General features: G+C 39.1%; 2 protein-coding genes across 3 annotated transcripts; one reads left to right on the forward strand and one right to left on the reverse strand.

The window, feature by feature from the left end:
* Positions 1 to 4,980: 4,980 nt before the first annotated feature.
* LOC149280861 (single-stranded DNA-binding protein 2-like) lies at positions 4,981 to 114,810 on the forward strand. Of its 2 annotated transcripts, none has more exons than XM_089500048.1 (14): positions 4,981 to 5,046; positions 86,251 to 86,340; positions 104,100 to 104,159; positions 105,285 to 105,351; positions 109,509 to 109,579; positions 109,715 to 109,782; positions 110,798 to 110,843; positions 111,713 to 111,748; positions 112,089 to 112,143; positions 112,399 to 112,469; positions 113,306 to 113,384; positions 113,932 to 113,960; positions 114,162 to 114,263; positions 114,781 to 114,810. In XM_089500048.1, the coding sequence occupies exons 2-14, from the start codon at positions 86,278 to 86,280 to the stop codon at positions 114,808 to 114,810; spliced, it is 777 nt and encodes a 258-aa protein (XP_089356174.1). In that variant the 5' UTR covers positions 4,981 to 5,046; positions 86,251 to 86,277. The 2 variants fall into 2 exon arrangements, with proteins under 2 accessions (XP_089356174.1, XP_089356175.1); XM_089500049.1 differs by lacking the exon at positions 4,981 to 5,046 and adding an exon at positions 78,781 to 78,792 and having other exon boundaries at positions 109,688 to 109,782.
* Positions 114,811 to 120,561: 5,751 nt separating this feature from the next.
* Positions 120,562 to 127,850, reverse strand: LOC149280862 (inositol-3-phosphate synthase 1-A). The gene is made up of 10 exons (XM_089500017.1): positions 127,737 to 127,850; positions 127,143 to 127,304; positions 126,449 to 126,578; positions 125,979 to 126,172; positions 125,563 to 125,712; positions 124,450 to 124,665; positions 123,586 to 123,750; positions 122,197 to 122,310; positions 121,398 to 121,615; positions 120,562 to 120,787 (listed from the first exon to the last, which is right to left on the reverse strand). Exons 1-10 carry the CDS (start codon positions 127,848 to 127,850, stop codon positions 120,562 to 120,564), a joined length of 1,689 nt encoding a protein of 562 aa, XP_089356143.1.
* Between the last annotated feature and the right edge of the window lie 16,329 nt (positions 127,851 to 144,179).

Genomic DNA, 144,179 nt, shown 5'->3' on the forward strand with positions numbered 1-144,179 from the left:
TCTCTGTCCTGAGTCTATTTTGATCTCCCAGCATCCAGCACAGCCTTCTTATCCTTATCCACCAGTTATCCGTAATGAGCGAGTGACCCAGATGCCAGGAACAGGAGCAGGGATTCCACTGTTGTAGAAGTGCTGGCCAGTTCTAGAACTCACTTCCTGGAGTGTCCCTTAAACAAACTGTTCCACACCAGTGGATTTCCTGCCTTGCCATGCATGTTGTATTTGCAATAATTTGAAATCTCTTGGCAGTTTTCCTCCTCTTTTTTTTTTCACTGTAATCATTCATGATAAGTCAATTTATCTATCGCACGTTCAGATTTGTGAGTGAATTGGACTTGAAAGGTCCGATCATTGATATACAGATCAATCACCATAATCACTGAGTTTATATTAATGGAAAATGCTCATATGAAGGTTTTTTTTCCATTGACTGACATCAGACGCTTCTGGATACACCAATTTTTTGCTTAGTTGCTTTTGCCAGAGATGGTGTTGAGGCCAAAAAGGGTGAATAGGTAGGTATCTTGTTAACTTTGCTAAGCAGACCTTTAAAATAGCAGGTGAAAAGGCCCTACTTTACCCTTCATACTTTACACTGATACACTTTAATAGTGAGTGACAGTTTCAATTTTGGGATTACAAGCAAACAATATTTAATTTTTAAATATCTGAAAACACATTGTATGTCCCAATATTTCAAATTGCTAAAGAAGAAAAAAACCTTAGCGGATGTAGGTAGAGGAGTGACCAGGTGGCAGGGCTTTAACCAAACTTTATGTGACTTTGTGACCTATTGATGTTTATTTATGTAAGCTATTTAGAAGAAGGATCGTCCATTTTATTTGCACAATTTTAAACCTTTTTTCCACTGTTTCTATACATATTATTGTAATTAGAACGCTGTGATACAGTAATAACCATCAAACATTCTTAGCTCCTAAAAAAGAGGGACATGAATGGAGGAAAAGAGGTATTGTACCTCAGAAAGAGGGACACTTCAGGCTTACCCTGTAAGGCCCATCAGCAATGTATACATATGACCAGGGTGTGGGTTGCAGCTGAAGGACAGCAGTATCTTTCTATTTAAAATGCACTCTCTGTATATCAGTATTTCTAAAGGCTTGAAATCACTGCATTCATGCACAAGTGTCTTGGATGCCAGTGGGAAAAAAAAACATTTTGTGTGTGTATTTTATTCTCTTGAAAGCACCAGTTCTCATCCAAAGGCCAGGAGGGGTCCCCCCCCAAAGCAGAATGATGTTCTCTTATACACCTGATGATTGCCAGACGGTTACTGGCACTTGTACAACACGGTAATTTCATGGTCATAAAGATCAGTCTATGAGAAGATTGAAAGCAAGAAGAGATTTGGACTGGATGGTTTTTTTTATCAGTAGTTATTTAATAGTGTGTGGAACCAGCCAAAGTCAACAGGAGAAGTAAACAGTATAAATCACTTGAAATAATGGCTTGCTGGTTTAGAAGAAGGAGTTATATTAGCATGCGTGACCACCAGTTAGTCTTGTAAACAAATATCTTGAGGCACAGGGTTAAATTTGTAGAGGATTGCTACCAAGGAGAAATCATATTACGTGACACGTAAGGACGGTGATCGGTGATGGAAAACTGTGCCAATTTATTGAGTAGAAACACACAATTCCTGCAACCAGAAGACGATGAAGTTCCTTTACTAATGGTTAATTAACTATGAGCATGGATAAATGTGGAAACAAGCAGATATACAGGAACCGCACTGAGGTTTTCCTCTAGGTATTGTAAACATGTTTTGTGGTTAAAGCCAGAGACTGATCCAACCAACCAAATATTAGTTGGTGTGCACAGATAAATCAGCCAATTCCAGGTATAATTTACAAATTCACTAACAAAGTTCTTTTTCAGACAGATTATGCATACCTTCCAAAAGTCTTTCTCTTGTCATCAAATACTCTGTCCCTCTTACCTCCTATGATGTTCCTCTTTTCTGGGAGCTTAGAAGGTTACCTGCTTACAAATGTTTCACAATATGAAACAGACCTAAAGGTCACAGTATGGATAGAAAGAGCAGGAAATGTAAATAAAATACACTATTGTTCAGATTGTCTTCTCAATTACAACAAACAAACCCTAAATCATATAACCACTCTGGGTAAAGACCCCTCCACTATCCATGCAGCTAAGCACACCCCCTTCAACAAGTGTTGTTCTTTGGCTATTGGAAAAGTGGAGGACAAAATGCTGCTACTAGCCCTCTTTTGTCTGGAGTGCTTTTAATTAATTAGCTGGAAGCTGGGCAAATCCATATGGGGGGGTTTGCATATGCCAGGAGGACACCTGTTAATGTAAAGGGATCCCTCAGCTATCATATGTATTAACGTGCGTATGATGGCTGGGGTGTACTTGATGGAACTCATATCTAAAAACTCAAGCCTCCATCAAGGTCATCTCAATTATCACCCACACCCAAATGAAGACTAAACTTCCAGCTATGACCAGGGCCACATTTACATCCAGATTACCAGCTTTTCTGCACAAATAACTATGTGAAAATCTGCTGCTACTGGAAAATCAAACTTTATTCCTTGTGACTTCAGTTTTAAAGCATGTGCTCTCCGACATGTGTTGTCACGGTGGCAGAAAAGTTGCAAAATATGCATTAAAAACGTAATTAGCAAAATACGAGCTTTTTTACACACTTCATTAACCTCTGTTTAATGCTGGAGCCGGAGTTAATTGGCCAGGTGTCAAAATCTGCATAAACTCTTAAAAAAGATAAATGATTTCCCACATGGATATACCTGTGTGTAGTGGCTTTAGTCCTATCTCAGTCAGTTACATTTGTACATAAAATTGAGAATTACCGTGGCATATTTTATGTATTTACAAATTCCACCAGCCACATATATTGCTGTGAATGTGGCTACTGTTGTTCGATAGAGTTTAGAAATCAAACAAGGGGTGGATAAGAGTGTTGTCGATAGGTTTAGATAATATATGCAGTAAATGTATTAAACGGCCACTTACATTTTTTAACCACTTTCATGTACACATGCATTTAGTGATATCATTAGATGATGCACTCATACCTCCCAAGCTTTCGGACACTGTCCTCCATAGCTGCCAACTATCTTGCTATAGCTGGCAGTGGGGGTCAAATGGGTGCTCTGTAGCTGGGTGCTGCAAGGCAGTTCTGGTAAGGTAGGCACTCACCTAAACTTAGCTATAGCCTCCTGCTCTGCCACTTCCCCACCTCTAGCAACACCCCCAACACAGGTCTACTTCTGGTGAATCAGGACGCCGGGGTACAGAGCTTGAGAGGTAGAGTGTCACCCAAATTGGCAGCGCTACATGCATAGTATAAATGAAACCCCCCTGAAAGGCAAGACAGGGGTAGAGCTTGGTTAGACAGCAGGATAGAGTACAAGACTGATTAGGACGTCTGAAATGTTGGGGGTATGTTACTCAACAGAAGTGCATTGCACACTTTAATAAACAGTGCTTATAGTGTTTTGGCTTGTGAATGAATTACTGTGCATGAATAAACATATTGTGTCCTGAATTTCACTACGCTGTTCACTGTCTTTATTGAGAAATGTTTTAAAGGTTACTCTAAGTCAGCCCCATTTTGAGTGTCCCACTTTCACTTATTTTTTGAACCTCTTATTTACTTTCCCTTATTGATGAATTTGAGAGTGAATATCTTTGTGTAATTCACTGGAATCTTTTTTCCTGCTTGATAATGGGAAGTTGACTAACAAATGTATTATTAATCTTTTTTTGATTTTTTATGTAGTATTATCCTCCAGTATAAAATTAAACTCGTGAGAGGTGATAAGGCATTTTGTTGGCTTGTGACCAGTCCTAATATATTTTACAATGAAGTATTAGCGCACCCTTGTTATTATGCTTGAAAACACTGTTGTTGTTGGCTGATGCCTTAATCTCACGTGGAGAAGAAAGTCTAAAGGATATTGTGCGTTATATTTCAACTACAGTAAGCAGCATCTAATGGACAGTCTCCCAGTGAGACCATTACAGAAATGAACTGCTCTTCCTTCTTGTATTAGCCCTTAATGCTTGCAAAACTGGGTTAATTGAGATGAAAACACTTTGCTGATGTACTGCATTTTTTTTCTGTCAACCCCTTATGCTCCAGAGCAATGCTGACCTCCTCTGTTTATAGTATAATAACTTGGCTAATTGCTCAACAGATTGGTGTCTACCAAATGATCATTTGCTCATCAAAAACATATCTGGTACAACATATCTGGAACCTATCTTGGTTCAAGAATACAAATTCCCTCTCAAGGGAAAACATTGTATTTGGGACAGGCTCCTACTCGGTTTGACCAAATCTTTTGAACCCCTTCTTTTCAAAAACCATCATATTAATAATAAATTGCACCACGCTTAATGGAGGCACCAACTCCTCTGTAATTAAACACAGAACACCATATTACGGTAACCTACAAAAGAGGTTTCAGAAAGATAGTTGGATGTGATTATTAACACACAGTTATTATATGCATCAAGGTTATATGCATTGGTTTAAATATAGAACAAATAGGTTACTAGGATTAAAACCAAGAGTAGTCACTGTCTCTGAAAATATGAGGACATACATAGCTTGATTAAACCCAGGAACCAAGTCTGACTTTAATCTCCAAGAACAAAGTACTGGATGGAAAAATCAACATCAATGCCTAGAGCTCATGGTGATGAGTTGTGTTGTTTATAAGGCAGTACATATTCCACCCGCTTCCTATCTTGAATTTAGTATATATATATATCTTTGACACAGTGTGCCGTTTTAAGGCATTTTGTGCTGTTTGCGGACATTTTTCATATAAATTACTTAAAGGTGTGCATAACGCTCAGTAATTTACAGTATTTAAAAGTACATTAACACAAAAGTTTGTTTTTTCTGAATGTTTTTCTTTATATTAATACAAATACTTTTTTGTTGTGTTTTTCAGGTTAGCTTTATATGTGTATGAATATTTACTGCATGTAGGAGCTCAGAAATCTGCACAGACTTTCCTATCAGAGGTAAGAAAAAACTTGTTTAAGCATGGCTGACTTTATGATTGTACTTATGACAGCATGAATCAATAATCTTTTTCACTCTTCACAACTTAAGGAAATAAGAAGCTCTTAGCATTTTTCATGGGGTCAGTTACCATAGAGCATATCTCCCAAGTGTCCCTATTTAGGGGGGTAGTTCCAGTTTGGGACCCAAATCCCTCTGTTCTTCTTTCTTCGACAAAATTTTTCCTCGATATTAATGCTTTGCAGTGTTCTACAGCCCTAAACGCTTTATAGAAACAGCTGAAAATTGGTTAATAAATCAGAGTGTTTATATAAAATGCGCTATTCTTCTGGTGTACTCGAGATAACTCTATGGTAACATTAAGATGGGAGTGTGTTTGTCCTGCTGATTATTTCAGTTCCTGTTTAACTGAACTCCGAGCTTGTTCTTCTCTAATGCCTAGCCACCCTGCATAGCCTCCATCCAGGCCTGTCCCACATTGGATCAAAACTACATAAACTTTGGAACAATTTTGTGCCACAAGTTCACCTAGAGCCAAGTACCCATGACCCATACATTCTACCTTCAGCTGAATGTGGTGGGATTTGTAGAACATTTTTACGATAGGCGTACATAAACCTTTTTATGTATTTCTGAATGTTCCAAGAAGAACAAGGTTGGCTAATTAACTTTCATTTAAATTAACATTAACACACAACAAGTGCATTAAATGTAAAAAGGTTTGCATAATACTGCTTGATATTGCAGCATGTGTCTTAAATAGTTTACACTGGAAGGAAGTGTTGGATAAAGGATATCTTGTTAATTCTACAATATTGTTATTTGCTCCTGGAGAGTAATGATTTCTTGGGTGGATTCATTATAGCAGGGGAGTAATTGTTACTAATGAAGGATTGGTTCAAACTCTTACTAATGATTACTTATCCTATGTCTCACAGATCATTACTGTCCATTACCTCACTACAGTCTGTTTGCCAAAGTGATCATTTGCTAAAGGAGTTAGACAACTTTTAGGCAGCAGGTCAATGAAACTGTTAATCCAGATGCATGTTTTTCCATTTGGTCTTAATCCCTTCCTGCTGCTTCTAGGCAGACGTTATTGATACTAAGTGGCCGTTCACTCATTATAATTGAGGAATGAATCGCTTAAATTGCACTTCAACTAATTTGGGATTTGCAAGATCTAGTCTGAGTGTGTGGATTCATTTTAATGGAATGCAAGCCAAGCAACATAGCTGGAGAACAGCATTGGGACCTGATGTTGGAAGAAGGCTTAGCTCTCCGTCCTGCAAAATTGTGTTTGTTTAATAAATGTTACATAGGGCTGCAGGGATAAACGCTTTCTGGCTCTATGAGTGAATTAAATGTGGAATCCATAGTAAATAGCGTTAAATAATTTCTGTGATAATGTATGCATTGGAAAAATGCATGTGTGGAAATGCAGTCGTATACTGCTTTACTTCTTAAATATAAGTTGAGATGTAAATGTATTACTCATGTAAAGTGACTCATGTAAAGTGACTTTTGATTTTGGACATCCATATTTTAGCATACCCTTAGAAAAGGGTATTTGTATACTGACTGGTAAAATTTAGTTTCCAGGTACTATTTGCAGACATTTCTGTAAAATTCTTAATATTACCGTTAGACTGATCCTTACCTAAAAATTGAGAATCCCAGTGAGTCAAGCTTACGTAATAGTTAATGATATTTATTCCAAATTTTGTTTTTCAGCAGAATCCAGATTTAGGGGTCGTTTATGATTTCCGGGCACTGTCCTACAGTCCTGTATGGGTGACCCCACTGTCTCGCTTTTATGGGCAGTGGTGATTATGGGCCCGTTGGGGGGAGTTCTTCTTATGTCCCCTGACCGTCCCAGGAAGCTGTAAAGTAAATGGACCTTTATTGTAGCTCCCACGTGAGCATCTTGCAACACTAGCAGCGTTAGGTGAGATGGCCAGGTTATCATGTTCTGGTCTTGTCTACTTCCAGTGCTTCCTCCTCAGGACTCCTGAAATGGTGGGGATACACAATGTGTAATATCAACAGGGGAAAACAGAGAAACTGACATCTATGTGAATAAGTGGATTGGTAAACCTCTTAAATTAGACTACTGAAAGTTTCATCTCTGTTTCCAGGGGTAGTGCTAGGCATCTGCAACATTTGGGGCTTTAGCCCATTCCAGCTTCAACAAAACATTGACAAATATTATTACACAAATACAAGCACAGCATACATATTGCAAACAAGCAACATCCAACCCAATGTTATAAATGAAAATTTTTTCTCTGCAAATTCCCCTCCCAATATGCTGCTCATGTTTTATAGCTGTGGCTGAGCCCACCATCGCAACTTTCACAAAGCCTTCTAGTGCTACAAGGTGGCTAGTCCCCCAACCTCACCCATTTGTTTGGCCCTCTTGTTACCCCCTAAACACAGATGTGCCTATTTGGAAAGTATAGTAATTTCATTCAGATAACAGGAAACTTTTTCACTTTACTAAGTAATAGTAAGTTTATTTGTGGAAATAACTGTCAATGAACAAATCTGTCCATTACTGGAAATGTGCACAAGGCCTTCCCTCATCTCCATTGTCTTTCTTTCTAAGTACCATAACCACAGACATACTCATCTATATTTCCTTCCTGGATCGGGACAAAGAGGGAGCGGGGCGTAAAGGGGTCAGTGAGCAGCATTGCGCTCTAGGATAACCAGTACAGGTACTGGGTAGTTTGGAGCTCATTTACAAGCGTTTATGCTGTGTGTGTCTTAGACACTGCTTAGACCATGCTTCCTGTGCTCAGTGCAATGCACTGGGCATAGGCAGTATTGTTATGCCGGGACCGGCCCAAATTTGACGGGACAGGACCCCAAAAAACAGGACTGTACTGTGAAATTCGGGACTGTTGGCTGGTATGTACAGAGCAAGCAATGACAATTTTGACAACACCGACTTCAAATAAAGCATGTGAAATTTAATTTCATATTCTCTCATTTGTCAACAAGAAGATACATCATACACAGAGCTATACCTAATTGAATGCAGTTACTTTAATTTTGATTTATAACCTCTGCAACCTGTTTTTTTTTTATAGAAGCTTGCCAATTTATAGGTATATTTTACTTATCCATAATCTAGTTAGACAACATCAGATCTCCAGACAACAACCATGATGCTCAGCATGCTCTGGACTAGGATATCAGAATTTCGAGGTGCCGAACGTATCCTGAAACAGGGCTTGCTGAGGTTTAAAATAGTTTGTTAAAGTGTAATATTCAGAAAAATAATACAACCAATCATACAAACCAACCAACACAGTCATAAATGATTAAGGGAGAGAAAGTGTTAAAAGTAGTGCAGTCACCATAGCACCCATAGGAATGTTCTTTTGATTGTTCAACCTTTGCTTTGAACCGGAATTGCTCAATACATAACCCTTCTATTGCAGACGTTCACAGTCTTCATGCCCTCAACATAGACCCTTGTCTTTTGAACTTTAGCTTTTTTTCTTTTCAAAGAAATATAAACCATTCCTAATTTGAGGGTATATTTAGTCTTTAAATGTACTACCAAACGCTGTTTTAGAAAGGATGTGAATCGTTGTGTTGGTAATACTCAATGAAGCCTTGGCTTTCATTTTAAGGTAGTTTGGGAGAACAGTAAAATTTGGGTTACTCATAGTATTAATGCGTAAATCCAATATAGTTCCTATATAGTGTATGTTTAGTTAAATAGCTTTAATCCTCCTGCACCCTGTACATTGAAGTCCTTGGATCAGCAGACCCAGTAGGCATTTCTAGATTGTGAAACATAAATATTTGTAGATGCCACCACAATCCTTTAACAAGAGGACCAATGAATTCCTTGGCCTTCTTTTGGGCAGAGAAACTGAATATATTACCCTATGAAAATGTCATGTAGTTTGTTCCTAGGCATTTAAATGTCAGTTACAGCTTTATTGTCATGTAATGGGTTGGTATATATATTTTGGCATATGTTATATTTTGGTACATCTGTCAAAGTAACTGACTAACGTAGCTGAAACATCTTTAGATTGGGGTCACTAGGATGTCTCCTAAATTCTTATTTCTAGCACCAGACTAAATCATGTAACTGTAACTTGTTCATACCCTAACAAAAAAGCATAAAATCTGACAATAGATAAGATAAATTCAGTCCATCTTGTCTGCCTGTTTTGCCTGATTTAAAAACTCAGAGCTTAATCAGACATTGGTGTTAAGGAACTCGAGTGCTTCTGTCTCTTCATTTAATCCCAGACAGACTTGATGATGTTGAGATCAGGGCTCTGTGAGATCCATACTATCACTTCCAAGGCTCCTTGTTCTTGTTGACACTAAAGATAGTTCTTAAGAACTTAGATGAAGAAAAGCCTGCAATTCTCAGCATTGAGGAGACCATTAATCTTGACCAACCCCCCAACTCCATTTGCAGAAATGCAGCCCCAAAATTGCAAGGAATTTCCACAATGCTTCACTGTTTGCAAACACCCATTGTTGTACTGCTCTCCAGCCCTTCAGCGAAACAAACTGCCTTCTGCTACAGCCAAATATTAAAAATTTTGACTAATCAGACCAGAGCACCTGCTGCCATTTTTCTGTACTTTTCATGAATAGTTGAGTCCCATGGCCTTGTTTCCACTTTGCAAGTCTTCCATGAAGACCACTTCTGACCAGACCTCACCAGACACCAGATGGCTGTACGAGAATCCCGTTCTTTTCTGCCAATGCCGAGCAAGCGGCACTGCTGGACATCTTCCGATTCTGAAGGGAAGTAAGCACAATGTTTTTTTCATCTGCTGCACTATGGGCCGACCACTGCATCTACGGTTCTCAACATTGCCTGTTTCGTTGTGCTTCTTCAAAAAGAGCTTAGACAGAACATCTGAAAACCCCTGTTTGCTTGGAATTTCTGCCTGGGAGAAACCTTGCTGATGCAGTATAACTATCTTGTGTTGTGTTGCTGTGCCCAGTCATCATCGGTTATGACTTTTGACATTAAGCTGTCTTCCACAACCTCATTTTATTAGTTTGTTTGGCTGTTCTTCATTGTCTTTTATTCCTCCTACACAGTTGTTTCTGTTTCAGTTAAGGATCGTGTTTCAATTTAGATATTAAAATAATGATCATTAGTACCTGCTTGGTATAATTGTTTAATCATACACCTAACTATATGCCTACAAAAGCCCTGACTTTGTGGAAGTGTATCTAGAAGACCTGACACTTTTTTGAAAGCAAAAGGTAGTAACAGCAAATTTGATTTGATTTGATTTTTTTTTTTTGAATGTTCACTCACTTTGCATTTTGTTAAATGCTAAAAATAACCTATTCAAATGTCTATTTTTAAAAGCATTCCTACTTTACCGAATGCTTTCACACTTGGCTAAAACTTTTGCACACTCCTGTATATAGTGCCATCATATTCTGCAGCACATAATCCAGGTGACATCTTAGAATTGATCCATCGGTTGGTTAAGATATTTTGTCACATACAACGCCATATCCTGCTTGCACTGATTTTTCTGTAGAACCCTGCTCTTACCTACAGCTAACCTCCAGCCTGCAGTGTCTTGTTGAATGATGAAGGTCAGCTCACTGTGAATTGCAGAATTTTATGAGACAAACAAGTGGTGCTAAAACCTCCTGAACCTTTGGAAAGTATATTTTTATGACCATTCTGAGCCATAAAACTATTCCTCTGGGCTTGGCAGGAATCAGGGAGGTCAGCTGCCAAACCGGAGGAGTACATGTTATCTTACATAAAGAAGTCCATGGTCAAAAGAGTGTAAAAGATATTGGGATACATTCACGTAAACCGCTCAATTAAAGGAGGTATCTCAAGGGAGCAGATACAAACCAGATTTTTTTTACTAAATAATTTCGACGTCTCAAACAGACTTAAACAGTGCTGAGGGCAAACTTTGAGCAGTGTTTTGTTTTATTAGCTCAAAAGCCAGTAATTAAACTTAATCACTCTTTAACACTTCCCAGACAAGAGCACGATTTGATGAGTGTAGTGAAGATCCAACAAACTGACCTACACTAGAGAACTGTGTGTATTTCACAAGAACATATTATTCTGAATAATATTAATGTTCATAGCACCAGCGTATTCCGCAGGGCTGTGCAGTGTCATCATACAAGTCTTATACCAGTTAACTTTCTAATCGTGCCAATATTTGTTTGACTGTAGTGTCCTAGTGGTCCCATCACTTACCACTCTCACCCCCATTGTAGGTTGTGCTAGAGCAGGGGTCCTCAAACTTTTTAAACAGGGGGCCAGTTCACGGTCCCTCAGACCGTTGGAGGGGCGGACTATAGGGGCTGGCAGTATGTTCCCCCACAGGCATACAGCCTCCAGCCATACAGTATGGCTGGAGGCTGTATGCCTGTGTACTGCCCCATTTCAGTGTTCCGACCACACTGGCCATAGCAGGACCGGAGGATCGGTGGTCAGTTCACCGAAGGGACGCGCCGCTGGTAAACACTTACCTCCAGCGCGCGTCCTTGCTTCTTTGCTTCTTCTCTTCTTCTCCGCTTCTCCGCTCCTCCGCGCTCGGTTGCCATGGGTGCACGCATGGGACGTCAGTGACGTCGCTGTGTGCGCCTGCTCCCGGCGGTCCCCGCGTTTTTAAAGTAAACGCGTGCCGCAGGGACTTCATAGAGGCATCCTTGTGTTCCGAAAGCATCTTTCGGAACACATGGATGTCCTGAGGCAAAAACACCCGACGGGCCGGGTAAATGCTCTCCGCGGGCCGCATGTGGCCCGCGGGCCGTAGTTTGAGGACCCCAGTGCTAGAGGGTCAGGTAGATGTCCCTGCTTCAAAAGTTGTCAGGGTTTCCTTTTATATCTGGCCTTTTGAATTTTTACAAAGCAAAATAGCTTACAAACATTAAGAAATAGGTATACCTGGGAACTTTCTATATGAGCTGACCCTGAGATTCTTGAAATATTAACCCTTTAATAGCCCATCCTGAACATTCTATGTAGTTACTAGGCAACCATATTATCCAAATTGCTCTAATATTGGCTTATGGTTTGTCATGGTTTGTCATTATTTAAAGATGCACTTAATTGAATCACCTGCATTCTAACAGGGATAGTAGTAGCCAATCCCAGGCTGTCCACCTTGCACACCAGGCAAATGCCCAGCGGGCCGCTTACCAACAGCACCACACACTAACCTAATCTTCCAGAGTCACCTCGTCATCAGCTGTCTTCCCCCGCTGGTCGCAAAAGCACCAATTGGTGTTTCAGATTTGATCACAGTGGTACAGAATAGGAAGGAGTGAGGTCAAGATTGTGTGACTTTAGGAATCTACCCTGTCACCCTGAGGTTGGGGCAAAAACTCTGAGACTATGGGTCAAACCCTGAGAGTCGATGGTTGTATCACTCTTTATATAATTGCATGCAGATAGTATGACAGGAAACTGCTAACAGAGTGGTATGTAAAAATGGGTGAATGGAGCCTTGACATTATTTTGAAAGATCATGGCTAAGAGCAGAACTGGTGTTATGTATTGTTTTGTTTTTTCAGATGTAACTATATCTAGGGGCTATATCTGGGGGTTTAAGGGAAGTATGAGGCGATGGGGCCCCTAACTATACAGAAAATGAAATTAGGAGTAGAGAGAGTGCCAAATACCACCTCCCCTTCCCATTGTGGAGATTGAAGGCTGGGGTTGCAGTATTCAGCTGGGATTCCTGGAGCCTCCAGGCCAAATGCAGATATATACCTACGGATATAAAATCATTGGTCAATGATCTGCATCTTCCATTTACCTTGTCATCTCCTGTAAATGGAATGGCCGTGCACTATTGCATTGGTGGCAAATGAAAAGATCACACTATACATTCATGTAAAGCTGGCATCACGCAAGCAGAGCCTCCATTGCCCTTTATTTCAGATAATGCTTCACTGAGGTTATTTGTAAACCCAGCTAAATTACACAACACTGCTGTATATGTTGGTGCTTTATAAATATTATTTGAAAACATGCTTTTGCATACTTTGATGGGATGGGTGTTGGCGAAGTTGGTTCATATGTCCAATGGTGTAGTATATTGTTGACTCTCTTAAATGACTGAATCGTCTGCACCTTTCGGTACGACATGTCGTTCGTTTAATTTTCAGACTGAACCTTTTAATGAATTCACATGATGCCAAAAGAAAATGAGCTGCAGAACCCATTGTTCAACCTGTGAGGTGGCTGCTTCACTGTGCAGCTGAATAGTGCACTTCAATTAAGGCTGCCATATAAATAGAAGATATTATTGTAACACAGTAATACCTTCTCTCTGTTGTGATGCCAAGTGCTCGGCTCTACCTGTAATATTTAAGTGCAGTATGTGGCAGAAGGGTCTAATTCCCACTTTGTATGAAGGAAGTAATAGGTGTGAAACCCAGCAGAGTGCTGCCATTCCAAGCTAAGATTACCTGCTCATAACACTTGTACTCGCAGCAGGATCCAGAACAGAGCAGCAGCTGTAGGACAACTGCATTACTTTCCTTATTACCTGCTTTTAGCTAGCATAAGGGCTCCATTATCCTTGTAACAGAAGACGCGGCAAGTGGATGAAGGAAGCAGGCTCCGGGAATCCTTTTTCTTCTGGCTTCAGGCGTTATTGCCAGAGTTTAACAGCCTTATATAAAGGACACTCCATTTTTTTTCTTTTTCAGTGAAGTTTAAAAAAGCAAGACTACCCAATCTACATTTGTCAAACTGATCCCAGTACAGGTTTAGCAGGGATTCTTAAATATGTTTATTAGTGTCAAACATTCCATATTCTACTCAAATGTAATGATATCCCAGCTGGTGCTTTTATCACTAGTATATCACAGCTGAAATCCCTTCTTGATTACACTTAACAATTCAGAATATCCGTACCTCCTAAGGAGTAATGGTTTTCATAGGGACTGCTATTAGAACCATTTAGAGGCCACCATTAGCGACGGACTACAATAGAAACTTTATGGTGGGTTACAAAAGGGTTAATGTTTTAAGAGTCTTAGAATGAGCTTATATTCTTATAAAGCCTCTTTGCTGGATCTCAGTTTCAATTTCACACACATTGGTTTGAGACCATGTTTTAGATGTAATTTGACCATTGAAATATTTCATATCATCTTTTGGGTTTTTTTTAAACTAGTCGCTGTTTTGTTTGTCCAAAGTGTCACTATTTCTGCAAGACAGTCACAATTTTCAGGCATTGTCCTGCTGTCCTGTATTGCTGGCTTAATTTTTAGCTTTTGCGGACAGTTGGGATTATGGGCCAATTGATGAGATCCTCTGATCTCCTAAAATCAATAGACATGCAGTTGCCTGACCATACCCACGCCCTCCTCTGGCCTTGTCTGCTCCTTGCCTCTAGCCATGCTCCCGACACAGGTGTCATGGTTTGTACACCTGAAATGTTGGGGGTATGCTGAAAAGACACATAGTATATCCCACTGTTCACCTGAGATATGGGCAGACAAGCATATACATGGATAATTAACATCCTAAATACTGGAAACACGCTGGTGCTATTTGTAATTGGTTATGTTATATTATTTTGGTTATACTATATAAAAATATACTCTACGTTTTAGTTAGGTATTATACTTCTATATCCTCAGGTCTTGCACTACGCCGCTTTTCCTAAAAGCTTAACATCCAAACGGAATCTTAAAATTATGGGAAATGGTGGGAATATTAATATTTAATATGTGCCCTATCCATAAATAAGCCTACCCCTATAAAAAAAAATGTAATGTTTTTTTTTGTCTATCTAGAAAAGATTCCTACCAATATATTTACTCTTTTTTCTTCTCAATTAGCTCGGTCTACTTTTTCCTGCATTAAATCGCCTCACAGGGTTGGGGCAAACAGTGGCAGCGTTATATATGTGGGTCTTCCAGCGGCTAGCTTTGCGTCTGATACAAATGACAGGTTATCTTTGATTTATACTGTATATTATTTCTCAAAGTTCCCTTTCTTGCGACACAGCTTGTCACCCCTAAAACAGCTTCTCTTATTCCAAGTCTGACACATATATATGTTCACTAGAAAAAGTACATTAATGTTATATAGGTGAGAAATCAAATTTAGGCTACCTGGGAAATTCAGTTATGTGCCCCATGCTTTTGTCAGTGACAAATGCTCTCCATAGACAACAATAACAGTGGGACTGTTGTGAGGCATATCACGTATAACCTCCCTCTGAAATGTGTCACAGTACACCGTGTTAAACAGTGTGTGTATGCTGTGTGTCAATCGTCTCACTTTTTTTTTTTTTACCGCTTTTACACCACACAGTGTACGCCATTTACATGTTAAAGTGTTACATGTGCTCTTGTGTTATTATTGACATCATTTCTATACAGCTGCGATGATGCAAATGCCTGCTTTGAACATTTTCAGAGCTACCGAATCCGTGGTTTTGAGAGTCCAACTGTGCAAATTATGAGCTGTGTTATACAGGAAAAATGTGTTGGCTTTCAATACCAACTGCATATCACGACTGGATGTGATATAAACCCAAAGCTTTTCTCAAAAAGACTGGAAGCCACACAAATACTGTTGTGGTTGTGCGGTTGGACTGTCCTATGTAGAGTATAAAAATGATTTTTTTTATCACACAAGAGATTGTAAAATAGAAAATCAGAGAGAAAGGAAAGAGAGGTTGAGATAGATCGGTGTATGATCTTGAAGGTAAAGTCCCGTCATAGTATTTTTTTTATTTCTAACAATTATTTTTATCGTGTTATATTCTATTTCAAAGCAATCACAGTTTTCACATAATACAATGTTTTTGCCATGCTAAACGTATGTGTTCTAGCTCTGTCATCTAAGCCCAATCTACTAGACTATGAATATGTATTTATTTATTTTTTAAACTTTGCCTTACCTGTATTTCATATATTTTACAGATACGATGGGAGAAAAATATCACATTAGGCGAACCTCCTGGGTTTTTACACTCGTGGTGGTGGTAAGCTTCATTTTCCTTTAACTGTTTTGGCAACATGTCTTCATAACCTAAATCTAACAAAGCAGCGTGTTACATAATACATGTTATATTACAACAATAATATGAGATTATATAATTTTGTAATCTTCATTAAAAGTACCGTTCTAGACAAAACATTCATTTATCGCTTTAAGATATTTAGAAAAAAGAATCTACAAAAAAAAAACCAGATCTGTCATTTCATTCTTTCCTTTAAAGGTTTAACCACACAAAAGATTTAAGAATCATTACAGCTTCTATGGCAACACCTATAAACTCCTGCCTTTGTGTCAAGTGAGAATTGAGCATTCACCTAAAACTATAGATGATATATGTAATGCTGCATTTAGTTTAGTTTAGCAAGAATGCTACCTTCGGCAGACTAGGTCAAGCAGCACATTTAATTCGACAATTGAAACTGTATGGATGTATTTACGCCACTACAAGAAAATCTTTCCTATAAAAATCTTCATACATTTTTCTGTGCTGGGTGGTTTTACTGACCAGGCAGACTGTAATGTGATCATAATATGGAGGGTTTCCTATGGGCTGGGATTGTCACCACTACATTAATAGCTGCTCTCAATAGCACTAATTAAACAAATTGCAATTCACAGAAGAATCTGTGCAGATTTGATTCAAAGTGTAGGATCTAGATTCTCCTTCTGTGTTTGATTTGACTCTTGGGAACCCAGAGCCATTCATACCGCCTTGGAGAGGAGCTGTGACTTGTGTATGTTCTGACTACAATAGAAAATGCTCGTAAATAATGGTATCTTTTCTACACTAGGGACCCATCGATTATGAGCGAGACACAAATTTCAAGATTATTTATTGGTGCTCCATTGGGATTTAGTTTTGTTTTTTTTTATCAATCTCTAGCAGCATCTATGGAACTAAAATAATTTCTTATTGCATTTTGTACACAACAAGCCTTCCTCTCAATCCAAAAAGTTAGAACACTGTGATTCAGAGTGTGTAGAACAGAGCAACAAAATGCTTATTTATCACCACTGTCTGTGGTTCCTACATAAAAGTGAACCCTCTATAACCTATAATGAGAGCTGATTGGATTTATCCTTGTTTAATAGCTGAGGTCCTGAAAATATTACACTAATCCCCACAAATGACGTCAAATGTTTATCTGCCTGCTCGTCCATTGATTAAACCAGAGTTTTGAAGCTACATCAAAAAAATGTTTTTTTTATTTTGTTATATGAGATGACTAAGTTATGCTTCATATGAGTGTTCTGCTTGTAGCTCTATAAGCCTAGTTACAGACCATGCTCTTAAAATCTAAATTTAAGTTTTGTGGTTTGCCGTCACCATGGATTAGTTGGTCGTCATCTGTGTGTTGAACGGCCTAGATTATATTTTGGGCTACATGAAGAACCCTTATTTACTGAACTGGCTTGTAGCTTTGCTGTTTTGATTTACATGTCAAACCATAGAACAATATACATTTGCGCGGGATGAGTGTAAGCAGAGTAATTTAAATTGCTTATTCCCTTCTTTACTTGGGTCATTATACTTGGTCTTTCTGTATTCAACGGACAAGGCCAGCTTGGCTTATGCTTGGGTTATCACAACTGATTTCATAAGGGCAGCCTCTGATTTCAGGATTGGGTGGAACTTGTGTTCCACCACCTACCTGGGCTTGCCCCATTCTCCTGCTGGTAGCCATGTCACCTGGCCACATGGCTAGTCCTGTATTCTATCAACTATCTCAGGCCCCTACCTACTGGTATATAAAGAAAAATGGAGCCACTCTACATGCAAAAGTATTGCAGTGAATGATTATAACAGAGCAAACATATGTTAGGCTTATAATAGAACATTAACTATAGTTGTGCTTTAAATTTAATCTACTTATAATGCATCATATTCTGCAGTGTATTCTGGGATCTGTACTGTGCAGCACCGGACAGACGGGAGACATGTGAACATTCAAGTGAAGCCAAGGCGTTCCACGACTATGTAAGTCCGCATTTATTACTCCTGTACGGCTTTTTTAGTTCTCTGGCAGGCTACTTGTGAATTTCGCCTTCTGGATACTGTTTCTTAAAAGAAAACCATCAGTATGTGTATATGATGCCAGTCATATAGTGTTGGGAATGCAACTGGTGAAACTTGCAAGCATCCCCTTTCCAACGATGAGGGATGGTGGACAATGTCTTTGAAAATTAACACAGAGGGAATGTATAAAGTTTGCTGTCAAAAGTGTACACAAAATAATTGAAACACAATTATTTTAACTTGTTCTTGTGGCTGTGATTTTGTAGCAACTATAAAAAAAATAGGCAATTGGGGAGAGAAAAGATTAACATGTAAAGAAATCATTCTGATCTTTGTTCTACGGTTTTATAGAAACAAACGCAGCATTGGTTGACTTCGCATTGTGTATACAGCCAAGCAAGAAATGATGCTCTGTTTTTGGGCATCATTTTTAAAAGAAATATATATATATATTAGCGTTCATGTATGGGTATGCGGTTATTTTTTGATTGTTTGCTTTGAATGATTTAAAGGTTTCCTGTCCAAGGTTAAAATATTTTGGGGCTGAATCTGCAAGCAAACAAACAATGTTTGTTGAGTCCAGTCATCGGATCTAGCGCTTGGTAATAAGAGATATGCACGCTAGATTAACGAATGCTGCAGGTTGTGTTCACCATCTTCACATAATGGCTGACAGTTAAATGATTTGGCTATATATTTGTTGAGAAGTTGCCTGTTTTGTTCAGTGAATCGGGGAATGTTGTTTTTTTTCCCGGTTATTTTTCCCAACTGAACCATGTTTCACCGATCTTTTACAAGACTCTGGTGAAACATAGAAAGGCGGTTGGAACGGCTTTGAGAAGACGTAAGTGGTGTGTGCCAAGCGAAGCCTGTTGCGTACAGCTTTTTGTTTGGCGGTGGCACATTTGTGCATGATTCAGGCTGAACATATATTCCAGTGGGCCTGCTGTGGGCTTTGTATTTAATTGGGGCCTCTGTGGTCGAGGAAATACTTTCCTACTGGAAGCTTGCGCCAAAGTTCAGTAGGGAATTTTTCCGTTAACAAGTTCTGCGTACATGGTCAGAAGTGTGTTCGTGTGCCAAAAAAAAGGCAGACTCCTATCACACTGTGTGTCTTTCCGCTTGATTTTGCTAAGGACTTTTCTGTTTTCTTGGTAACCTGCCTCTCCATATTTAAGTGTCATCTAGAGCTTTTAGTTTTGTGTGGAAAATAATTAAACATGTACATAAATGTGTGTTTATACCTTTGGTGTAATAGCTATGTAATATTGATTGTAAGCTATATACCTGTATTGTTTCTGGTATGGATCACCCCAGGCTTGGACTAGCCATCCGGCACAGCGAGCAAATGCAACATCCATGTACTTTTACACCCTTCAGTGTGCCGCTGTCTTAGAGATACTTGCTACTCATGTGTAAGGGCATTACGTGCTGCATGTATCTAGCATGTGGCCTGGCGTATGTTATTTATCGCCATTATCATCCTCTGTGCAATATAAGTATTTTTCTGAATGTTCTGTACTGCAACTGCATTGCAGATTCCAGGAGTTTGTTGCATGAGGACAGTTTCTCAATATATAATTTATATTTAATATATATATTTTTTTTATGGAAGTATTATGGGCTGGGAGTAATATCCATCATGTATCTGAATAGCAGTAAGGCCAACTAACTTTCACAAAATATTAATTTTCTTCCCTAGGTTTGACTTCTTTAATACATTTGTACGTTTCCATTACCATATCAACACTAGCACTGCAGGGTGGACCCATGTAGAATTTCGCTTTGCAATATTTGAAATGCATTTAAAGCTAAATTAATAGTGTGTGGGTAGTGAGATTAGGTGGGAAATATATGCGGGATCCAATTGTGCGAGGGAACCCTCAAGAATAATATATATTTTCCTGTTTTTGGTTAGTGGGTTTCAAAAGATTCATTTAAACATTAGTCCTGTAAGCATGGCTTGGAAGGGAAATGTTCACCCTGGCTGTTGGGTTTATTAAGCTATATTACATGGTCTGAATCATATGTCCCTGGTTAGAATTTGACGGCAGATAAGAACCATTCGGCCCATCTAGTCTCCCTGTTTTTCCTGCTGTAAAATCTTTAAAACCTCAGTCAGCTCTTGATCCGATCATAGATGTAGGATATCCATATGCCTACCCCATCCATGTTTAAAGTTCCTTTCTGAATTCGCCTTAACCACTTCTGCTGGAAGCTTGTTCCACTTTTCTACCACCCTGCCAGTTAGTCAATGAGTAAATGAGTAATCAATGATTACTTGCTTTCCCAGCTCTTGAAAGGTGGCGATTTCATTATCCTACACTCTTTCCAAAGTTTATTGTAGGATGTCATTTTTTGTTTGCTTATTGCTATGTCCTTGGGGTTAATTCATACCACTTAGATAACCGATATTTAATTATTCTGCAAGGATATTCCTGAGTGGAATCAAGAATTAAAGAATCAGCATTTGTACCGGAGCAGTCCCAGAATCAACTGTTTTTCACCATGAACCACCTCTGTAATTTCCTCATCACCGCGTCTGCAATTAGCAGCGGATATGTTTGCAAACCATGTCAATGAGTTGGAAAACACTTTCCAAGGGCCAAGTACTGCCCAGTAACCCAGGAACTCATCATGCGTGTTCATCTTTTCCACAGTCTGGTTTTTGGCAAGGGTGGAATAGGTGAATGGGGGACTCTCCAACAAAGGACCTGCTGCTTGACAAAAGAAAACTGATACTCCCTTTGTAGCTAGCCTACAACGTAAAAAACGGGGGAAGGCAGCTGTGCTTTTGGGTGTTAGATCGATCCCTGGTTATAATTCTTGTGTTGGTAGCTCATAACTGAAGCATAGCATGCTGGGATGTCAACATTTAACTCCTTCTTGTATTAAAGGGTGTTCAAGGGCATCTTTGGGTATTTATTTCAGGACAGCTGTCCTGCAGGCAAGTCAACGCCACAAATCTTGTACACTTTAAAATCAACTGAGCCCTTTTCTTTTCGTCCCAAGCTTATCTCACACGGTAGCAATCAGGCTAAAAATTTAAGTGTTATGCAATATGGCAAAGAGTTATATGGACGCTTAGTTATCTTAATCTATTGTGGAGCGGCCATGTTGAATTGTTTTCTAGACACTTAAGCTACTGTACAGCACCTATAGCCTATAAAATGTGCATTATTAACTCCTTCCTTGATATAAACCGAACATTAGTGAGGGGTGGGAAAGTTCAGGACTAGAAAGCATGCGGGATACCTGGTGACTTCCCGGGCTGGTTGACGTAGAGGTCTCCCCTTCAGGCTTCCTATGAGAGACCGGAGGGAGCCGTAATGGTTCACACCGGACCAGACGATGGTTGACATTGAACGTGCTAAAGTAAAATTGATTTGCTTTTTCAATCAAGGAACTCTGAAACAATTTTACTCTAACTGAAGTGAACAGGGAAAGCGCAAGCTTTAGATAGTTTTGAGTATTACAACATTAATGCCAAGAACAGTGTAGGTGGCAGGTTCGCATTAAGTTCGGTTTATGAAGCAGCAAGACTTTAGTAATAAGCACACAATCCCAACTTCAGGAGCCTTGCACGCTGTATTTGGGCATATGAAGTGTTGTATTCATCTGAATGAATATCCTGACACTGTATTAGTGTAATATATTAAGGATGAATAATAAAGGAAGCTGAAACCTTCCTGCCAACCAGCATAGTTAAACTTGTGTGGGATACATAGTTAAATCTAAGTATATAATAGATAGCTCACTGGCTCCGACTATAATTAAATTCTGGCAATTAACCTCTTTCGTTATTTTATGTGGGCCTGTATAAATATGGATTTACAGAGGCAGAATTTTTTTAGTACAAGTTGTGGTACATCCGAGACATAGCTGGAAAATTCCAAGGAATGCTAATCCAGAAATCATCCTTTCCATCTTCATATAGGAGATAGTGGGGTTGGAGATAGACCACAAGAGGGGAGCTAGCCACAGGTGGGTTAGGAAAGGGGCCAGAAATGGGTAGAAAACAGCTTGAATCCACATAGAAGCAGGAGGGCAACAAAGAGATCAGGAGGATTGCCCTAGCTGCCCTAGCAAATCTGACAATGTCCCAAGTGTGTCCTGATGTGCTGTTAGCCTCAGTGGGGTTTGAGCTATACCACTGCTTGTTTTTAATTTTGCATTTAGGGACACTGTTTATATCAGATGTATGTCACTAAAAGATATGTTACACTTGGTAAACAGTGAAAATTGAATTGACTCTAAACATTTCTTCCGGCTTCTAATTTCTTGTTTTCTGTAGACTCGTACATATGATAGATACATTTTGTTTGGAGGAATTCACCCGTTATACTAAACTGTGTGTACATGTTTATGTAGCTTTACCACAATTTTGGATTATGTTACAGTGTGTTGAAGCACCTGTATAACCAAACTAATCAGTCAGCCGTCAATATGTTAGCCCTAATGAAATTCTAATGGAGGTCCATTTTATTTCAGTAATCCACATGTTAATTTTAAATTGAACTCACCTTTGTTGGAATGTACTGCTGGCCCCTCTGGTGGTGACGGGGTTAATACCTCAGCAGTGAACAGGATTTTCTAAGATTTTCCTTGCTGGAGAACTGGCGGCTGTCCCAGATAGAATGATTTCAGATGATGGAAAGATACAGAGAGCTGTTTTGTTCAAGACAAGATTGCAAAACTGCTAGTACACTGGGTACAGGTAACAAAGTGCATCTGGCCAGCTCTGACGTTCTTGACCTTGAAATGCCCTTCAGGTTTCGGACAGTATGATTCCAAGTGAACATGGCAAATAATCCCTGAAACCGCTTTTCATGAGAAATCAAAAAATGCATCGTGTACTTGATGCTGTTTGACGAAAAGAAGAAGAAACCCAACATTTGGATGATAATGTATGGTAAATGTTAGAACATGAATAATCAGGCTTACAAATTCATACCTCATATTATGAATCAGATCCAAAAAATTAAAGCAGCCCATGGGACCTGCGATGGCTACCAGGGCTGGACTGGGGACCAAGAGATGGCCCTGGCACTTTAAGCCTAGAGGCCACCAATGACATAAGTGCGGCCAATAGCTGTATATGTTATAATTGTGAGTTATAATCAAGAGACATTAAGCAATAAGTTGTACACCTCCTACCAAAAATATGTGAACATTAAAGTAAATAAAACAAACATAGAAAAGCCTGCATGTTGTCTCAAGTGCTAAGTTTCCATTTAAACCTTTTCCTTATAATGGTGCGTCTGGGGGCTGTAAGGTGGTTGTGGACATGCCCCCTCCAAGGGAGCACGGTGTAGGTGTTAAGCATTTTCCTGGGGAAATTGCATTAGGTGGCAATGCGTCACACAGTTGACCCAAGTTCAGGTACTATACCCAGGGAAGAAATTTGAGCATATTAGCAGAACCAGTTCCTCTAGACATGTGAGTAATGGCTTGCATTGTCCTGATCTTATCTACTGCCTCTGACCCTGATAGTAGAGGGTGAGGTCTACCTCCAGTGTCTGGGTATTATAGTTTTAGCCGTTCTAAGCAGGTGGACTGTCAATGAACTTTTGTATGGGCCTAGTGCCTTGGATGTGTGGTGAAGAAGTACCACTGCAGATAGGAAACCCTTATATTTCAACACCTTGATTATTATTCCCCAATATTCCAGTAATTTAGGACAGCTCCACCGTATGTGGATATATGTGCCAGGAGCCTAAAGACATCTCCTGCACCTGTCTGGTCGTTCGGGATAAATCTTTTATGTCAGAAGGGATTTTGTACCACCGGAACAATAATTTATAGGTTGTTTCTTGTATCACAACTGAGATTGACCATTTATGCATGAAAATTAAGATTTTTGACCAAAAAAGTCGAGTTCGAGGTCTCTTTCCCACATCCTAAGAAAGTATGGGTGCATCAGATGGCCAGTCTGGGCCTGGCAGCTACATATTTTCAGGCACCTGGAAAGGAGGACCCATGTTTTTGGTTTTTCTAACTTATTTTTGTTTCCTTCTTCCATTATTACAATGGGATCATTGTTAAATCATGAATACAAATGATCTTAAATTTTGTAGGAGTATCATTACAATAGCATACAGTGGCTAAAACAAACATTCTCTTGTATTCACAATTTTATACACACTCTTTTGAGGGTCTGCTCAGTCTTGGAGGATGGTGTGAGGTGCAGGTTTGGTATGCTTTCCATACATTCAAACGCAAATGTTTGATTTCTAGAGGAACATCAGAGAACCATTAAAATAAATGGCCAGCAGCCATCCTTCTGTCTTCTGCTTCGAGCATCAAAGCCGGGCACCATTTGGTACAGAACGTGAAACTGAGGCAGGCCTCCCAGTGTCATGACATTGCATTGTACAAATATGGGCAAAGCAGGCACGCGGGGAGCTCTCTGCCAACAGGGGAACCTTTTGGTGTTGTTGCTGTGATACTGATCTAGCTGGGAGGTAATAGCTGTGTCGAGGAAGGGGGGAACAGACTCGCAGCAGCAGCTGGCAGATCAGTGGTAGCAGCAGGGATTGAATAAACTGGGGACATGGAGGAGCAGGGGGGGTGATAAGAGAGGAGAGCAAACTCACTGTGTGCTGCAGAGGAACCCGACACCAAAGACTGCAAATATATCATACAGAGGGGAATTTTATTTAAAGGCACAGTACATCTATAATGTATCTCAGTAGATTTGAATTAGCCACTTCTGCTGTGACTCATAAGAAAGGTATTTATAAAGTGCTTGCCCTTCAGGAAGTCTTTTTCTGAAGTTGTCCAACTTACTTCAAGGATAAAATACAATTACAAGACTGTTATGCTACAGATATGCTACTTGACTTCTGTGAGTTTTTTTCTTCTAACTATTTTCCATAACAAGACCGGTTAACCGGTGGCTAATTCCTCTCGCCCCAAGCTAAATACAAACCATAAGTGTTACGAAACGTACTATATGACCAAAATGATGTGGATACTTGATCATCATGCCTTTATGAGCTTGTTGGACATCACATTCTAAAACCATGGGCATTAACATTGGATTGGTCCCCCTTTGCACCTGTAACTGCCTTCACTCTTCTGGGAAGGTTTTCCACAAGATTTCGGCATGTGTCTGTGGGAATTTGTGCTCATTCAGCCTAAAGTGCATTTGATCAGGCACTGATGTTGGATGAGAAGGCCTGGCTCACAATCTCTGGTTCCAGTTCATCCCAAAGGTGTTAAGGTCAGAGCTCTGTGCCGGCCACTCAAGTTCTTCAACACCAAACTTGTCAAGCCATCTCTTTATGGACCTTGCTTTGTGCAAATGGACATAGTCATACTGAAACAGGAATGGGCCTTCCCACAATGGTGGCTTTGTATGCTGTAGCATCATTACCCTTCACTGGAACTGTTACACCTGTTAGCAATGGGTGTGACTCAAACACCTAAATTCAATAATATTGAGAGGTGCCTAAATAGTTTTGCTCATATAGTGTACATAGGTTTTATGCAGCATAAAAAACAAGTCCAGACATGAATTCACAAGCATTCAGTAATCCCATGGTGTCTTTAGTAAACTAGAGTGCCAGAGAGGTGTTCATCACATTACAAATCAAAAGGTTCCTCAGTCTTCATTAAAAGCTTAACAACAATTGAGTTTATTCAGGCAGTTTTAAAGTTGGGATTTTTTGGAGTTCAGTCACGATAGCTTTGATGAAGTTAACTTGCGTGTTACTGTGAGTTACTTTGGGTTTAAGTTTTTATACTTGAGTATTAGTTAGATCCTTTAGTAAATTTTCAGGAGTACCACAATATAGTTTGATTTTAGTTTTCTTACCTTAATTTCCATTTAGCATTAATGTACATTTGAAAATGAGACATTAGCTTTTTCATGTTTTTTTTATACATTTAGTTTGCCTCTCTGGCATTTAATTCCTTGAAGGGCCGGGATGGAAAATACAGCATATCCACCTGGGTAGGAAGGGTAACTGAAGAGGCAGCATATTACACCCCCACAGTAGACACACCATAGTGAAATCCATCCTCAGTGTTTCCTAGGGTTCATAGGCCACAAACAAAGCAAACAAATGGCATATGATATAGAAAATCCATATCAAATTTTGATATGGAAAGATGTCCTATACAAATTCTCTTGCTCTTTCTTTCTGTCTCTCTCCTCTCTCTCTCTCTCTCTCTCTCTCTCTCTCTGTCTCTCCCTCTCTCTGTATATATATTAGATGTGTGTGTTCAGTTTGTCAACTTTTTTTATAGATAACAAAATAAAAAAGTGTAAATGCTTTATTACTTGCATACTTCCCCACTGTGTTCAACAAGTCTGCTCTTATGACTGGGATTCGCAAAGCCTTATTATAGAGCTATTTACTGCCTAATCCTCCTTCTCCCCTTTTTGTTTATTCCTAGTCATCAAACCCTCAATTATTTGTCAGGTTTTCATTAGCAGTGGTGATGCCCAGCTTGCCAAAAAGAGAATTAATACAATGCTGTGTTTAGCCATGGAGAGAAGGAAAAGGCTGAATGGAAGCAGCAGGTAGTGGAGGAAACGAGATGTACTATAGGGCTACTTTTTGTGACTTCACTGCACTCTGCAGCTAAATAAAAATGCGTTACCGTTTTTACTTTGTCACCTGTTCTATATCTGACTTCCTGTATAGATTGTATGACTTTGAAAGACCAAATGTGTGAAATCTAAAATAATTGTTTTTCTCCCAAAGACATACCATTGGGAGTTCTACTAATATTGTCCTTCTTGACTGGTATGTTTTTCTCCTGCTGTTTTAATCTTGGTGATAATGTGTATCCTGCCATTTTGATGGGCTGGACCAAGTCAAGTGTTTGGCTGGAGCTCATGGCGGTTTATTTGATGATGTTTTAGAGAAGATTTTGAGATTGGCATTATGGGTCAAATTCCTGGTGTCATGGTTGTTGTAGCAGGAGTGGGGTAAACCTTGCAGAATTTTCAACTTGGGTGTTCATATAAAGCATTTCGTAACACAGGGTTTTGTCAGAAAAACAAGGTGCCGTGTTACCTGTGGGAGATTTTAAAAGTGCCTATAAAGTCGTTCAAGAGAAATGGTTCTTTATAGTAGATTGTGAAGCATTTTTCTTAGAGAGCCAGCATTAGAGCACTTAATCTATAAAATTGTACAGTATAGAGCTTTGTACACCTCATAGGTTTCTACATTAAGTGTACTTAAGTAAGAGTATGCTCGAAGAAGGAAGCCAAAGAGGTTTGGAAAGCTCTATACAGTATAGTTTTCAACATCTCCGATGTTGGTCTAGTGCAAGTGATAACAACCAGACCAAGTGCAAACTGAACAAGTTGTATGAGGTTTCAAGATCTAACTGATTGGTGTAAGCTGTGACAGGCAGAACTAGAGCTGTGAAATGAAAACTGTTATTCAGTCACTTATAGGAGAACTTCATCTTGTAACCAATTTAGTTGTCTTATGCACATCTGTATGTGGTGGGACTAAAAACAACATCCCTAAATTTCAAGGCACTCCAGAATGGGGTCAGCGAGGACACCTTGGGGACCTTTGACTTAACCTTTGCTCAGCATCTTTTTCTTTATTTGCCCTCTATTCTTCTGTGTACATGGTCATCAGCTGCATGAGATGAGATGCCTATTTTTGTCAGGAGATGCTGTCAGACATCCAATATCACATTCTGACCATCCTGTGAATGAGATCATCTTGCATTTTTCTATTGAAACTTGTTCGTTTTCCCAAAGGTTATATCCTGTCTTATTAACTCTTTAAATAATGAAAGTAATAGACAGCAACTGGCAAATTGAGGAGGATTAACCGAAGAGCCTTAAATATTTCCTTTCTTTACATTGGACTGTATGAGCTGTGATAATTATGTAATCTTGTGTATGTGTAAGTAATGAGCCCCCAATTAAATGTATTTCTTTCCATGGTCATACACAGGTTAAAATATAAAATTGAATCTAAAGTAAATATTTCATTTATCTAAACTATCTTTCCAGCCAGCCACTTCAGTAAAAATGACTAGCGTGAACGAGGTAAAGTGACAACGGATTTAGTTACAGAAACTAAAAATGTGTCTGAATCGTTTTTGGCCCATTGGCACAAGTCTAATGCATAGTGAATTTAGACCATTGAAACTACAACTCTCCTGGAAACTTGCCTGCCAATTTCCGCATAGGTGTCTCACATACTTCTTGAAGTCAACTGGAGACCTTGGCAATTATGTATAAATGTGAAAAACACGTACACATTATCACACTAAATTTAAGCTATCTGAACTTGTATAAGAGTATAGTACATGTGAGGAAATACGTGTGTCTTCAAATACCTGTTAATTAAGTCAGAGAACACTGATAAGGGACACAGTTGCAACTGGCCCTATTTAAAGAAATATGTAGAATGCATATATGGTTTGGCTCCATATGGTTTGGCTCAATAGTATTGTAACATTGATACGGATATCCCCTCACAAGAGCTGAAATATTTAACCAGATGCCCCTTGAAAACAATGTCACCTATGTGCATGTTTGTTTGGATAATGTAAGAGGTTGTAAGGCTGAAAGAGCAAGATTCCTTCGGCTGAACGAACCCAGCACCTTCAAGGTTAAACAAATTCTTCGCCAGCTCTATGCTCACCAGGCAGTGACATGTAGAATAGATGTGACCTATTTTTATACTCATGATGGTACTGGAGGGCTAATCCCCCAAGGACCCCTCCTTTCCCAGTATGGCTGTTCCCTCTCCTGCTTTCCCTCCCTCCTGAAATCGCTCCCTCCTACAACACAGGAGGAATCTGTGCATTGTTCTGATTTCTGTTATTGAAAGTTTCCTTTACCCGTAAATTTAGTCATCCATCCTTTCTCTCTAAGCCAACATGGATTTAATTATGTAATTAAATGCAAATATGTAATAGCTTACATTAAGTATATGATAATGTGAGGTTCACCCGTGAGAATCACTCGTTCTCTCTTTGAATTTTAATGGCTGGTGGATATATATACATATATATCTATATATATATAGATATAGATAGATATATAGATATGCAGGTCAGTGCAACAACATTGCTTTAAATAGTGATTCTGACAATTAAATTAATCCCTAAACATTTTTTTTTTTGCGTGGAAATGGATCCCTGGTTGGCAAGGGAGAAACTTGGTGCATAGTCTATATTTTTCACATAGTTCATAGCAAAAGCTGCCCTTTATCATGTTGGTTTTAAAGCTACCAAATCTTTATTTTTGTGGCCCTCAAAAATGTCATATATTTAAGGTTTAACTTGGATCTTTAGGGGTGGGTCCTATATTATTTTGTGTTACTTTAGCTGTTTTACTTCAAATAAAAGTTAGAATAATTTGCAATCAAAAATTAGAAATCTAAATTGTACCTAAAATAGATACAGAGTGTGATTTAGTAGCTGAAATTTAGAACAAAAGGCCAGAAAAGCATTTTTGCCAGGGTTAGGATCGCTCAGAATCATTCAAAAAAATACCCTTGTATTGGTAGTTCTAAGTGTCACACTGACCTGAACTGCACATCTGGAATACGTTTTTCCTCTATAACTGTCCCCCACCCTGTAGGGATAATCACGTTCCCATGTTTGCATTTATCGTTTCATACAACAACAATGGGACTAGTCTACCCAGTTTCATTAGAACAATAACATATTCATTCTATATGTGTTTTTTTTCCTTTAATTTTTGTAGCACTGGGGTATCCAACACTGTCTCAGAGGACCACAGAAATAACAAGTTTTAAGGATGATACAAAACACATTGCTCAGAGGTGCATATTGTTAATTAGATGTTAATTATATGAATCCTGCAACCAGAGGAATGTTTAAGATCCTTAAAGACGCCATTGAACTTAAATATACATATACTTAAAGATATACATCCAATGGCTTTCTCATCAACTTAACCATTGGCTTGGCTTCGCATGGTTTGGGTAGAATTGGCTAACATGAGCCTTCCATCCCCTCCCTTCTCATACATGGCTGATCGACCATTTTCACAGCGTCCGACCTCCAAATTAGAAAACCTGTAAAAAATAAGCGAGGAGCACAAGACCGTATCCTGCCTAATTCAGCTAATTGAGTAAATTGAGACCATTAACCAATTAATTTAGATCAAAGTAAATGAGAGCTACTGTGTCAATTAAGTGTAGAGCATGTGTAAACAGAACGACAGAGTAACACATTGCTTTAACAAAGACGGTGGCAGCTCTAATGTAGCCAACATTTCATTTACAGTACAGCATTTTAGGGTAATTATGTTGTTGTTGCTAGAGGTGTTTGTATTAATTTGTGCTCAGAGTTTATGTTTTTGTTTGGGATATCCCTGTAACTAGCATGTGAATCCTTACACCTTATATGATTTCATCTATAATCAGGAGCTTCTTGTCCCAAAAGGGACTAACTATTACACTTGCACAGGACCTGTGGCTGGATCTCTCTCCTGACTCACTTTCATAGTGGCTATTGAAATTAAGTGTGGTTCTTGCGTGTAAATGAAATAGAATGTTTTCCATTTTTAGAGGTAAGAATATAGAATCATATACTCTATTGAGTGGATGTGCCTTAAAAGTGAATTTGTGTTTTAAAGTAGATGAGGAGAATCATTAAGCAGAAGTAACTTTGAGAGCTTTCCCCCTGCTTTTCCCACCATCGATGATGATTTTACATTCCTTTGTAACTGAAATCCATGAGGTCTATTCACAATACCCCAAGGAAGGTACGACAAACTACAGCATCAACTTTCCGAACACTTACAGTCTGTATGTATTTCATTATATACCATTAATTTATTTTTTTATGAGAACTTGAGTTTTCAGAACCAGAAAGGTATATGAAAACTCCAGAACTCCATTAACATTAAACAAAACACTATAGAACCCCATCACCAATCAAACAGTGAACCATACCTAATCTCATGGGTTCTACCACTCTCTTGTTTTTGAAAACGTTCAAGTAGAACTACAAAACCTGCAAGAACTTACCATCTAGACTATCACAAACAGCAGAACTATTTTTAACCTAATAAGTAGACACACAGTTTAACCCATACTGTCATTAAGCTAGATTTTCCTTTTAGGAGCAAGAAACACATTCAGAGAAACGAACAATATGACACCACATCTCCTCTGTCTCTTAAGTGTCTGTGGCAGACACAATGGTTCTTCTATTATTCTAGTGTTCAGCTACTCTAGCTCTAAATCCTTCCACGACTATTGAGAGATGTGCACACTCCGTTTAAATGCACATCATCAATACATACGACTAAGATTGCTTTAAATATGTTCTCGTTATGTTTTTTATTTCACACGAACAGAACAGAAATCACTTGTGTTTGCGGGAGTATTTTTATTTTAATTGTATATGTTTAGCACAATATTTATTGACTATGTATTGATTGTTAGATCTTCAGCTATATATACAAGTACAGTGTAATACTACTCTGCAAATACATACCTAATCCTATCATACACACGATCACCACTCATGTAGTGTGACAATGCACACACATGAATGTGCAGTTGGTGTGCATGCCTCAACGGAACATGATGATGAGTCATAGCAAAGTCCATTTATCTTCACACATCCCCAGTGTCCTCTTCCAAATCACGAGTGGAGGAGAACAGTAGAGGTCAGGGAGGACAGAGAGAACGGTTCATTCCTTTCTACAATGACTCACCGCTGCATGTATTTAGCAGGCCTTTTTTTGAATTGTTTGCAGGAGAAGCATTCAGTTCTAATTTATCTGTACACTAAGATTAAATATGGCCCCTTATGCACAGCAGTGTGCAGATGTCAGATTGGCAATATGTCTATATATAGTATATATTCTCTATACGTTACAAGTTGGTCAAGCACATCATCATGTGTTTTAGAGTCATATAGAGCTTACAAGGTAGCATTTGCAATCTTTATTGGTTTATGGAACCAACAGGCAGAGAGTGCCTAATTGAAATGAAATGGGATCCCAGTAGTACCCTCTCCTTTTTCATATTTGTTGCCCAAATGTAATAATTGTGACTGCCAGTCATATTAGGCGAAAGAAAATATCCCGTATAGAAATCTTGATCCTGCCTTTGTGGTGGTTGCTGATAGGACGGGCATCAAAATTGGGATTTTTTTGGACTGGCTAACGGGTTAACCAAACAGCATCTGTAAATATGGGCTGAGCACTACAGGTTTGTGCACACACATGTGTTATTGATTACTAACATTGTGTACACACATGTGTACAATATATTATAGACAGATATGTAGATAAACACGTGCAGTGATATCACTGCTGTATTTAAACATGTCAAAATACATAAACAATATTATTGGAATTACATTTTATTAATGAGTTGCACACATAGAAACAAAAACAACATTGTAATTATATGGAATGGTATACAATAACACAAAAAAGAAAGAAATGGGTCCTCTATATTTAATTTTTTTACAGATATTTACTGTATATATTTATATTTGTACAAACCTATAATGGCATGCATTCTTACTATTCAGTTGTCAGATCTATCATATCCATAGTGTTGGTTTGTGCATACAGGCATCATGTAGGTTCATATGCCTCAGCTTCCATTGCATGTGAGTAGCAGCCTCCAAGAGAATGTAGATAACCATGATATTATATTGCGCATTGCAGTGTGAAATCAATTATCTCTCAATCTGAACACACACACAAACCTTGGCTTCTCTGCCCTGTCAAGAATCCCAGGCCGTAGGTTCTAATGAGCAAGGGGTGGCAGAATATTGTGAGCATTATTGATCCTGCACAGCATTCTGCTTAGAGCTATTCCCTATAGACACTTCCCTGCCAACACAAAGTCTTACTTTCTGATCCATCACAGGCAACCCCCTCACACAGCAAGCCAGGAGATAGCCAGGGAAGATGCCTACCCTAAAGCCTAGCAGTGACCACACACCTTAGTTCTATATAATCTGTGGAATTACATAGATGTACAATACATGGGCAGTACAGGAAGCCAAGTATGTAGATTATGCAAAGGGAATGGCATGAGAAGAATAAGCAAGTTCTTATCAAGTGTTTGCAGTTCATGTTTTACAAAGCTCAAATATCAGGTTAAATACACTTGTGTAAATTCTAGAAACTCTAGAGGTTTACTTATTTTAAATAAAAGTTCATAATAATAAACGTTACTCCTGAATATAAATCAGTACACCTCATGCATGCTGAGTACCAAGCATCTGACTTCGGCTAGGTTTCCACTTGGGTTTTTGTCCTGCGTTTTTTTCTTGATGAAAAACGCCATGAAAACTGCCACTGTATTCTCCTGCGTTTTGGCGTTTTTTCTGGAGTTTTTTTTCTGGCGTTTTAGCCTTTCTGTGGAAATTGCTTTTTTGACCTTAGGCAGTTTTTCCAGCCTTTACACGTTGGAATTTTCACCCAGCTAAAATGGATTAGGATATATGGCAAGTATCTACCCCCTCCTGATGTCATTTTCTTGGTAGAGTTCTACTTAAACACGCCCCGGCGGACCCTTTTGTCTCTTTTCTGTGGTTTGTAAGGCATGCTTTATTCCGAATGTCTGCTCCTCTAGGAAGATTGGCCCTAAATGATGGTGCAAATTGTTTGCTGTTGCTTTTGACATGCAGGATCCAGTTGGGTATGTTTGTTTGTAATGGCATGTTTGTTCCCAATGGTATACAATTCAATATGAACTTTGTTTTGTGTGAAACTGTTTGTTTCCAGCCTATTTCTCGTAGGACACACAGATACTGGGTCCATCCTCTGCATTGTAACTGTGGAAAAGAACGCCATAAAAAACGCCAAGGCAAAAAACCCACATGGCTTTTTCATGGCGTTTTTTCTCTCCCATAGACTTCTATTGGAGAAAAACGCCAAGATTTCCTTGCAAAAAACGCCAGAGTGTCAACATGCTGCGATTTTGAAAAACTGCCACAGAGCCCAAAAAAGCAGAAAAATGCCACAGAGGACTGGAAAAACGCCAAGTGGATATGGCATTGTGCGATTTCCTATTGAAGAACAGCTAACATCTGGCCGCAGCGTTTTTTCACAAAAAAAACGCCGTGTGGCTGAATTGGTGTTATTATGGGCGTTTTTAGCACAAAAAAAACAAGTGGAAACCTAGCCTTCTAAGGATGGACAGTTGCTAATTTGCAGAAGGTATTTCCCCCAGAGCAGCACTAAAGTTTATGCCCTGTTTTGAGAAAATTAAGGCCAAGTACTCTCATGAACAATTAGCTAAATTCCGTGGGTGTCGTACGTTACTCTAATGGGTTTCTTTTCACCTAGAAGAAGCTAGAAGGAGCTCATGGATGACATGATGTTCTACTGACGAATCCTGCAGTGTTAGCTTACACCACCCAGAAACCTGTGCTGCCCTGTTACTTTTAGTTTGACTGCACAACTACTTAGATCCCATACTTGGTTTATTTAAAGGGTTTCAACATCTTATGTTTTGGTTGGAAACATACAAATGTTTTTTTCACCCCGTGGTCATGTATACATTCTGATGTTTCTGGTTAGTTAAAGTGCCTTAAAGCGAAAACAGCAAAAATGATAGGATCTAGTTAGGCCCAGTTCCTGATGTATACCGTGTCCTGCTTAAAATTGGTGTGGACCAAAGTATCCACTGCAAAGCAAAGCAGGGTGATGAGACAGGAACCAGCAGGAAGTCTAGAATGGAAAGAAAACTTGCTTCTTTCCTGAATCCCTCCTGCCGAAAAGACAGCAAATGTAAATTCATGTACCTTGTGTCAGGACATGGTATATAGTTGAATGAGTGAAAGATAAATCATGTCAGAACTTTTTCCACCTTTAATGTGACCTATAATGTGAACAATTTAATTGCAAAACAAATTACAAACAAAGGGGGGACATCACAATAACCTGGTTGCATAAGTGTGCACACCCTTAAACTAATACTTTGTTGAAGCACCTTTTGATTTTATTACAGCAATCAGTCTTTTCGGGTAGGAGTCTATTAGCATGGCACATCTTGACGTGGCAATATTTGCCCACTTTTCTATGCAAAAGTGCTTCAAATCTGTCAGATTGCAAGGACATCTCCTGTGCACAGCCCTCATCAGATCACCCCACAGATGTTCAATTGGATTCAGGTCTGGGCTTCTGGTGAAGCCATGCTTTTGTGGATTTTGATGTGTGCTTTGGGTGGTTGTCATGCTGAAAGCTAAACTTCATCTTCAGCTTTCTAACAGACGCCTGTTCATAATTCCCTCCACCCTGACTAAGGCCCCGGTTCCAGCTGAAGAAAAACAGCCCCAAAGCATGATGCTGCCACCACCATACTTCACTGTGGGTATGGTGTTCTTTGGGTGATGTGCAGAGTTGTTTTTGCTCCAAACATACCTTTTGGAATTATGGCCTTGGTTTCATCAGACCATAACACATTATCCCACGTGCTTTTGGGGGAATTGATGTTTATTTTTGCAACCTTCAGCCGGGCTTGGATGTTTTTCTTTGTAAGAAAAGGCTTCCGTCTTGCCACCCTACCCCATAGGCCATTCATATGAAGAATACAGGAGATTGTTGTCACATGTAGAACACAGCCAGTACTTGCCAGAAATTCATGCAGTTCCTTAAATATTGCTTCTTGTAAGCCTCCATGATCAGTTCTCTTCTCATCTTTTCGTCAATTTTGGAGGGACGTCCAGTTCTTGGTAATTTCTCTTTTGTGCCATATTTTCTCCACTTGATGATGACTATCTTCACTGTGTTCCATGGTATATCTATTGCTTTGGAAATTCTTTTGTACCCTTCTCCTGACTGATATCTTTCAACACTGATATCCCTCTGCTGCTTTGGAAGCTCTCTGCAGACCATGGCTTCTGCTCTGAGATGCAACTAAGCAAATGTCAGGTAAATCCTACTAGAAAAGCTGAACTTTATTTGTGATTAATCAGAGTAACTTTAAATGATGGCAGGTGTGTAATGATTTCTATTTAACATGATTTTGAATGTGATTGGTTAATTTTGAACACAGCCCCAGTTATAAGAGGGTGTGCACACTTATGCAACCAGGTTATTGTGTGTCCCCCCCCTCAAATATTTCAGTTTGTTTTGCAATTGAATTGTTCACGTTATAGGTCATATTAAAGGTGGAAAAAGTGCTGACATGATTTATCTTTGTCTCATTCTTTAACATCACAAGAACCTGGAATTTTAACAGGGGTGTGTCGATTTTTTATATCCACTGTAGCTGCAGTACCCCTTTTGCATGAATAGGTAGTACCAATGACAAACCCTATAGTACAAAGTGCTTCATATCTCTGATTCTTGTAGTTGCTGATGCATTTTAATGACTCTTAATATTGCTTTGTAGATGAAATACATAGCTTTCCAAGACTTGGTGCTTTCTTCTTCAAGTGCTTCCTTAAACCTCATTCATAAGCATTCTTGTGGTGTTTTGCTAATCCAGTAAATCACACTTGTGCCCAAATGTGCGCCACTAACAGACTAGGCACACCACAATATTTTAATTATAAATGCCACAAATTTATTAAATAAAGAAATGTGAAACGCCTGGTGACAGTGGATATCATGAGATTGGGATGTCCTGTTGAACGTGATTATTAACTTGATTTACCTTCAATATCACAGACCTGCACTGGCCACCAGGAAAACCAAGCAAATTCCCATTGTCTTAAGCTTACCTTTACTGCTGCTTCAATGTGTGGCTGCTGCCTGTATACACATGGCATAATTTTGGTTAAAAGCCCTCAATTTGCATTACCAAAATAACTAAATAAATACATGTACAGTATCTGTATCAAACTAGCTTCTGCTCTTTTAAATCTACTTGTAGTTGTTCTTTGGAGATATTTTTTGCTGAGAAAGTTTAACCAACTAAGTACTTGTGGCTGAATGAGTTATTTAAACAACTAACCTGACTTTTTCAAATATGCTTTATTTTGTCATGTTCATTTTAGGTTTTGCAGGGTGCTGTGCCTCAACCAAAAGTATAAAGTTGGTTGATCCAAGTTTGGAATGCTTTTTTCTTTAAGGCAAGATCGGGTTAATTGTTTCCAACAGAGCTGCAGACCACGTGCTTTATTTCTTGGACATGTATGTTATTAGAGAGAGACAGAAAGATGCAGAACAGCTGTGTCTTGTCTGGTTAGCACTGCATACACAGCGATCTAGTGTACCTGTGCAGGAGACCATAGCAGATCCATATCTTCCACCACTGCCAAAGAAAGAGGACCTCACCAATGTCTTTTATCTAGTAGATTCCTACTGTTTCTTCTGCTATAATATGGGTTTGCTAGAGTATAAACATAGGTCTAGACCTGTGGCAAAAAGACATTGGTCAAAAACTATGATAATTATTTGCCCTTCTTATATTCAATAAGTAAATAGCAAACACGGGCTTTCTCACCACTGCTTGGATCTGGCTTTTGGAAACTTGTTTAACTGAGCATCGTGTGTCACATATATAGACACGCTAGGCTATACAGATTGAATAAAGCCTGTGAATTAGGCTGTGCTGCCCCTGTGAACAAAGGATGAGGAGGCTCCTTCTCAGTTTACAATCTAGAAAAGTGAATACTAAGGATAACTAACAGCTATAATTTTACATCAGTGTCAAGAGGCTGACAAAATCTTATCTTTGGTTAAAAAGGAGAGCTTGTTCTAAAGGGTAAAACCTAAGAAAACCTAAGAAGTAAACTATTCTTTTTTGGTAGCAATGCATTTCCCATGTTTTATTTAGCGTAAGGGGTTCAGAGTATTAGGTGAGGATGAAATAACAAGGAGCCATCATCTCTGGGGTTCAGTTATCTGTACATTATAAACACTAACAGTATCATCAGGGTTAAAGTGTAGGTTGTCACTAATCATCTATGGTATTACACAGGTTCTTCTTACACCCTCCTCCTCTCGATACCCAGTACACCTCCTCCCCCTTCTTTCCTTGGCAGAAAGAGAAGGAGACAGTTTTGCTGGGTGAAAACTAATATGGCCTCCTGCCAGCAAGAGGTTAGAAAGGGGGAGGTGGGAGGTTAGGGAGAGAAGGAGGGAAAGGAGAATCAAGTGGGTGGAGGGGGATTTCACTCAGAGACAAAGAATGGTTAGAATGGATGAACAGAATTAACCCTTTTTTCTTCTTCTTTAGCTCTTGCAAGAAAACTTTTTCTGCAGATGGAAATATACTGGATATGACTTTTTAAATAGAAAAGGCACCTTAATCGTGGGTTCCTGATACCACTGCCCTGACTTTGGGGTTAGTACATATAACCATAAGGTGGAAGACACAAGGGCATAGACAGTTTTTAAAAACTGTCAACGCTGTACTTAAGTGTTGTATTTATTGTGTATCCAACAAATATGGTATATTAGGGAATTTATCCATGATTTTCTACACAAACGTGACTAAAAGTGCTACTTGGTAGCTTTAAATCGTTCCATGCCTTGCAAATAGAGTTACCCAATGCGCAAGAACAATTAATTTTCCTCCATTTTTCTGTACCAACCTTTCTCCCACAGAGAAACCTTGTGATTATTTAAATCTGCTATGGTTGATTAAGAAAATCTAATTAAAATGATGGTTCGTTCTGCAGGTTTCATTGCATTCAAACTGCAGGTGGGGCATTAACATTTGGTGTAAACCTTTAGTCGTGTCAGTTGTAAATGTCCACCGTGCGTAAAGGTTTTAAAGATCATGTGGGATAGTAATAGTTTCATTATTGAAGCCTGTCATAACAGATATGGTTTATCCAAAATGTTGGATATTATTTCTAAAATATATTTTAAGTCATGCTAGATTAATTTGACAGCCAATCTGTCTAACGTTTTTAACAAAATATAACATATATCTCATATAACAAAAGCCCACCTCCTTATAGATTGTCCGCATCACCTTCTGAATTGTAAACTTGTTTGAGCAGGGCCCACCTTTTGTTTGTGCAAGTCCAAATTCTTACATGATACACTCATTATGCCCTGTTTACTCATTGTACAGAAGTTATACAAATCAATTACTAAAAATGTCAAAATTTCATAAATTGGGCTTATCATCTTCGCAATTAAGTGAATGGTCCAATGACCAGGAGCATTCCATTCGTTGTTATGGTAATAAGATCACTTTAAAAAATTTTCTCCACAATCCCTCTCCATGACCATTCCAGATCGCTTCGATCTCAGGACAAATAAGACATGCAGCAGAGATTCCAGGATAAAATGGATGTCAACATGAAATGGCAATATTTGTCCATTTAATAAAAATATATATAAAAAAGTAATTCTGGCACAAAGAAAGAAATGCATCTTATCACCATAGCAACCGGCTGAATGGCCCTGCTGATTGGACTATTCCACTGCCTGCTGGGGTGGTAAGACCACTTTTCAGACTTTGCACTAGAATCACGTTTTAATTCATGATCCGATAGTTTACACCAAGAGGTTGTATATTCAGTAAAATTTCTCAGAATAACAAACTTTGCATGTATATTTGTACTTTAGTGCTGCTTTGGACAGCCAAACATGAATGTTGTGAACTGCTGGGTTGGTTTAATTTACAGCCTGGATTAAATAGGGTAACCAGATGGATTTACATTTCCTGTGTGTTTCTCTTGTCCCTGAGAAAAGGCGTACCGCCATATTATTGAAGAAAAGAACATTATTAGAAAAAAAATCAGATATGTTTCTTTTTTTCCCCTCCGAGCACCTGCTGTGGGTTTATTGATGTGTTTGCTTTAAAATGCACATACCCGTTGCTTTCAGATCATGCAAAAATTGCATAGGGGGAAAAAAGCTTTGGATCTATACAGCTTAGACGCTTTCTATCTGCAGCCATTAATGTGCTTGAGAAGTGGAGCCAGTATATTGGCTGATCTGAAATACCCACACTAGTTTCAAACTGGTGTCGAGTTATTACAGATTATTATCCCTGCTGGTTAATAAAGTAGTGCAAAACATTGCAATATCATAAATGCCTCTCCTTTTCAGATTAAGGGACTGCTAAAGTTGGCAGCACCTGTTGGCATGTTAAGTAAATCATGTTAACATGTGCCTCGAAATACTAAATGCTCCAATTCTAGCGATCTATGGACCCAGGCTATGTTTTGCCTCCATTGTCTTTCACAGATCACCTGTCTCTCATTTCTTTCCTTCCTCCAGTTCCAACGCTGTTGCTTTCCCTGAATTGTCACCTTCACCCTGTGTCCCTCTCCTTTCCTCCCTCCCACCTGCCCCGAGGCCTGTGAGCATGCTCTGTTCCAGGGCTACAAGAAACATTAATATTTCATAGTCCGCACAGTGCAGAGCGTTCCTGCTGGAGACCCACTAAGCACATGAATAATTTTATAAGAACGGAGTGCAGGATCCAGGCCCAGCCCGGTGGGAATAACCAGGCACGCTTCTGAGACTGAGACCAGCCAGCAGCACAAAGACAAAGGGCCCTTTATATCTGTAACATGACAACAAATCGTATGAAATAAAAAGAAGATCTATGTTCTGTTCCTTTGTTTTCACAGCTTTTGACCGGCAGTTTTCAGCAATTGTGAACATGTTAATAGATAAGGCAGGCGGTTCCTCCAGTTTACAGTGCGTTAGATTGGAGGAATCTGCCTCTACATAACAGTAATGTGACATGTATATGTATATTATATACATAAGCAGATCAAATAAGAAATGAATATCAGCAATATATTGCAATACATTTATAATTAAAATATTGTGAAATCCACCAAGTACTGTTGATCAGTTGACCACTTCTAGGGTCGTTAAAGGAGGATTATGGTACATCCAAATCAGGTCTGCTTTCATGTAGTCTTGCCATTTTGAATCATACTTTAATAATTCATTATTTAGGATTGGTTTATGCCCCTCTAAAACTTTATTAAATATATTTATGGCATTTTGTGGAAGACTATTCCTTTCTTGTAGGTCTCCATAGGTCTTTCAACTTAACCTTCCTGTTCATCATGTTCAGGTCCCCTTTTCTTTCAGGTCTGCTTCCCTATTGGGCTTTATTCATTCCATTGACATATTTAAATATACAGAGATATAAAGAGATTTGTATTTTTAGTGATTTCTCATGCCCCAGCAGAATAAAATGTTTTTGAAGACTGTATTAATTATCCTTTTAAATCACCTTGATCAAACACTTCAAGGTTTTTTTGTGTTTTTTTTTGCCAGTGACACTAACATGAGGAACTAAATTCCAGTTTTGTAGCACTGTCTGCTCAATCACATCATATATAGTTAACTCTAACAAGTGACTTACTGTCATCTTATGCTCATCATTTGTGGTTTGTTCTTCTCCACACATTCTGAAGGCAGACTATTGCTTTCTTACCTTCAGATTAAATGGCACGTGGAATGTTCGCCTGTTGTTTTAAAACAAAAATGCTTCTGTTTTGGATAACCTAGTTTACTGTAAAGGAGGAAAAAGCATTTGCAACATGTTATTCCTAATCAACAAGTACTGGGGAACCTAGTAAGCCCTTATACCATAATGTTTTATGTACCCCAAGTAGACAGCTTTTAATAAACCTATTTCTGCTTTGTCTATACACTTTATTGTGAATTTTGGGACTATAAAAAGGTTGATCTCATATTAAAGAGGGGGGGTGAGATTTGGGACCCAAAGGGGGACTGTCCCTCCTAAAGAAAGACATTCAGGACGTAAGTAGAAAAAAAAAATATTATAAATGTATTAACCTAGGACTGTTTGAGAATGTTATTTTTTTATTATAAATAATAGGGCTCTCTCCACCTAATGTATCGGTTTGTCTTAGTCTGTCAATTCTCGTCTTGTCATACCCCTTGAATATGTGTATTGTATTAAGTGCTGCGTAAATTGTTGGCGCTATATAAATAGAAGATAAATAAAAGTAATAATGATAATATATAGCTCCAACAGATTCGGCAGTGCTATACAGACACAAACCCATATGGACACATACAGTGCATTTAAAAAAAAAAACACTTGAGAATAAAATCCCTAAGCGATCAAAGCCAAATGCTCAATGCAACCAAACTGTGGGAGGGATCAGCTGGTGTTGTCCGTCCATAAGCACCAAAAAGGTAATACTCAAAATTAGGATTTATATGTTTGGAGCTGAAAGGCAGCTTCTAATAAGAAATTGAAACAGTATTATAATCCTGGCCAAGAACAGAGAAATTGGAAAATGTCAAAGGTCAAGTTGACTTTAGGAAGGCAAATCAAAGTTTTCTTGTTGTTGATCTGATTCCAGGCAGGACGCAAGATGCCAAGGAACTCAAAGTTATAACAAGGATTGAAAAGTTTGGTCGTGCATGTTCTCCCTTGGCATGCCAAATAGTATATTAATGGTACCAACAGGTTAAACATATTTGCTAAATATAGTGATGTATTTAAGAAAGGAATACAAAATAACCGTTTTAAAGGTTATTAGTAGAAACAGAAAGTTTTTAAATCTTTTATTTTACTTCAAGGGTCAGTCATATTTGACTCCATTTTTTGGTACATGCATTCTTTAATAATTGGAGTTAGGAGATGAAAGTCAGCCTGTCCCTGTCATCGCTTTCTCAAAGTGTAAGAAGAAAGCATCCTGTTCATCACATGCACATACAAGACACAGCCGTTTCTATGCAACGTACAACACACTATTATTATTATTATTATACTTTATTTATAAAGCACCGACAGATTCCGCAGCGTTGTACAAATTAGAAAATGATACAGATAATGACAAGTACAATACAGCAATTGACATACAGCTACAAGAGGAATGAGGGGCCCTGTTCCCCCAGGAACTTACAATCTATTCTAATTTTAATTAATATTCTAGAAATAAATGGAATAACATAAAAATAATGACATCAGTGAGAGTCCAAATGCTTGTGTAAATGTCACTGAAAATTATATTGCATATAGCACTACCTGGTTTAAATTTAGGATGGGCACTTCTCCGTGAAATGCATGGTGTCCCTCCTATAGATTGTCTTCAAATTCAATTAAAATTTGTGTTAATGGGGCATGAAACCTTTGCACAAGACAGAGCTTAATTTAACTAGAGATGTGCTTTAAATTTAAAAGCAGGAGTGCATGTATGGGCTCAAAATGCATTGTTTTCAATGGGTTTAGGGACTGTCCATTGTCCTTAAGGGGTTAAAATATCAAGTTATTTGCTGTTAATATAGTAGCTAATTTAAGAAAGAATATTCCCTGAAATTCAGAAGCATAATTATTTTTATCATTTTCTGATGTGTGTTATCATTACAGCCAGAAGGCTACAGTGAGCTACCATCTTGCTTTCAAAGCAACACGGATTTTGGGGTAACTTTACTTGCAAAGTAAACTAAGATATTGTTTATACAATTCTCAGGGAATTCTATCAATGAAAGAAGGATAACCATCTATTATAAATGAGAAATTTGAGTATAACAATATAATTCACGGTACCTCGGCTTTAACATAATTTTGTGTCAGTTTTATGTTAGCAGAGAACACTGTGAGTGCTTTTCGGGTAAAGGTTTTTTTTTAAAAATTAAATATTACATATTTTATAAATCAGTACTAAATGGATCTCTTTTACTAGCACCCCCTTTAATCTTGGACACTTGTGCAGTAGATAAAGATTGACAACCATTTTGTGGGTTAAAATAAAACATTATCAGGGAAGTTTAGGAATGTAAGATACTAGTTCTTAAGGGTACTTGTATTCTGTTCATTACAGTTTGTTTACTCTGAACTTGCGTGTGTGACACCAGCAGATGTGCCAAGCGTATTTACTTAGCTTACCTGTTTGGCAGTGCCAGATGCTTCAGATGTGTTTACAGTCTCTAAGGTTACCTGTCTGGCAGCACCAGGTATGCCAGGTGTATTTATCATCTCTCAGGTTACTGGCTTTGATGCATGTGATGAGCCAGATGGATTGTTTTGCAGTGGGGCTCCTTTAAGTACCTGTCAGCTTACCTGTCGTGCTGTGTGGGGACTCTAAAATCGCATGTGATCCAGGGCAAGCTACACATTACTATATAGAAGAGGCTTCCTGATTTCCTCTTAAAGGGGCAGGGTAATGCCCCATATAGCCAAAGAAATGTTAATTTAAAGGTGCTTTATCATATGCGTGTGCCTTCACTTATTGAATACATTTGAAAGTTTCCTAAGTAGAAAGTAAGTGGAATCTAAGGGATTACATGAAGGAGACATATACATTTGATTTATTCTTTTATGTTTTGAGTTTATTTTGGAATTGTATTTCTTTTATTAGTGTTAGGTGTACTAGAATAAATACATACACCACCCCAATCCAGATATGGACGTATTCTGCACTGATCACTTGAAAGGTACTCAGCTGTAGCCAGAGAAGTTCTACTACCTCAGAAGCTACCTGTTGGAGTTCCCTGCTCTACAATGTTAGCCATCCCTATATATTACAGCTCTTCCCCTTATTACATACTTCTGGTAGCCTAAACTTACTAAGCATTTATGTAGTAATTGACCTGCGCATTTTAGTTTAAGCTTTTTTTTAAGCAGGGCTCTCTTTTCACTTAAGTAAGACCAGTTGTATGACTACTTGAATTTGGCCCCATGTAAAATACTGAAACAATGAGTAATAATTATAAGGATACAATGACCCAAAGATAAGCCAAATATCTAATTTAAATTGACAATTTTCTGTTCTATTTGGGAGGTAAGTAGATAGCTTTCTTAAAGGTAGATAGGACCACTTACAGTAGTCAAAATACCCCATACTATAGTGAATCCACTTTCTTTTTACTCAAGTTTTTGCCAGTTGCGTAATATATCACATTCATAGGGGGAAAAAAATGCTGTCTTTGGGCTGGCAGTGGCAGTACCTGTAGAAGCGTCTGTAAAATATATTCTGTGAAAAATGGGTTAAATTGGAATGAGACATTTTATATAAAATCCGAGAGCTTTACACTGAAAATATTACTGCAGTTTGTAGACACTTGTAGCTTCTATTTTATTCTGTTGAAAGCTACTTCAGGCTGATCGTTTAGACCCTTTTAATGGAATAGATAGGAGAAAGGTTTCTCGACAATGAGTTCATTTACATTAAAAATACATAAGCCGTGGAGGCTAAGCGCTGGAAAGGGCAGTCTCCTTGTCTGCGCTCGGCCTGTACACCAAGTGCTTAGCAAACTTGGGCCTGGCCTGACAAGATTAGAAGATGTTTCTTTCTGGAAGGATCTGGGCCAAATAATCGACTGTTAGTTGATCTCACAAGGGACCAAGACATGAAGTTTACCAGAGTCTATACTGCTTATTGCTGTTAAAATAATGACTGTATACTTATGAACTGTGCAGAACAGGACAGATATGATGTCACTGGTGATTAAAACTGCCATTGCAGCAATATTTAAAATGGTTTGCAACATAACGTCTGGCACGTGAAGAAGTACACCTGAGAATGAAATGACCACAATAAAGACATATAAAGTTGCATATACATTGCTTTAGCCTTAGCGCTACAGAAATGTTTAACAGCTATGGCCACAACTCTAGGTTTAGTTAATATATAACTTCAGAATGTTATTTTAGATACACCCGTGTTCTGTATTTTATACAACCAGTATTCTCTCACCACTAGGCAGCTTGACACGATCAGCTCAAAGCAGCATATGGTGCACATTATCCATCTGAAAGGTTTGTGGTAAGACATTATGGCAGGAGTGTCATTTAAACCTTGGTGTGCCAGAGGAGTAAGAAATTTATTGCTCAGCTCTCGGGGACCTAGAGGATTAAAACACATTTTTAAAAGATTGTGGTAGCATTGCTGTGCATTTCCTGGAAAAGCTGCAAGGGAAACAGGTTGTGTGGCGACATGCTATTGCATGTTCAGGAAGGATATAATAGTGAACATGAGACCTTAACATGGTACACATCGACCAACTACAGGGTTAAATAGTGCTTCGATTTTTGTGTATATTTAAAATGAATGCATAGCTAAAATAAATAAAAGCTTTTTTTTATATCTTTGTGGTTTTTTTGTATATCCTTTACAAGCACTCTGATAATCCCTTTCCCGTTTGATTTGATTTTCTCCCGTCGCCTCAATTCACATCCTCGGAATTTTAAACATTTTGACTTCACAATGCTTTCACTCCGCTGGTATTTCCTCTGCACACTTCTCCTCTTGCAAAATCCCCAAGCAGGGACTGTGTGAAATCAGCAGAATGCGGATCGGATGCCGTGCTTTAGGAGAAATGCAATGTGTTTGCTCAGGTTTCCTTTCAAGCACCCAAACACCCAGGGGGGGAGATAACTAGAGCATTCTCCAAGGAAATGCTCTTTGTTAGACCAGGGTCGCTAACCTGTATCTTAAATTGTACATGGTGTAAGCTCGACCAGCAGCTAAGTGGTTAATTTCTTACAGGCATGCATAAATGAGAAAAAAAATATGGACAGGACTGCACAACATAGCCCCATCAGAGCTATTAACTTCCCAAAGTTGAAGGATTTTTTGTAATTAATGTAATTAACCACTTTACTTTGTGCATGATTTAGCAGTATGTAATTTATTGCCAGAAAGCATTTTGGACATGAGGCTTCATAGGTGTTGCCTATCTCTCAATCGGGCCTGGACTAGCTAAATGGCACAAGTCACTTACCTTTGTTTCTGCTCTTGTGGCTTTAATGTGTGCCTACCTGCTGGATACACACACCACATTTGCCGCACTGTCCTTCTTTAGGGCAAAATCCCTCTGTTCCCCCTATTTCACTTGATGTCTCTCTTCTGTAGGTATTCAGAGTGTATATAAAGCTCTCAGTAATGTATACTTAAGCTGAAGTAAATATATCTACTTATTTGCATACATTCGCGTAAAATAACTTACAAAGTATCAACATTTTCCCTTTCTTTACTTTGCCATACTCAGTCTCCTTATAACAACTTTCTTGAGCTGTCTCTCAAATGTTGGAACATAAATGTTGTAATTGGCTGAAATCTATCACTTATGCCACGTGATTAAACATGGTGAAAAGTAGACGATCATATATAGACCCAGTGAAGGATGCCATTAAGCCCATCACCTTTCTTTCCAAAGACCACTTCTAAAAAAAAAACGAGCCGGACATCAGGACTGTCTTTTTCTTTCCCATCACTTTTCTTTCTTTCACATCACCCTAGATATCTAATGTGGGGTTGGAGATCTATGGTCACCTCTGTGAAATCATTCCTGCCTGTGCGCCATCAGTCATTGGGATTATTTCATAATACACATCAGAATGTCTATTAGATACACTCTGCGCTTACCTGCAATCCAAAGGGTAAAAATTCCACAGCAACCACAGTACTGTCACCCAGGCACCCATCATAATGTTCTGTAAGCAAATGTTCCCAATACCAAAAAAACACATTCACAAAACCAGCTTGGTCCAGTATGAGGGAGTTTCAGGTTGACTTCAGTGCAAATATACAGGAAATATACAGTTTCAGGTTGAAGGATAGAACAAAGCAACCTTTGTAGCATGACCATCAATTCCATGGAGGTCTAGGTTCTGTATATCTGAGTAGAAACCTTGAGGAAACCTTGACACTAGAAGAGAAAATGCTAGTTCATGGCATATAGCATTATGCAAAATGGACACATTTACTCTCAGGTAGAAAAGAGTATCCAACATCAGATAACAAGATAGGAATTTTAGAAAACCCACATTTCATAAAAACAATCCTGTGTAACAAAATGTTTGTGCCTACAGAACACTCTGAACAGTTACAAGTTATGGAGAAGTGTAGTTAAGTATTTGTTGGCCTGGAGTCTTCCAGTCTCCTGGCTGCCAGCATGTACTGCAGCAGGCCAGTCACATCTGGACACCATTACTGCAGCCGACACGCTGTTGGGCTGGGCAAGAGGAGGTTGTGCAGAAGCCAGTAACAGTGCTTCTGAGCATCCCTGCTCGCTGCTCTCTTGTTCCATGCGTGTCATCCATTCCCGATTATGGAGATGTGCCAGGATAACCTCACTGCTGGAAATTAGGCCATAAAGGGAAACCTGGTTTTGTTAGGCTCAAGGAGAGCTTTTGGAAATGGTTCATGCTGACTACAGCGAGGTCTTGTTCGATAAAGATGCCTTGTTGTTCCCTGACGGACAGTTTATTGAGTTTACCTTTTGGAGAAAAATGTGTCAAAGGGTAAATTTCTAATTGGAAACAGTGGCTGAGATTTGCTAAATTCTAGTTACAGGAATTAGAACCTGATATAACAACTTATACCTTTAAGAAGTATTTCAGCATTTAAGTATGCACTACCCATGCCAGATGTGTCCTTGCACCCTTTTATTGTGCTAAGAGTGAGACATATACGATACTTGTATTAAGGGATGCTGGAGTAATACATCTTGCTAGAATTCAGTAGTTATTACCTACTGCTAAATATAATGGGTTTTACAACCAAGGCAAGGTGTCGGGTAGGCATTGTGCAATTCCCATATACAAACTACAAGGGGAGCATCAGTTCACTTATCACTTATTCATTAAATAATACAGTATTCCTGATATTGTCTCCTGTTTCTGCCATATTCCAATACCAGTGCTTGAGAGCATCATCTCTGGCATGATACCAAAGACTAGGACAATGGTATATTTTGTCCTGGCCTTTTCACCCTAGCATATAATTACTTGGCCTAACACTAGGCAAGTGTTGTGGTTTGTTCATCTGGCTTATCTACACAGTTGGGCTACTGTTGAGTTAATAAATGACCAGTGAGTCAACATGGGAGCAAGTGTGATGGAGGCCCTGGCGTATTTGATTAGCATGTGGATCATTTGTACACAGTATGCTTCCATGGTGTGTGAACTGTGACAGCGCTAGATCTCCTCGATGTACAATAGGACAAAGCTTGAGGGGGCTCCATTGATCTCTGTCTATGTGATCTGTATTTACTGCCTTTCTGTTGAACTGACTAAAGCCTAGTAGTAGACAGATTTTCGAATTAATTTCCCTTAAAGCACTAACAGTTAACCAAAAGTATCTTTCCCCCCATAGACCTACACCATGTAAATCATGCTGCCAGTGGCAGTTTGATCACTTCTCTCACCCTGAGGCGTCTGCGACAGGATGACTGTCTTTGTATTCATAGGTCAATTGTGTGCAGTGAAACCAGTGTGGAATATGACTTAAATGTAGTTTCTGCTCAACCACGCTACAGGACAGAGATATCTCTCTGTTCAACAAGGAGGCGATATTTAGTTTCTGTTAATTGGCTGGAATAATGGGAGTTGTTGTTCATTATGGTTGCAGGTTCTGTAATCTTTAAATAAAAGTTTAAAATTCACAGTCTGTTTTGAATACGCAGGTACCTCAGTACCGATAAGCTATCGTTTAGTAGGTTTGCATAAATATTGCAGGTATAGGCTGAGGTGCTCCTTGCCAAGGCATATGCTACAGACAGGATTCTGGCAGGGCAGAACAGACCTTGCTCAATAGGAACATTATGATTAAATCATAGTGACTTTTCAGTGTGAGGCTATTTATAGGCATTGAAAGCACTGTTGTACTACTGTGATATTTAATTAACCTCTTCTGTACTATGGCAGGCCTCATTGTGTATTCCTTCATTTTGTTAGTGGCTCCATGCTAATGAATTAAAGCAGAACCTATTATTCAAAAAGCAACAATATTAAAAGTATGTGTGGTACAGGTGAAGTTGGTAGGTATGTTAATTCTTTGGTAATATAATGCACATCGTATAGCAAAAAGGTAATTGAGAATGGAGCTTGGGGGGACATTGGCTACATGACATGGATGTTAAAATTTGTAATTTTTCCAAGCCTAGCAATGACTGATGCCTGGGTGCAACTGTACCCTTTTAAAGAGAAAGCCATTGAAACATAGATTAAATACTGCTTTTGAGAGTGATATCCATACTTGGAAACTTTATGGCTCTGGCTACCCAGAGCCCCCCTTGCAGGATGTGGGCAAGAAGTGCCGCTGACGTCCATGTGCGGCCTCGCAGATGTCCATGGGCGGTCCTGCTGACATCTGTGGGCAGTCTCTCTAACTTTAATAGATATGCGGCTGTTTAAGGGGGAAATGGGAAAGGAGTGGGTGGTGTCAGAACGCCGCACCCGCCAACCCAGAGTTTACTGTGGCAACCCAGAGAGAGAAGCTCAGGTATGGCGATGCCCAGATCCAAATATTTACGAAAAATAACTTGTTTGCCATCATTGAGCAACTTGTGCCTTCATTATTTAGCTGTCATAAAACACTACAGTGAACACTGTACTAGAGTAGTCCCATCAGTAGAGTTAGCATTATTCTTTTTACCCTAAAAAGAAGCGTTATGAGAGGTCTGTGTGGGTGGCTGCACAGTCCACCACCTTAGAACTGTGGCTGCTGTTGAGGGGGCTAAAGAGAAAACTGCCATGGGCCCCTAAAGGTAAGCCTGGGCCAAGGACAGCTGCCCATTCTGCCTAAGACAAACCAATACATCAGGTAAAGAGAGCCTTGCTTGCAAGCTTACAATTTAGAGGGGGACGGGGGATAGAAAAGCACAAGGATATAGATAAAGAGGGAGAGAGTACCATAGGTGACTATGGCTGTTGTATTAGTGGAAGATAAGGCAGAAAGGCTCTAGTTGTAAAGATTTTACGCTTCTGAAAAAGCCGAAGGGTGAAAACTGGAGGTTAGGTTGAAGTGAGTTCGAGAGGTATGGGGCAGCACGAGTGAAGTCTTGTAAGCGTAAAAAGGAAGTAAAAAAATGGAGGCGAGCCTTAGTCCACAGGGAGAACATAGAGATCGAGCAGGGCAGTATTTTGTTATAAGGGCAGACATGAATAGGGGAACAGTACTATGGAGGGCTTTGTATGTCTGTATTAGAATTTTAAATTTAATTTGCGAGGAAATAGGGAGCCAGTAGAGGACTTCACAAAGTGGGTAGGCAGAAGAACAGTGTCGTGTAAGGAAGATGCAGCAGCATTTTTGGATGGATTGTAGAGGAGAGTCGATACAATGGAATACCAACCAGAAGGATGATGCAATAGTCAAGGTGGAAGATAGTAAGGGAATGAACTAGGGTTTTTCTTGTATAAGGAAAGAGCGGGTGCGAGAAATGTTTTTTAGGTGTAAGGGGCAGGATTGGGGGAGGGATTGAATATGAGGGAAGAAGGTTGGTCTGTGTCAAAAATTACCCCAGGTTATCAGGCCTGGTTAGTAGGGGAAATAGTCATGTTGTTAATGGAGATTGAGAATACAAGTACTGGGTTGGAGATGGAGGGAGGCAAGATAATGGGTTCAGTTTTCATGGAATTAAGTTTCAGGTAGAGATGTGACATCCAAGTAGAAATAGCAGACGAGCAGTTAGTAATACATGAGCAAAGGAGAATGATCTGGGGAAGATAGCATATTAAGTGTGGCTACAGATAATGCACTTGGTGGTACTTGAAAACCAATATAATCTAATAGGCTTCATGGAGATAGAAAAATACTAAAATAACATAATAATATTAGTTATGGAAAGACGTGATAAAACATGTATGCAGACTGGGATGATCACAGAGGGTTCCAGCACAGGATTGCTTCTGACCTGCTGTTAAATTGTAACAAAGATATAAACGCGCGTGCTGTTTATGGCCAGGGAGAGTCAGAGGTCTGGTAATCAACAGGGAGCTTTTTGCCTGGCAACAAAAGAGTTTGTTTTCCTACCAACCAATCTCTGCTTGCTCTCTCCCCTCTATAGCAGATGGCCGCTGGCCTATTGTGAATTGTAACCTTTTTTTCCTTCATTTAAAGAGGAATACATGCTATAACCATGTATTCAAACAACTGATGCCTAGAAAGTGGATGGTAGCAAGTGAGCTCGGTGGCATGTATGACTACCGAATGTAAGCCGTCACATTAGAAATGTACAAGATGCCATAGTACTTGGGCTGAGACACAGTTCAACACAATCCCTTTGTCTTCAAGTTATACTCTTCATGCATTTTCCCAAAGAGAGTCTGGAGGCTGTAGCCTCTGGTATAAGAATTTTTCATGATGAAGCACTTGATTAGATTCACAGCTGAAATCTGCAAATTCATCAAAAAATGAAATCAGCTACTAAAAGAGTCACATTTGCAAGTGTAAAGTGGGAGTATGTAGGATAACTTACAACTTACTGTGCATTATGAAGGACCATCCCTAGTGAGCTTTGCCCCAAGTGATGCATAGTTCAATAACTTACCCTTATTCTAGAGGGTATAATGCATATTATTACCAGGGGGTTGAAATGTTCAGTTTTGAAAGTTTTTGGTGGGTAAAAAGAGGATATAGCTTGAATTTTGACCTTTATAGCTCTGATGTGAGAGCTTAAAGCAATCACACTGTATGTATCAATGCAACAGTGATCAGTAAGTTTTTTTCTTGATGGCTAGAAATTACTGATCAAGAAAATGTGCATTTTCCATTTCTAAAACCAAGGAATTTTAGTGGTTTTTGCAGTGTGGTAATACTCGCAGGGTCTCCATGGTCTGCCACACATAGTTGCATACATTTGTGTCCAGTGGCTGGGGCAAAACACTACTCCCCTTCAGACAAACCCAGCAAGATTCCAAATATGCTTCTGTCAGATCCCCTGTTCAAGTGAATAAATCTCTCTAACTATATATATATTTATCTGTTAGGTACATATATTATATTTAGAATTCTTTTAAATGTTGGTTTACCTTTAAACCAAGACATTCCTTGTGTTTTTATGCACTGTTCTGTTCTATGGTGGCAGGTATGTTTAGATATTAAAATTCCTTTTTGGGATGTTCAGATAATGTTGGAATATGCGGAAAAGGTAAAATAGGAGTGACAGATGGCATGCAATAGTGATCAGTAAGGTTTTTTTCTTTAAAGCTAGAAGTTACTGATCAAGAAAATGTAAAGGATTCTCTAATTTTCCGAACCAAGACATGTTAGTGTCTTTTGCAGTGTGGCAATTTTCTAAAACAAAAACTCATGGTCACCTTGGTCCACCACTCATAGTTGCTACTCATCATAAACACTACTCCCCTGGAGACTGTAAGACTTCCCCAGAAGCCATAAGAGAAGGCTCTTCAGAAAAACCCAGTGAGATCCCAAGTGAGCTTATGTTCCACACTTGATCATTGATGTCTCATGCCAACGAGCTACACATGAATATCAAGCTGGTTTAAATGTGAAGAAAACAAAAATGGATACTACTGTATTACTCCAAGAGGAGAAAGCCCAACAAGCTTTTTGCTACCTTTTAGTGGGTCTGAGGGAGAAGAGGTGCGATAGAAACATTTAAATATATAAAGAAATTTAGTAAAGTTCATGAGGGAAATTTATTTCAAAGGAGGAGAAATCATAATCTAAAACAGGAGGGTGCAAGGGTTAGATTTAATGTAAGGAAGTTTTACTTTATGGAGAGGTTGGTAGTAAAGAAAAACAGCCTGCCAGCAGAAGTGGGAGAGGCTAATATCCAACATTCATTGGATAGGCATAAAATATCCTGAATCCAAGAGAAGAAGTAGGACTGATTAGAATCCTTACATCAGGAAAAGTGGGCAGACTAGATTGGCTGAATGGTTCTTATCTGGCATCAAGTTCCAATTATTTGGAACTTGATTTTAGACTGAACTTGATTATACACTGAACACAGGACAAATGCCTGGTGGGAGGCTGGCCATAAATACCGCATACTTACCCTTGCTGTAGTTCCAGAGGCAGATTGGGTCCTTCAGTGTGTGGACACTGGCGGAAAATGCATGGACACGCGCTGCAACAGTATTAAAACGTTACATGTGGCCATGTGTATCCAGCCAGCTGCTGTACTTACATCATTTAGCGAATACTGGCCTTAAAGTGCCAAGGTCGCTTAGTCATCACTAGTCTGACCCTGTAAAGTAAGATGTAGGATCACATAACTTCGAAGACCTCCTAGGTAATTTCTACAGGTTTAATTGTATCTAAAGAAGGGGGCCAGTGAGGTCTTAGAAGCTTATGTGACTTATAACTTAACTTTTAAGCGACTAACATTCACTGAGTATCAAAAAAATCTACGCTTTTAATCTCGCATGAACCCTCTGTCAGCTCTTTATATGCCTTATACAGATAAAAATGGCATCCTGACGACACCACAAAGTATATTTAAATAATGTATTCCTTTGCCCACATTTGACACGAACCATTCATAAAGATGTAATCAAATCCAAGATATACCTTCCCACTGATCTGATGCTTCTCTGCATGTGCAGGAGGAAGTAAAACATCCAATCAGACTGGCTATTACCAGCAAGACGGTGCGGTCGGGAACCCTTATGTTTCATTAGGCATTTCACAACTTCACAAGTGACAAATGTCATTTTGTCTGTACCATGCTGCTGCAGTGTGCTTACCGGATTGTTGCCTGGGATACAAGATGTGTCTAGTTTTGCTGCATCGCCCTCCTAGCCCCACACTACCCTCGGCAGGGAGCCACCGCTCTCCGCTGCGTTCCTCTGGAAACCCATTTAGTATTGACAGCTCATGAAGCATCAGGGTAGGAGGGAAACAAGGGGATTCATTACTAAATGAACCAGGATTACAGTGTCTGCCTTTACCCAGTATATGCATTAAACAATCATCCTGTGTATCACTATACATTTATATATATATTTCTTTTCTTTAGATGTTACATTATAATTAGAACTCAGTCTGCGAGTTATTATGATACTGGCATGAACATCATCAGTAAATTCAACATTCTTGGTTAAGTGGACATTGTAGTAGCAGTTACCAGCAAGGGGGGGGGGGTATTGCACAGATTAGTTTAAATACTCCCATAAATGATTGATGGGGATTTCACCAGGTGAGCATGATGGGATCCATTTCAGTCTTTCAGGCCCATGCCAAAAAGAGATACCTGCTCACCTGTGTGGAGATCCAGAAAACAAATTATTAGCCTTTTCGGCCATGTTTTCCAGAATGTATTGTTCACATATTGCTGACCAGCACATGTAAAATGCTGCCTGCAGTGTATGGTTTGTATTACTGAGTTTATACATCGCCACATAATGGTCAGCAATATGTGAAAAGTGTATGTGTCCTGGAAAACATGATTAATGCTGCCACCCTACTAATGGCACTGATAAAACATACAGTGCTCAAGTGGCTGGTATATATTCGGTCTCTATGTGAAGGTGGCAGTTTGGTTGACCTTAAGCCGGGAAAGCATTGCCTAGTTCTGCTAGTCCCTGTTGGCTGACTTTAGCTGATGCCTGAGGTTAACATTAATGTCTGCATGTTCCAAAGCCGATAAGAGAGCCCTCCAGAATTAAGCTGTTAGAGATGTTTGTGGGGGTAAAGAACAAAGTCATAGGGGCTGAACAGGCCCTTTACCTACTTTCATTACAAATGTGTCAGGGACACCTTAAAAATCCCTTTGTCTTTCCTGGCATCATGCATGTTAGTTGCACGTTGCAATGAGGTGTAAAAACAACCAAGAGGATATATTACTATTTGCTAGAAATTCTCACTTTTCACTGTCATGCATACTAGTGGAAATTTCCAAGCATCTATATAATTCCTTGATTATAAAATAAACATCTGACCGATCCATGCAACCATTTCCTCATAATGTCCCTAAGAATTAAATATGTTATCATGTAAAACTGGCATCATTTGTGTAAACTTTCACGGACACATTGAATAATGTATTAAACCTTAGACTTTACTTAAGGAAGTGTTATCCCCGGTTTATTTTTAATGCCTATTAAAGTCTACTGATTATATAGCTAAATAATATTATTTTGTAAATGTTTATATTGGTGATATGTTCTGCATTTTTTAAAAACAAAATCAAATCAGATTCAAAATGTAGAAGAGGATGTGTTTAAAAGGTTTTAAAGTTCAATAAAAAAAATTCTCTCATGGCTTCTGAAGTTTCCCTCTGTTAAGTAATAGACCTGTTTTTTGATCCTATTTTGAGTACGGCTTTATTGATTGAGAATCATTAATTCTAAGTGAAAATTATTCACTCATAATGAATTGGATATTAATACCTGCCAGTGAGACCTCCAAGTTAATGTGCTCTTAGACTTGTGTAAATTGGTCTTGGAAGTGCCTCAAAGGTCAGACCATCAAAAGAAACAACAAGCGACATGTCTAATTAGTCAAATTTTGGAATTGAATATATGATATAAGTAGAATACGTGTCTTTTTTGTTTTTATTTACACTTGCCAATCCCAATCCTAGCCTAGTTAAAAAAGCGAACATAAATAGTTCTTAATCTATTCTTAGAAAAAGGCTTTTAATAACTAATTGCAACAAAATTATGTACAATTATGTAAAATTATGTACAAGGATATCATTTTAATAAAGTGGACTTTTGCGGTTCAGAAGCATTTGGAGAAATCAAATTTCTATGCTGACTCATAATGATATACTAAGACTACATAAATCATTGCTTAAAAATAGATTAATTTTGCAGATCTTCTGCTGCTAATTATTAGTGTATGGCTATTGTTAAGTACAGCCCTGGAATCAAGAATTGATGCAAGGGCAGTATGGTGGTGCATGGAATGGCTATTAAATAGACATTACAGTATTCCTTACTAGTGAAGCTTCAATAAAAGTGTATCCATGCACAGTGTAGGGAGCACTTAGGTAGTTTGGCCTTGGGAGCTTAGAACAGGCCAGCACGGAGGAATGAAGGGGCTGCCCCATTGTATCTTAATAATTTACAGGTACATTTTATGCTTCAGGGTAGTTAGAGCTTGCTCGGTATTGTGTTTAATAGACCATGAGTTTAGCATTAAGATCTCTTTGGAGAAATGTGCCACAAGGATTTGTTTTCCTCCCACCCAGTGTTTCTTTCTTTCACGTCAGGATTGATGCTGGAGATGGGCACTGAGGGCTGGTGTCAGTGCCCATCTCAGCTGTCTGAGGTACAACTAGATTGGAAGGCACTAGTAGTTAAGTGTAGGACTCACCATAGGCTGGTTCTGTGAGTGGCAAGCAGTCCACTGTGCAGGGTGGCTATGCTTCTGTGAGTAGTCTCAGGGACCCCTGCCAGTTCAGTAAGATCATATCAGTTAGCAAGTTTAAGCTAGCATTTTTTGTCAGTTGATTAATATGTTTATTACAGTTTCCATTCAAATAAATTGTCCCTTTGTGGCCCTTTAAAACATACCTCCGTGTCTGTTTCTTTCACTTCATATAATTTAATGGCCATACTGACATGAAGCCAGTTATGTATCTCGTGGATACCTTTGCTTCCCTTTGGCTTCTGGTGACTCCAATGATCGATGCAGTTTCCCATTTCACAAAGAGCTATGCTAATAAACAGGACATGTCTCAGGACATCCCTCACCCTAGACGTAATGGGAGGACTGTGCGATTGTGTACTTTGCGACCAACAAGCATATTCTCTGTAGAGACCCAATGTTAAAATAAACAACATATAGAGGTGAAGGAGCTCTTGCAGAACAAGGAAATGTTATCTGTATAAATGGGATGGGGTAGGCAGCTGTATAAAAATTACCGGTAGTTAATATTCAGGAGCTACTCGCATCGATCCTGGTTTTTACCCCATACAACATAATCAACCGTTTTTGTCCGTTCCAATCTCTTAAAAGATTACGGCCATTACATGATAAATGAATAATAGTGTATGAGTATCATTTAAAGTGCTGCCATTTAAAAACATTCCTCTAGTTGCACATGCAGCACATTATTTTAATTATTAATTTAATTAAACTAAGCATATGATAAATGATGGAATCTTGTGGCAATTAAATACTACAAATAGTATTGCTGGTTAGTATAACCGTTATAATAAATATTAATACTATTTACAATATTAATGATAATGAGAGGATGATAAATAAGGCTTTAATGGGGAAGACTTAGAGTAGCATTATGAATCTTGATTATTTAATGTAAGGAAATGCAAATAATGAATTCAACAAAATAAACAAAGCCCTCAAGATTTTGAAATATTAACCTGTTAATGTCTATGGTAATGAGCTCCATGAAACCTAACTTTAGATTGTAATCTTGCGAGCAGGGCTCTTTCCACCTATCGGTTGCGAAAATTCTTGCCGCTATAAAAAGCTAAGATAATAATAATAACAATTTGACACAACTTAAAGGATTGCCTAACTAGAATATCTCAGTCATTATCAAATCAGTGGCAACGTTAAGAAAGTAACTCAAGTCTCCCTCGGAATGGAGCAAGTTTGGTCAATATTAATTAGGATAGCCACACTGTCCATGTTTTCCAACTGAGTAGTTGGCTCCCTTCTATGAGTTTACACAGCCCTCAGGGTAAGGGTGGTAGGTAAGTGGAAAAGCTTCCCAACAAAAGTGTTGATATAGTAAGGGAATTTAAGCATGAATTGGCATTTCTGAATATAAGATGAGACCAAGAACTGATTAATGTTTGAGTCTTACTTTAAGAAAAAGTACTTAGGGCCATTGGTTATCTGCCATCAAATCCTGTGTGTGTATCGGTACTACTGGCGAACAGTATGTGAAAATGATGTGTGTCCTGGAAAAAATGGTTGATATGTTTACCCTAATTTCAATATTGCTTCAAGTTGCTTCAGGCCTTGACTGGCTACAGGGCACATAGCCCAAATGGCTAGTATGCCTAATTTTTCAATCGCTTAATATGCAGACTGGTGTGCTTTTAATGGCCAGGCTTATTTTTCATCCAAGACATGGTTTGACTTGCACTAATTGCTAAATGCTGTTCGTTGGGAGTCTCTGAGGTTACAGGTAGCAGTGGAACCAAGCAAGCCCTGCTGAATCTGTCAGTACTATATAAATAATTGTGTGCTTGCAGCTTCGGCCTGCCACAGACAACTGGGGTTGATTATCATCTCAACCTGAAGTTGCTTCATGAAGAATTTGAACGATGGAACACCCCACTAGTAAACATGAATTCATAGCTATATCCTCCATTTTCAATTTATTATAAGGGTGTTACTCTAACCACCATTTATTGTGAAAGCAGAAGACGCACAAGCCTATTATTACCTAAAATTGCCATCTCACAATCTATAGCCCAGACGAAAGTGTAAAAAAAACCCACTAGTAATAAAAGTTTACTAGTACAAAAATCTTTAGTTAAGGGGAAAAATGATATACAATTTACCGATTTACCATTTTTTCTGGACAAATTACACAAATGCTGAAAACAAAAAGTGGTAGAGAAGTTGAAGCGGGCCCTGTGTGAGCTTACAATCTATATGAAGACAAAATAAGGTATACTGGGGCAGCAAAGACGGAAAAATGGATTTGGCTTTTGAAGAAGGACTGCACATGTAAAAACAGGAAAAATGGGAATTATGGTATGTTTTTTTTTTTAAAGAATTTCACTATAATCAGAACTCTTTTTAAGATGCATCTAGAAACTACTGTTCCTTACACTTAGGAGTGAAATAAAACTCTGCTCTCTTCATAAATAACGAGAAAGAGGGGGCAAGGCGCACTTTTCATGCTAGAATGAAATTGCCTGAGACAATTTTTGCCACTAGCATAAAAACCACACACATAAAAAAAAAAATCAAAAAAAAAAATCTTTGCTCCTTTAGAGGAGGGGGAGCGAGTACGCTGTATGCATAAATGATTTCTATTTTAGAATTAATGAGATTCTCCTGAACGGAGACATACTGCTTCAGAAGCCAGTCTGCCTCGCAGGTCAGCTGGCAGGTTTAGGCCTGGTTGCCATGGCAGCCGCAGTCTTGAATATGGAAAAGCACAGCCCGCTCTGGGACTGTGCAAGGCATCAGGCGCCCTCAGCCCGCCCAGGGTTAGTTAGATCTGGATAAACAATAGACAAAGAGAGGAGGGGGAGGGAAGGAGAGGAATGGGGGTTAGAAAAAGGACAGACAGACACCAAGAAACACAAAATCATAGTGTGGATGAACTTTCCTTAGAAATGATCCCCACTCTGGTGCTGATTAGGTTAATTTGCCTTTTATATATTTAAAGCTAACCCCCACCAGCAATATTACGGTTATAATTATAATATTAAATATTATTTAATCGTATTCATCTGATCGCATGTGGTAAAAATGACTTAAGTTATTTCTTATACTTCCTTTATTATGGAAACATTTTTCTACCAAATACAATGTATCTTGTTGGAATCATATAAATAAAGAATTAAAAACATGCTTCTTGGTATCACAGCACATGGCGGCAATGAGGAACTGGAAATATGATGAATCTCATTCATTATTTAGGAAGGGGATACAGATTTCAGTTTTTTCTTTGTTTTTGCATATGTTGTAAGGCAACTTTGTAGACTCTGAAGCATAAAAGGGGCTCTGCTTGTGCTAATGAACCTGTGTTAACATAGTGATCTCACACAGAAGTCAGGCTAAATTAAAAATAACTTCATTATAAACCTAATTCAACCTCTTGCATGCATCAGTCACCCTTGACTCACAGTGGGGGACTTCTGTAACAGGGTAAGGTTAGGATTAAAATGTCATCAATTATGCCTCATCCTATACCTCCATACTATCACTGTGAATGTGCAGCAGTAATTTGTAAGGATAGGCACATTTTTCTACAGGGAAGATTTGGGACTTAAAGTGGGACTGATACCTACCCTTGAATACCTTGGAAACATAATAATTTAAATGCCATAATATGGGTCTCCTTTTATATATAGTGCATTATCATTTGCTGGCCATGGTAAATATAGTATATTTGAGTTGCATATGTGTATACAATATCATCACAAGAAATACATAGATACAATTTCAGCGCAAAGATCTGTCTACCTTAGGACTTGCACGTAATCATAATTGACTATATTCAGTTCCTGATGTGATTTAAAGGCTACAGCACCCCAGTTACTGCAGTGTGAGCAGGGTGTACATTATTAGGCTGGTGTGAAGTTGGGTATCTCAGTTGTACAGCTGTGCTGCTAACTTGGGTTTGGTGATACTTGGAAACATGCCTTGATGCCATCAGTGTTTATGTGAAGATTTCTTATAATCATCCTCACTATAATGATATCCTGTTGGTCGATCAAACTAAGATGCAGAATCACAATTAACAATCTGTCTCCCAATACTTAATAAGGAAAATGGCAATATTGGCCCACGAGAAGATGATATTGAGATGGACCTCAGAGGTCCATCTGAGGAAAGGTCTTCTGAGGTCCTGAAAGAGACCTGCATAGTTACCTACATAACTACATATTTTTCTATGGCTCAAAAAAAGGTATCAACTTTGAATATGACCCTACAGCTACCCTAGCCTATCATGTTAATTTGTCTGTAACTTATATATTCCTGAACCTCAGACAATCCAGTCAGTTAAGTAGACTGACTGAATCATTTAGTTTTAAGATTTGAGGTGTTTAAGCTGCAAAGATAATCAATGCTATCAAGGACCAAGAAGCTGTGCCATTGTGTTCAGAACATTAGAACAGTTAGACCGTATTCATTGGCCACTGATACACATTAATGACACACTGACAGGCCTCATAAATTTATTACAGGCTGGACGGGCTGCCCCTGAGAGAACCCATGGATCAAGTGTGCAGATTGGAAACAGGTTGACTGAAGACAGTCTCTGTTTATTTCCTGTAGTTAGATAATCAGGTTGCTGTCAATTAAACATCGTGTTCTGCTTCCTGAACAGAGCCACAAGACAAAGTGGGGACTCGTGGTGCCAAGAAAGCAGATTGTTTCAGGTTCCTTGGAACATTTCCCCACAGATCCTTTTTCTTTCTCTCTCTCTCAACTTAACACCTGCAGAGTAGAAGGGGTTAAATTAAAGGCACAACTCACCAGAGCATAACCAATTCACTAAAAGAGGGAAACGCTTCTACCGGTTATTGGATCTGTCCTATAGAAAGCTTGTTTCATTTTAATATTGAGACAAACATAAACAAATATTACTTGGCTAAATATTACACATATGATTTAAAGTGTGTTTGTATATTTTGTATATTGTATTTTTATTATAAATATTGGAATCTTTATTTAGATCGGTCATCCTAGAGAGCTGTCCATCTATTTAAATTTGAGGAAGGCAAAAGCTGAGGGAGGCAAAATTCCCTTGCATTCTTTTCTCCCTGAAATGCTGTTCAGCAGCCTCTTGTGCAGAAACCCTGCAGGAGTTTTGGCCCACAAGCTTCTCAAAATGTGCTTCCCCCACGGGCTTCTGGAAAAGTACCAAATACTTTTTAGCGTAACATGAATTATTATTTTCTGTGTGACTCATAACAAATGTAGTGTTGCTTACAAACATAAGTGTGGTAAAATAGCGAACCTCATGTAAGAACCAAATAGAAGATGTGTTTTTATGTTCTAAGGGTCATTGGCTACCTGATGTAACCAGTGGAACCAGAATTTTCCCACTCTTACCAAACATAGTTACTTACTGTTACTTACAGTAATAGTTTGGGCACCTTGGTCAGTCAGTAACCTGGGGTAATTGACTTTTACTAATATTAACACTCAAGGGTTAAGGCTGAAGCCCTCTTGCCATCTACAATCCACAACACAGACTTCTTATTTCCTCTTGCAAAGGCCCAACTTCCAGCTGCGGAAATGTCTATAATTAAAAAGAGACAGCTCCAAAGCTTTTAACATCTGAAACTAACTAACAAGACACGGTTTCGCTTCCTGTGTTTGAGTCATGTCCCCGAGAAGTCTCAACTAGGTGTACTGTAACTTTTCTTTTAGGGTGACACTTTCATCTGCATCTTATGGATCTAATTTGTGCTCTTGAAGCAGAATTTTTCCCATTTTTTATTGGGCAAATTAACAAAGGACTTTGCGGGAGAGTCGGACATTTCATCCACCTGATATCACTATACATAATGAAGGACAGGCCTCAACAAACTTCTCCTGTAAGAAGGGCTGAGCATAGCCAAATCAGAGAGGAGAGTTGTATAAAACCTCCTACCTGTATATTATATAGGGCCAGTACTGCCATTTCTGCAGGAGAAGCTCACTTCGGGTTTACCCTTGATAATGTATATTATTATCAAGGAGCTGAAATGAAGAACTGTCCTGCAAATTTAGTGAATAGACCCCGAAGTGTTGCTCAGATTTGTTCCCAAAACAACATGGCAGGATGCAAATTCTTATGAGTGCAACCTAATAATTTCACAGGTTGGCCATGAAATAAACAGGCACAAGCTGTTCCTCTAAATTATGTGGATAGTCCCAAGCACAGTCTTAGAGTCTCAGCAGAGCACATCTAATGCTTAAAAATACCCCTGCCACCAGTATATAATATAATTCTAACCCTTGGTCTGTATTCTGGAAAGAATCCTGCTTCATTCAATTTACATTCAGCTTGGCAGGACACACTCAACGGATTTCCTACCCGCCAACTTCAATGACCAATCTTGGCCTAATTCCTCTTGGTGTAAACCATAGCTGGTATTTGTTGGAATAACTCGGCAGAACTCGATGTTCTGTGACTCCGTCCCAAGATATGGATACTCTTTTACCTAAAATGTTTACAAACACTTGTGAGTGTTACCAAATGCTCTTACATGTGGGAGAACAAGTTATATTTTTAGCTACTGCAGAAAGAAGTATAAATATTGTTTCTACCAGACATTCATAGTCTCGGAAAACAATGCTGAAAATGCCCGGCTTTAGTGTGACAGACTATAAACGCAGATATCATGGAACCATTAGTAGGTGACTGATACTTGTCGGTTTCAAATTCCCAAATAAAAAACACCTCTCTTTTCTGTTCAGGATTCATCCTGGCCCCATGTGCATTTTATCATGCAGAATCAATCAGTAAAGATTTGTATACATTGTCAAATCATATTTATATTCTCAACCCTCTAGATTGCAAGCTTGCAAGCAGCACCCTCTTTACCTAATTTATTAATTTGTTATAGTCTGTCTGTTGTAGTCTCGTCTTTCGCCTTGAATATATGTATTGTAAGAAGTGCTGCATAAATTGTTGGTATATATACTATTTATATGTAATAGAATTTTAACAATCCAGTTGCTTATATATGCAGCACAGAAATTGTAGAATTGTTAATTTGTTAGAAAATGTATTAAGACCTTTCTATACAGTTTGGATTTCTCTGCTATGAAATGGTTATTTGCCAAATTTACCTTAAAGAGATTTGGCCTCCTGTCCCATTTGCGTGTGTCATGGCTCACTTGGCAGACCACATGGGTCATCCTTGTAACTGAAACCCATCTCAGACAGGAAGTCAGATGGATATCCTGTAAGAAGGGTCAAGGCAGAGCAGCATCAAACACATCTAAAGACCCACTCATGGCTGGGATACTACAAAAAGGAAATTACACTCAACTAGTTAACTCCCTGTGTGCTTGAAGAGTTGGTGGGATCATGTTGTGTTCAATAGCACGCAAGTGGACTGCCCCATTTTGCTTTAATGAGATAACAGCAGGTTAAAAATCATGTAGATATACAACGTTGTGTGTACAGACCACAAAAAAAATTAAGTGATGTCCTACCTTATAGGTGGGCAGGTTGGTTTGTACATTGTATCAGCTAGCATGTTTACCTGTGCAGTGCACTCAGTTCCTACACAATTGTATGCACATTCTCTCAGCATGGGAGGTGTACAGTTAGCAAACTGTTTTTCTGGCTAGTACCGCTTATGAGTATACAATTTCAGCGTATGTCACTATAAGGGTAGTGGAAGGCAAGGGTAGTCAACCATTGGTCAGTGACAGAGTGATCCGTTGTATAAGGCTTGGGTTTGTCTTGAGGAGAAGGATAATATTCATGGGCTGTTACTTTTAAGTGTGTCAACATAATCATATTGGATTTCACCGTTCATTTTAACAATCCCTACTGATAAGAGGGGCACCTGTAAATGTAAAAGAAGCCCTGCAGAATACTGGACCAGATGGACAACAAAATTTAGAATATGCTCGAAGCAAAACAACTTGTGGGATAAAGATCTTTATAATGCATCCTGGAGTTACCACGGCATTGGAAGCATGCATCTGGAAACCTTACTGCAACTTATAACGGGGATATAATATAGTACCTCCTCGAGACTAAATACATCGCCACATGTTACCTAATAATGTATGTGCACAGTGTAAACAACAGAAGCAATAATGAGGTGCATGTTTCAAATATTTCACTTGAAACTTTCCATGCATAAAAGGAAAAAAGATGAATTTTGTCCCAAACAAATAGAGGACACTAGAGGAACGTCCTAGGATTGCAGTTTGAAGTAGTCATCATATCAACCAACATTGTACTTGTAATAGCTGTAATGTGTAATTGTTATGTATACAGTATGTATAATTGTTTCACTTTTTGAAACAATGTATAGCCTAAGACTAGTGTAACTAATTATTAAACACCGGGGAGCATGTTTTACATTTTATATAGTCAGAGAGTGGCCTTTAGGGGTTGAATTTAAAGATGGAATTTGAGAGTTTTTGTATGTGAGTGTGACCTAAAGAGTGTGTAAACAATAATGTATTTTCTTAACATATTTCAATATCAACATATTTGAAGCTGTTTTTGTAATGTATTATAGTGACTTTTGGTATTGTAGAATAATGTGATACCCATACCCATCAAACATTCTCGGCTTCTAGAAAAGAAGAAAGAGGGGGAGAGGGATTTGGGTCTCAGAGAGGGACTATCCCTCCTGAAGAGGGAAGCTTGGGGGGTGTCATGCTGTCGCAGTAGCAAACTAACAGGAGTTGAGAGATTATACAGTACTACTAGTACCTAGGAGCAGCCAGTAATATCACAAGATAAAGGGAGACCCTGCTCCACAGAGCTTACATTCTATCAGAATGCTAATCTAACCTGGAGCCAATAAGCCATACAAGCAGAATGTTTGCAAAGCTCCAATGCACACGGTGTTATATGCTTTTTAATACTTGGTATGAAGGCATCCATCCAGCAAGAGCATAACAATGTGCGTACGGCAATGCCATTATGAATATAAAGTAAGTCTAACAGCTAAGAATATTGCAGCATTGGGAGCTGCAAAAGCAGAGAGCTCTTTAGCCTGGCTGTAGAGCATTTTGCTCTATATCCATTCTCAAATAGACCCCTATGAAGAGAAGTAAGAAAGAATGTCTGTCCTGGATATACCGGGGCTCCTCTCCTCCCCACCGCCTAGGTTTTGGGATTTTGATCTGTATATAATGCTCTGTATATTAGCCAGGACTTAGCGTTTGGCAAGCTGTGTGTAGAATTTTATAGTTAACATTTAGGTTTATTGTTTATACTGATTTATAAATGAACTCCTTTTTATATACATTAGGTCATAGCTTCGGAGGTGAAATAAACTGTAAGGAACCCAAACACTTTAAAAGCATGTCTCAAATATTTTAATGTATCTCCGTTTACAGATTTCTAACCTAATTTAAATCAAATATAGCATAGGTGGCCCAAAGATTTTATATAGACCTATCACCTTAGTACACCTAGAGATGGCATCCATTTTAATGTGATTTGTATGGTTTTTCCTTAAAGTTAATGTATTTTTCATCTGGCTGATCTAGAAGGAGGAGAAAAAAGGGTTACAAGTCCATTGTAGAAATACATATTAAGGATTATATAAAAAGCAAACCTCTTTGTAAAGTATAAAACATCAGTAACTAATTGCTCTGTTATTAAGTTTTTAGTTCACTACACTTAACATCTGCATTCAACCTCCTGAGAGTACCTCTATAGGACAGCTAGTCATTTCCTCCGTCTGATCTGGAGTTCTCCGTATGGGAGATTTTAGGTGTGAATTTGGTATTTGGCAACACGGCTAACCATGACTTCGGGGACAGCAAAGTCAAATACCTCTCCCCCTCCAAAGCATTGCCCTTGTCAGAGGCCTGGTAATCAGCGATAATACCCCTAGTCTCCAGGGCAAACCAAGAGTTCCTCTGTAATACATGCAACTTTATGACATCAAATCCTGGTGCTCTGCTCACTAGGCTGGAACATAATACCCACATATTTAAGGGCTTCTTGGTGTAGAAGTGGGCCCTGTGAGATTGTCCCTAATCTCCTGTGAATGATGACTGTATTTTTTTTTCATTCAGCATACCCAAGATGTTGGTTAACATTGTTAACCATTGTATCATATTTTGAGCAACATTGCATTGATCTTCTGCGTAATATCTTATCCGATACATAATAGAAATGGGCGACCCTGTAAATAGCTTGCAGGGAGGGCCTGGAATTTTGTGTTATGCCACTGTTGGCGCTATAAGCCCTCTAGAGTCTGTGTCGCATAGTCTACATGGGCTGGTTACAGGGGAGATTTGAGGCCCCTCCGTACATGCCTCCCCAGGCTAATTTACTTTGGCAGTAATACATTGATACCATTTTTATATGGTAGAGTTTTTCTGATTTTTGTTTTTTAAATATAACAATATTCTAAATAAAGTTATTACGAATTCTAGATTCTAGTTTTGTTGCTTTTAATCTATGAAGAAAGAGCTCTCCAACTGGATCATACATTGTCCAGACTAACAAACTGCAATCCTATTAAAGAAGTGATGTACTGTAAAGCAAAAAGCATTAAACTCTCTTTTAATGTTTTGTTGTTATTCTCCACCATTATGTATTGTGGATTTCCTGAGTGTTTCGAGGTTGTAGAAATCAATTGACACTATGAAATGCATTCCATATTTTCCACTGTGCTCGGCAAGTTGGGTAAAAAGTATTGATGCAATTCTTAACCTCACTTTTTTTTACTTGATGGCCTTTTATGTTGATCATGTGATAGTTGTTTTGACATTTCTGTGCATGTTATTTCTTTCTTACTAGACAAATGGTTTTAGCTCCATTCCTCTTGGATTTGTAGCAGACTGAGCTTTAAGAATGGGTGGCATTTAATAACAAGACACAGGTGGTAGAAATAGAGAAAAAAATCAAATACCAGAGCCTTATTTATGAATCCCCAAAGCCCCTAGGTTGAATTGCCTGTGTTGTCGCCAAAAGTAGTAGTCTATATGACTGTTTAAACGCCATTGCGCCATTATAAATTGTCAAACATCATGTTTTAAAGGTTATGGAATCATTGCTTGAGATCATGTTCTTTCTCTAAGGCTGTTAATAGGGTTAGATTGCTGCATGTGCATGTCTGGATATCAGGAGAGGATACTAGGATTTGGGACCCAAAGAGAGACTGCCCATCCTAAACAATAATTTTTTAGAGTTACCATAAAAAAGGGTCCTCCACACAAAATGATATGACTTTTATAAAACGCTTAAAAGGATAAAACAAGAAATCATAATTTGTATGGGAACTGAAAGATTTAAATACGGCCCTAGTGGTTGAAACAATTAATGGCCAGATTACCTGCAGTATCTACTGTATGTCACTGACAATGTGTGTATAGCCTAAAAAAATTATAGTCTACATATTGTACAAGCAAATATGCAGTTGATGACATTTATGACATCACCATGTAATATTAGAAACTAATTTATCTATACATACAGTGCGGTAGGATGCTTTCATATGTGAAGAATCAAGTGCTTGCTTTTTATTGACCTATACATTTGCTTGCAATTTTTCTGATGTATGTTCCCAATACATGATGTTTAACTTAGGTGGTAGAGGCAATTTAAGTCAAAGTTAGACTTACTTTGGGTTTTTTCTTTTGTATAGCCTTTACATAAGCCCTATATGAATAGCAATTTTGTTTTTAATAAACCTTTTTTGCCCGAAAATACACATCTCGTCAACAGAATTTTAAATAGGTATCATCTTTACTTCAGAAGAGAGATAAGCTGCTAAAAGTCTGCTGGCGCTTGCAAGAAGCCCGCAGACCTCACAAGGTTAAATAATGTGGACCACAGAGAGGGGAAGTTTAGTCTGCCTCTCAATCCTGACACATCCCTTCCCATCTAATCATTATGGAGGGTCCGTTTGCAAATCAAGCAGCTTCCCCTGCCGCTGCCGCTCGCTAAATTGGTGACATCTGTCAAAGAGCGGATTAGTCATATTTCATTTAAATAAGTCACTGACTCCTGAAATGAACTGCAGGGTCTGACGAGGAGAGAAGGAGGGGGTCCTTGTGCTCATTGTTTGTGCCTCCAGCCTCCCTACTTTTCCTTCCTTGTCTACTGTGATGGATCTGGCAGTGCTTTGCTACATGTGTGATGCAGAATGGCAAGGTGGGGGGAGTACTGAGATCTACAATTAACAAGAGCATATTTAACAAAGGAACACATTCATGCAAGGGTAGACAGATCTGCCCACAGAGCTAATATATATATATATATATATATATATATATATATATATATATATTCATTCATGTATCTGGGCAGTGTGCTTTCTGTGATACTTGGAGTAACCTTTATTCTAAAATGCAAAGGTCAATCAAAAAACTTCTGTGATATTACTAATGTAAGGCTAAATAAGTATAGAAGCTGCTGGGTAGATTGTTTGCCTTCATGCAATGTCAAATTGCATATGATGTCTGTATTTTAAGTGGCCTCTTGGTAGATAGGGGGACCATGACCTGTGTAAGGGGCATGAGAGGATATAGTGGAAAATACTGTTCCATGTGTATCCTTAGCTCCCATTTCCATTACAAAGTTAACCGTCTTCATGTGGTGGTGGGGAATGTTACCTCCACAACTGGGAATCTCGAAAATACTAATGTAATCATACACAATGCATCTCTGACCTTCTGAGAAGCACCCTCTCTCTACATAATTTTACAGACAGCTGTGGCCTCTGCTCACACCCTTATTACTGTCACGCAAAAGATCAGTAGGAGATCAAACAGGATCAGCAGGAGACAAAAATACAACTGTTTCTTGCTATTAAAGCTCCTATACTCTATGGAGTAGTGCATGGTATTTTTTTGTTACATATTTTTCTCACGTGTAAATACCGGTATGTAGAGGGGGTTTGCTAGAAATCTCACCATATGACATCTGCAACGTATAAAGGCTGCTAACTCCATTTATACAAACCAATATGCCACAGGAGCCATGTTCGCTTTTGCACTTATCGTACAATTGTGTCACATTTATGCATTGCTACAGTATGGACCACCAATCTGAGACAAAAGATAAAGGCAAACGTAAACGGTGTAAACCATGCATTAAGTGTAAATTAGGTATTTAAGCTATATTCACAAAAACTGCACACTGTGTATGAGGTACTAAACAAGTGCCCATGGGCATTATATTAATTCACAGAGGGCTTGGGGCCCTGTCACCATGACCTGAGAACTTGTGGGATGCGGGTAGCAGGCCCTGCCGACGTTGCGGGATACCCGCCATTTTTAATGTGGAAGTGAGTGGGCATTGTGGTGTGCTGCAACGCCACTCCACACCACAGGAGCTTCCCCTTAGTGACCCGGAGAAGCAGAGCTCTACCTGGAGTCTCCGGGCAAATCCTAGGGAGTTCCCTGGTACGCCTGTCACAACTACAGCTTTTGTGGCTCTGGTAGTAACGTCATTGTTGATTACAGTACAAAGTCAGTATGTGTGTAATGTAGCACGGTTAATTTAAGCCCAAGAGACAATTATTTTGTGTTTTGCGGTAAATATATAAAGAAACAAACTCCTTACGAGTGGTACTTTGGCTGTTATGCTATACGATTTTGTAGTGTTCAGAAAGGCTCAATAAACAAGTACATCTAAAAAAAAAAGCTGGTGTACTCTGGGAACCACCGCTTTGCACCAATAATTCCTCATTTGGGAGGGGGTTACAAAGGTCACCCTTTCTTAAGATAAAACAAAACAAAAAACCCTGATTTCATATGTTATTTAACCTTTTGTACATGTGAATGGATCTCAAATGTGTCCAGGGTTTCAGACTACAAAGGACAAGGGATAGGATTTCAGATTAGACGGCAGCTTGTCTTAAATATATGTCATTTACACACAAAAAAAATACTGCCGCTTTAAAATAAAGTAACAAAATGCCCAAACAAAAGGGTATATCAGGACAGGGTGAGAAAGTGTTGGCCTAATTTAAAATTGCTTTGTTCAGCTGGCAGGTGATCAGCAAAGCTACAGGCAGACATTATATTTCTTGATCCCGCCACACTAAATAGTGAAAAGGATGGTAAAATAAAAGCCCTGATCTCCACTGGCTGTTCCTTTTTTTGCCCAAAGGCACAGACTCTTTCAAATGGATATTGTCTGAATATCAATAGATGCCTCTGAGGCCTTGTAATGCTGCCTATATTTAACATTTTAATCCCAATAACTGACCTCCACAATATGATCTGTGCAATCTTCTCCTCATTGTAAGAAAATACTAGCGTGACATGTTCCCAGATCCATAGCCAAAAAACACAGCGTGCTAACAAGGGTATCAACACAATGGATATGGATTAATAGCCATTTACATTTTGAACTTCATAGGGGAAGACCCCTAAAAAATACGAAAAGCAAAATGGTCTATTAAGGAGAAGTTATTGTCTCAAACCCAGCACACACAAGTGCCTTGTTCTAAGCGTATTCTTATCATTATTAACAACAAGAGAAATGACTTCCTTATTTACTAAGTGAAGTATTAACTGTAATGTTGTATGTCAATAACACCTGGGACACAGAGGACGAACAAAACTATTTTTACTAAAAAGGATGAGAGTTCCACATTTAGCCATTTCCATTTTATAGTCTGAGTCTTGGGGTGACCTTTGAGAAATAGTGACAATGTTGGGTAATGACTCCTTTAAATATATAAAGAAAAACCCTTACACCGGGAACAAATACTAGAAGGGTATGGAAGCTCAGTAACAAATCTTAAACAGGATACATTACTTTACAGCGGATACAGTTGACACATTTTGCAATAACTTTACAATAACTTTACATTTTTTAGACTTTTTTAACTCCTTTTTCTCTTTTTTTTGCATATACTGTAGGGAACACTTGTGTTACCTAGCACTTACTGTTTAAATTTACCAAAGTGTGGCCCAAGATAGCTATCATCTAAGTATATAATACAGGACTGGTAAATGGTGTGGTGTATGGGTCTTTGTTACCGTCATGTCCCCTGCTTTGTTTTATTCTCCTGTTACCATATCTCACGCTGCCACCTACAGGACATTGATTGTCAGAGGTTAGGTCAACCATTGAACTACTGGACAACAAGGGAAGTGAGATTCCATGTTCCTTCTCAAGTGCTTAAGCATTGACATTCATGTGCTCATAACAGCATATATCATAGATATATATTGTGCTGCAGTCCCTCAAGGATCACTTGAGGGACTGCAGCACAGTGAGATCATTCATTGATCCAGTGAGAAATCAGTTGTTATTTTGGAGTCCAGAGGATTCAACCATGGGATTGAACTTGATTGACTTGTGTGTTTTTTCAACATTAACCAAATTACTATGATACTATGCACCCCTACACTGCTAGTGACTGCAAAAAGGAAGACAGATGTTTGTTATTTAAAGGAATGATATCCCTGTTCCATTCCACTAGGCCCCTTTTTGGATCTCCAATACAGTAATGTGTGTTTGGCTGACTGAGGAGGCAGCATCAGGGGCACCGACATAACGCAGCATGTGTCCATCTTTATTGGAGACCACAGTATATGGTGTCTGTGTAAAGGTTTAAACAACGTAAAATGGAAAAAAAATAGATACATTGTTTGTATCATACAACTTTCTAAAATTACTTGGCATACTTGTTATTCCAAACCAGTATAAAAAACTCATGACTTCAAATGCTGAATGATCAGCAAGGCTCTCTGTCCTGTATGACACATAAAAACAACCCCTTCGAAAAGTATGTAGTTATAGTAATTAGTCTGGCGTCCATACAAAAAATAAAAATAATATATGACACAAATTCACACGACTGACCCAGATAATACACCGATAGAGCACAATGTGATACACACACAGCTTACAGACTTCTAGATTGTGCCCCCTCACCTCTGGTTTTTGGAAGTCCAAACTGTAATATGATGCACTACGTGTTATGTCCTATTGTACAGCACTGTGGCATATGATAGAGCTATATAAATCAATTAGGAATAAAACATATACACACAGCACACAGACCCACAATGACACACTCAGAGCAGACCACTATATACACACACCTATGCAAGCAGTCCACATGTGCATTCATAGAGTCACACCACGGAACTAAATATATTTATATTCTTTGGTATTTATACCTATTCTTCCTGAAGCATGTTGGCATGCATGAGGTTAATGCCCTGTTCCTGCAGAAATAGGAGATACACATCTCCCGTTTTTCAAAACTACCAGCCTTCCAGAGCCGCCTCGGAAACTGGTATAAGAAGCGAGCGTTCTGTGCTCATCACATCCCAGCCCATCAGCATCTCTATGTGACAGTAGCTATTTATGGCTTAGGCTGCAGCGAGTTATGTTCTTAAAGTGGCTGATTCTACTAAATCATGGTTGCTGCATTTTACCTCCCTATCAGAAATTAGCTCTGCGTCTTATCAGTTTTGGTTGGTGTGAAACGCTGTTTCTTGGGGAGAAACAGTCTATTGACAGTGAGTTGGTATGTATCCCCCAATGTTATAATGAGAAAAAGAAAATGACCTAAATGAAGTCTTTATATTCCAAAGATATGATACTATTCATTAAACCTGTTTAGGTGTATTAATTATAGAGCATGCAGGGCCAGCTCAGCCCTTCTAGCAGGAGAAGCCCCTTGTTGTTGGCCCTTCATAATTCCTATTGATATGGTTGTGTGTTTTGCTGGCTCCTAAAAAATCTCAAAGTGATGAACCCATCCATCCTTTTGCAGAGGGAACAAAATGACTATCATATGCAATTAGAAGTAGCTACATCTAAAGTTTCCTTATTAAACACCTTTGGGTTCCAATACCCGTAAATGCCATGACAATGGATTGTGCCGAACAACAAGCCTGCGACTGGCCACTATAAATCTTAAACATGTGGTGGGTCTCTCTGAATCAAGAGCCCCTATTAACAGGATAGTGAATCTTTCACAAAGTTTTCCTTTGATAAAACAGGGTTAAATAAATAATCTTAAGGGTAATTATATTAATGTACTCAATATATATATATATATATATATAATTAATTATAGATAATTAGTTTACTTTACTCAGTATATGTAAATATTTGGCTTTTTCAGAAGTGAGTCCGGTAGATGTTGCGTTTGAAGGTATCATAGTTCTGGATTTCCCTGGGCAACAGATGTCATCTCTTTTATAAACTGTGTCACATAAATGACACATCTCATGTACCTTCAGCTCAATTGAGCTGCTGTCTTCACACTGGAAGGTCACTCATTTTATCTCCTGTTTGGCTTTGCTGAACTATAAGAGGGGGGATTTAAAAAGGCAAATAGACTAATCTGTTTTTGTTAACTTAGAGCCATGAGGACTCTGGCTTTTCACATCCTCTTTGTAGGTCACAGCACAGAGAGCGGTATAAATTTTCACTGCTCCTATAAATATGGGTCACATATGGGGATTAACCCCTTCCGTCCTTCACCTCTGCAGATTAGAGCCTAAAACTGTATGGCCAGAACATTGGTACAAGTTTAAGATTCTTTATCACAATGTCATAAATTGTTTTTAAAACGTGGATGTTGAATTAGAATTGTACTAAAGCATGCAAAATCATGAATCTAGTGTGTTTGTCACTTGCCACATGCCGAAAATAGACCTATGTATCTCTGTATGTATGTATATATATATACGAACTTCAAAATGTAACGATGCTGTGTATTTGACCATGAGATTTGTACAACGCTGTGGAACGTGATGGAGCTTTGTAAATCAATATGTAACTGTAATAAGTTCTTTAAATATGATGTTTAAGAAAGCGGTATTATAGGGGTTAATCCCAGTTGCTAAGCAATTTTGCGAGTTGCAGTTGGTTAATTTGTACTATTGGTTAGGCTAAGCAACACCTCTGTACTTGGGACTCGAACCATCTGTAATATGTCAAGCTCTATAAATGAAATTACTACTGGATAAATGTTGGGGGCGGCTCTCGGCGCTGGTTTAGTGGGTCATAGGATGATTAATCAGCATTCAATGTCAGCCCTGTGTGCTCACAGCCACACCACAACTACCTACACAATCAGCATTCATAAACATTATCACACAGTGGCCAGGTACAACATGGCACATTCACCGACCACATTAACACACACTTTAAACATACGCTTGCATGCTATAACACAGTAAAGACGCTGTAGCAATGGGACAGTAACTTTTATGTTCGGTGTTATCGCGTAAACATACAGAAAACTTAACAATGCCTATATCATACTTGCCAACTGCCACGAACTTTCCCTCAGTTTGAGGACCCCGGTGTCTCAACATCTGCACTCATTTAAAACGTGCAAAAATGGTCCATAGACGTAGACATCAACTTAGGTCCATTGTCCAAAGTAATGCCTCTTCTTTTTTGTCCTTCAAACCCCATCACTGCCTATATCCCAGGATTCAGTTCTGGAACCATTATTACACAATTGTAAGGTTTACAAGTTCCAGCGTGTAAGGAGTATATGACCAAAATGTGCAATTTCTCCCCATTAACAAAGTTGAATAAGATGTGATCACCCATAGGTGTTAGCATCCCTTTAACAGTTTTTGTTTTGGCCAAATGTCAGCTAGTGTGTTCTACCTATATACTGTATTTAGGTTTTTACCCCTACTTTTTTTCCATGGTGCATCACTAATTAGTCCCATCAATTCCTTTCAATTACTCGCTCATTAGCCACAAGAGCGAACCCAGCAGGCTTGATGTAAAATGTTAAGGGACATGGTCCTTTTTCAGAGCTGATGGATTATCACAGGCAAAAAACAGGGTGCAGCTTAGTTCATTAACCAGTTTTCTGCTAGAGGGGCTGTGTTCCAGACCTCACTGGCTGGAATTAAGAACAGAGACAGCCATTCTTACTGTTCCTTAGAGGAAAGACAGGACCCTTCTTGTTGGATTCTATTTAACCAAAGACAGCAGTAAAAAAAACACTACTAGTTAGCTTATAGTTGAAATAATTAAGTAAACTGGATCTGTGGTGTACCTCACAGCTTTATTAATACTTGGGAAGACTCTAGGATGTAATCCAACATGTAGAAGCACAGAAACATAGAGTTTGATGGCGGATAAGAACCATTCGTCCCTTCTAGTGTGCGCTTTCGTATTTCAATTCCCTCACTGCATTAGCTTCTACCACTTCTGTTGGAAGACTGTTCCACTTATCTACCACCTTCTTACTTAAGAAAGAAGTCTACTGTTTAGAAGGGAACTGTTCTTCTTTGGGAATCAAATGCAAAGCTAATGTGTTTAAGCAGAACTGTCATTCACAAAAGTGTGGATGACAAACACGGAGTCGGGTAAAGTGTGAAATTATACCTATACGTTGCGCTAGTGATGTATATAAAAGCAAGTGGGCTGCATTTGCATCTAAATTTGCCCCCCTGGGTACTCTGAAGTTGTAGAGAATACAAAGAGCATACAGCATACCCAATGATTATATTTTTAGTTTATGATTGTAATTATCTGTTACAATCAATAGGGGAAATATTTGAACCTTAATTTTTTTTCAACATAGACCCCTCTCTTTCAATTATGGCATTTTTGAAGTAAAGTATTAAACACAAGTTGAAAATAGGAAAATGTAACAGACGTCCGTTAATACATCTTTAACTTTTGAAATGGCTTTATAAACATGGAATTTTAAAACATTTTGCATGCCTTTAATCACCTTTCCTCTGTGCGGTTTATTAATTCCTACAAACTCGACACTGTGATTGACGGGCTGCCGGTTTGAACGGGAGCTCTCGGAAAAGCCAGCCGGGGCCATGGTCGTCATAGCAACCCTGTAGTATGAAGCAGGAAAGTCGTTCTGCAAATGACTCTCTAGATGCAGATTAACCCTTCCAGTACTGACTCCTTATGTTCTTCCCGGTTCTTACAGTAAATAAAAAAAAAATTATGCCAACTGGCTTTTGAGTGCTGTCTATTCATGTCTTTATATAATGATATTTATATTGAACTTGGCTCCCTAAAAAAGATTATTGCAGTAGAAGGCTTCTATCATTCTCCATCATGACCATACCTGGGATGGGTTTGATCCAGAGTCTCCAGGTGAAGCTCCCCTTCCCCAGGTCTCTGGGTTAGTTAACTCAGTTGTATCTGGGCCTAGCCCCTCCATTTGCACATCTACCCACTCCATGGGCAGCTAGCCCCATCTCCACACATGGCTAGCCAAGCCCTCACATGAAGCTACTCCCCCGAAGAGCTCCTGGTGGCCCTTTCTGGAAAGTTAATGGCATTATAGTCCAGTACTTCCTATATTTTTCAACACATGTTTTACACTCCTTTTTTAGCATTAGTGGTTACTGTATTTTCATCATTAGTTTACAATGCTTGTAATGTTTTTGTGAATGTAAAACTTTGTTAAAAAATTTGCCTCATGTGATAATAGGTCGGTACAAAGAATATACCTTGGAGACACTGACTGTCCCTTAGGTTCTGTGGAAACCTAGCATGTGGCAGTATTGGTAGATTGGTTGCCAAGACTTTGCATACCCACAGTAATCAAATCATAGTATATGGGGTCTGGCTGTTTAAGCAGAATCAGGGTATGGAATAGATATTAAGTATAGGCTAATAGCTGGAACTGGGCCTACTTCTCCTCACCAGATATAAATGGTTCATATTCATAAGTATACTTCCTAATCTTTGAGAAATATTGGTGAAGGCACCAAGGTTTGAGATTTCACTTCCCACCCCTTGCTCCTGCTGTGTATATGCATAGTGAAAATGTGGGATCTGCGGGCACCGGTGTGTAACTAGCCACCTAGTGAATGTGCCTATGTTAAAAGGATTTGTCCATTGTGTTAGGCCTCTGTTGTGCTGGTTACTGGAGATGTTACATGTTAGTTCTTCCTACTAAGCATCAAGTATCCTAAACAAAAATGTAAGAGGCTACTCTGGGAGTGTGTGGGAGCAGGAGAAAGAGATCAGCATAGTATTAAGTCTGGAGAAGTTTTGTATATTGTTTATCAGCTTGTACTTCTGAATTCCTGAAACCTTGAAAGTATTAACCTTATTTTCAAACACTAATGCCTTTACAATGTCAGAAACAATGATATAGACTTTTGAATGGGAACCTACTAGGAGAATAGCAGGAGAATATAGTCTTATATTAAAATTAGTTTGAAGATCTTTTTTAAATGTGGCAAATAAACAAAAATAGTACTGTATATAGATTTCATTAGTGTCCAGTTGGTATTTAAGGAGAGATTTGGTTGTAGTCATACACTAGCACTTTATATAGTATGTTAGCATAAAGAAGAACTTCATCAGCTTACTTCAGACCTTATCAGAAAATAGCATATTTCAGTGCTTAGCTTGTAATATTAGCTCACATGTCTAAACTCTCACTAAAAAAATATGTCCACACTTTATGTAACAAAGAAGAAAACATTACAATGTTTCGTATAATTTTCAAATAGATATATAAAAATAATTCAAAGAACTTATAGGACAGCCGCCTATGAATTATGTGTTCCCCAAGCTTACAGATAATTAGGATGTTAACTACATTGACACTTTAATTAATGTTTAGAAAGAACATTCTCCCCAGACAGGGCCTAGTGTTTTGTAGATATGTTAAGAATATGTATAGTATATGATGTGAATTATACAGGATATAATAAGGATGTGAAGAACGATCAGGGTCTGCTGCAATGCATGGCAAGAAGGTGCAAGATACACCAGCGCTCCATAACCTAAGAATAAAGATTGCTTTATAAGATTACCCCACACAATAATGCCAGTCACATATAAAAAAAATTTATAGAAACATTTTATTTTTTTTATGTGAACCCCCTGGAATTGATTCAGGGTTCCAAGATGTCCTTGGCCTGCAGGTTTGGTGTCCACCTTGTTAGACTATGAATAGTGTTTAATAATCAGTATACTAGTTGGCAGTACAATGGTTACCTGCATAATATGATTTTTTTATTGTAACATTTTTTGTTGCTGACAAAAAATAGATTCCTTATGTTTCGTTATGTATCAAAATATTGCCAAACCTTTTTTCCTGTGAGCTTTTGCTTGATGTTCAAGTCATTTGATATCAGCTGGCTAAGGTCTCTGCTGGCTTACTCTACTTTAATTCCATTGACTACCACTGTAGCTTCTTTTGATATGTTGAAGGTCACTTTGGTCTTGTTGATATGATTATAGGAAGATCAAACTTCTTACTAGTGCTGTTGAAGGGCTTTGTATCTTGTGCCAAAACTGGCCTGGTTACTTCCACAGCAAAATAAATTGTACTTTGTGCCTCGATCTTGAATTTGTCTCATATCACCATGTGACGGCAAATTTCCCAGGGTCACCTTGCGATTGCTGATCTTTTTCCCTACGGTATTTGTTGAAGTCTATTGACAAACATGTACCTTCAAAATAATTTCCAATAAAAAAAAAAAACCCTGGAAGCGGAAATACCCATCATGCATCTTGTCATTTGGATTGTACCATCTTTGTACAGTTCTCTCTGTTGTTATGGTTTTTGCAGTCTGCTAATTCCAAACTGCCAAATTATTTGAGAATTCATACTTAGTTGTGAAATCAATGTTGGCGCTTATCTGCACACTCTGGAGGGGTGGGGGTGTCGCCGCAATGTTCATCAAGCCGGCTCTGGAGCTGAACGCATCTCCTGTACATAAAATACACTCTATGGACAAAAGTATTGAGACATCTGACAATTACACCAACAGGGGCTTTTATGACATTGACATGAATATGTTGTTGGTCTCCCACTTTGCGGGTATAACAGCTTCCACTCTTCTGGGAAGGCTTTCCACAAGATCTTAGAGCGTTTCTGTGGGAATTTTTGCCCATACGTCCAGTAGAGCTTTTGGTCAGGCACTGAACCCCATCGAACACCTTTTGGATGAGCTGGAGTGGAGATTGTAACCCAGGTTTTCTCATCCTACATCATTGCCTGACCACACAAATGCTCTATTGAATGGGCAAAAAGTCCCAGAGAAACACTCCAAAATCTTATGGGAAGCCCTCCCAGAAGAGTGGAAGCTGTTATAGCTTCAAAGGGGGAGACCAAGTACATATTAATGTCTATGTATTTTGAATGCTATGTAATAGAAGCCCCTGTTGGTGTAATGGTCAGGCCAATACTTTTGTCCATATAGTGTAGCTGTGGGATGGGAAAAGTTGCAAATGCACATTAGTGGGATTGTGCAGAATTTCCACCATGTATTTGGAAAAGGTACACCACATAAATGTTAAGACGCCTCTCAGCTATCGTAAGCAGCAGAGTGCAAATGATGGCTAGAGTGCCCCTTTAATTGTCAGAATCTATTACATCTTGCCCCTGGTAAAGCAAGGTGTAACCTAAATAACAAGCCAAACTTTATATATTTGAGGATTGTCCCACTTTCTAACTAAACTGGAAGGTCATACAAAAAAAGTTTTCACATAGGACACCAGTTCATCAAGAAACAGAAATATACAAGCATAAAGAATTTAGTAGCAGTTACAGGCTATATTTCAAGTACAGTTGAACTGTTATGAGGACATTGTTACATCATATTGCTTAAGCCATTTCCAGGAATAGATTCCAAAGTAGTGAAATCTGAAACCCATACCTTTTTAATGTGAGCAGTGCTTGTACCAATGTATAGGAGTTTAAATGTCATATAAGTAGTGTAATTGTGACTCTGTTGGTGTCTCACCTATGTTCTATATAAAATGATTAGCATTTGTCACAGAATAGGAATGGAAATGTGCATAATTTTATATTGGTTTATGACATTATAAATCTTTGCCGCTTTGCCCTCTGCATTGTCTCGTACTTTGAGAATAAAAAAGGCACAGTTGCTTCTCTGTTTTTCTCCTGCGTAAAATCCACTCGGCTTTACATACAGCATACATTCGCTGAAAAAAAGTTAGGTGACGGAGAAGACGCGGCATCCTTTATTCATCTTCTGTTGTCTATTGTGTCCATGCGATTAAGCTGCTCCTCGTATAACTAGAAAAATGTAGACCTAGAGCCATTTCTTTTTGGCCAAGACACACCCTTCTGTAGAAGCAATGTCTGCTGTAACTCCTTACATGCCTGGGTTTCATTTACCATATTAGAAACAGACCTTGGCAGCGTGTTTTCCGCCATCCCATCACTTCAAATAAATCTCCATTTCTGAGCCAAGCAAAGTTTGTCTGCAGCAGGGCTGTAAAAGTTCAAGGGACGGTATAAAAAGGGATTAGGAGAAGAGATGAATTTTAACTCTGCTGCATCTCTGATCTCTCTGAATGTTTACACATATATCCTACCTTTAAGATCGAACAAAATACTGTTATTGCAGGCACTGTCCCCTTTACTCGTTGAGCCAAACTGACCGGACCTTTCCGAGAGTTGACAGCTGGGATATTGTTATTAACATCAGGTATTCGTGTCACTGATTTGCTGGTTTGTCCTTCAGCATCTGAGGGGTGATTGTCAGTGATTTAAGACACCATCCCATCAATTAAACAAAAAACATCTCATGGACATATAAACCGCGTTGCGGTGTCCCTCAATGGATCACGATTGAGTGATGATGTAATGGCCGTGTCACACCGAACACGAGGGCAGACAAGTTTAATACAGGCATAAGATGAAGAGGGACTTATAAAGAGGGACACTTTAAAGATATTCATGTAGATGATAATTTTACACATTTGGTCATCAATACAGGAACAAGCACCCTAGTCACCTAGTCCTTCAGGGACTGGTGTTATATCTCTGTGTGTAGGTGCTAAAATTATATTCTTGCTTAGTCTAGGTAGTTAATATAGTAAATGTCTGGGAATTCTGCCACACTGAATGTTGCGGGAGTATTTTTCTGGTTGATTAGCAAAGCAATAATCAGACACTTCCGAGTGCATAGATGAAGACGCAGTATATATATTCCATGTTATCTCAGGTTTAAACAGGTTGTCATGAGCATACAACCAGAACTGGTCCAGTAGAGACATTTTAATGTCCACCACTGATTTAGCTGGTGTTGTGACGCTCACCCACCCCTGTTGACCAACTTAAGATTCATGACCTTTTCCTGCAACTAAACATTTTAATGATTTTTGTTGTACATTTTTTTTATCTGGAATGTTACCTGCTACATAGTTGAAGATACTGTCCCCTGGATTTGAACATAACATTTTTGTGGGTGTGCTTTCACTCCTAATTTTTACCATTTGTACTTTATTATTCTTTGCACCTCACCATATTTTCTTTCTCCCTGATCCAAGATCATTGTATGCATCCCTCCTTTGATTCCTTGTCTCTTACGTTATCCATTATTTTCCATCCCCCACTTTTTCCTCCATGTGTCTCTGCCCCCCCCACCTAAAACCCCTGCTGTCTCTACTGCTTTGCCCCCCCCTCTCTTCCTCATACCGGCTCTCTCCCCCTTCTTATTGCCGAAGCTAAGCTCATTGATATGCAGGAGGCTTTGCTGAGCAAGGTACTTTTCTCCCTTGGCCAATGCTATGTGGAAGCAGGGAAGGAGGTGATAGGAGCAATGACGGCAATGAGGCGATATCTGAATTTTGAACGGCTTAACCCCTTTACTGCCACAATTGTTGGGAAACAACAAATAAACATACCTGGAGCATAATTCGCATATGTTCTTGATTGGGAGGGACAGTGCCTCATCGGGTCCCGAATACCTCTGTCCCTCCTTCCTCCCCTGAATTCTCTGTTCTAGAAGCTCAGAATGTTTGCTGAATATGAGTGTATCACAGTGATCTATAGCACTAAAAGTTGCAACAATGTGTATATAAACAAAAATGGGCATACACATAGAATGTGGTAAATAAACTTCACGTTTCCCATTTTAGATATTTTTTATTAATTACATAAATAGCAATTGTGTTAAAAGTTAGATAAAGTGTTTGGTGAAGCCCTGCACCAAACATCCCTCTAACGACACCTCTGACATTAAAAGTGGCCCTGTATTGCACCTTTAAGTGTTCAGAGCGTGGAGGGTTTTTGTTGTTTAGTTGTCCTTCTTTTTCACCCCAAAATACTTCTTTATGAGTTATACACATGAATATTTTTCTGTGACTTATCACCAGTGTCTAGAAATGAAATCTGCTTATTGTGATACATGAAATTGTAGAAATTTGTGTCCAATTTGGAATAATTCCTTCCTTCCAATCGTCTGCTGGGCATCCTGAATGTCACCCTATCCTTTTTTATAGGCAACAGATCTAATAACATGTAGACGTGTAGAGCAGCATCTTGCCATCTGCATTTCATTGTTCCTAGTCATTGATAGGGTAGTAAGGGATTTTGAAGGATACTGCATTTTAAAGGGACAGTCTACTGTACCATGCATCCCCATCAATGAAGAAGTACTCTGTAAGTATGTTAATATACAGTTTTTATTTGTAAGCAAAACCACAAAGCTGTAGCTCCACATCTGTGCTCATATATTGGCTGCTTGTCAATCACTGGTCAGAAAGTGCTTGCATTGAAAGCAATAGAATTACCTTCTGCCTTTCTTTTTGACACATGCAGAGGATCTCAATAGATATCTATTGAAAACAAATTAAATAGGTACCAATTTAATGAATTCAACATTTAACTGTGAGTATAGCAAGTAAATCTACTAATTTTACAAACCTCTTTAAAATAATCACTACACTTCCTTGACATAAATAGTTTTTCCCCTTTTGGTTTGGAAGTGATAAATATGTTGTATTATGGACTTCTTGGAAAGAATTTCTGGCAGCCATTTATCAACCTACCAATCTCTGATGGAGAAATTCTGTAAAGCAGTCTGTAATGAACTCTTTCTAGTTCGTGAAGGATAATATAATACTCATCAAACATTGACATAGCTGTAATATTTATGAAGGCTTCCAGGTCATTTTTGGACACCTTAGAATTGTACATGCTGCCGGACAGCCTCGCCAAGTCCTGTAGAACAGTGTGTAGAATCTATACACTAGCATAATAAATTCAGCATAAACATACCTGGGAACGTCCAAGGAACTTGTGCAAAGTGCTTGATAACATCAAACAGGGCTGAACTTAAAATGAAGAATTAAAATGAAGACTTAAAAAGGCTTTGAAGGAGGGGCATAGCCATAACACGTGTTGAGGATTAAAATCCTCTGGGGTCACACATACACACACAAAAAATAAACTATGTGGCTCCTCTTTTCATACCACATAGTGTAATGCTAGGTCATATAATGTGACCCTACTGAGCACCTGCCACCAGCCTACAGTAGATTGCACACATTATCTATTAACACACCAGGGCTGCTCAATGCTCAGGGGCCCCTAGGAACATGTCTAGGGAACCTAATGGATATTGGACCATTGGAGTCGACAGAGCAACAAAAATGTAAGGGGTTCCTGTGAAGGGTACAAGTAAAATGGCTCTTTGGACACATGCTGTTATGCCTTAAGGGTAAATTAAGCCCTGATATCAAATGATTGGGCGCATGGGATAAGTACTATAATAGTTTTAATATAAAAAGTTTGCATAGATCTTATATGGACCTTAGAAATGATTTGCTTCATTTTTCCAAGAGAAAAGCCTCACTCTAAAATAAATTGTATTGGAGCCATATATGTATATGGGGATACAAAGCAGCACTATTTTTATGTATAATGCTTATAAAATGAAACCTAATTATATTATGATGATTTCCTCGGCACTGTGTCAGATTGTCAACACCCTAGGCAGAATATTGGACCTCTAGAATTAGCAGGTGACCTTCCCACTCCACTATAAGGAAGGTGCATAGTATTAAAGGATAGCGCTTAGTGTTGAGGAATCACAGAAATGTGAATCCTGTGCTAGATTTCATGAATGGTTGGAGGTCAGACATTGCCATAGAAACCGGACACAACTTTGGTAAAACACTTCCGCCCTTCAGCATTAAGAATCTTGCCAAACGGTTTCCTCTGGAGGGGATGTCTTCAGCTAAAAGATATGCTTAAATAAAATACCCTGTCTTCCTATACTGTAACCCTTAAAGTGCCAGCATGTTAGTCATGATATACAGTATCTCAATAAAAGTGAGTACACCCCCACATTTTTGTAAATATTTTATTATTTCTTTTCATGTGACAACACTGAAGAAATGACACGCTGCTATGATGTAAAGTAGTTAGTGTACAGCCTGTATAACAGTGTAAATTTGCTGTCCCCTCAAAATAACTCAACACACAGACATTAATGTCTGAACCTTGGCAACAAAAGTGAGTACACCCCTATGTGTAAATGTCCAAATTGGGCCCGAAGTGTCAATATTTTGTGTGGCCACAATTATTTTCCAGCACTGCCTTAACCCTCTTGGGCATGGCGTTCACCAGAGCTTCACAGGTTACCACTGGAGTCCTCTTCTACTCCTCCATGACAACATCACGGAGTTGGTGGATGTTAGAGACCTTGCGCTCCCCCACCTTCCGTTTGAGGATGCCCCAGAGATGCTCAATAGGGTTTAGTGTCTGGAGACATGCTTGGCCAGTCTAATGGGAATTTACCTAGTGGCTCAGTGGCTTGTGGTCAATGTATAGGGATGCTGCCACTGAAGTGGCAGATCAGGACATGCAGTGTCCGGCTGTTGGCTAGATACGCATGGCCAGAAGCTGCGAGAACTTCTGCAAGAATATGCGGCTGCTCACACGTTATTTGGCCGCCACTGGCCGCAAAGTACCAGGGCTGCATTGTCATCCGCAACCTGGCCCTGATGTAGACTTTTCCCACTGTCTACCCTTTAATGCGTGAAATGTTTTACTCTGTATGGAGGCCTCTAGCAAGGATTTTAAAGAAGTTGCTACCCTAATTTATGGGATGCAGATGGCTATATGAATATTTAGAAAACGAATCACAAGGTCCATCAAGGTCAATTTGCCAGCTGTCAAGTTATAGATAATACATAATAAACTGTTGTATGTATCTGCATTGCTCTTCGGTTTCTAAACCCATATACTGTAGCCCCATCACATGTATGGTCCTGACCTCCTATGGTATAATGGGTAACAGCAGATTAAATAAAAAGAGGAGAACCTGAAACACTTGGTTGTTAGCAGTGTTTATGGATAGACAGGAATTCGTTTTTGCTAGTGTTTTATTTTTTCCATTGATTTTGAAAAATGAGTTGACATAACACATTCGATACCACATTAACTGGTCTTTTTAAAGTAAGAATGGTATGGTCCAACAATGTATACTCTAAAAAACAGTTGTTTGTGTTTTTCTTTTTCTATTGGTCTAGTAAAAAATATCACAATTTTGTGGACAATCCGCACTTGTACCTTTGCCGATTAACAACTGACTGACTGTTTTTATTTCCTTTTTCAGAGTGCAGCTGCTGCTCCCAGTCCTGTGATGGGTAACATGCCACCTAATGATGGGATGCCAGGTGGACCCATGCCACCAGGGTTCTTTCAGGTAGGTACCTTCTTTAATTATATTGCATTTCCACCTGTATCAAACAATGATTAGTGCTGCTGGAGGTTAATGATGAATACGCTGTCTAGACTTATTTAAGTACATACAATGCTGCTCTAAGTTACAGGCAACACTGTAACTGTAACAATTTATTGATTATAACAACCAGTCTTGTTTTCTTCTTTAGTGAAAGCTAACTTTTACGATGGGGTTATTATTTGAAATTGATACATACCTGAGAATTCTCTGTATTTTCAGTAGCTATCACAACTTATAATGAGGCCACTGGGCACCTCTTTACTGTCTGGGTATGCAAATTGGTGCTTACCCTTGCCGACGTTGCTTTGTCAGTCCAGCCCTTTACCAAGTCTACAAGATACACATGTTAAATACCGTATTTGCTAGATTATAAAACGACCCCCCAAAATCGGAATATTAATTTAGGAAAAAAAGAAAAAGCCCAAATATAAGACAACCCTATAGGAAAAAAGTTTTACCAGTAAATGTTAAATCATGTAAACTATTTTTTTAATAAAAGCTATGATTGAGAAAAATATTTTGTTTTTAATTCCTTTTATTTTCCAACCTGCCCCCCAGTTATGCAAATCTGCCCCCAGGCTTGCCACTCTGCCCCATAAATGCCTTAAACCCCCTATATGCCACTGTGCCCCATGATATGCCTTTTAACCTCTTTATGCCACTGTGCCCCATGATATGCCTTTTGACCCCCTATGTGCCACTCTGCCTCCAGGAATGCCTTATACCCCTATATGCCACTCTGGCATTTAGGGGGTTAAAAGGCATATTATGGGGCAGAGTGGCATATAGGGAAGTATAAGGCATTTAAGGAGTGGCCAGAGTGGCGTATAGAGGGTTAAAAGGCATTTCTGGAGGCAGAGTGGCATTAAGGGGGTTAAAAGGCATATCATAGAGCACTCTGCCTACAGAAATGCCTTATGCCCCCCATTTACCCCCCCCCAACAAAATCTTACAGGTGCTTCTGACTCCACGGTGTGTTGTCCAGGCAGCGTGTAGACGTCTACACGATTCGCGTAGGCAACTTCCGCTGCAGCCGGAAGGAGGTGCGGTTAGCAGCGGGGGTTGTCTGCGTCCATCGCGCAGACCTTCCCCGTCTGTCAGAGATAATTCCCCGGTGAGGCGAACTCTGATCTCTGACAGACGGGGAAGGTCTGCGCGATGGACGCAGACAACCCCCGCTGCTAACCGCACCTCCTTCCGCCTTACAGCGCAAATCGCATAGATGTCTACACGCTGCCCGGATAACAGAGGTTGTTGGTAGAAACAGAATAATGGAAAGAATTAAAGTGAAAGAAAGTTAATATGAAAGAAAGAGTTCAATGAGAAGATTGCCTTGAGCAGTACCACTTTAAATATAAGCTTCATATCATCTTGACTGTGTCTCCCCTGTTTCCAACGACCCTAAACAGGAGGCACAATGTTAACACACTGCAGATCAATGATACTAACCTTACAGAGCTTTGCTGCGAGCAAAGCCTTACCGGTACACCTCAACCTAGTGTTTACACCAACACTTACTGCTGGATAAGCATGCATGCCAAAGATCCATAAGGTGAAGTCATCTCTGACAGCAGTGCTCAGCAGCTACATTGATAGCACTCTTGATATATTTCACTGCACAACCAACCATGACTACAATAAATTTAGCACATGACATCCACTTTGTAGCAGGAGGAGGTAGACAGGGAAGAAAGTAAAGGAAGGACACAAAACATCAAATAATAGGTGTCTATTTAAACTATTAAAAACGATGGGGTTATTATTTGAAATTGAGACGTACCTGGGAATTCTCTGTATTTTCTTATAACGAGGCCACTGGGTACCTCTTTACTCTCTGGGTATGCGAATGGAATGCTTGCCCTTGCCAAACCTCATTTCCCAGTCCAGCCCTTTACCCGGACTACAAGATGCACGTTAAATTACATTAAATAGTTCTATATTAGCACCCATTGGCTGTAGTGAACACATTTATTTCACGCCGGTCAAATTCCAAACATGCTCCTCATTTCTAGTATATATACTGCATTAGGTGTATTTCTTGACTTGTAACTCATCATAGGGTATGTGGTCAGAGAGATTTTGAAGTTCAAATGAGGTTCTAGGCCACAGCAGCCGTATGTGCTTTATCATTCTGTTGTATGAGCAACTACATTATATCACACTAAAACTAGAACTATAAAAAAATGTTAAAAAATAAATAAATACATTTTTGATCTAGTAATAAAAAATGGTAAGAGTTCCCCTTCAAATGTTGTGGAAGAAAAGTTGATCCAGTCCCTTTTAAATGATCAATGCTTCTCTGTGTTCTTGGAGTGTCCAGGCTCACATTGCTCAAATGCTGTCTGACAGGATTTCAGACAGCTGTATTAAGCTGTTTTTTTCCTCAGCAAGTGAAGCATTTAAACACTGGCCATGTAGTCTAAATCAAGCAGTGCTAAGCCCTCTTGTATCCCAAAGGGTATGTATCAGCGAGCAAGAGACCTCTCCAAACAGGATTAACAGACAATGCTTGCCCGAGCTTCACAAGCAAAGGGACAGCAGGGTTTTAGAAAGGAAGGCAACGTGATGGTTTATCAGAGCAGGGAAGAGGTTAATGACTGCAGGGGACAGATATATTCTGAATGATGCATCCCTGCTTTATTTCAACATGTAAAATCTACTTAATTTTTATATAAGTTTGTGATCTATTGATAGCTGCTTTGTAATTGAGCAAGGTCCATACAAGATTAATGTATCTTATCTACATAATTTCATTTAGACCTATTTGTGCTGTTTCTATACGCATTATTGTGACATTTAGGACCATAGAAGACTTATTTTTTCTCACTTGTTCATGATGCTATCTCTCATGGCTGGTCAATCATAAATGACCTTTTGTTTTTTTTATCTGGTCTTACATTAGCAATGGCTATACACCACATATCAGCGGCATATTCTGCCTAGGCATACCCTCCAAAGCACGTAGTATATGAACACATGTCCTTATGAGGTGGAGTGTCTCAGCAGACAAGATGGCGGAGCAGAGGTAGCTAGCCTACAGGAGTGGCTAGGGGGCTGCCTTGGGTCTTTGATAGCGGTATTTTCAATGTATATTAAATTCTTTAGAGAAACAAGATCAAAAATTGTGTGGAAATCAGTGTGCGGAGAAACTTTTCAGTTCACAGAGATGTGTTTAGTGCTACTGAGCTTTAACTTAAACACAAAATAAGCTTATATATGATAACATATCTTCATGACCATGGGATTAGAAGGATCCTTAGGAACAATATGGCACATGAGAAAATGTATAGGCCCTAGGCAGATATACTGGTCTTGAGACTTTTCCCAATGTAAACCCTTACATGTGAGGAGGCATATATTTTTAAGCAGGGCTTCTGCTGTGATATACTAGTGAGATAGTTTGATAACGTTAAATCAGAGTAGAACATGAAGGACAGTGTGTCCCTGAGAATCTCCCCAATTACCCTCAGATTATTGAAAACCCAGACAGTCAGCCGCAAATCCAAATGTCCCAAGTACGTTTTTTTGTATCGGTGGTCACTAATATAACTTTTTATACACCTCTTTAACAGCAGACTAGCAAAATATGTGTCTGTTTCTCTAAAGTGTTTATTTGCGCAAACTGGATCCTCAACTTGGGGTTTAATACTAGGTATGTGAAAATAGATTTACAAATGTACATATCTATATTTCCCCTCTCTAAGTATGTGGGCCTCCTCTTCCATCTTTTTTATTTCCAGCTCCACTCAGCAGCACAGCTGGCCATAAATCTCAGCGTTGTGTGGCGGAGGGAGGGTTCTGCTAGTGTTCCCTTAGACTTCTCTGTCTGTCTCTCTCTCTCTCTGTGCAGGAACCATTTCTCTTTAATTGTTAACAGCTTCTGAAGCAGCCAGGGAGGAAAAAAAAAAAGATGGCTAGGTCTAAGAGAGGCGTGCATTTCATCTGCTTCTGCTTGAGGGTGTTATAGACAAAGGTCACCATGTGCTCGCATTGGTTCTGAACGTCAGGGCCCTGAACCTTTAAGACAGGTTTTAACAATATCCCTCCTTGCGTACAGGGCATGTGAACCACAGAGTCACTCAAAAAGACGCTGTCCCTTCCACGGCGTTTCCCGTGAGAAAACAAATGTATTAAAACTACCTTGCTTGTGCTTTTTATTTTTTAACAGGAAGTCAAGATGGCTGTGATTATTCAACTGTAAAAATATAAGATGAAGAAAGGGACAGATATTCTTTAACACAGCCTATGTTAGATCAAAAGCTTTTTTCAGAGATAGAATTCTCACAACAGGAGCTTTTTTATCCAAACCATTCCCTTCCGACTGAAATGTAAATGCCATGATCAAAAATATTTGATAAACCAAATGGCTGAATCACTGGTTGACCCAACTGCATTCCTAATTTATTGTGGCTGTCCTTATATTGTTAGTCAGACGTGACTATATGTATTAATGTTAGAAAACAAAATAACAAATAAGACTGTCCATGAGTTTATGCACCCCCTTAGTTCAGGGCAGCATTTATGTGTCCTGGAAAACATGGTCAATATGTTCAAACTACCTGTCAACTATGTGCAAAATTGTACCTTTAACCCTGGAATTTATGTTAATTAAGGATCTGTGTTTAATAAAACCTAACGCGTTGCTCCACCTTGAGTCAAATTTATATGACCACTGTCCATGCCCAGTACCAATTTTCCCGTTTAACGTCACACTGATATATTAAATAACACAGGATCATTTTTTTCAATTGAGTTTGAGTTCCTGCAGGACTGAATCAGTCTACCTCTCCAGTTACGATGTGGTGCCCCTGCTAACCAGACTTGGCTTCAAAGCAGATCAGAGACTCGAAGTTCTTTCTTGTAAAAAGCCATCATGCTGAAATGGGCTGGCGTCTACTTCCCGTAGGGTTAGAGGAACTGGGAGAGGAGCAGGGGAAAAGAACAGATTTCTTTGAATGCTCACTCTTGAATGACTCTGAACACGAAAAATTGTAGAGAGAAATAGCTGCAATTCAGATATTATTACACATGAGGAATCACACAAGGCACAGCTATAGCGAAGTCTGTCATAATCCAATAAAATCCTGTTTAGCAATGGGTTTTCATTTGGTCCTCCATATGTTGCCATATTCAGTGTACTGCACCTCTTCAGTAGAGCAGCAATCTCTTAGGTAATAAGGATAATTTGATCAAAGAAAAGTGTTGTAAAGTGCACAGGTTTTAAAGGAACAAATGAACATATTGGTTAATGATTAATAAATGATCTTTGTGTCTATCTACCACACTACCATATGACTTAAACGTGCCTTTCTATTTTGACAAACCTTTTACACTATTTTTTTCTTTCTGTGGAAGTTTCATCTCAAAAACAAACACAGAAACTATTAATAAAGTATTTTATTTTTTGTGGCAACAGCCTACCAGTGACTGCTTTTGTGTCACATGACAATGAAGTGTTCCTGGCAAAAATTATGAATGGGACAAACTTTAACATGATAAGGAATTATTTATTGGAAGGGTGTTCTGGAACGAATTGACTATAACATAGAACAGTCATGTTCTATGTTATAAAAACAGAAGAAGGATTCAAACAGTTGCAAAAGGCTGAACAGGATCAGAAGAAGAAACTTAAAATGCTCGCCATCCTTATCTTGTTTGTGGTCCTCCCTGTCCTCATTGTAGTGCTAATCGGTGTGTCTAATTAGCGAGTTTTAACTTTTTATTATTATTATTTTGGACTTCTGTGAGGTTTTTTTTTCTTGTGTGTAAAATAAAATTTATTGTTGGGGATGTTCTTAATGCTGCATTTAGTTATTAGTGAGCTTACTTTGGTGAGTATTAAAATAGCCCTTTGCAATGTAATGATGAAATGATAGACACTGCAATGAAGTGGTGTGACCCAGAAATACAGTATCAACATCAACTACAGTAAATGTAAAAATAAACAAGTGCACATCAATTGTTTGATTCTACACATTTCAAAGGAAAGGGAATAAATCTTCTTTTGTCCTCCCCATGCTTAAGTAAATAAAAGGTCTGTGTAGGAGGACACTAGACATGCAATGGCGACCCTAAAAAGAAGTTAAACCTGGCTGAAGCTTGGTCCAAAACAGCCTAATCATTGATATGAGAGGATGTGAAGTTATTTATGACATATGCAATGACATACACATTAGTTTTTATTACTGATGTCCATGAGGTCTATGTGATTAAATGTCACATGTGGAGTGAAAGTTTGAAAATGCAGCAACACCAGTAAATCTGCCATTGGAGTTTTCAGAAAATTTGATGTGTCTACAAAGAAATACTATTTTGTGTAGCTGTCCGCGCTGCAGATACATCACCTGTAGCTAGGTCCTAATGAAATTATTTTCTCTCACTACTCCTGCAATTTATTGCTAGTTAAAGTCCACTATGCTAATCGGCAACTGGATCACTTCATTCAACCAGGTAGTGCTGGCCAACCAGAGGAAAAGTACAAGCTGTCTTCTCTAAATTTTGGGGACATTGATGCCGAAGAAGCCAAAGTTGATTTTAAAGTTCACTGCCACTTTAAGGAGAAAAAAATACCTAGAAGAACCACAGCTGTATCAGCTTAAGATGTGTGTCAGGAGCCAGAGCTCTGCACGAAGAGTGATATTTGAAGGAGGCTAGCTAAGCTTGGAACAGTGCAGTTCAGTGTCCTGGGGGAGCAAAGTGTGGTTTGGAAAGTTTAGAAAGCAGGTATTTGCAGTTTGGCTCTAAAATGCGAGCTCCGGTCTGTAGCCAGAAAAAGTAATGCTTATGGGACGAGTGATGTAGATCTATGTGTATGAGTCACATTTACATGGGAATTACAGTGTGTTTTTTTAAGTTACATTTTGCATTTAAGCATTTGATCAAGTAGGGTGCATAACTACTTTAAACATTAAACATACTTACCTCTATTTGTAATGTTCTGTATTTTTAAAAACTACAGATTCACATTTGATGGCGTTATATAAAACAGTAAAAAATTATAATAATAATTCATATGATGTCATAGCCAACCATTTGCACTGTGAAGTTAAGCAAACTATGGTGGAGGAAGTCGCAGAGCTGTTGGAATCATCATCTTTTTCAATGAGTCAATGTTAGCCTTGACATGTCAACTTAGACCAAAACATTTCCACATGGAAAAGTTAAACAGACAAGGAAAACATGTTAATCCTCATCTTCTGCCATGCTGCCGGTGTCTATTCTATTTATTACATCTAATACATCATTAATGGATTGGATTTCACAACATAAGTTTTAATTACCAACAATAAATGAGCGGTCATATGCTTATTTCATGTACAATAGCTGAGAGATCTCTCGATGTCATACCGTGTAATAATTGAGTTGTATTAAGCCACTTCTCACTGGAATTATGGCAGCATGTAATTAACAGGGTGATATACATGCCTTTGGTTTCAGATAAGCAAGAAAGTAATGAATTTTGTCACCCAAAGGTATATTAACTATAGCTGGAAAGCTGTGGGAAAAACTATAATTTTGTAGTCTTCAGTCATATATATACACCAATCAGCCATATAGAGTATGACCACTGACAGGTGAATGGACTAAGACTGGTAATCTTGTTATCATGCAACTTGTCAGTAGGTGGGATATATTAGGCAGTGACTGAACATTTCGTCCTCAAAGTATCTAAGCGACTTTGACAAGGGCCACATTGTGATGACTAGACGACTGGGTCACAGCATCTCCAAAACTGCAGCTCGTGTGGGGTGTTCCAAGTCTGCAGTGGTCAGTACCCATCAAAAGTGGTCCAAATAGCTCAAATTGCTGAAAAAGTGATAGAAAGGTGTCAGAACCCACAGTGCATCACAGTTTGTTCCGTATGGGGCTACGTAGCCGCAGGCCAGTAGGGGTGCAGCCTCGCAATATACAAAACTTAAAGGATCGGCTGCTAACGTCTTGGTGCCAGATACCACAGTACACCTTCAGAGGTCCATGCCTTGATGGGTCAGGGCTGTTCTGGAGGAAAAAGTGGGTACTCCCTGCTTTAACTTTGCCTGTGATTTTTCAATCTGGCGCTTTACTGTGAGGCCGCAGGTGGATAGCCCCATGCTGCACACGTGTAAACCATTCAGCAGCCGCTCACCTTAAGGTGCCAGGACACTGGGTTCCTTGTTACATTAGCAGCTTCCGGTGATCCCCGTACACTTGTTTTTAAAGGGACTGTTTTCTTGCCAGTAATTGGCTGCTTCGAGCAGCCAAAGCTGGTGGGAAGTGCAGAGAGTGGTAGAGCAATTTGTTTTCAGCAGATCTTTTTTTCTTGCAGGTAAAGACTTCATATTAAAGTACTTACTTAATAAAATGTATTCATCTTTGGTGAGTCTGTTTGGCAGACTGTCCCTTTAATATTCAAAACCTGTTTTAACAGTAGCATGGTGACTACAGGAACCAAATTAGTTTCCCTATGGCGGTAGTAGTTTAATCTCTCCATACATCTCTCATGTACCTACCTAATAATTACCTTTTATCACCGACATGAACTAATGACTCAATGTCACCAGATGGGCACCAGCTGTTTGTGGATGTCCACTCTGTTGGTAGCTTCAAATATGGCTTAGATGATTTACATGAGTAATTTGGTCAAATGGCTTTTATCTGTTATCACATTCTGTCTTAAACGTACCATAGATTAATATGTCTGAGATTACTGACTAGATTAGTTGATGTTCTGGAACTTGAATCTGAAGCCAAATATGCATCTAAAAGCACTCAGAGTCTTCCATGCAATAGAAAGAATGAAGCGGGTAAAAGCAGGCAAGCATGTTGTTAAAATCTTTTCTGTCATCAGCTCCCATATTTCTGTGTATCCTGTTACACAAACCGCTTAATGGGATGGGGGTATTCTGGATGAATTTAATTATCAGAACGAAACATGAGTATGGTTCAAGGCAGAATCCTGTTTTAAATACCAGATGTAGATGACGTCTATCAACGTAATATATCATGTATTTATTTAACACCTACTGATGCCAAAATATTGTACATGATTGATCAGAAGGTATTTACAGTATTATGTCTATCCTGGCAATGACTCCCTATTTTACCACTCTAAGACTATTAGGAAAACTATACTGCACACGTATAGGTGTGTAAGTAGTGAATGCATAGCTAGTGGGTCACAAGGCATGGTGGCTCATCTTGGAAGAAAAAGTGTCAATGCCTGCCAAGTGACATGCATCCTGCAGTGTTGGAGTGTAAAGAAAATGGCCAAAGTAAGGGAGGTTAATCAGTCATCACTGTTCTAGTGTCTATATATCTAATTACACATGTTACTTAATGGATTGAGTACTGCGGTATAAATGTAATTACAGGCAAGATGCAAAGGATGAAGTGAGGAAGGAATCTTTGGATAGCAGTGAATGTTCTTTAGTCTGGCATCATTTCTACCTCTGTTAAGTTTGTTACTGGCTTCTTTTCTTTCTTTTTCTTTGTAAGCCTATTATTATTATGTAATTATTAGCTTGTATTTATATAGCGCCAACAATTTATGCAGTGCTTTTTATAATACATATATTCAAGGGGAAATTCAAGACAAACCAATACATTAGGTAAAGAAGGCCCTTGCAAGCTTACAATCCATAGGGAATGGGGTGATGAGAAACATCAGTTATTGAGAAAGGGAAGAGAAGTTAAAAAGATGATACACTTCTCTGAAGAATTGGGATATGAGATTTTTCTTGAATATTGAGAAGGAGGATGAAAGCTGGAGGTTGGGTGGAAGTGAGTTCTACGGGTTTGGGGCAGCATGAGTGAAGTCTCTTTTAAGCAAGAAAAGGAAGGCCATATGATATTTTCAGTGTCTTTCCTTGCTCAAGCACCCCACTTAGCTGATTCTTTATGCCACTAAGACGGTGCCATTCTGGTGTTTACTTGTTTAAGACACTACGATAAAGAGTCAGTGTGTTTGTCTAGTAGATCACTCCAAGATAACAGAACTAGAACACGTACTCGTGAGTAATGTGCAGCTGTATGAAACATTATATTATGTGAGAATCAGGATTGGTTTAAAATGGAAATAAATACTTTTAAAAATTAATCTTAATATGAACATTTTTTGTTTCAATCCTCCTGGAGGTGAAGACCATAGATTCTAAAGGTCTTGCTTATCTGAGAATACTGATGGTTAAGACTTGTTTGGAAAGTGAAGGCTTATTTTGAATCGTTTTTAGACGTTAGTGGCCCTTGGTGTAGAATATGATAATTTAATGCTTAATGCTACAGGAAATATACAGTATATTTCAAACCATTGTTAAAAAACAATGTCCAGTTCCAAAACAAAGGATACCAGATTCCCTAACTAGTGGTATATGACGAGGAACATATATGAATCTCTACCTAGGATAAAGCCAAAGATACAGATATCCTTTAACTACAACCTTTGTCAAGCTGGCCCTGGAAAGAACTAAGTTGCCAATGAACTGTGAGCCTTTTGAAAATAAGCCCTGTCATCATCACCTCTTACCCTTCTCCTCCTGACTTTATCCTTATCTTCCTTGTATCTGTCTCACGAGATTTCCAATCTTCCATTAACATCCACTTCCTAGCAGTTGCTGCATCATGTATCCGGTCAAAAACCACCTTTCATAAAATATTTAACAACCTGAGCAAGTTACCTTAGAGAAAGTACACATCGCCTACCCCTGTCTTGCATTAGTTGTGTTGTCAATACATTAATAATTTAATTAGGTATCACCAAATTGATGCCTATGCAGTTCAATCTTTTTACATCTAATTACAGTTTAGAATTGTCCAACCCCGTGATAATGTTAATGGACGCTGAACATATTTTATGCAAACATTAAATATTAAGTTAAGAAGTGAAGTCCAGTTCTACTTTATTTCCTACAATTAAAAATAAGGGATTTTTAATCGTATTTTAGAAATCAGGTAAAGTCATGCATAAAGATTGCACTGAGAAGTTTATTTTCTGTCCTTTGGTTTGAACAGGTATGCATCTAAAACTAATCATTGCGTTCTTGCATAGGTTTGTATCCCTTGCCTCACACTTTAACAGCCTTGCATTCGACTGGCATTTGTTCCAAAACCAGCATAATATCAAGTCTACACTTAGTTTCGGTGTACTGATTACTTTATCAATCATTTTCGTAAAGTTTGCAGAAAGAAATTTGGGAGCTTAACCTCATAAACGTAGCTTGGTAATATATATACTGTATGTCTCTAGTTAAACTCTGAGTTCTTATATTCACAGTCATTTCTTTTGGTAAGTTATCTTGGGTACCAGTCAGTTTGGATAGGAGAAAAAAAAATATTTACCTGCAATGCATGAGCTCAGTGTCTGTGAAGTGACACTACAAATATGTGATCCCATTAAGTTGCCATTATTTTGTGAGCAGTGCTGGTTTTGTATGCCTTCTGCATTGAGTAGAACACATGGCCTTGGGCATCACTCTACTCAAAAAAAGAGCCTGGAAGTAATAAATAAGCATTAACAAAGAATTTCTGGCAATTAGCACTCATATGGAACATAATGTTACGCTCTTCTGTATGAGTCAAACCTCTTTTGGGGAGTGATTATTCACAGTGCTCATTTCTTAAGACACAGAGTTTTGTTTGACAGCTCAGAAACGTTTCTTGTTGGATGTATAATATCCTGGGGCCAGTTCTTGCTCCTGTGTTTATTAGAAACTTTCATCATAATCAGATGTGACATAGGATTCTGAACCCATCTGATATCAAACACTCTTATCTCTAGAACCATAAAGTATCTGTGCTGCCGACAAAGATGCTCCTGTTTCTCCTTAAATCAGCTGTGTAGTATATCCCCATACCAGTGTAACCACATAACTGCATATATCTCTTGTATCACGTGTGGCTTTGAGAATCCCACCAAACAATATAATTAAGACACATGTATCCTCAGAAAATGATTTAACAAGATTGACTACTGGTCACTGGTGCAAATTCAGAAATATGTATTTTTGCCTACCTGCAGAAGGATTTGTTTTGTTGAGAGAGGCACGTGTGGAAAACAACCCCTTTGAGGGAGTAACAAAATGAAGATCTGCTTGAGTATATCCAAAGTATACAAGGTTTACTTTAGACAAGGGGCTGATTTTTTACAACACACTGCATGGTATATTTGATTGTTATCTGTTGCTGGAGACATTTTATACATTGAGAATATCACTTTCATGTTTTATGTAAAAGCCTTGCCTTTCTAATACACTAGTAGCCCTTCAGACATTCTAATGTGGTCACCACTCTACCAGTAACAGCATGGCCCGTCCTGCACTGTTGTTCAAAGTTCACAAAATCCTAAGTAGACTGTGGATCATTGTTTTGATTTGAAATGTATGACAGTTATCATTTAGGAGTTCTTTAAAGAGACCTTGGCTGCTTTTCATCTCGACTTGGCAGGGTTCTAGTGGCAGCTTTAAGTCTATGTGCAGCTGCAGTCTACATCTAAACACTGTAGGAACATAAAGCTGAAAGCTAGAGATCCCACTAAAGGGCCAAGTTGGCCCAAGAACAGCCCAGAGATGTAATGTTTAATTTTTAGGAATTCACTAACATGATGAATGGCCAACTCGGACATTCTTATAAGGAAACATGCTTGGGGGACTGGATTGGCTATCTGGCAAACAGGGCAAATACCTGGTGGGATATTTCTCACAGCTCACTTTTACTGCCATTACATGTGGCAGATCCAGTCCTTCAGAAATTATAAGAGCACCGTATACAGCTGCCTATATCCAGATGGCAGCCGCACATGTAATTGATTGGCTACTGGGCTTAAAGTTCCAGGGCATATTTTATTTCCAGTTTGGCCCTTACTGTAGACCCCAGTACATCCCAAATGAAGCTTTTCCACTTCTTTTTTCCAGGGACTACTTGCCACGTGTCATGGGCTGTTCTGGATATTCTCACTGCAGAAAACCACATAACATGAGAAGTATTAGGTAGTAATACATTTATAGCCTATAAAACATTTAATAATGATAAAATAGAATATAATACCTGATTAAAATTACTGTTCTATAATCCTGAGACAGAAACTAGTAACAACCTAGTATATAAACCATTCTTAAGGGTGGAATGCAGATTTTAGGGACGCTAAACATATATAATCATAACTGGGGACTCAGGGTAAGAATTTTAGAGTCACAGTCTGGAGATCACTCAATTATACTGTACATTGATGTGCTAACAAATAAGACACTTAATGCTTTTGCTACCAGCGTGCCATGGTTGATATCCCTGTTTGAATGCATGTTAGTCAATTAAGTGTCTCTTTAAATAATGACATGTCAAGGTTTCCATAAGATTGAGTATTAGTAATTTAGTTTACACATTTGATGAGTGGCTACATAGAATCTGCATGCTGTGAGACTAAAGGGTTAATATTTAAAGAGTCTCAGGATCACCTCATTTATAAAGTTCCCAGGTATGTATATGAGGGTATGTCAGGGGTGCTACATAGAGGAGTACTAAGGGGAACTTTGCTGCTGATAAAACAGATCATCATGTCAATATGTCTATAGTGTGTTGACTGGTGGACATGATTCCCGTTAGGCATTGGCATCATCAGGTGTTTCTTCTAGGCAAATTGTCTATTGGATCTAAATGGATCTGTCTCAAAACATGTGTCTGCGCACGTATGGAATCTGCACTCAGTTATGTGCAGATATATTGAGGAACAAATAGTGGCATGGTTCCTGTGACAGAATGACCTGTCATACAGGGCCCCAAGGTACTCAGAGATGGCTGTCAAACAAAGATAGCACAGGCAGGAACTCCATTGTTTAATTAATCCCATCAATAGGATTGCTGCCTGGGGATTAAAGGTTGGGTTGTATGCATGTATCTGTTAATTTTTGTTAATGCAGTTCTCTGGATATATGAGTCTATGTTTTACATCAATAAACTGTTCATTCCTGCTGTACTCAGTTCAAGGTAGTTGTGTCTACTTATTGGGTACACATAGCAGGGTTCCAAGGTGTGCATGCTGGCTGGTGCTGGAAGTGATTCCGGGGACAACAGGAGGATACTGGGTGATCTCTGGGAATTACTACAGCTCTCTTGGTGAACCCGTTACAGTTCCATTTTTGCCAGATACAAGCCAGCGATGATATATGATCTACCTTCGACTAGGGTGACGCTGGCCTATGTTACACTCCCTGATCTGTTGGATAAGTCCAAGCTTCTATCAACATCTAATGTGCACAAATACTTTAGGGGGCTCTCTCAGGCCTTGCAGTTACAAATGTATAGAAGGGTTAACAGAATGTCTTAAGGCAGAGTTTCAATGTCAGGGGGATGTAAGTAGTCTCCTTGTGTAATTCCGTGAGCAGTAAACTACATTTTAATGTGACAATCCATGCTTGTTCTCTTTGAAGTTATTTTTTTCTTCATGAAAATAAAAGTTTGTTAGATGTCTATTCTTGATACTTATTATGTCCGAGTCTGGAGCATAAGATCCTTACTCTGAGTAAGGTTATTAAAGCAATGCCATGATATGGGGTTTGTTGTATAGATGAGCTAGTCCTACTGACCAGAAAAAATAAACCCCAGCCACACAAGAATTTTCTGCATGTTTCTTCCTTTTTCTCCTCGCACCAGTGTTGGTTAAAATTTTGGCATGTGTTATTTTATGGCGTGCTGCAGATAGAGAAAAAGGAGGGGGGGGAGAAATCCCTTCAAAACTTGTTGCTGTCAAAAAATAACATTTCTCCGGAGCAGTGTGCGAGAGATTAGCAAGGTGGCAGTGCCCTCTATCGTTGGATTTCCAGAAATGTATTAATCATGTGAAGGCAAGTGTCTCTATGCCAAGCACTTATCTCCTTAGCTGGATAGAAAATGATTTTATTAATTGGTTCATTTATCCCCCTTCTTTTTGCCTGGACGTGATTGGCCAGGCCGGTACCTAGCGGGATTGGGCTCGCAGACACAAACCAGCAAGAGCCATATGTCTCATATTAGCCCTGGCCGTCAATTCCAAGGCTGCAGGAAGACACATTATTAAATATGAAAGCAAGTGCTGTGACTGTAACCCATTCTCTACCAGAGGGATATTTGCTACAGCGACAAGGCAAGGGAGTTACTCCGTTCCCAAAGACCACTAGCATGCAGAGTGAGAGCGCTTCCGCATACAACAGCTTCTCTTATACCAATATCCAGCAGTCATTGCCTGTGTAGATTTCTTTTTATGTTATTAAGTATTGTACTGCAGTCCTTGCAAAGCTGACCCAACTACAAAGAAGGCTTAACTGTGTAACATTCTATTTAAGGTGTTGTCCCAATAACACTAAACATTTGCTAAATCCTAGCCAATTCATCAGTCTTATTATTTCTCTGAAGGGTTGATACAACGAAGCTGAAACTTTTGGGAAGGCTTTTTCATTTCTATGGCAATAACCTATCTGTGCCTGCTTTTGTGTCACATGACAAGTGTTTGTAGCCAAAATTATGAATAAGGCAATATTTAAAATTTTAAAGAATTATTTGTGGGAAGGACTCGGGATTCACACGTGTTTCTAATGGGGCATTTAGTTACAAAAGTGTTCGATTTGGCAGAGTAGGTGGAACAGCACTTTAAACAACAAATACAGCTTTTCATGCAGACCCTTTTGTCCTTATAGAGGCCTCATGCTACACTTCCTGTTATATGGGATCCAATTTCAAAGCAGATGTCTGTGATAGACGCCCCCCCCCCCCAAATCCTCAGAGAGGGGAAAAAAGATTGTTATTTTAAATACTAAAAATAAGTCTGACTTATCAAATAGTATGTGGAGCACATAGTCTCTAGTCATAAAGCATTGCTGCTCCTTCCTTTACAATCTAGCCAATTAGCAATAGGAGCGAGAAAAAAGGGAACTTTATTTTCCGCTTTCAAATTTAGCTTTAAAATGTAATATCATTGATGTGCGTAACCGTACCTTTTCAGTTTCTTTGAGACCCAAATCTCTGCTGGACGTGAGTTTACCACAGTGCGCTAAAAGTCACAGTTCTTTAAGCGATGCAGACAAAAATGGGTTTAGAAATTCAATTGTGTTAATAAAATAAATACTTCTTCCTCAAAACTCAACATTACGCCATAGAATAATATAAACTATCCAGTCCTGCCCAAAACGTATTTACAGAAAGGGAACATATAGAATATATGCAAAGGATACAAGTGCTTATTACCGTAGACAACCCAGTGGATGCATGTGGAATTGCAAGTAGAACACAATAAAAGCTTCAGGTATTGGCCAAAAATGGTCAACTCAGAACAGCCCCCTTGCTAGCCCTCCCCTGGCGTATGGCAAAAAGGAGCACTAGAAGCAGAGGATTATAACGGTCCTCAACATTGTATTACAAGATCATGACAGGCATTGCCAGGCACTGTTAGAAACCCAGATATGCAGTCTTGCCAGTGATACAGGAATCTGTTGAGAAATAGCTAACGTTCAGATGGTGTACACTAACTGGGCGACACTGGGTTTGTGGTTAAATCCCTGCCACAGACTTGTTTCAAGATTGAAATGTATACTGGTTATAAATTCCGAAGAGAACATCCCTAAATCAGCAGGTCTACCTTGGATAGGACCTTCTTGAATGCCATTATGTTTCAGTCTTTAAAAAATGAATAGAAATTCACTCTCTTTGCTGTCATAGCACTGTAGACCATTATTGATCATTGTGTGTTTGGTTTTCTTAAAGGGGCCTCCAGGTTCTCAGCCGTCACCTCATGCACAGCCTCCTCCACACAACCCCAATAACCCCATGATGGGCCCTCACAGTCAGGTAAGGCCAGGGTTTACCTCATTAGAGTATGCTTTATAAGTTTGTACTATGTATTTTACTATATTACTATTCGGCATGAACAGAAAGGGCTAAAATGAGGCATTAATCCAGCCATGGCTAAAATACAATCAAATCTCTTCCCCGCACGCCTTTATGTGCCTGGCAGTTATGATAGTATTTTTAATTTAATAACCTTCTCCAACTGAGGTTATCCCAATTAACATTCAACTAATCACAGGGACAACGTCGCAATGTGTGTTTTCACAGTAGTGGGAACATATTATCCATTTTACACACAGGCAGTTGTTGGGTGTTAGAAGGGAAATCACCACGTGGTACAATGAACAGTGGGTTCAGTTGACTGATCACATCTGATCCAGGGTCGAGCCTAGGGTTAGTGGCCCCTGGATGCAGTATTTCTTTGTCTTCTCCCCATAACTAACACACATGCTCTAAAACCAATTCCCTCACTCTAATATATGTACACCTACACATGCATCCACACAAGGTCTTCATCCTGGTCCTTCTCTCTCTGAGGCACCATTGGGCCTAGGCTCACCCCTGACACTCCAACACCATAATCACAAACCCACACCCTCATGCTAACACCATACACTAACATACACTCACACACTACCCAAACACATACTCTAACAGCATACAGTAACAGACACACATATGCTTACACCACATACTCACAGAAACTTCACAACACCATTGTCTCGCAAATGCTAACACAAGCAGATACACATGCACACACTTTGAAACACTGTACACTTACACACACACTATCCAAACCATACATTAACACACACATTTATCCGCCACCACATACTTGTGTTACCCTATTGTCAGTCTGTGGGTTTCTGACGTTCCAGCCCATATCATATTGCATCACTAGCTGTTACGCAAAACCTTTTTTTCTGTCTCTTCAGCCCTTCATGTCTCCCAGGTATCCTGGTGGCCCAAGGCCTAACATCAGAATGCCAAATCAGGTATGATTACATGCTTTAAATATTTATGGACATTAATCTTTATTAAACAGGTCTGCCTTTTTTTTAGGTTAATGCATAAAAGCGGATAGTTGGTGTGAGAAATTATAGGGAAGAAAATAATGAAAAGTTCTAATTGAATTGGCTGAATTTAAGGCTAAATGACTTGGGTTTGATCCATGCTATTCAAAACCATTTGATGAAGATACAAGACTCTAAAGCTGGGGTCTTATAGAAGATACATGTCATTTAAGCACACCAATATGTTTCTCCTGTCAGACTTGGCACGTCTAGCAGAAATATGGGTGCTGTATAGGTGTTGGCTTTTTGGGCATATGCATCTCAGGATGTGTGAATATGTCCTACTGTGTGATTGCTAGAGGGCCCTAATGCTGCTATGTGTTAATTAGCAAAAAAGCCCCAAATAACATTGAATTTCCATTGGAGGAGAACTGGAAATGAACATCTACCCACCAATGTGCTTACTCTAGTAAAAAAAATCCTTAGCAGTCACTAGGCTGTATGTATCTGGACTGACCATTGGTGTAATTAATCTCAATAAAAAATCCCTTTCCAGAAAAACCCACCTAATAAATCATTCAGTCAAACATCTGAAGCATGTGCTTGGTTATGTCTTATAATAAACTGCACTCTCTCAACCTTCACATTAATCACATTAATGTGTACAATTATAGGAGTGGTAACGCAACCCACCAAATTAAAATAAAATGTTGGAGGTCCGTGTTTACTACAGTTCCCAATCAAGCCAGCAAACCACCAGAAACCACCTCATCAAGTAGCCCACACAGACTTTCATCCCCTTTTTTCTCAGAGGAACAGGACGGTGTCTTTACCCTTCACTCATCCTTTGTTCTAATGAGTTGTTTGAGAATTATTAAGTCAGTGTTTCAAGCAACCATTCACCATGCATTTGACTTGGACCCACCAAGAAAGATAAGGAAGAACAACTTATTTAATGATGGGTAAGAGCAAGGCTAACAAAGCTAGAGAGGTGTTTTGGGCTAAGGAGAGGATCACTGTAGGTATGAGAGCAAAGAGAGGAATAATGTTTTATCATTAGTGGATCTATCATTAATGACAACAATAACCATTTTATTTACCCTGCAGCCTCCTGTTGGTGTTCCAGGATCACAGCCGCTGCTGCCAAACTCCATGGACCCCACACGACCACAAGGTAATTGGGCATTCAGTGCCCTGTTATGAAAAAAAAATCTGTAAACTGCAGTGTTGCGCTCTCAATGTCCAGGTTCTCAATTTCAAGTGTAGGCTCTTAACACAATCTTGAAAAAATATACCCCTTGATCTTGCTGTAAATACTCAAGAGCAGTACAGGTATACCCCACATTAACGTACACAAATGGGTCCAGAACATGTATGTAAAATGTACTTAAAGTTGAAGCACTACCTCTTTCACTTATCAGCGCATGTACTGCACTGCACTCATCAGGTCATATCCACCATGAACCACTTAAAAGACACTCGAAAGACGAACTCACGTGCTGGTGTGATGATGTTATGTGTCCATTCTTGCGAAGCAAGAGTATGTAAACAGGGGGATGGTTGTGCCGCATCTATGTTCTTACTCGTGAGTGTCCTTAAAGCATGGTATGCCTTTAGTGTATATATATAACAGGATAGTTAACAGACAACTCCTCAGTTCTTGGTCAACGTGTCCCATGACTTGGAGGGAACTTTGGGAGTTGCATTTTATTAAAGTATGTAAAGCTGTGTTCCCGCCACTGCTATGTTGGATGGAGCAGTAATTGTGATCTCCAGTGTTAACATTTTTCATTAATTAAATGTAAATTATATGGTAATTTATAATACAGTGTAAATGTGATCTGGATCTTAGTCTCATAGTCACACCTATTTGAGGTCTGATTATAAGACGAGGGGTATTTTTCAGAGCATCTGGAAAAAACCTCATCTTATAATCGAGCAAATAAGGTACATCAGGATGGATTTTCCACACTGCATTGTCGTTTATACCTCCCTTTTTTTGCCCCTTGTGTATTGATGCCTCAGCCAGCACCCTTGTATGATTGCCTCATTTGAGCAGTAGATCTCAATGAAAGTAAAAATGGAAAAAGCAAATAGAGCCTTTTCAGAAGACAAACTATTCTCCAAATTATTAAACAGGTCTTTGGGATGTCAATGACTCACATGATATAGTATCAAAAACGCAAAGTGTTCTCATTGTTAATAATTGGCTTTTAAAGATGTAAAACAATGAGGGATACCTCATCCTGCTTCTTTCTTATACGAGAAACTCAAGGTGTTGTCAGTAAACAAAATTTGTCCTGCGGGGTGGTTTTCACACAGGGACTTATGTCAATGTTGTGGAAACAATATATTTGATAAAAAATATATTTGATGACCATAAGTAAAGTCCAGGTCTGATGGGGTCAAATTGGAGAAAAGGGTAGAAACCTATTTTTGTTTGTTCTATGGGAACCATCCTATAGCACAAGCTATGAAAGTGCAGCAAAATGAACAAAATAGAAAAGGTTTATATGCTGGGTAAAACTTTTCAATGGTTTGAGGTTTTTAGCATATTTCTAACATTGAAAGTTGTTTATTTGAAATGTTTTCAAGTGGTTTTATGGTAGATTGGTGAAAAAGTATAGGTGATTTGAATTTGTATGCTTTCATTGTGAACGCGACAGCAGTTTTATTGACGGATATTATTTTAAAAAAACATCTTAAAAACTGCTGAGCTTGTCACAAACATAAGATTAAATCATAAACATAGTGTCAGAGCTCTAAGTATTAATGTAAAGTTGTATTCGGTAACATTAGCGGACTTCAAGCTCTGTTTGCTCTCAGTTTGGTATCATGTACATCACTGTCTTGCCTAATCCCTTAGATGCTAAATAGTTGTCCACTCGTTAATTTTATTATTTTGGCCTCCCATCCCACCCTACCCCCATTCGAAAACCCAATAATACAAATATTCAAAGAGTTTTTACTTCATTGGCATCTTATTAGTACCAGGCACAGGACAGAGAGGGGGATAATTACCATGTCGCCAAAACCAGGGCAGCGTTTTATAGCTGGTTTTCAGAGCAGAGCAAACATCTCCCTGAGCACTCCCAAGACAGGACTTCTTTACGATTAAGGAGTACTTGTCTAGTGTATCCCAAGTACATGAATTAGAATCGCTGAACGCTGGTTTAACACCATATGGTGACTTTAACTTTACTTGAAAGGAGGTGGAGGGAGAAGCAAAGGGACACTATTAGGAATTGCCATTACGCGTCCTGTGGGGCACTGTACAGCATCTGGCAATAGCTGTGAAGCACAGAACCAATTGGCCCACATAATAGACCCTTTTCTACCTGCAGGAAAACATCGGTTAAACTCTGGACTTTTAATAGAATACAATGTTGTTAATCTACCGGTACTTCATCATTGCTTTCTTTATGTATTCAGGAAATATATATGTCTATATCTATCTATCTATATCATAATTGTTTATTTAAAGTTTATTCCCCAAAATCTGCACAGTAAACAAGCCCTCTTCTTTATGAGATTTATTCAACAAAGTAGGATCTTGCATGATAGTCATGGCTTCCGCTATTCGACTTTACTTTGTCTGATAAAGGGCCAACTCCGGTGAGCTTCTCTTACAAGAGTGTCTGAGCTGTCCCTGCATAATACATAGTCGTCACGGATATTCCGTAATATTACATAATGGATATATTAGGTTAACGCTGCAACTTTCCTGTAAACTCCGAATTTTGTGAATAAACAATGACATAATCCTCTGATTTACAGAACACTAGAGGCAGCAGTCACTTGTTCTTTGAAAAATAAATAAAGGGTTGGTGATAGTTGTACTGCTTTGGGGCCCTGAAATGTTTCTAAATAAAATAGTAATAATATGGGCAATCATCTATGAGACCGATATAGTGAAATGTACCTTTCATTAGTACATATCCCATTTTGTAACAATAAAAAATACAATTAGGTTTTTGGAATTGAACAGGTTTAATAAGGATGTGGAATTCTCTGCCTGCAGAGGTAGTTTTATCGGAGTCTGTACAGACATTTAAACTGCAACTGGATGGATATCTGGAAAAACATAATATTCAGGGATATCATCTTTAATTATGGGGAAACAGCTTATTGATCCAAGGAGAAATCTGACTGCCATTTTGGGGTCAAGAAGGAATTTTTTTCCCTGGTTAGTGCAAAATTGGAAAGAGCGAAACCGGGGGGGTTTTTTGCCTTCTTTTGGATCAACAGCAACAAATTAACAGATATAGGAAAGGCTGAACTTGATGGACGCATGTCTTTTTTCAACCTATATAACTATGTAACTATGTAATATATCCCCCTTAGGCTAACCAGATATACCCTAAAGAGTACAGGGGATTCTCTGGCCTGCTTGAGAGAGGGTCTGACATAGCCTGAAGCGCTCTGCTATAGAACTTGACCGCTCTGTCCTCATTCACTAGCTCCATTCTCCAGAGCTGTACTGAAGTGGTCACTGAGGGGAGTTAAAGCTTTGCTTCACAATACTCTGCACATCTAAGCTTTACTTTAATCGGATTAGCACATTAGAAATGACATGGTGACTCCCAGAATCTTGTAACTTTCACCACTGAGGCAGTAACAAGCCTCCACAATATATGCTGCCAATAGGTTTGGACATCTAATAACCGATGCAATTTATTCTAAACAAGTATGCTATTGCTTATTATATCTGTATGTATGGATAGAGACGCGTAGAGGACGTGTTGAGTTTAGGAGGGCTAATTTAGGTTGAACTTGGATAACTTCTGGGTTTTTTTTAATTATGATTACAACATATAGTATATTTAATGTGCCTGTCTATCTTTCTAGATGTCTACTATTCAAATAACTTTTTAGAATTATCCATGTTACATAGTGTAACACCTAACAATCTAAAATAAAACCCTCAAATTACAAATTGTCAATAAAATTCACTTTTACATACTTACTAATATGTATACTAAAACCGTAAATGTAGGGCCCAGGGAGTAGATTCCTACATGGCATTATAATACAATTAATACAATAATGCTGTCTTTGATGTGGGAGTTTGCAGTTTGCATATAATGTCCTTTGGATGAATCTCCGAGTAAAATCTGTAAAAATGGAACACTAAATACAACATAAACAATAGATGTTTTCCAGAATTGTATTTGTTTATGGTTTTATTTTTTTCCCTTTAATACAAGAGATGGGCTAAGACAAGCAGGAACATCACATTATAAGTACATTGCAGATTTATATAGAAATAAGTGATAATATTCCACTGTGCATGATCAATCTTATACCTAATGTGTTCATATTGTCCTTCAGGGCACCCCAACATGGGAGGGCCCATGCAGAGGATGAACCCACCACGAGGCATGGCAGCAATGGGTCCCCAGGTAATACTTGACTTTGCGTTCTAACCCATTGTGAACTGAGACACAAGAAATGTTGCTTGACTATTTTTTCGTGCTAAGAATGAGAGGATATATTATATATAGTAGAAGGTGAATTTCGTTTTGTTCTTGTTTCAGAATTATGGCAGTGGGATGAGACCTCCTCCCAACTCGCTAGGTGGCCCAGGCATGCCTGGGATGAACATGTAAGTGTGTACTAAATGAATAGTGTTGCAGGCATGGGCAAATAAAAGTCTAGGTGTTTTATCACTAAACGAGTAGGTCCACAGTCAGCTGTGGTTTATGGTGAGCTTGTTCTGATATGGTATTTCAAGTACATTTTGGGTACGTTTTCCCTAGCCTTCCCGTAAAGGCCTGGAAAGGCCTAGTTCTTTAACAGTAATTGACAATAGATTATTAGTCAAGTGTCTTGCCTTTATGTTCCCATGGTATTTCTGCCATATCACTTGACCAATAATGTTGTGACATGAAATGTTGATGGATTTTTTTTCTAGGGTAATACTTCTGTTTTGTTCTTTTATAAACTATTTTATGAAGGTGACCTGGTGCTGTAAGGACAACACTGTGGATTACTCTTCCAAAGATAGCTAACTCTACATGAGCCAGTCTCTTTCTTGTGCTGAACGTATAAGAATAAACCAGTGAAAACCTTCCCATCTGCTGAGTTACTTGCCAGCTGGTGGACATAAATTAATCTAAACTTGTATTTAACATCAGATAAAATTGGTCTCAGTGGGTTTCACATAAGTTCCTGCCTATTTTGTGATGCATGATTTCAACTTCCTGTTTCAAAGCAAAGTAGTGGATGTCTGTGATGCAATACCTACAGCATAATCAGCTTTGGATTTCCTGTTCTGTAGCAATAAAGTTAGTACATACTGCAACAGCATCACAGTACACCCAGTTCTGTGCCTATAGAGTGCATTTTCACCCTAGTACTCTAAAACAAAATATGGAAAATAAATAATGAAATGTATCGGTTACATTCATATAAAATGGTCTTTTATTATTAAACTGCCAATTTAAATTTATGATTAATATTATATGTTATTATGGTAGTAATGTTTACCTTACTGGTGCAAAAAAAAATATATGTATAACATGTTTAAATAAACATTTAAATTATAACTGTAAAACTATTTTGTTAAGGTGACATTATTCTTATATCGGAATAAACAAATGTATCTTTGTTTCACCTAGGGGTCCTGGGGGAAGGGGTCCATGGCCGAACCCCAATGCTAATTCAGTAAGTACAGTTTTCATAGTACACTTGCTCACTGCACCCTGTGAACCTTGTTGGGAACCCCAAATGTAATACATTCACGTGATTATACAAAAACTTAGTTATGCTTGTATTTCATATTTCTATGATTATTTCCTAATACGATACATGGAATTTGCCGGTTGGACTACAACAACAAAGCCACTATTTTTTGGCATGATGAGCATACCCAGGGGCAAAAGAGAAAGGGGCTAGGACAACCGTTCTTTTTCCAGGACACATTCATTTTACAAGTTGGTGATTTGCGCATGCAAAGTGCTGCCCCGCAGTGTGTGGGACTTAGTAAGTGATTCCCTTCTGTGAGTCTGTACATCCCACATACTGCGGGTGCTGTGACGGGAACAGCATATAATAATGTACAGTATACATGTCATGGAAAACATGGCTGTCGCGGTCACGCCGGAAGGGAAAACAAGGAGAGTGAGGGGAGAAATAAAGGAAGAGATGAAAGCTGGGGGGGATTACTTGAGGGACGGAGGGAGAGGAAGGGTAGATAAGGGGGGGCGGCATTTTAAAATTCGCCCCAGGCGGCATTTTGCCTTGGGCCGGCCCTGTGTATCTTTGTAACATTTGCCCCATAAGAGATTGAATGACAAAAGGTTGGTTGATGGCCAAAAATAACAACACTGAATTAATAAACCAGTAACCTGTTGTGGTGATTCTTACAGATAATTGAACTGAACATTATTAAATTAGATTAATAGCCGTCCAGTTAAGTACTTAAACACACCTCAAATGGTCTACGCCTTATTACTAGGGGTCTAATGGAATGTGTTCTGGCATAGATAGAGTTAACGGAATTTTGGCTATCTTGTTTTTTCCTCTTTTCCCAGATAGCATACTCGTCATCGTCACCAGGAAACTATGTGGTAAGATGTATATGTTTTTATTATTATACAAATAGCACCGGGACTAACAAACGTTTCTGTATCAGTCCTCCATGATGCTTAACATTAGCCTTGAAATACCTTGGATTTCCAGACCCATGTTGGTCAGGGGAAGTATTAATGCCTTGTGCATTTACAACAGCAGGCTCCTCGGGGACGTTAGACCGCTAGTTTGCATAAAACATATTTTCCAGGCTAGCCACAATCAGACTTGTCTGTTACATTAGAAATATCCCAACTCAGGGGTTTGTAAATACAATGAAATACAATGAAATCCATGTTTGTGTTTTACATGAACCTCTATGTTGTTTTCAATCTGTAGGGTCCACCCGGAGGTGGGGGTCCTCCAGGAACACCCATCATGCCCAGCCCAGGAGGTAATTTGTGTTTTTATGTAGGCAGTGTCTGCAAACTGTTGTGTCTGGAGAATACAGCATTATTTCCTGTTTCATTCATCTGCAAGTGTCCTGATAATTGTGTATTTTCTGAATCATGTCCCGGTTAGACTTTTATCAGTATTATAATCCCAGCCCACCTTGAGTTATGACTCAAGATAGAAGTCTTAGCATTGTGCGTAGTCTAAAATGTGAGTCCTGCAGATTACTCATGGTACACTTTGTATTTGTTTACAGACTCTACAAACTCCAGCGAGAACATGTACACAATGATGAACCCCATAGGACCAGGCGGGAGCAGGCCTAATGTAAGTGTCTTAAATGGCTGTTTTTTGTTTCAAACACGAAAGGTGGCAGATCAACAGTTTACGGGCCTCTACTCTGCATTTGTATGCTTATGCTCTCCGCTTGCTCATAGACTGAGGACTAATGTCTGGGGCATTATGGGACGCACATGTAGATCTGTCCATGCCCTTCAACTGCAACCGTTGTCACCGGTATGTGAGCCTACTATGACCTTGGGGAAAATAAAATATAGTGTGATATGCACACCACCTACTTCATAGTGATCCATAGCACTTATGGAGCTAGAAATGCTGATTTCCAGCATTAAGTGGGAGTTCATCCTTATTTAAAAGAAAAATGCTCCATCTGTAGACTCTAGGACTACCCATTCTCTTTCTTTCATTCACGTTCCACATTACCTCTTTATTATATTTTCTTATAATCCAAACCTCGTATATATACAGGCAATCACACTTTGTAGTTGAATAGCAGGTCTCTCTGGATTCAGGAAAAAATGGACTTTTCTAATTTAACGTGTCTATTTTATAAGAGACCCTCTAACATTACAGATCGTCACCATAAAATTCAACACTTGATTCCCATGTTTTCCTTTAATGCCTGCTGTCTACATGTGTGTTCTACACCCATGCCTATTTTTAACCAAGTTAAAGGTTGCAGTACAACATGACACACTGGATCTTTCACAATCAAAGTGTATTTTCTGGTGTTAAAGAAGAATTTGGGGGAAATACTGTAATGCTGAGGAGTGCCGAGGAGTTTAACGATCTAGTTACACAAGGATTATCCAAACTATTATGACACTGCTGTATTATATATTACTGTGATCTATTTCTTGCAGTTCCCAATGGGCCCTGGTCCTGATGGACCAATGGGAGGAATGGGTGCAATGGAACCTCATCATATGAACGGATCACTAGGTAAGCATACAAAGAAAAGAAAGTCATTTTCATATGATCTTACTACTGTGTGTTTGCAGAATTTATATTACAGATAATACATAAAATACATTTGTGGGACTCTAGCTATACCTTTAATGTAACTTTAAATAGGGGGCCGTAATCCAATATTTGATTTGCAGCACAATTCCTGGCGGTGGCAGCGTAATGGGCACCACCTTCTGCCATCCACATTTTTAAAATGTAGTTATTTCAGGTTCATGTCCAACTATTCTCTGCTATCCTACAACATCCACCAGTAGAAGAAAGGCCCCTTTTGCACCTTGATATCACGTATACAATTTAGTGTTGTAATCAAACAAATCAAAACCTATAATACAGATGCGTTTTGATTTGATAATGCACATTATGTAAGCAACAGTGACATCTTGTGGCTAGATTGAATATTGCAAAAAGGTTTCTCTTGAAAATCTAATACCTACAGGACATAGAGGGATCCAAATATTTCTCATTAGCTTAGACATAAATTAATGCTTATTTATCCTTCTATTTTATTTCTTTCCTACAGGCTCTGGAGACATGGATGTGTTGCCAAAGGTAATTTCTATTGCTTTCTATGGTATCCTTCTGAACTCAACTTCTTTTCAATTAAACAGTGGTCCAGTTAATTAAGAACTTATTTTTAACTATTATTTCTGTATATTGTAATACATTTTCAGAGAAACGAGCACCTGAAGCCAGGACGTTTGCATTTATGAGACTGATCTGAAACTGTGTGTTTTCTTATGTTGCTTGTAGAACTCTCCAAATAACATGGCAGGGATGAATAATCCTCCAGGAACACCTCGAGATGATGGAGAGATGGCTGGAAACTTTTTGAACCCCTTCCAAAGTGAAAGCGTAAGAAAGTTTTGCTATTGCCTCTGTGTGATCAGATTTAGTGCTGTTATGACTTTACAGAAACTGAGTTTAAAGGAATGTGTTCTCTTTAAATGTTGCCGTATGTCAAATGTGTTAAAACGGCACCAGTTGCAAAAAAAAGTAATCATTTTGACATAGTGTATAAACATAGAAACATAGTTTGTGCATTTGTACCAGTGCTTAAACCGTCTGCTTGATCGCTGGATTTTTTGTACTGGTTACGTGTGGCCATTACTAGAATGGAACTACTCCTTTGAGTCTCTAATGTTGGCCTGAATGAAAGCTTGAGTCAAACCAGAGCAAACAGTTTAATGAACCATGAATATGCAGAGTCCGATAAAAGCAGTAAACTACTTTGTTTATCCATTCATTTGGAAGTATACAGGCCAGTATTTTGGTCCTGATCTTCTACTATTCATTTATATGTGGTGGCAAAATGTGTGAATATTCAATAAAAGATATGGGTCAACCATAGATCTTTCTTCTCTCTTCACAGTATTCACCCAGCATGACCATGAGCGTCTGATATCCTGTGATATGCCATTGGATTGAGCTGTCTCAAAAGGCCTCTTCTGCCGAGGACAACCAATGCCCAAGCAGTGAGGATTACAAATACATTGCATATTGTATATTTAAAAGCAGGAAAGAATCCACCCTACAGGCTCCTTGCAATCCTTTTGAGAGACAGTAAAAAAAAAAATCAAAAAAAAAAATCAACAAAGCGCAAACTGGACTGCATTTCTACAATGACTTTACGTGTTGAATAGCAGTGTGTGTGTGTGTGTGGGGGGGCATTTATGGCCATAACTCTGGGGAGACCTTCCTTACTCTTCTACCAAATCCTTACATGCAGAAACAAGAGGATACTTTCTGGACTTTAAGACACAGTTTTTAAAGACTGGGTTCCAACTTGTCGGGTATAGTAGGTACCAAGCAGCTGTTAACTATGAGAAGAATAAGAGTTTGAGTTAGGTTTTAAATATTTCAACTACTACTTCTTAAAACATTAACTTCTTTGTTGTTGGGGGGGGCGATCTTTGTCTGGTATTCTACCATCAATGCTTGTTTGCAGGTTTTATTTTTTAAATATGTGTTTTTAAATACTTGGCAGTTTGGCCTATGTTAAGTGTTTCCATAAAACATACTTTCCCTAATCTTTGTCAGGAGGCAGAATTCATTGTTCAGCCTATGATATTCCCAAAGGCAGTCCCTTCGAGTAGTTCCAATCTGAGCGAGAACAAGATGCAACCTAATAAAACGTTTTGATTGGGCCTAATTTTCAGCAAGACCATTGCAGACTGACAGCCCGGTTCATGTTTTAGAGACAACATGGCATGGGTTGCTTTTGAAGGCTACAAGGGACTCTACCCACCGCCTGGAGTTTTACATGCCCTCCTCGGTGTGCATCAGACCATATCGCACAAGGGACAGTGTTCAACAAGCAAGGAGTCTAAGCTTACACAAATGATGGCTCGATACTGGCTGGCCAGCGTAACTAAGGATAGGACACACAGGTCATTGAGCAAGAGACTATGAATGATCAAATCTATAATCCGTATTTTGAAAGGTTCAAGTAAGTGTGTGCAATGCCAAGCCCGTTAGGACTACAAAACAATCAAGTAATAGAGAAAAGAAGAACGATATTTTTAACCGTTGCCTATAACAGGACGCAAGCAGGAATCAAGCAGGCTTGTCTGAGGTGGTAAAAACACTACTTAATATGCATACAACAGCTAGGGCCAGTTTAAATAAATATCCATTTGAAATCACTTACCATACTCCCCGTTAGCATTAATACAGGAAGTGATGAATATAATCAATTAATCAAATAACTTAAGACATCTCATTAAGGAAACGCAATGTCCCTTTTTATTCTCAATACTTTTTATATTAACATATCTTCTTCCTTAGCTTAATGCTAAGAAGTTAAAGGTGCTGTTCTGCGAATACTAATAATTTAAAACATACTTTTATAGGCTAAGAAAATATACCTTCTATTCCTTTTTAATATTTACAGACATTTATCTCACTAGAGATGTCTTGATGGGAAGGGTTTGGGCATTCAAAACTTGGTGTTCCAAAATATGCTGCGTTCATTTCAGCAAAGTAGTTGGGACAGCACCTTTAAGTAAACTTTAGTAAAGGGATCAAATACATGAAAGTGTAGTCTATCTTTTGTGAAATGTTTCTTCTTTCCCTGTAGTCCAGTTTCTTCTATGGAGCTAGTTGCTGCTTGTGATCTGTAACAAACCATCATGTACGGTTCTGAGGATCACTCAACCCTATTAACCCGAACGAACCATGTCAGTGTCTTCCAATATTTTTCACAAGATAATTGTCAATTATTCAACAGTTAATGCTAGTGTGGTTTATGTGATGTGAAATCTGTCACTGTGAAACCACATCTTCTGTGGTCCGTGTTTTTGTAGCACATATACATATCTCCAAATGCCCTTCACAATGGTAAGACACAGTAGAGATGCACGCATATATTTAAATAGATAATATAACGTGTGTCTTTAAATGAGTGAAGGCTCATGCCATTGCCTACATAGTAGCTGGTCACATCACATTCCCTTATGAGACTCGCAAGCCGTATGGTAGTCCGTCAGCTTTCGTTGTAGTGATTCAACTATTCTGGCCTTGCTAGAAACACATTTTATCCACTCTCACTTTATACATGACCAACACATTTTATTAAGAAACTATTAAGAAAGTATGAGTATTTCTGAAATTGGGGAATACGTTAAACTTGTAGGTATTAACTCTGGTTGGTTCAGGTGCAAAAGTGCCGGGGTCAGAGAAAGCAAGACCAGTCCCCCCCCCCCCCATATATTTATATATAAAATAACCTGTAAGGTTGTTTCATATTAGGCAGAAGTGAACTTATATGTTTCTCGTGATGGTTTATTAAGAGCTGGCTCCGTGTTAAATGTTTTGGAGCAGTCTATTCTTCTCTGTAATGACCACTTGGTTCCTCCTACAATATCTACAGGTTCATAACACCAGCTTAGTATGCATCGTATTGCCAGTTGTTCTTGGCTCGCTCCTAAACGAAACAGATGCTTTTCTTGTACTATTTCTAGGGTGACCACAGTTCCCATTTATCCAAGGATGCACATGACCCATGTATACGACAGAGCTGTGTTATAATCATTACCGTCCCCAGACTTACCAACTTAATTCCCAATGCAGGGACATTCAAGAGTATCATACATGCACCCACTTAAAAACATGCCAATCCATGATGCATTTTTTTGTGTACTAGGTAAAAGCTGAACAGATGCTTCATTTAACCATCTATTGGTTTCCAATTTAAGTTTTCTAGACCGTCTATTGATTTAGGATTGAAGGATTTTCTCTATTGAGCCTAGTTGGGCTAGGTGAATTTTACTGGCCTGCCTATATAGCAAATCTATAACAACTTTACATCTGGGCTCCAGCAGGTCCCAGAGAACTTGCAACGGAAGCTGCCACTTACAAAAGGATGCATTGACTGAAAATTGTGTACCGTAAGATTAATTGCAATAGATTTACACAAACATGGGAGCTGGAACCACTTTTTCTGTGTCTGCTAAACTACTGTGATACCCTTAAAATCTTGTCTGGGCAGATCATCCTCTTCAGTTCTACAATAAAGGAGACATACAGCTCCAAGCATGTAAGGTAACTGTAAATATACATATGCTACAATTGGGAAGATCCCACCAGAGCCCTCGATCATCTCCCCTCTTGAGGAGCCTGCAGGGACATGCGATGTAATGGGGTGAAGCGTCTCTTTTACATAGCAAGGGACAACGTCTAACTTTTCTTATGAAGGATTTTTTTTTTAAATGTTTTTTTTTTTTTTTTTTTAAACATAAAGGACCTCATTGCTAACGATGTCTGTTCTTTCATTTTGTTTTATTTTATTTGTTTTTCTATTGTATCCCAAAGCAACTTTGTACAGGATTATGCTAATAACCCATGTCCTTCCTGTTTTTAATTTTTTATACGTTTCTGGTTTTTTTCCCCCCCTTCCTGCAATGTCTGCGTAATAATAGTGTGATGTAAAATACTGTAACATTAGAACAGGATTTAAAAGACAAAAAAATAAAACTGTACTGCTATTTGTTCTTTATATGATATGACAGTATTTGGGATATAAAGCATTCTCTGACAGGGTATGCTTTGTATTTTGTTCGTAGGGTTAGAATTCAGTCCTAGATTTTAGTTGTCCAGTGTAGGATATATATCTATATATATATCTATCTATATATAGATATATATCTATATCATGTCATTTGTATGTTCTTTTTATTGTAAAAAAATCTTTAGACTTAAAGTTGCTTATCAAAAAAGAAAAGGAAAAAAATATCTGCATCAATAAATGTAATTTGATTTTTTTTCATAGAAAAGACTGGACTCTGTGTCAAATCCTTGTTTAAAATGTTATGGCTAAAACTATACCGCTGCATGAAAATGTGTACATCACTCATTCTTCTATACATTTAACTATCCTGACTTAAAGCAGCAACCAAGTTTCATTTTCTCTGTATTTAGCAAGTGGTTAGATCTCAGATAGCTAAAAGACTACAAAAGAAAAGAAAAAAAACCCCACAGTGAAGCGTAACTTTTATTGTAATTACTTAAAATGTCATACAGAGGAAGAATAAAAATAAAACATACTTGATATCAACGAGAGGATCAATTAAGATATAAAGGCCAAAAATCCAAGGGCCACATCATTATGGATGCCTACTCTCAAATAAATTGCAGCTTACGGTAATGTATGCCCCCAAAAAATAAATAAAAATAAAAAAGGTAAAATCAGTGGCTCATACCCCACACTCAAAAGGAGAAAAAGCCATATAGGCAAAGTGTGAAGCTAGATGGGGGAAGAGTATAAAAATGGTAAAATTATTGCTCCCATCTTTGTCCGGATACCACTGTCCCAATGTTTATTGTACTAAACTCTGTGTTAGCTTTAAACACTCAAGAGATTGCTCACACATCAAAGATGATTGATTTAGTGCCTTTCAAATGAAAAAGAATAATACAGCACAGGTAACATTATGCATTTTTGAGCAGTCATGTGGTGGCAGGGGCGATGATTCTAAAGAACGATGTCACAAATTAAAACAGTTATGCTTCATGAAAAGTAATACTGTAGGGTGAGGAGACAAAATGATGTGGGAATTAAGTGGTAACACACAATTTAATGTTTGCCATTTAACAATATACTATTGGAAAGCGATTGATAAGATGCAACAAGGGCAGGAACATACATTGTCTTGTGGATTTTGTTTGACCTTCTCAAATGTTCAAGTTCCTTTTTAACACTGTAGGATATTTTTACAAGTTACCATTTTAATTATGCCTCAGGCAATAGAAGCTATGTATATATTGTCCTGTTCTGGTGCAACATGGTAAAACTAAAACTTTGTATTGGTTGGTGTAGGGATTACTCCACCTTTACCAATTAGAGTCAGAATGGCTCTTTATACATAATCCCAATTATTATTAGGCCCCTGCTCTATCAATCTGAACATTTACAAGGTTACAATTTTGGTTACTCAACTTACTAACTCTTGAGCAGTTTCTTGCTATCGAGAGAAAAATGATCTGGTATGAATTTGTTGTCTAGGGTGATTACATGAGTTTTTATACCTCAAGCCAACCTTATCTAGACAAAACTATCAAAACAAACAGGCACTGGAGGATGGAGAACCATTAATATTAAATAGATTTTTTTTTTTAATGAGAAATAACAACAAGAATATCTTCCTTAAAATGTATCTCTCAACAAATCAAACAAGTATATCATACAAGGGAACAGGAGGTTGCTTTCTAACAATGTATCCAAACTTCAAATATTTCCTACTCATAGAAAAAAAAATGTTTTGTAAAAATTATGAATATCAGAAATACAAATATCATCAGAAGCATATTAAGTACAGTTAAAAGAAAATAAAGACTACAGCCGCTAAAGGATTTGGGGAACAAAGGATACAACTCTAAAGCAAATAACATAAAATATTCACTAGAATGAAAGACTCCAGTTTTCAGTGGTTCATTTTGTGACCTCTGAAGATCACCGCATAACTCGCATTAAGCGGTAACCATTGGAAAGAGACTAAAACTTTGTTCTAGAACAGCGCAGAGGCATTTCTAAGAGGCTAAAAGCTATTTGAGCAACAACTGTAGTGTGGAATCCAAACTTCTAGGTTGCTTATCTCCCTAAGAGATTGTCCATAATGTTCTAAAAAGTCAAACGTGAGCAGTGCCCCCACCCTGACTAATTCTCAATCTCAGTATCGCTGGTGGTCACAGCCTTCTCCAGTCCATTGGAATAGCCATTGCTGATGCCGTCAGAATGAAAGCCATTAACTTTGATGCTTCCCTTTTTGATGGAGATAGGACAAGGAGTGGAGACAGTGTTAGGTCGCTTCAAATGCATAAAACTTCTCTGCATCTTGTGCTCCAGTAGCATGTTGTTTTGGGGAGAAAGACCCAAGCAAGCCCTGGTAAAGGGAGGACAATTATTTATAAAGTTCAGACTAAAGGTGGATACAATTTGTAGTGTAACAATTCATTTCCTTCCTGTACATCACAACTATAAGTTAACAAAACTGGGGGAAGGTAAGAGGAACAAGACTGCTCAACCCTTAAAAAAATAATTAAAAGCTGCTCTCTGTCCACACACTGGAATGAAGAAAACTCCACTTAAGAAGCCATCCAATGTATTATGTTTTGACATCAACCTACTGTCAAAGTTTGCTATGTTAGAATTAAACACTATTTCTAAAAAATAAGACATTTATAGTAAATATTTCAACATTTTCTGGTATACATTTATATGAAAAAAATCCCCCCCCCCCTTTAAATCAAATGTGCTTGTAGCCAGGCATTTCAGAGTAAAAAAAATTGCAACTGTCATATCCAGTTTCTCATGCTGTGTTATGCCCTTTTACAAATGTGACTTGCGCACGCTCGTCATCTGCCATAAATGATAGCTTGTTCTAAATATATATAGTTTTGCTTCTGCAGAGCTTTTACCCAGATGTAGTCACCAGGTAGTCACCAGTTAGCAATTTAGATTTCGCCACAAGCCGTTTGCTACAATGTGTTTACCTGAAGATGTTCTCAATGCAGTTCCTCTGCCTGAAGAGCGCGTTGATAACGGGAGTTCCCTCTGGAACAAGCGGGGCTTTGCAGAGAAAGCTGAGGATGGACAGGACGCTGTGGAAAGTCTGGAACTCCGGATCGGTCTCCGTGCAGAAGGTTATCCTCTGGCAGAGCTCAGTGAGAATCACCAGATCAAGAATGATGGGGCTTGCAAGCAGGGAGTCCTGTGGATAGAGAAGATCTGGTTAAGAGCAACTGGATCCACTTTTATACCTATACATATATTATATTATATATATATACATATATTATATATATATATATATATATATATAGGAATTTAGTTTCAGAAAATTTGTATAGCATAATTCTAATAAAGGTGGCTTTCGAAGATCGAAGTCAAAAGGTATTTTTTGGTTCATATTTCATCCACCGTGTTAAATAAGCTAAAAACCAAAGTTGTTTTTTTTTTACCAGTCGATACTGCGCTTGCGATTAGATGTTACAACATTTTCACCCCTTACACGGGAAAGACAAATACAAATATGGCATAGCAAGGTGTATGTGAAAATGAAGAATAAAGAGCGGCTTATGACCATTGTGAATGTAGGAGTAGATTTTCCAAGTTTCAGAACTATAGCATGTATGCAAGACATGCCAGAAGAGAAAGGCATCCTAAAAACTAATATGAATAATAAAACACAACAGTGATTTTGCTTCCAAGAGGAGAAATAGACCCTTAATGAACCACCAAATGACATAGCTTGGTCCGGTACCAATATGAGGATAAGGAAACATTGTTTACCTCACATGTGTTATGAATGACAATTGTGTTGGTCCCTCCCATCATTATTTCTGACGTGTACTCATCCATTGCTCGCTTGCTGTCTCCCACATAAGGAACATATTTGATCACCACCTATAAGAAAACACACATCACATGATAAATAATAGCTACTAACACCAAGCAGGTTATCACTTTTATATACTTAGCACCAGTTCTGTGCTCTCGCGCTGTTAATACATTTGCATTAGGTAATAAAATCAAAGGGCAAAATCTGCATCTGACAGTTAATAATGCTGGTCATGACCCTGTTAAGAGGACTGAAAACTGTAAATAACATAAAACTTTTTTTTTTTTTTTTTTTTTAATGTGGACTGGAAAAAAACATTTATTAAATTCTCGTCATGTTAGTGGTTAGATAGCTAGAAAAGCCAGGGACCACATTTAGATAATAAAGGTTTGGAATTCTGTATAAGACAGCGCAAGGGGTGGGTGAGAGAAGAAAAAAAAAAAAGTTAAAAAAAAACAGAAAACGGCTGCTGCCAAAACAAATGCAGCTATGGTATATAATAGAGTGATCGCCGATATGTAGAACAGGACAGTATATAAAATAATATATATATATTTATATATATATATATACCATAGATAAAGGTTTGCCCCTCACAATGTGCATGTGAAGAACCGTGAGGTCCCTCATGTAGTGGAGATTTCCGAGTTCCTTGTGTCCTTATGCTGCCTGAGGGAACATCATATCCCAGCACTCGGATGGGTGTATTCACAAACAAGAAATTTGGGGAACCGATATAAATATCACAAATTTGCAGAATGACATTTCATCCATGAGCACCGTCTCTCTTTTTACCATTAAAGATACACATTAAAAATAGTTAAAACACTACTAGCCGCTGCAGATTTATAACTGGCACCCCTGTGGATACTAGAGGAATTGCATGTTCAATCAAGCAACTGTATAGTAGTGAGAAACATAGTGCTCTTTTATAGGTTTGTGTTTCTATTTTAAGTAGAAAGAGCCATACCTAATCTTTGAAAGCTAGGTGCCTTTATGTCAGCGCTGCTTTATGTACCTAACCCCCATTGGTGGTGTAATGTTACTCTAGTGCAATGTGGCAAAGGAAGCTCAGTTGCCACAGTAACCACTGGAATGTTCCTGTTGATTATTCGACCCTTTCCACTCCCAGAGGGAGTATACAGTTACTAGCCCCCCTTAACACTATTTAAAGCTGCTGTTATGCTAAAATGACTAATAAAAAAATACTAACCATTTTGGGCAAAAAATATTTTCCTCATATTGCCTCATTTTTATTTTACGTATATTTTATGAAAGCGCTGTGAGGTCTGCCAGTTCAGGCCAAATGCTACCGTAGAACCCCCCTTATAAATACTTACACAGTGGTCTGGCTTTTCATCCGGTCCATACAGTATAGGGTTTGACTGAACCATGTCATCCACCACGTTGCTCTTTGAGATCTCCTTAGAGCGGAACTGTTGTGGAGCAGATAGATTCTTCCCATCGTTATTACCCAAGTGATTGTAACTCACAATAGAGGCAGTCTATGGGCAGAAAAAAAAAAAAAAAAAGACACGTACAAGCCATTAATTGGGACTTCTATAGAACAAATTCAAGACTCAAGATTGAATCCTATCAGCAGCGGTTTAACATTCTAGACCATTCATGAAGCAATCATGGCGCTTCCACCGTGTGACATGGTCCATAACTCGGGCAACACTCAACTGAACTGAAAAAAGGCCCCAACCCTACAAGACTGACAACTTCTCAGGACGAACTGGTTAAAGCTTTCATAAACTCAGACTAACTAGCTCAACATTGTGGTGACAGCTATTTTGTGCATAACAGAAAACATTTCAATGGGAGACTACATTTTCAATTTCAACAGAACCCAAATACTATTAAACTGCTGTTGAAGCATGTTCTGTTTAGTGCAGGTTATGATGGTTCTGCAACTTGATCAATTTAGACTTAGTGAGCAGACCTGGGAGTTTCTGTGAAAAAGTCACCAAAATGGGTGAAACGTCTAGAGGGAAAAAAAAAAAAATAAAAAAATCAAAGTATCAATGCTCACTTAAAATCACCTTTAGCCAATGTACTGTAGCATATGTATCAGAGACTGAGCATTATTAGATAAAGACTTAATGCACAAAATGCATGCCCTTAAAGGGTTAAGCGGTTGTTTATGTTAGTACATAAATATCTTGAGACAAACGCGCACACACACTGGACATAGAGGTTACCTTTATTCCAGCACAGACAAGGAAATCCACCAAAACTGACTTAATCTTAGTCTGGCCAGATTTAAAGTCATCCCCACCGATGAAAACCTTGTGCTTTATTGCCAGCTCGATTGCACCAGGAACAAATGTGTTTTGGGGTGATCCGTTGATGTAGGCACAGCCCTCCAAAATGCTGGCCACTGCAAACATTGTGGAAGGAGATACTTCTAAACCATGCTAGGAAACAAGAAGAAGCATATTAGAATTAGAAATGGGGCCGATACAAAAGGTCTAAATAGAAGCAATCCCAATATTGTAAACACAAGTTTAGTCAGCCTTTTGGTCCAGTACAATTTATAGCTCTATGAATGAGTAAGCAATGAACTGTTAAATAAGTCCAGAGTTCTCACAGACCAGCAGATAAAACAAGATATGAATAAGTAGTTCAGACAGGCAGCCATGTGCCTGGGTGAACATGTGGAGAAAAGCCGCAGTGACCCTTTCCCACAGTAAGGCGTACAAAGCTATCATTTTTATTAAGCCTTACTAAATAAAGGCATGTCTCTTGACATCATAAGAAACATTCTAACACAGATCTTCTTCACAGAGCTCTGAACACTAGGGTTAAAGGGCATCCATGACCACCAGATGTAAGCTTAGATGGTCTGCAGCCTATGGAACAATTTATGGAGCCTGAAGACTAAGGAACAAAACCTAATAAATTAATCCACCTCAGACATTAAACCGAATAAAGTACAGTTTTATTCTTTGTAACATATAAAAACTCTTATAATAAAACCAGTTACAGAAAGAAATAGAGCGGTCAAAATCACTTTCATTAATCAGATGGAATACAAGGATAATAGGTTGAACTCAAATGTGGTGTTGAGGGCTGTTATTTGCATTCTTAAACTAAAGAGTCATTCCAATAGCTCTTTGCAAATACTTCTAGAAAGCACTTTGACTTGTTACTCATATTTGGTTTCTTAAGTTCTTGAGAACTTAACCTCCCACCTCATTAGCTACGCACTAGGTAGGATCAAAAAAAGTAAACCTGCCAGATATATTTTATCTGGTCGCAAGTTGCAGTTTAGTAAATAAGCCACAAAAACTTTGGATCAAGTTAACACTTACTTCAATAGCTTTCAGTAAATTATCAGCTGTGTCATTAACACCAGGGATCAGATCACAGAAACGTTCTGTGTTTGCAGTCCACAGTACAATAACCTTGTCCACACCACTCGTCCTTTTAAAGTCTTGAATATCTTCTCGAATCTTTTGAACCTAAAATGAAATAAACAGTTGGGGCAATGAGGGTATAACCCAAATTTGTATTGTTGAATCAAAGGATCATGACTGTACCATTAATACTCTTGTTATAATGGGTAGGAAATAACATGTCTTGGCCAGTCGTGACTACTGGAGCAATGAATGTCATTGAAGGGTCACATTTGCATCCTACAACAATCCTCAGTTAAAAGAAACACTGAATATGATCAGTGAGAAGTGTGGTTTGCTAACTCTCCAAGTGACCCTGCAGTTCCATATACCTGTTCCGCTTTGGTTCCATGAATAACATGGTCAGCTCTGCCCTCCTGATTGGCTGCTATGAAGTCCGGAATGTAAATGGAAGGTCTGGGCTTCAGCTTCTCCATATACGGGCTCAGCTGCTCTTGAAGCTGCCAATCCAAAACTTCAGCTCTTCTCATTGCATCTGCCAGGTTCAAGGACGAAATATCCCAACCTAAGAGGGTACATAAGACAAGGTTAAAGGTCATTAAGCCTGTAAGAATGCTCAGCATTTCTAAATGCTCAATAGGCTGAACTTTATGAACTAGCATCCCTTTTTTATTTTTAATTTCTATAATGCAATGAAACCCACACTGTGGTATAAAAAAGTAGAGAAGAATGTATGTCATCTAGAACCCTATGATGAATGAGATTAATTACATATTAATATTTATGGGTAATAGATTACAAGAAGGGTTCCTGTTTCAGCTACATACACAGCAGGGCTTACCATCAAAGACTATATCATTAGGATGCACCATGGGAAGAAGATCCCGGAATGGTATGTAGACATCCCCTGCAGGGCCGGTGCCCAGGCACACCGTAGAAGACTGGAAGAGGGAGCCATAGTAATTGGCTACCTGTAAGGAACAGAGAGAGGAATATAATATTTTAGCCAGCCACTAACACACATGATAAGGAGATGGCAACAACACATCCTTAGAGCTAGACTGCTGTAGTTAAAATAGTTGCACTAGATTTGCTTCTAATAAATAATGCGTAAGGCAATAAACCAATCAGAATGAACAAATACGTGCATACAGGATATGGTTCATAAAATGTATACCTTCTGTTACAGCAGTCTTACCTGAAAGACTATACTGAAAACACAGTGCGGCTTTAGACCTAGTAAAGCAGTATACCATCTATAAATCTATACCAGAGACACGCACAAATCACATCATAAAAAATGAGACATCCAACGCATAAATATTTATAGGCTTATGATTCTGTTTATGTGCATCATTATCCCACAGCAGTGATTTGGGGCATTGAACATTTTGTGTTTGAGACAGCTTAAATGTAAATATTAATTCTAGTGCAAAGTGCTAAAAAAGTGGAGTGGTCATCATGGATTTTTCTCTCCCAATTGTAATTACCACCAGGCTTCATATAAATTATATAGATGTTAGAAAATAAGTTACCTTCTTCCCCGTCTTGGTCATCCAGGAAAGCCCCATCTGATTGGCCAGCACAGCTGCAGTGACTGTAGTTCCGTTGTTTCCACCCCAGCCTACCAACATGACCCCTAGTTTAGGCACCTTCCTCTCTGTCCGGAAAGTGAATTTGGTGGAACATGGCTTTACCTGCAACCAGACAAGATTATCAGGAGAGCCCATAGAACGAATATTACAGTTCTCAGTATGGGAACAGATTGCAGCATCAATAATACATGTAACATCGATACCTTTCAGAAACATTGTTTGTCTAAAAGTGTGCATTTTCGTAATTAGGCTAGAAGAAGAGACCTAAGTAGTCTCAAAGGCGTGCAAGCTAATGCAACTCGGCCAATAAAGGTATGCTCTTTTTCCCCACAAGACGAAATAAGCTGGCCCTGCATAATGCATACTCAGACCGGTGAATACATCTTCTTAGTTTATATGTGTGTGTTTACTGTTAAAAAGGCCCTGGACGTGATGAAATGCACACACGAGACCAACAAAAAAACAGAAATCTACAGCGTTTTAGTAACCACGGAGATCTGAACTGTAAAGAACCACATTCTTTGCACAAGTTACCTTGGTAACACCATTCTCCTCGCAGACCTGTGTGGTTTCATAGCTGTAATCAGCTTCTATCACATCCTTTAAATATCTCACATGGGGACTCTCGATCTTGAATTTCTCTGCCATCTTTGACTGCAAAAGAAAAGGAAAATGATTGGTCAGCACAAAGTCTAATAACGATTGGCTGAATAGTTCCCCAAAGGTAGCAGCTTCAATAAAACATTTAGCTTCCATCTACATGTACCATACTAACAACGGACAAGTAATGTACAGCGCTGCGTGTCCCCATCACCATATTCTAATTTTCTAACTTTTAGCAGATATTACCAGGAAGATGGAATTCTTATCGAGGTTAGCATGGGGTTGTATCTACAGCGCGCATGGATCGGAGGTATCTTTCCATTAAGAAAAATCTATACAGCTGTATTAGCCGAACAGAGAATCAAGTCTTTTGTTGAAGTCAATACCTTTTATTGGGCCAATATAAGAAAAAAAAATGTCAGATTACATAAGCTTTCGGGACCTCAGAGGTCTCTCCTTCAGTTGCTGACCCAATAAAAAGGTATCACACCTTCAACATCAAGACACAGGTTTCTATAGATCGATAACAGAAATTAAATGATATGAATGCGATTTACTGTTCGGCCACGGCAGTGTTAAGGTTTTCAAAGGGTTAAAGGGTTTTTACTCGAGTTTGAATAAATACATTTGCATTACAGCTGTTGGATTTTAGTAAATGCAGGATGTTAACCCGTATATGCTGCTTCGGTCATCGGCAATAGTATATTAGGAGGTCATAAGATGACCGGAGGTTATGCAACATAGTGCTGAAATCTGACACCCAGCACTGTTTGCAGTACACACAGCCCGTGCAGGCTCACCCCATATATACGTGTAGCATCCTCACGCTACCATATAGCAGCGCAGCCAATAGGAAGCGACCAGGCGTAGCGCCGGTGTCACCGTGTAAGGTATGCACATTACAGGGCGGAAGCACCAGTATAGCCCGCCCCGTGAAGGGCCCTGGGTATACAGCAATGTATTAAACATAAAAGGGAGGAGGTAGCCGCGTCAGGGAGGTGGAGTTCTTAAATGAATGAAGAGCCACGCTTACATAAAGGCCTTAAAGGGGCAACAACCCAAAGCAGCTGCTGAGCCGGGCACCTGTCATACACAGAGAAAAGTACAAAAAAAAACCATACCTTTATGTTGCTGCCTGACAGAAACGTCCAGTACTTCCTGTGGGATTGGTAAAAAAAAATAAAATGCATTAGTCCCCTATAGGAAGTTCCTTCACACCGACATAACATAACGACATATACATACTCCGGCATAGCTATAGTTGCGTCATCCTTCTGCCCTTCTACATACGGCTAGATATGTTACCACTATAGACAAATGGTTAAGGGGGCACGAGAAACGCGCGCACTTACCTCACGCTACAGATGCTGTCAAGTGAACAGATGCCGGCTGCACGGGGAGCTGCCTAGTAATAATGCCCGGCTCCTTGGCTCTCCCCGCCTCCTTACAGCTCGTTCCCTCCTTCCCGGTAATCTTCCACTCCCTGCCGCCCCCAAACCACACCCCACCCCCCGCTACACACGACGCCTGGCACCCGAGGCTTGGCTGCCTCGGGGCTCGGTGGGATTTCCTCGTGATAAACGAGTCAATTTCCCACATGAAACAAATAGCGTTAAATGGAAATACATTAACCCCTGGTTATCCGACAGACACGCTGGGAAATCACACTACCAGTAGAAAAAAAAAAGTGCACCGTTCCTTTAAATGTTATGAGGCTTTATTGTCCCCTCTAATGTCGCATTAGCTGCATGCCGTGACTTTTTCATTTAACAATCTTGCACCTCTATGGATGGATTGATAGAGATAGATAGAATAATTACCAGCCTGGTACTTCCATTTGATTACATACAGCTATAGCATTGTTCTAAAATCTATGTATTCTTACAGAGCCACATTGAATGGCCTCAAATTTGCCATCAGATTCAATGTTTCTAATGACATACATATTGATGAAGTCATAGAAAATGCTAGGAGGCACCATTTTCAAATTTTGACAACGCAGGAATGCCTTTTTAATTACCATATCTCCTAGACAAACACTCTTAACGTCTTATCATACTGCTTGTAGTAAAGAATAGAATGGCTCGGTCTTAATCACTCAGCAGGACTCACTGACTAATGAAAGCCTGCTTGACACAGAAAAAGGCACCTAAAATATCACATGACTGACAAGCTAAACAGAGGTTTACATTTACAGTAGGCCCTCCAGTGACCTTGCAGATGTAGTTACTGTTGCACTTTCTCGCTTTCAAACACCATGGCTATTTCAAACAATGCCTTTAACTTTACATTTTACTTTACTTTACATTTTTAGGGAACGTTTACTGTTCCAGACAACGGGACTGGCAGCTATCATATTACATACATAAGCATGATGAAAAGTTTTGTAGGACCAGACATATCTGAAAATAATAGCATGCATTACACCCATTATGTTTAGTGAAGTTGTACACTCGACCCATAAATAACACCTGGAAACATGCGCTATATTGACAAAAGTATTGGGACAACCGTAATTATTAAGTTTAGATTTTTCAGTCACACCCATTGCTAACCGGGGTAAAAAATAAAGCACACAGGCATGACATCTCCATAGATCAACATTGGCAGTAGAATGGGCTGTACAGAGGAGCTCAGCGACTCTAAACATTACATTACTACCCTGCTAGATCTGCCCCTGTCCACTGTATTATTGTGAAATGGAAATGTCTAATAGTAGCAACAGCTGAGCCACAAAGTGATTGACCATGCACGCTTGCAGGGCAGAGCTGCTGAGGGCTTAAGAGCATTGTGTGTAAAAATGATCTATCCCAGGGCCGACTGCAGCTGGGGTGCCGGGGAGAGGGGCACAAAGCGGTTGCTCATGAAAATGTTTTCAGCTACCGCTTCCTGACGCCACCCGCATCATATCCCGGTGCTGAGCAGTGATGCCGCACATACCACGAAGCGAGACAGAGGCTTCGTGCACCCACCAGAGGACTTCAGCATGATAAGTGAATTAGAAAAGGGGGGGGGGGGTAGAGTGTGAGGGTTGCTTGTGCTAGAGTTCTGGGTCAAGTCCTCAGAGTGCAAGTCCTGTGTATGGAACCCGGGTGCTGGAGAAGTTGTTTGGATGCAACACGGGTGCTGAGCAAGTCCTGTGGATGCAATCTGGGTACTGCAAAAAGTTCTATGAGTGGAATCTGGGTGCTGAACTCATTATCATGTTCAAGAAACCAGTTTGAGATGAGGTGAGCTTATGGAATGCATAGTGCCTATTGCAAACCTTGGTGGAGGAAGGATAATGGTCTGTTTTTCAGTTGTTGGACTAGGCCACTTAGTTCAAGTAAAGGGTAATGTTAATGCTACAGCATATAGACATTTTGGACAATGCTATGCTTCCAACTTTGTGGGAATAGTTTGGGGAAGGTCTTCCAGCATGACTGTGCCCCAGTGCACAAAACATGGTCCATAAAGACATGATTACATTAGTTTTGTGTAGAAGAACGTGACTGGCCTGCACAGAGCCCTGACCTCAACCCCGTCCAACACCTTTTGTATGAACTGGAACGGAGATTGTTAGCAAGGCATTCAGACATCAGTGTCTGACCTCACAAATGCTCTACTGGATCAATGGGCACAATATCCCCCCTTTAGAAACACTCCAACGTTTTGTGGAAAGCCTTCTTGTGGAAGCTGTTATAGCTGCAAAGAGGGGGACCAACAACATGCTAATGTCTATGTCATAAAAGTCCCTGTTGGTGTCATGGTCAGGTGTCCCAATACTTTTGTCCATACAGTGTACCTTCTAGGAGTTACAGGACAGGAGAACATTGGCCACCCATTGATACAGACTACCATTTGGGTTTGGTGTGGAAAAGGAGCCAAAGAGTCCTACACACCACAATCGTCCTATAAGCGGAATCCAGCATTTTTCACCAGTAAAGGACAGAAGGATGGCATTATTAGCAGATGTCTCTTTGTTAGTGATACTGAAACGTAGGATATCATCCACTTATTATCTGGCTTGGGTGGTTGGAATACATTTTATTTATCTTCTAAAAGTACATAGCAAAACTCACCACCACAAACCTTGTAAAAGAGACTAAGTAGTCTCTGTAAGGGCACCCATGGCCTTTTACCTTCTTATATCTTATCCTTTTTTCCTTTCCAACAATTCCCAAAGCTCCACCTATTTTAAAATGAATGTTCTTCACCCATGAGCTCCAATACAGAGTAATTAAGAATGGGCGGCCAAAACATTTGTTCTTCTCACCGTCAATGCATAATTAACACTGCAAGAAAAATGTCTAATTTGTCGGGTTTTTCTGTTTTTTTTTCCCCTCATCTCATCCTTTTATTTGCACCAAAGATGTGTACCTCATACACACACGTTTGCACACAGCAGAAATATTACATCAGAGATTCCCAACCCAGTAGTCAAGGCAATCCAATCACAGGCTTTGGACATCTCTGTATTGGTTTGGGAATCACTAAGATATACAATACATTTTCCCTTTGAATGTGTACATCTAAAAACATACTGGTAGTTGTCATTGAAGAGAACCCAGTAAATACTCAACTTTAAAAGCAACTAACAAAGTTCAATGCCATAAAAAGATGACCTTTGTTAAAATGAATGTGTTACAAAATAAAGAAAATTACCTATACGGCCCTTAGCAATATTTCATGTGACTGAATGTTTGCTCTTTAATAATAAATACTTCCTCCCAGCATTGTTTCATGTGACAGTATGTTTGTCTTTAATGATATGACAAAACTTTTCTTTTATACGAGGTCTGAACAAATATGCATGGTAGTATTCCACTGTCTACAAAAAATGTAGGGGAGAGATGTCAGCAGCAAATCCCCTTAAAGGTAGACTGTTGCCTTGACATCTTTTAGCATATATTAATTTTGCACAACACCTTTCACCTTGTGTGGCAAAATTGTTTACTTAGTTACTTGGTTTCATAGTTTACAGAGAAGCTGTAATGTGGCATATGGCCCAAGTTTAGTGGCAGAGAAGCTGCCATCCCCCTAGACCTGCTGCCCTAGGCAGAAGCCTAATTCAGCCTTGGTCAGAATACGTCAATGCATACCTTGTGTCTGCATGACTGCTCCCAGAATTTAGGCTAAGTATGGTTTGATGTCTATTGGTAATATAGACAGAATATAACATTTGTTCAAAAGGATAAATCTGCATGCATCAGGTTGTTTCTTTGGAAAAGACTAAAAGAAGGTAAAGAAAATGTATCAAGGACAATAGACAATACAATCGAACAATGTTATTGCATTAGGGAGGACAAAGAGTGTCAAAACATCAGATATTTTATGAAGGTCACATGTGGAACAATTTGGAAAAACACCGTAAAACTATAACTGAAGCCACTGGCGTAACTACAGGGGTCGCAGCTGCAACCGGGCCCATGCCTCTATTGGGCCTAGGGGTGACCCCTGCAACATCTTTTTCCTGTCTGCTTGTACCGTCTTAAAAAAATTTGGAAAGGACCCTTCCGACTTGGACCTCACGATCCAGGTTAAAAGGGCCTTTTCTAAACTAGTTTGAACCGGAACAGGGAGACAGGAACTTATCTGGGAAACCGAGGCTGCTCGCACACTGTCTGCGAGTAGCCAGAAGGTAAGCGGGGGCATTAGGTGGGGTATATGTTTGTATATATGTATAGGTATGTATGGATGTGTACGTGTGTGTTTATGAGTGTGAGCATGCATGTGTACGTGTGTACGTGTGTGCATTCTTTTGTACTTGTGTGTATGCATGCATGTGTACGTGTGTGAGAAAGCATAGGTGTGTGCATGTGTAATTGTGTAAGTGGGGTTAGATGGAGTGTGTGTTAAGCATCCTTAATTATAGGAATTCCATTCCTATCTTAAGTGGAGGGGTTTTTCATCACCTTTACCCCACCATAACTTATTGGCACATCAAAGATGGGAACCAATTCTTGGGGAAAATGTCATAATTGGCCATGTGGTCAGAGGGGTGTTTTCTTGCAAAAGAGCATGATGTAGGGGCAATGGAGCCACCTCAAAGCAGAACTCCATGATATACGCTGATCGGAACAACATCATAAGAAACCATCTGGACTTAAGGAGTTCCCACAGGCCTACTTATTGGAGAAACTCGTGAGTGAGAGTCCTGTGTTTAAATCCCATTGTTTTGTTTGCCTTTTTCTTTTGTATGTCTTGTTTTTTGTAATTCTGGCACTGTGTAATCTTTGTCTTTTTGTAATTAAAATATTCATAATCCAAGTCTGTCTTTGGGCTCTAGTATTGATATCCACAAACGCTAAACTAATATATATATATATATATATTTATATATATATATATTGTTTGCCCGGGCCCTCCACACAGTCACGCCTTGGCAAGTAGTCCTGACCGTGAGAAGTGGTAAATCAAAAAAGGTAACAGCTGACAAGACACAAAGAGAGGACCTCCAAGTTATACCTTAGGTAATCAAACCACACAAATACATGCATCTATTAAGCCAATATCTAGAGTCCATACTAATATTTAGGATTAAGATGTCAGTTGATAACCAACAGAACAATAACTAAAAAGAAAAGTTGTAATAACTTAGATTAGCTATAAACTCATCTCAAACATTCCTCTTTCCTTTCAGCGTCTTGGTTTATGATACAATCTAAATCTTTTGATCTGTTTGGATATTTCTATCCTGTCTCTCCTTTCTAATGTGGGTAACGAAAAAAATGAACGCATGTTAATGTATATTTACCGTACAGGTGAAACATCTGCTCTGAGTGATGTAGAAGGCAGGGCGCCATCAGAAATATTGGGGCCCAGTTGAAACTTGATGCTTAAGTCCCTCCCATAAGCTCACCCCCCCTGTCCTGCCTTACGATCGTCCCATAAGTACACCTTATAAAAGCAGGGGCGAGCCTAGCGTTAGTTGTCCCTGGGTGCAGTATTTCTTCAGGGCCCCCTTATAAGTAACATGTATACATAATATTCCAACACTGTACACATACTTTAACACACATTCTTTCTCCTGGTCCCTTTCCCAGGCGCCACTAGCCATAGGCTCACCTGTGACACTACAACTCTTAACATACAGTAAGACACACACATGCTTACATCATATCCACACTAACACACGACAACACCATACACAAATGCAAATGAATGATAACATTATACAATACAGAAATACTCTTTACACATCATGATGATACACACACGCCAATGCCATTCAGTAACACACAACACCCTGCACTCACAACTAGTGTCAGTGTGTATGTATTTAGAATGCAATGTCATCAAGACATCAAGCTCATGATCTGGAACGGAAATTGTGAGCCAGGCCTTCTTGTCCAACATCAGTATCTGACCTCACAAATGCTCTACTGGGTAAATGGGCAAAAATTCCCACTCCAAAACATTGTGGAAAACCTTTCCAGGAGAGTGGGAAGAGGGTTATATCTGCAAATGGAGGAACAACTTCATATTAATGTCAATATATTTAGAATGCTATGTCAAAGTCCCTGTTGGGGTAATGGTCAGGCATTGCAATACTTTTGTCCATATAGTCTATATAAGTATAATGTTATAAGTCAATGTGTATAATATTTAAATGCAAAGTGAATGAAAGGAGAAAATTCTAAATCAAAACTCGGTGTGACCACTTTTTGCTTTCACAAAGTCAGGGATTTTGTAGGCAGATAGTAAAGTGAATGGTAAAACAATTATACCAAACAGGTGCTAGCGATCATCAATTTAATTTGTAGGTTGAAACAAAAAGAACTGTGTAGGAGGAATAAAAGTGGGTCGGGAACACCCAAACTCACCAAGAAAGTGTCATTTTCTTTAATGTCAAAAGCCATACACAATGACAAGACTGAGCACAGCAACAAGCCACAAGGTAGTTATACAGCATCAGGCAGATGCAGTATCCAGGCAGACATTTCAAGGCAGACAGTGGTTTTCAGAAGCTCAAATAAATGGGCAGTGCTGATTGTAGATGCATTGGTCTACTCACCACTAAAACAAAACAAAAGGCCGGTTGTCACTACTCATTCTCCTGGACCTCTGTGCATCTTTTGACACAGTTTACCACACCCTCCACCTCCAAACCCTTCATTCCCATGGCATCTATGACAGCTTTTTCCTGGCTCAAAGCCTGCCCATTAGTGTCTCCTTGACTGGAAGTTGCTTTTCCCACTACTGTTATCTACTGATGTTCCTCGGGGCTCAGTTCTTGGGCCACTACTCTTCTCCATCTACACCTCTTCACTTGGTCCAAAGAAATCTTCTTTTGGCTTCCAGTACCACCTATATGCAGAAGACTCCATAATCTATATTTTCTCTCCTGCCCTTTCACCCTCACTGAGTTTATCGTAATCCCGCCATCCACAATTCGTGACATCTCTATTACTGTTGACAACTCTACTATATCTAACCGACATACCACATTCGCTGCCTTGGTGTCACACTGACTCTCTCCTTCATCCCTCACCAAATCCTGCCAGCATCCCTGAAAAACATCAAAATTGTCCATTCCTCAAACAACAAAACCGAAAAAAAAAAAATCCACTGCTAAATCTAATTACTGGTATCCCCCTCTAACGCCTTTCACCGCTGCAGCTTGACTAATCTTCCTTTCCCAACGTTCCTTAATCGCTGCTCTACTATGCCATTTGCTCCATTGGTTTCCCATGCCCTCTAGAATCAAATTCAAACTTCTGACCCACAGCCATTAACAACTCCGCACCACCCTATATCTCTACCTCCTTACCCTAATATGCCCCTAACCGTCCTTTTTGTTCCTGTCATGTCTCTCTTCTACTGCCATTACCTGGTCCTGCTCCATTATTCAGGATTTCATGTGCGCTGTACCCCCTTCTCTGCAATTCCCTTCCCAGTAACATCAGACTTTCTCCCTTGCACGCAATTTTCAAAAGCTTTCTGAAAACCAACCTTTTTTTCAAGAAGCGTACAACCTTTCCTCCTAACACTCAGACAGCATCCTAATCAAGCTATCTTAACGACCAACAACCTCTACAGATCATCCTAATTAGATCGACTCATCCCTGTCCTAGCAGTCCTCTCCTACTGATACACCTCCTCAATTGACTAGATTGTAAGCTCGCTAGAGCAGGGTCCTCTTTTCCTTTTGAACCAGCTTATTATGTATGATTTTAATTTTTTCACTGACTTATTGTAGCAGCGCTATAGATTTTGATGGTGTTATGTAAACAAATATAATGTGTCAGCCAAGGAAACTTAGTGCAGCAGATGACAGACACATCATTATTCTCCTTCCCAGTTGGGAGATGTCTGGCAATGCCATCAGCTCAGCATTGGCAGAAAACAGTGGGACCCTAGTATACCCACATACTGTACAGAGAAGTCTTGTCAGAAATCGCCTTCAACACACATACATAAGCACACACTATTTAAACTATTTACACACAGACATACAGTAACATACCTACACACACTAACATAGTAAGACACTAAAATACTTACACATATGCTAATATACATACCATACACAAACATTACTTCCACAAATCTCATATTACAAGCCCACATTTTTGTATGCCAATGGGGGAATTGGTCTTAATGATCATTTCCCACAATTTGCATGATTATTTTGCTCCTTGAGTTAAACTTCCAGCACAGTTAGACTGAAATACCAAGAGCAAAGGCTACAATTAGTAATGATGCTAAAATGCATGCAGGCAATATTTCCCATGTAATCAAATAGGAAATATATTGTTAGTAAAAACTGTTGCCAAATCTATAGGACCACCCCAGACTGCTACTTTTTCATAATAAGAAAACAAACACAATTAGACTATATAACATATTGTTAACAGTATGCTGTGTGTTGTGCACAATAACTGAGGGTATGCTTCACGTGTAGAGACAATCTTGGCTTCAAATTATAATGGTCTGTATACGGTTATCAATTAGGTTTCAAAGGAATGGTAGGTAACAGTGACAAAAGCACCATATGCTCCATTGAGTTTTGTAAGGCACACCACTGCCACTGTTGTCCAGTTTTACACAAATGATGGATTTTCAAGCAGTGTTAAATGAACTCCAAGTATGTATCCCTCTTTTCTGCATTTGAATGGCTGTGCCTTGGAACATATCACTACAAACTGAAATGAAAGACATTTAACGTGCCTAATGTTCTTTAATGGCCGATACCATTAATGCCAGCAGTAAGAAAGGGGCCTGTATTACATCCCTGCGAGTGTCCAGATTCTGATACTTTGTCCACTTTTGTTGAAAAGAGCAGCAATTTAACTTTTTTAGTAGGTAGCCAACAGGTCAATTAGCTCAAGGCTCTAGTCAGTTCTCTTTTTGTGGTAACATTGCTTTATATTATGTTACAAAGACTTATACGGTATTATGTATTTACCTAGACTAATCAAAAGAGATGCTTTAAACATTTACACATGTTCTTGAATTACATATAAATTTCAATCAGAGAATGCTTATAGTTTCAGAAAACCTCACTGCTCATATCCAGGTCGATAGCAGGAAGTTGAGCCATAGAAAAACCATATGGAAGGCACAGAGTTCAGTGATTTAATCATTAACCTCATTACACAGAGCTCTCAGCCACAAATACTTACCTTGAGCTAGAACAAATATATTTGGGAAGTCGGGTTTTTGTTAAACAAAACAGACTATCCCTATTATAAGAAGTTGATATATTGTTAATCACAGATGAATTAGAGAGATCTAATCTCATCTAATATGTAATTATTTAATGCATGGGGGCTTGGTATTGACTGCTGTTATTTGCTATATTCTTTATTAATTATGGAATAATTGTTGCCCCCTAAATCAACCATTGGTTAGAGACTAAACATAGGTATGTTTTCACCCTTGACATATACGTCACATTTTTGTCTAGAATCTGTAATTCTGAGCCAGAACAACATAGCAAAATGGTATGTTCTAATTCCATGACACGTGTGTGTGGAGTGTTAAAGAAACCAAGTAGACTTTGGCCAGCTGAGGAGCATACCTCGAAGACCTATCAACTGTGACTAGTCAGCCTGCAACCATAATGACGAGTAACCCAGTGTCATATAATTCTGGCATCCTCTTAGAGATATACAAAGTGACATGTCATTATTTAACAGCATGTTATCTTTCCTTAATGTGAACAGTGTCAGATTATTGGCAGGGGGGGGGGTCATGACCTGTGGCCTATTTTAAAGTTTGCCAGGTAGGCAGAGGATCTACTATTCCTTAATAACACTTCTCTGGGATATGATATAAAAGGCATTAGATTCTGAGTTAAGACAGACTGAAAGAAAACAAATATTGTAGATTGGAGAGTTTTTGTGTTGTGACTAATCTAACTTGGGTGATAATGGCTACTTAGGCCTAGGTTGACACAATCTAAGGGGAGAGAAATGTCAGGATGCAAGAGAAATTGCTGTGCAGTGCAACTCATGTTTTGGGAGATTGCATTTGATGTTCCTTTTTGTTAGGTCAAGAGATCTTTCCATAAAGATTTCTGTTTTTGGATCTATTATTGACCTCTGATCAACAGCAGGGAACCTCACTTATAATTTCAGGAAGAAGACAGATGCCAATACTATTGTGCATGTCACATCCTGTCACCCCTCCTATTCCATAAGAGGCATAGAAGTAGGTGAATTCATCAGGTTAAGACAAAACTATCACTTTACAACTTTTTGATAAACAGGCAACCCTCTGTGGGAGATTATGTGTCTAATTAAATCAGTATATAAGCAAAGTTTTAGATATTATCATTAGCTTATGATTAAGCACAAAGGTGAGAAATGCATCAAGCCATGTGACATTTCTGGAAAATTGACCAATATCATTGAATTCCTGTGACGTTACTTCTTCTGTTTCTACTGAATTAATGTAGGCGTGGTCCCTTCTACAGGAAATACACAGAACAGGTATCATCCGCTCCTTTCTTCAACCAGACAGCTGGGACCTACCTGATTTTTGGTGTGTCCTGCTGTCCCGCCAAATGGTGATCTGCACTCCTATGATGACGAGATCAGTCCCCTTTGAATGTCTGCCTGGGGGGTTTCCATGGTAGATGGGAGCCCTGGTTTGTATGTTAGGAGGCATACACATCCCCTTTGAACCAAGAATATTATAAACCTCTTCAAGGTTTAAGATTTAGATCTAACAGAACGCTCACAGTGTAAATGATTATTGCATCCACTGATTTTAATTTTTGCTGTCGGTAAAAACAAAAGCCATACCAGGACTAAAGATTTGATTAAGGCATAATGTTTGTTGTATTCAAGGTGTATGAAAAACTATTTTTACACTATGCCTATTTACACATACAATATCTCACAAAAGTGAGTACACCCTCACATTTTTGTTGAAAGGGTGGGGGGTCAGCCTGTCAGTGCTCAGACCATACGCCGCACACTGCATCAAATTGGTCTTCATGGCTGTCGTCCCTGAAGGAAGCCTTTTCTAAAGATGATGCACAAGAAAGCCTGCAAACAGTTTGCTGAAGACAAGCAGACTAAGGACATGAATTACTGGAACCATGTCCTGTGGTCCGATGAGGAGTACAAAGACAAGTGTGTCTTGCCTACAGTCAAGCATGGTGGTGGGAATGTCATGGTCTGGGCCTGCATCAGTGCTGCCGGGACTGGGGAGCTACAGTTCATTGAAGGAACCATGAATGCCAACATGTACTGTGACATACTGAAGCAGAGCATGATCCCCTCCCTTCTGAGACTGGGCAGCAGGACAGAATTCCAACATGATAATGACCCCAAACACACCTCCAAGACGACCACTGCCTTGCTAAAGAAGCTGAGGGTAAAGGTGATGGACTGGCCAAGCATGTCTCCAGAACTAAACCCTATTGAGCATCTGTGGGGCATCCTCAAAAGGAAGGTGGGGAGCGCAAGGTCTCTAACATCCACCAGCTCCGTGATATCATCATGGAGGAGTAGAAGAGGACTTCAGTGGCAACCTGTGAAGCTCTGGTGAACTCCATGCCCAAGAGGGTTAAGGCAGTGCTGGAAAATAATGGTGGCCACACAAAATATTGACACTTTGGGCCCAATTTGGACATTAATGGCTGTGTGTTATTTTGATGGGAAAACCACATTTACACTGTTACACAGGCTGTACACTCACTACTTTACGTTGTAGCAGAGTGTGATTTCTTCAGTGTTGTCACATGAAAAGATATAATAAAATATTTACAAAAATGTGAGGGGTGTACTCACTTTTGTGAGATACTGTGTGTCTTGAAGGGGGTTGTGGGAAAAGAAAAGGTGGGTGTTATCCCCAGCAATTCCCTTCCCTGCGCTAAACTGAATCCTGGGATGTTGTAAACAATACGTAGACTTATTACAATTAATGGTCGAGCATCAAGTTTGTTTTTAAGCCAAAGCATAGGCTTCATGCTAATTTGGATGTTTTTGTGATTAGAACGAAGGAACTGAAGGTTAAAAACATTGGTAATATAAAATATAATTTTAACAAGGTTCCCCATGGTCAGCTTATATATTTTCAAACAGGAAAAGTTGGACTGCAGACAGGAACAGTGATTTCTTTTATTTGGTAGAGGACAGTTTGGAGTAGTTGCCCATGCTGAAATTAGGTAGTCACATTTTCTAAACATTCCAAGACAACTGTTTCAGTTGTATAAAACACGGGTGGAAATGCATACAAAAAAAGGGGTAAGATTAGCTCATCTGAGAACAGCGAAAGCTTAGTTTGTCCTAGTCAAATTTTAGCTCACACGTGCCACTACAGAGGGGAGAAACTCCATTGGTATGTCAGACCAGTTCTGTCCAAAAGGGCAGTCTAGAACCGGGCCTAATTTCCTTTGCACAAGGGAACCAGCCTATTTCTTTAGGCACACTGGTCAAAGAAGCCCATGCGTAGACTCACTTTTAGACACAGGAATAACCCCAAAAAGTTGGTTAAATGTGTGCAAAAGCCATAAGGCATTACATAAAAATACCCCGATTATGAGGGAGGAGAGACGTTCAGCTCACAAAGATTCTGTGGCTTTTTTCTGCACAGAGATTCAGCAAAAGGCATGTAATGTCACCAGCATCCATACTTAACTGGAATGGCCCATGCTGGGACATTGTTCCACATACGACTTCAAACTCTACTTTGCCCATGTCATTTATTCTCCCCGTTTACATCATACACGGTGCCGATTCAAAATGCTGTGCATGCAAAGGTTGCCAGCAGTTCTAGTAATCATGACATCTGTAAGAACATCAAAAATCCATAACATTCACCCTAAAATGAGCACAAAACCCCATTAGACCAAAGAGTTTCAGGTAAGATGGTGTGTCACCTATACTATACATTACTATTACTAGCAAAATATGTAGTTCAATGTTCTGAAAGGCAAGCTAATATCAAGACTTGAACAAAAAGGTACAATTAGAAAAAAAAACATTTCTGGAAGGAATGAGCAGTAACCAATTAACATTCACAATTATTCAGGCATCCCTGAAACAAAACAAAAGAAAATACAGGGATCATCTACAGGTTGTCATATACGTGTATTTTCTTTCCAGAATATTACTCAATTAGATTATGTGCAAACCTATTTTTAGCAGAGATTTCCCTTTTTGGACAGTTTGTAAAAGTGGAGTAACCTTTGGATTGCCCTTTGCATCCCTCTGCTACTTTGCATATTGTATTAAGCATGTAAATACCGTATTGGCTCGGATATAGGCCGCCCCCGTATATAGGCCGCACCCTAAAAGTTTGGTGCTTTTTTTAAAGAAAAAGTTTTTTTCTTTAAAAAAGCACCAAAAAAACATGCTGCCACTGTCCTCCCCCCCCCCCGAGATATGCTGCCACTGTCCTCCTCCCCCCCGAGATATGCTGCCACTCTGTCTCTCCCCCCCGAGATATGCTGCCACTCTGTCTCTCCCCCCGAGATATGCTGCCACTGTCCTCCTCCTCCTCCCCCCCCCCGAGATATGCTGCCACTGTCCTCTTCCCCCCTCGAGATATGCTGCCACTGTCCTCTTCCCCCCTCGAGATATGCTGCCACTGTCCTCTTCCCCCCTCGAGATATGCTGCCACTGTCGTCCTCCTCCCCCCCCCCGAGATATGCTGCCACTCTGTCTCTCCCCCCCCCCCGAGATATGGTGCCACTCTGTCTCTCCCCCCCCGAGATATGCTGCCACTGTCCCCCCCCGAGATATGCTGCCACTCTGCCCCCCCGACTTACCAGAGGAGACTCCCGGGTGTCTTGCGGGGCCGGCGGGGGACATCTACGCAATACGCGTACACAACTTCCGGTGCCGGCACTCAGCTGATGTGCCGGCACCGGAAGTTGTATACGCGTATTGCGTAGATGTCCCCTGCCGGCCCCGCAAGACACCCGGGAGTCTGCTCTGGCAAGTCTTGGGGGCAGAGGTAAAACGCATCGTGCGGACGGTCACCGGCTGCGGCGATGCGGGTAAACAACCTCCGCAGCCGGTGACCATCTGCACGATGCGCTTAGACAACCTCCCGTGCCGGCACCCCCCCCGTGGAAAGTGCTGGCAGGGGAGGCTGTCTAAGCGTATCGGGGAGTAGGATGCAGGTCCCCTGCACCGCTGCGGGGGATCTGTATCCTAACCCCGCTGCCTGCCCGGCATGCAGTCCCGGGCGTCAGACCCCGAATATAGGCCGCACCCCCACTTTAAAGACTTAAAGTGGGGGAAAAAAGTGTTGCCTATATTCGAGCCAATACGGTATAGCACTGTTCTAATTCTAATTGAGTGCATCAATGACTCATCTAGGTGGTCCCAAAAGAAAGCAGACTAACATGTAAAGAACTCCAGAGCTCATCTGCTTTAGTTAAGGTCATTGTTAATTCCACTGTAACAAAGAAGCTGTGCAAACACGGGATCCATATGAGAGTTGCGAGATGAGAGGCTGGTCTCACATTTGCCAAAAAAACACAACACATCTCGATGACCCCACAAGACTTTTGGGATAACATTCTGTGGACTGATTAATTAAAAGTGGAACTTTTTGGAAGACATAAGCATAGTTGCCAACATTTAAAAAAAATATTCCAGGAACACTTTCCAAACCCAGCTATCAATTAGGTACTTCAGATGTACCACAGCCACTTCTTCAAAGCTCTACTCTCTGTGTCCAACCCCCATAATTAATATGGCAAAGATTATATCTCCAAATTCACACCAACACCGCCATATATCCTTGGTATGCAGAAGATATATTTGCAGCACAGAATCTATATCAGGCAGTTGAATTTTTATTACTTTTACAGAGGTTATATTGGGGAAAGCAGATAAATAACGAGAAAATGAATTTCAGAGCTGCAGAGAATAAAAAAAAAAAAACCTTCCCCAAACACGTGTGTCTGAGCAAGCGTTATGCATG

The sequence above is a fragment of the Sceloporus occidentalis genome, unplaced genomic scaffold, assembly GCF_023333645.1.
Source record: "Sceloporus occidentalis isolate IW3139 unplaced genomic scaffold, rSceOcc1.0.p SCAF_145, whole genome shotgun sequence".
Taxonomy (NCBI): Eukaryota; Metazoa; Chordata; class Lepidosauria; order Squamata; family Phrynosomatidae; genus Sceloporus; species Sceloporus occidentalis.

Coding starts and splice junctions, on each gene's coding strand:
- LOC149280862 (XM_089500017.1), bottom strand. CDS start 127,850: ATGGCAGAGAAATTCAAGATCGAGAGTCCCCATGTGAGATATTTAAAG. Junction 127,305..127,736: donor AGGAGAATGGTGTTACCAAG/GTAACTTGTGCA, acceptor GTCTGGTTGCAG/GTAAAGCCATGTTCCACCAA. Junction 126,173..126,448: donor TAATGATATAGTCTTTGATG/GTAAGCCCTGCT, acceptor GTACCCTCTTAG/GTTGGGATATTTCGTCCTTG.
- LOC149280861 (XM_089500049.1), top strand. CDS start 86,278: ATGGGTAACATGCCACCTAATGATGGGATGCCAGGTGGACCCATGCCA. Junction 109,580..109,687: donor TGGCAGCAATGGGTCCCCAG/GTAATACTTGAC, acceptor ATATAGTAGAAG/GTGAATTTCGTTTTGTTCTT. Junction 113,385..113,931: donor TCATATGAACGGATCACTAG/GTAAGCATACAA, acceptor TCTTTCCTACAG/GCTCTGGAGACATGGATGTG.